General features: G+C 37.6%; 2 protein-coding genes and 3 long non-coding RNA genes across 6 annotated transcripts; 1 reads left to right on the top strand and 4 right to left on the bottom strand.

Annotated features, from left to right (window-relative positions):
- Positions 1–49,682: 49,682 nt before the first annotated feature.
- Positions 49,683–66,375, bottom strand: LOC100377420 (neuraminidase 1-like). The gene is given in 3 exon segments (NM_001290086.1): positions 49,683–50,101; positions 63,609–63,703; positions 65,694–66,375. Coding segments are annotated over 3 exon segments (1,125 nt in total). The 5' UTR covers positions 66,322–66,375; the 3' UTR covers positions 49,683–49,699.
- A 231-nt stretch (positions 66,376–66,606) lies between these two features.
- On the top strand, positions 66,607–121,881 carry LOC102807777 (AP-1 complex subunit sigma-2). 2 transcript variants are annotated; one of them, XM_085502702.1, is made up of 6 exons: positions 66,607–66,733; positions 94,830–95,008; positions 113,356–113,464; positions 116,356–116,493; positions 121,102–121,192; positions 121,711–121,881. In XM_085502702.1, exons 1-5 carry the CDS (start codon positions 66,731–66,733, stop codon positions 121,147–121,149), a joined length of 477 nt encoding a protein of 158 aa, XP_085358828.1. In that variant the 5' UTR covers positions 66,607–66,730; the 3' UTR covers positions 121,150–121,192; positions 121,711–121,881. The 2 variants fall into 2 exon arrangements, with proteins under 2 accessions (XP_085358828.1, XP_085358825.1); XM_085502699.1 differs by lacking the exon at positions 121,102–121,192.
- LOC146750932 (uncharacterized) lies at positions 75,161–75,813 on the bottom strand. The gene is made up of 2 exons (XR_014928853.1): positions 75,651–75,813; positions 75,161–75,261 (listed from the first exon to the last, which is right to left on the bottom strand). It is a non-coding gene; the product is annotated as an uncharacterized LOC146750932 (long non-coding RNA).
- On the bottom strand, positions 82,225–82,877 carry LOC144355596 (uncharacterized). The gene is made up of 2 exons (XR_013421228.2): positions 82,715–82,877; positions 82,225–82,325 (listed from the first exon to the last, which is right to left on the bottom strand). It is a non-coding gene; the product is annotated as an uncharacterized LOC144355596 (long non-coding RNA).
- LOC146750931 (uncharacterized) lies at positions 89,997–90,648 on the bottom strand. Its single transcript, XR_014928851.1, has 2 exons — positions 90,482–90,648; positions 89,997–90,097 (listed from the first exon to the last, which is right to left on the bottom strand). It is a non-coding gene; the product is annotated as an uncharacterized LOC146750931 (long non-coding RNA).
- Positions 121,882–144,179: the final 22,298 nt, after the last annotated feature.

Raw genomic sequence — 144,179 nt, 5'->3', positions numbered from 1 at the left:
TTTAAATTGTACTCATCACATTTCAATGAACCTAGGACTATGCAGAGACCCAATTAGTTTTTAGTAAATATTTATTCTTATTAATCACCTAATTAACATAATTAATCAACACTGATATCGCAAGTACTGATCATCACATTTGAATAAAATTTGGAAAATAAATGCTCTAGGACAATAGGCAGGCCTGATTAATTTTGGGTTAAAATCTGTTAATATTAATTCTCTAATTAACATTTTTGGTTCTAATCACCTTTTAATGAAACTTGGTACATAGATATAACATTACGTACACCTTATTAGTATTACATTGCGCAGACCTTATTTAGTGTTACACTCAAATCTGTTCATATTAGTTACCTGATTTGCATAATTAGTTTTCAGCTTTTCCATCAATATCTCAAGTACAAGTTATTTTGATAATGTGTCTCCAATACTCGCCACACAGGAGTTCTTTCTAAGCTTTCTTTGATTTTAGTCTTTTCCCACTCGTGTTTCTTATTAAGATCTTAATACAATAGACTTAATTTTGGCTGCCTGAGTTATCCTTTTCAATTGCCAATCTGTATGCTTCATTTATGAGGCTGTTTTCAGACATGTTGCGCAATCCCAACCAATATTTAAACATCTATCTGATGCATGTAGTACCAAATTCTAATAAGCAAGCAAGTGCATTAAAATAGTTTTTATTTTGTCACATGTTCATATTTCTGCACAATATGTGAGTATTGGTTCGATCATAATGTCAAACATTTTCAGATAAATGTTGATGGTAACTTGAGTTGCAGAGTAGAGCATCTGCTTCAGTTTGAAAAATCCCTTCAGATCCCAGTTTTTCAAGTTTACTTGTGCTATATCTAGGTTCGCAGTGGTATTCAGTTCTATACTAAGATACATGTATGAAGATTTTCTTTCTAATATATGTGTAAAATCTGTGGTTCTTAGTGTGTGTGTGTGTGTGTGTATGAATATTAAAGAAGTCTAGTGCAGGTGGGAATCTCTGAGTACTATCTACTTCTAAAAGTTGGTATTATAAACTTCAATACTCTGGAATAGACAGCTTTCAAATTGTGCTTTAAAGACATATTAACCCACATGCTTTTTTTGTGCCTGACCAGTTGTACTGGACCAATCACACTGCAGTAGACAAACCACTTGTATTACATCCTTCACATGCTGTGGTAGTAGGTTTAAACATTAATTTAATTACATCTTTCATATGCAAATTATGACATAGTGAACAAACTTCACTTTGGCAAATTGAATTCTAAAAATTAATTTCCATTCTTACTGTAATGTATTCTTTTGTTTTTATGTAAATGAGAGTACACCTGGGTTTCCTGCACATGCTCATTACACAGGGAACATTAAGCTCATGCTCAGTACAGAACAATAGAACACTGGTCTTGAATGTCTACTGAGTACTGTATTATTACATGGTCTGACAATCCGTTGCAATCCAACACTCACTTTCACTCATGTAGACATATAAGTACTCCAACCTTATTTACAAGTTTTTATTGAGCAGAAGCTTTCTGAAGACAACAGGAAAATATACAGTTGGGGTACACTGGTATAAGCATTTTTCATATATTAATTAATCTTTATCTTGACAAATGACATTTTTCTGTAAAATGCCTTCTCATATTAGTGCTGCAGTTAGGGCCCAAAAAGGTCATTATTTTGGGAGTTGGTGGCACCCAAAGTGCCACATTTGTCCTCATGCATAAATTTGAAGGACAATATGTCTAGAGTATGAAACAGCTTGAGGACATCTTGGGAAATGCTGGCGAGCTGAGAAATTGAGGTTTGAATTTGGTAACATAGAACTGCCAAAACAGACGCTAGCAGTATTATTTTCTTCTAATTACACTATTTTAAAAACCTAGACACCGTTTTAAAGCTATTGTAATGGTCTTTTAGGCCCTGTAAGATATTTGTTCATAGGTCAGAGGCAAAGGTCACTGGAGGTCAAAAGGTCACATGACAAATGTATCAAATACATTTTCAGGAACATACTGTTGGTTTTGCACTGATAATTGGGTTTTATTGTCCCTAGGCATATCATGGTTCAGAAATATGGTTATACTTTATGCTTAGATGATTGCAGTTGTAGTGATAATCACCAGAAATATGTTTATAAATAATTAATATCATTTGAAAAGGTCATAATTTGCTATATATTATAGTATACCTTTGACTATCATTATGAATCGGTCATGTGTATATGCACACACTCTTCAATGATATGTTTTTTATATGATTCCCAGTATATATATATATATATATACATGCATACATACATACATTACATTAATCCAAAAGTTTAGCTTCAGCAGACATTTCCTTGAAGAATGTATAAACGAAAAAGAAATAATATTCAGTACAGAGATCAATGTAATGTGTAAGATATGTGCTACATCAAAGAATTTAATTTGATATCATTTTAAACATGTTTTCTTGTCATGATTACAGCAGTATTGTAACTCTTTGGTTGATGATGCCCTGCAGCAGAAAGTAATCTAATAGACTGAGAAACTACTAATATTTTACAATATAGTATTGACTGTTAGAGTAACTTATGGTCATCTCGTATAATACCAGGTATTAAATCATTTGTGTGAGAAGAGTGTCTTTGGATACAGACATGTATATCATGTAAAGTATCCTGGACCATTCAAAGTAAACGTTAAAGGAATAATGGCAATCATAAAAATCTGCTCTGTGTGTAATTAGTCATCTCCATCAGAATCTGTGTCACTGTCATCGATATATAATGTTGCTATTGTTAGAGGGTTGGCGCATTCACCATTGTTGCCCTCTAAATGAAGTTGGGCTTCGCAGGAACATGCCGCTGTACATGGCTGGTTGTTGCTGATACAGGTATAGTTTGTGTGGCAAGAATTATGTTTGCATGTACACAACAAATCATTCATGAGTCCCGGTGCTGTTGGTTCCTGATCCATCATGCATGGCTGTAAGGAATTGTCAGCTTCCCTAAAGTATTCATACTCTGTTGGTTCTCAAATAACAGGGATGGTGACATCTGCTTGCCTCCATATCATCAATTGATATGCAGTGGAAGCTGTTTTCAGTCAGGAGAAGTTTCTTGCAATCTGCTTTGCTGCTTTTTTACATCGCAGAGTATCAAGCGAGACACATCCAGCCTGGCCATACAAAGCACCTATGAATGCAGTGCAAGCAGCCCTCTGCTGTCTGGATATCTGCAATTCTTCCCCAAGATTGGTAAGTGGCTGGAACAGATTCGCTTTCTGCATCATAATTCTGAAGGCTGTGCGTTTTCCGTGTTCATGGGATGCACTAACCGTGTCGCACCCAGTAAGGCAGTATACAGCAAGGAGAATATTGCGCTGCTCTTGGCTAAGCTGTTCAAATAGGGTATGCACAGGGATATATCTAGTTAGTGTGATGTATTTGCCTTCACAACCAGTGAGGAAGAATATTGATCTGGCATGAATAGCTGGCTGATGATGAACAAGCAAAACAAGAACATCTGTGTCTTGGCAGTGGACAACAATCTGCTCTGCACCTTCATTGGCTGCGAGTACAGCATAAAGCACAATCCATGTGTCAGCTTCTTCCTGTGGTGATACCAGTGATGGACAGGGCAGGGATTGCTGGCTGACTATCTATTCTCAGAGCCCCGTCGATCTGACCTCTACTGATATACAGTACCTGGTTCTCCCCAAGAAAATAATCTGCGTGATCAGTCATGTAGTCAATATAACACCTGGCAAGCTGAGCTTTGTTTTGTCCTCTGCTGAGAAATGCACACCATACTGCAAGTCCAAACTTACATGATATTCATGCCCTTGGGTTGATGCCATTCTTTTGTCTATAGTCTGGTTTTTGATGCTGTTCTCATCATATCTGTCAAATGCAATGTGAATGGAAGTGCTTCCAGGTGTGTTGCTCCTCTGAATAATGTATTGCATGAAGTTAGCTGAAATATCCCTGAAGGTGACATTTGGCGGAGTAGCATCACAGTGCTCTCATCACTGGGCAGGAGGTCTTCAAGTTTGTGCAAGTAATCAGACTTTGCACAGGACAAAGCTGTACCATCATCTGAAAATAAACTCAATGGAACTGAGGCGTTCGCGAAAGCCATCACTCTCTCAAGAGGTATTTGTTTTACAGCATTCACTGCCAGTAGCCGTAGGTATATCACTTTCCCCGAAATTGACACATTCTTTAAACGAACCCTGACAGATTTGTTCATGTCAGACATAGTCTTCATGTTTGATTTATGAGGTTAGGAGGTGGCTCCCTCAGATTGAATGGGTCTGAAAAGGCTCCATCAAACATGCTCTTCATCTTTGTGACATCTGTGTTCCAGCATCGGATCTCTGCATTGGTTGTACGACCTCCTTGTGCAGACTCTCGATTATGACTGATCATATGGGTGAAACGACAGGAATATATTCCAGTTGTGGGTCTGGCAAGAAACCATCGGGCTAGTGCTGGGCCTTTCAGGGTCAGGCCAATGACCCCCCTGTGCCCTTTAGAGCTTTTTTTCTGACAATTCTAGGGTGTATTCCAGCCAAACCCTGTTGAACTTTCCATTGCAGTTATCTCCCACACCGATGACCATTTTGCCACCACTTTCCTTGGGAAACACTTGGGGTTGAACGAATGAGCCATAATGTGCTGTCTGTGTTATGCTGACCTGAAGCACTGCTGATGGAAGGAAGCGATGCAGTTCTGAATAGGATACTGAGTAGCGCAATGAGAACATGTGTTCAACAAGCTTCCTGCTCCCAAATTCATGATGAAGGTGGACGGCCAACCCGATATGCTTTGGTGATATTTGTGAAGTGGCCAAAGTGGTTATATCACATACATTGGACCTGGTCATTATCAGCATTATCCGCTGGGAAAACAGATCTTTGTTTGTCAGGCACCCTATAGCTTTGTAGAGGAGAGGGTCTACAAAGTCTTTCAATGAGGCCATTGTCATGTCATCAGGAAAGAGGTAATTCTGTGGTGGAGCTGTTGATTTTTTCAAGGTTTGGGAAGGATACCGACAGCTTTATGTACAATTACAGCTTCATCAGTTTCCTCCTCAGGTAACTCTGTATCATCTAGCTGCCCAAACTCTCCAGATGTGCCCTTTAGTGTTTTCACCAAGTCACTTAATTTAGACAGAGCATCACCCACTGAGATTTCACTTGAGCATACAAGGTCTAACATGCCATGTTGAGGAACAAATGCAATGTCAGGGCATTCTTGCATTAGTTGGCGTTTCAAACGAAATGACCTTTACTTCTCAGGTTTCTCAACACCAGCTTCAGTTGCAAGCTCTTGAAAGCGAGATCACAGTGTTGAAAGGGTGAAGACTTGTTTTTTGTTTATGATGGCTGGTCGGAATTCACCAATAAAGGCCTTCAGTGCAGTTTGGTACAAATTTTCAGTGTCTATCACTTATGTAGCTCGGGTAGCACCCCTTTTGTCTAAGGTACTGTGCTTCAACAGCTAAGAGATCCCCGTTTGCAACACCATAAAGTCGTGCCAACATGGTCTGATCACTTCTTCGTTTAGCAGCAGCTAACATTTTTGTGTACATATTCTCTGTTTCAGGCACATTGTCCATAGAAGCCTCTATCATACACTAGCTGTATCTGTGTTTTGGATTGCAATTTCCCCCCAGATAAAGTGTGTGTTAGGGAGAAAAAGAAAAATGTGTGCAAAGCTATTGCAGATGTATAGAAAGTACAAACACTTTTCGAGAAGGATACACAATAAAATGTCGCTATCAACATGTCTATTGTCAAACAAAAACTGTAATTATTTAAATAAAACAATATTTTACTAAGCATAATTTAATCAATATCATTCAAGTGAACCATGAACATGCTATACAGTGACAATATGTGTGATACCATTGATCACGTGATCATTTGCCTTTGACCTATGAACATATAACTTGCAGAGTCTGAAAGGCTATCAATATAGCTTTACAATGGTATATAGGTTTTTGAAATAAAGTAATTAGAAAGAATTATATTAGGATTTATGTTTCCCCTACCCCATTTTATATTACCGCTAGCGTCTGTTTTGCTGGTTCTACATTATCAAATTCAAACCTCGATTTCTCAACTCGCTAGCATTCCCAAAGATGTCCTCAGGCTGTTTCATACTCTAGACATATTGTCCTTCAAATTTATGCATGAGGACAAATGTGGCATTTTGGGTGCCACTACCCCCTCTCAGAGGTGGCCTCTGCTGCAGCACTATATAGCAGACCAATGTGATTGTCATCAAGAAAAGGAATATGCACTGTCAGATGGATTCGCCACTAAAGTTCCTTTCCAAGTTTTACAATAATCAGTATTCCAAGTCATGTTCACACACTTTGATGCATTTGCTGCATGTATTCGAAAAAAACAGAATATTGTTGTGAAAAAGTAGACTACCAGCACAGTCAGGCAAAGTTTCGTTGAGCCATATCCCATCGAAAGGGAAATTTTCTTCACCATCATAACTTACTGCAGTTATCCGACACCTATAGTGATAGTGATTCTGAATTCTTGAATTAACTAATATCATGAAACCGTCTGGAAGTTCAATAATCTAAAATAAAATATATAAGTATTTCATCATTTAGTTTCTTCCCTGGGCATAAACCCACCCTTTATTTGTTGTTGTTTACTGTGTTGAGGGCATCCCTAGATATATGCCCTGTGGTGACAATGGGTTTCTCAGTCTGTCGGCTGAGATAGTTCCCATGTTAGCAATTCACATTTCAACTGAAGATATTACAAAATGAACAATATGTATAGTATCAAAGCAATCAGACTTCCGGTTTTCACCAAAAAGCCAAAAATATCACTAATAAAAATGACACAAATATTCATCAAAATTAGAGAATTAAAGATATCATCACTAATCTGAGAGAGGTTCACATGTAGTACCTAGATATGTAATATCAAAGCAATCGGATATGGGTTTTTTAACAAGAAGTCGAAAATATCATTTTTTACCAAAAATAACGGACGACGACGGACAATCAGTATTATGAACACCTCCAACGGAGCTAAAAATGACAAAAATATTCACCAAGATTAGAGAATTGAAGATATCGTGAAATGAACAAATCAAAGAAAAGTACAAGTATCAAAGAATTCAGGCTTGTAGTTTTCAATAATAATTTGAAAAAATTGATACAGACGACGACGGACAATCACTCATATTGTCAGCATCCTTTATTTTATGTTTTTGGCATATTACCTCAAACCCTGCAAATGGAAGTGTGCATGGGAAGAAACGGTATGCATTGTGATAACTGTCATAAAGGTGATTGACAGGTCATACTTGTTTCAACTCTGGAAGAACAGTGGAGTCTACCGGATGTGCTTGTGATTTGCGTAACAGAGGGTGTTTACAACTTTGGAAGGAATCCACCAGGTGTGCTGTTATTTGAATAACAAAGGATGTTTATGATCTACTGAGTTGCCTACGTGACACAGCTGCTAGCAAGATCACATTCTGATTGGCTTATGTGGAAACCCAGGGGGTGTCACTGAGTCATGCCTATAAATTGGACAGACTAAGGACAGTTTGGGTCTATCATTTCAGCTTGGTGTCCATCATTTCAACTTGGTATCTGGTGTATCCTGCTACGATACTGTATGACAAGTGATACAGGCTACAACCATCATTCTGTGAGACTTGTATGAACTGCTCTGCGATCTCCTGCTTTCAGCGGTGCCCTCTAGAATACCAGCATTCCGCTGCAAGCAAGACTCCTGCATTTCTTCTTTGTTGTGTTGCAGAAGCCATTGACTGTCGTCCATTATTACATCCTGAAACTGTGAGTTAATTATCACCAATGCACACTTCCCTAATCAATCCCCTATTTTAGTGACTTTATTCATTGTATTTTTCCGTGCTTTATTTCTTGTAAGTATTTTGAGACGTATTAAATCCAGGGGCTTTAACTCGATAGTTTGGTGAATGTGTATTTTATTTCCAGTACTATTGTCTTGTCTACCCCATACTAGCAGTGAAAAAACCCCTGTCTAGTGTGCGTTCTGTGGGTGTCCTCTCAATAGCGATAAGCAGGCCTTACACTGTGACACATATGATAAGCTTTGCTCAACAAAATTGACAGTGGAGCTAATAAACAAGTCATTGTCAATGACATAGTCACTAAAAACATGGCAGGGACTTTGTTAAACAATGAAATGCATAGTCAGATTAATAATAATAATAATAATAATAACTTTATTGCATCCTTAGAATTACAAATGTTCTATTGGTTTACAGCAATAAATATATAAGTGATTAAAAATATCAAAGTACGATAACGTAAAAAATAGAAAAAGAGTCAAGGTATTATATTCAAAAAAAGCTTATTTCTTAAATAAATGATTTATGTATAAATTCCCCTAAAAGTTTTATTATATTTCTGTCATTACTTTTCATTAAATATGTGAATTTTTGCAGGTTGGTAATGATTTCTTTGGGGAATAAAATATTGGAAATAAAATCATTTCTATCTGTTTGATATCGTGGGCAAACTAAAAGAAAGTGTAATTCGTCTTTGATCTCCTGTAATGGGCATTGTTTACAAATTCTATTTTCTAATGGGGTTTTTGGATTGGTATGTCTGCCTTTTTCAATGGCTAGATTGTGACTACTTGTCCTGAATCTAGCCATTGATAATCTTTGATTATTATCCAAAACATTAATGTAATTTTCCAGATTGTAATTAATTTTAAATTTAATGTATGTTCTCAGTTTTGTTTTTTCTTTTGTCATATTCTCTCTCCAGTATGTTATATATTGTTGTTTAATAGTGCTGCTAATTTCCTTAATATTTTGATGTGATAGCTGTGATGTTTTAGAGAGATATTTTTGACTGATGTTTCCCATTGTGCTTTTGACAAAGTCAGATTATGTTTTTATATTGGAATAGTATTTAAGTATATTAACATAATGCACACTGTGGTGTCATCAAGTTTACATTACTGTGGAGACTGTTAGTCTGACCTAATTAGACACCCACTGTTGTTTCCACACCCACAGTTCTTTCAACCTTTCACATCCCTGTGTTCATGTTAATAGTTTGTTTGTTGTTTAATTATAACTTGCTTGTAATCGAGTGAAGTGAATAAACAGTTGAGTTATTGTTACCGTACGGTAAACTTGTCTTCTCGTGTTCTCAAGTTCTCTATTCCGACTCAACTCAAGTGCCCATGCAAATAATTACTTTCACTCCTTGGTTAATTGGGATTCATGGAACACAATGCTTGATTAACCTTCAACATGCACACTGTGGTGTGCCTAAAAAACAGTTCACAAATTTCATAAAAATGGCGACCATTTCACTAAATTTCAGATATAACACAATTTGCACTTGTAAACAATTATCACCTGTCTCTGTACCAACTTTGAACAAAACTGGATGACACATATAGCTGGTAATGGCTAGAAAAGCTTTTTTTTCATAGATTTTTGAGGACGAAGATGGCCACCAACGAGTCAAAATTTATTCAATCAAAAAATAACTTGATGTGCTCTTGCACACCTACAATTCTTGTCTCTGTACCAACTCTGAACTGAATGAGAATAACTGGTGATGCACTGACACATGACTCGATTTATAAGCTCCCTCTGGATCCCAGATCCGGCAGGGGCTAAAAATAGGGTTCCCAGCCCATCAGAAAAATCAGGGAAAAATATTTTACATTTTTCCAGTCAGGGAAAAGTCGGAGAATTTGATAAAAATGCCTAAAATCAGGGAAAAATCTGGGAATTTTGATTTTTCCCAGAACTCAAAATTAGTCAAGTTATTTTGTTGTATACCGGTATATCAAAACAACATCCATTGAATGACTGGCTATAATGTTGTTGTTTTTTAAATTGTTTTAACTTGATTGTTGAGAGTGGCCATGATCTGTATTGACTAGTTGGTCAGTATGCTTAGGCTAAAATAAAAAAAATACTCTGTCTCAAAGCTTGTGGGATTTTTTAAAACTGATGCGGCATGTTTTTTTATTTTTTCTTCACTTCAATTGGCCTTTGTCTCCACGCACATCCAAAACCAAAAATTACTGAAATGTTTATACTTCAAGTAGATTAGCACATGTGTTTGACCCCCAATTTTTGTGGTAAAAAATTAGAAAAAAATAATAACATGAAACAAATGAAATTCTGACTTTTAACAAATCTCCACAGTAAAACAAATTCCACATCTGAGACACAGATTTTTTTTTATTTGACCATATTATAGACTTTTTAGTCTGGCTTGAATATTTTGTTCAAGTCTGGTCCTACCACCCAAGTGTGTCTCCACATGAGCGACTGGTTGAACTAACATGCTTGTGTACACTAAAAAGCCCAAAAGGAGTAGCACCCCTTGCCCCCAGAGCTGCTTCTCCTTTCAGGTATGCACATGCACACAACTATATTACACTCATACAGCGGTTTATTTATCATCCCAGTATTTCTTAATAGGTCATGTACTGTTGCATCATCTGTTGGAGTGACTAATTAAGACCTTAACTGCATATGTGGATTAGCATCATGTCTTGTAAATTCAGAATGGATTGGTTGGGCAAAAGGAATACAAGGACTGGATTCAGGAAGTTCATGATTCTCCAAGTAAAGCTTATTGTAAAGCGTGTAGAATGTTATTTCTCTAAAACCAGGAGCAACCCAACAGCAGTCCATCAACACACTCTGCAGTACCTGCGACCAGCCTGATACTGTGCCATATACATCTTCTCAAGACGCTGAACACTCTTCGGCAAAAGACTGCACCAGATAGGTAGAGGATATCTGTGTTGTAGAAAGAGCTATTAAAATTTCGCCCACCTGGTGACTATGTCAAGGAAACCCTCAAGAAGCCAAAACAACAGATACCAACAGTTGCATCATTCAAAACTCTTCAGAAATTTGTGGTCAGTGAATAGCTTATCCTGGTAAAGCTGGAAGTCTTCCCTGTGAAAGCTAAACTTGTTCAGCCATTTCTGAAGAAGTATCAGATAGAGAAGCATATGATTCCATTCATCACAGAAGACCTATGTAATATACTACGAAGTCTCATGACCAAATTCATCAAGGGCTCAGTTCGGACAGAAGCAACATCCTACAAACTAGCTAGTATTTGATGTCAACGGCCGGTCTTCCTGGCTATCTCTAGACAAGGTGGTCCCAGGATTTGCAGCAAATCAAGCTAGATGATGCTCTGAAATAAAAGGTCGCTTCCCCACTAGCCAAATACCAGTCTCTAATTGCATGCCTGAGTTTGTATTGTGCAATGACACACAAGATTTTGGAAAGCTTTCCTCTCAAGTACTCCTTGGTACGTGCACTGTAAGCACTTGACTTCATGATAAGACACCAGCAATCTGCTGAAGAGAAGATGAAAACTGTGCTGAACAAACTTGTAGACAGCAAGTGAAATCAAGACCGTGAGTGTGATGAGATAATGAGGCAATTCTGCTTCAGCAGCAGTTCAGAATGGAATGTGAGAACTTCTCTGTTGACTCTGAATGACTGGATAGCTTCTTCCATTCAGTATTTGGCCTGCCGTTGAAACTGAACGAGTTGTTGGAAGTAGTCCAACACCTCCTGACCCTGTCACATGGTCAAGCTGCAGTAGAACGAGGTTTTTCCACCAACAGCGACCTTCTTGCACCCAATCTTAAGACAGAATCAGTGGTGGCACAAAGAATGGTCTATGACACATTCGCCCTTTCATGACTTCCTGTTGCTGACTTTGAGATCACACCAGGGCTCCTGTGGTCATGTAATTATGCCTATTCAAGGTACACTACCCACCTGTCTGAACAAAAAGGAGAGCTACAGAAGCAGAACAAGCTGCAAAAGAGAGCTGCAGAAGAAACTGAACCTAATGAAGAAAGGAAAAAGATCAAGAAGCTGGAGCACACTCTTGTATCACTAACCAACGATGCTGACAAACATGCTATGGTGGCTGTAGTAAAATACATGTCAATGAGCTTTAATAGATACATAATTACAATTGCCCTGTATCTGGTTAGTTATGTAACTCTCCCTTTATATAAAGGCTGTACGTTTACAATAAAGTTAGTCTGTATTGGTGATTGCTGCGTGCTTGTCTCTGTCTCTGGTCTGCAACCATGAAGTATTACATTGGCAACAAGGATTTGTGAACCTGTTGTGCACAGAATTACTGTAAAAGTCATGCTATGAACCAGAAAAGACCACACGGTGAGACATTTTGCAATAGAAAGGACGTGCATAAAAACTCATACTTGTCTCCTTAATTTGACACTGAATATATTATCTGAACTTCATTATGGCAATGCAAGGCAGTTCCATGCTTGCTCAAATATCTCCCTTTGATGTCCACGGTGACCCTCGCACCCTTGCATCACGATGGAAAAGATGGATAGCTGAAAATAGCTGTGTCGCAGGGAAAATTGAAGACCCTGTAAAAAGGGCTATGCTATTAGACAGGGGAGGAGAAGACTTGTTTGAAATCTCGGAAACACTGACTATGTCAACAGAACCAGAATATAATGATGTTTATAAAAAGATTGTGAAAGCTTTAGAGGACTATTTCCACCCTAAGAAAAATACTGCAATTTTTTTCAATTTCGGCAAACATTTAAAAATATGCTCACGAAACAATTGATAATTTTTTCACACGTCTACACAAACTTGTCAATAACTGTTGGATTGAAGACGTGACAGCGAATGAAATCAAACATCAAATCATTCAAGGAGGGAAGAGTAACAGAATTCGCCGACACGCCCTTCAAGAAGATATAGCTCTTGATAAAATAATAATGTTAGCCAGAACCCTTGAAATCTCCGAACGTAAAGCACATGGCATTGAAAATGTACGACATGTCTCTGTGAATACCGTGTCTCAAGACCAAGCCACTGTTTGCCATGTACAGCATAACTGGCCCAACCAAAAGAATCGCCGTTCTGACGCGAGGTCTACAAGCTCAGAGCGTCGATGTTTCCACTGTGGGCGTAATTATCCACATGATGGCCATTGTTCAGCGAAGGGTAAGCAGTGCAATTATTGTCATGAACTCCGACACTTTGCTGTCCCAAATCACGAGTTCGCAAAAACAGAACTGATCGTAATTCATTTAAGGTAAACAAACATAATTCAGAAATTAAGCACCTCTATACAGATCAAAGTGTATCAGATAATTCTAGTGATGATTATTATTTGTTTAAGGTTCATGTTAAATATGGTGGGAAGCTACCATTTATTAAGTTGAATGTGAATGATAATTCCCTTGAAATTACAAAAATGTATTTACATATGGAAACTAACAGAAAGTAGATGTGCTAGGTACTGTTAACGCTAATGTTGACATGGGTGGGCGATTTGATAATCTGAAATTCATGGTCGTTGATACTGGGGACTCATCTATTTTAGGATATCCTTCCGCAAGTCAACTTGGGTTTATACAGATCAATCCTACCTACTCTAATACTGTATCATTAGTCGAAAAAATTATCCCCTCGAATTCTGAACAAGGTTGTTCTCGCACATATGTATCTCATAATATTGAAACTACATTGAATACTAATGATTGGGATATTCCAGGTGTTCCGGCCTCGATGAAAGCAATTGTACAGAAATGTACAAAGGTTTTCTCTGGGATGGGAAAATATTCTGCTAAGAGAATTAAATTACATGTGGACACAAATGTCAAGTCTGTAAGTCAAAATCATAGAAGCATTCCATATCATTTACGAAAGAACTGCGTTCTTTGGAAGAAGGAGATATTTTGAAAACAGTAGATGGTCCAAAGCCATGGGTAAGGTCTATTGTTGTCGTTCCAAAACCCGATACTGATAATGTACGGATATGTGGAGACTACAGGGCTCCTAATTTGGCAATACAAAGCGAAAGTCATGTGATACCCACTGTCCAAGAACTCCGAACAAAACTTAATGGATTTACTGTATTCAGTAAAGCTTGTTGCTAATAAACATTGTTTACAATTTGAATTGGACGAAGAGTCCAGGAATATCACTACAATCAGTACACGTGTGGGTTTAAGACGTTATAAACGCCTCCCTTTCGATATAAACGCAGCAGCAGAAATTTGTCGAAATGAAATGTCTATGGTTTTACAAGGCTTGGCAGGGGTTCAAGTATTTCCGATGATATTATTATTTATGGTGAAAACCAGGAATTGCATGATATGGCTCTTAATAATTGTTTCGCTAGATTGTCCAATAATGAACTAACGTTGGGTTTATCTAAATGCAAGTTTTCAGTCCCAGATGTAGTATTCTTTGGCTTTGTGTTCGACAGAAACGGCATGTGTTGTGACGATAATCGTATAAAATGTATTCGTGAGCTAAAACGAACAGAAAATGTTTCGGAGGTCAGATCATTTCTGGCAATGTTTGGTCTCTGATCCATGATGGTGCCGCAATTTAGTACGTTGTCCGAACCAATTAGATCTCTCGTGAAAATTGGGCTTCCATTTGTTTGGGGTAAAAGGCAAGAAGACTTGTTCATTGCCATTAAAAAGGCAATTTGTTCAGACATAACGCTTGGGTATTTTGATGTAAATAAACAAACTACACTGACTGTTGATGCAAGTCCGGTCGGCCTCAGTGCGATTTTGCGACATGGAGATGCATTAAACAGCTGTGCAAGTGGAGCATTTCCGAAACGGAAAGCCGATACAGTCAGATTGAACGAGAAGCCTTGGCAATCGTTTGGGGAATGGGACATCACCGATTATATCACCCGAATTCACTATTGAAACTAATCACAAACCATTAATTAGGATATGTGCTCGAAAGGAATTGCATAAAATGTCAAGTTGAATACAAAGATGGGTGACCAAGGCTCAAAGATTTAGATTTAAACTAATTCATTGTTCTGGAATAAATAATCCAAGCGATTATATGTCACGACACTCCCATTCTTTTAACTATTATAGTGGAAAAAGAACGGATGAACACGTTTCTTTTATTCATAAACATGCGTTGCCTTGTGTTGTATCGATGTAAGAAATTCAATTTGCTACTCAAAATGACAAAACTGTGATGTTTGTTATTCAATATTTCAATTGTGCTTTATGAACGGTGTGCTACTGAGGGGGCCACGGATCGTCATACCCGAATCATTTTAAAGTCAAATCATTTCTATTGCTCACGAGGGCCATTTGGGTGCTTCTAAAACCAAGGCATTGATGAGAGAAAAGGTATGGTTTCCTGCAATGAATTCTTCGGTTGACAAAACCATATCAGATTGTTATTCCTGTCAGGTTAACATTGATATGAAAACAAAAGAACCATTGAAACCATCACAATTACATACAGTTTGGTCTCACGTCGCAATTGGCATGTATGGCCAATATTTAGTTGTTGTAATCGACGAATATTCAAGGTTCCCGGAAATAGAAATAACAAATTCAACTAGCTCTAGTGCTGTGAAATCCAAACTTGATCGTATATTCACTTCATTTGGATATACATCAAATTTGAAAAGTGACAACGGTCCCCCATATAATTCAAATGAATTTCAATTTTATTCGAAAGATTCAGATTTCCATCACCAGAAAATAACACCAGAATTTGCCCGTGCGAACGGACTAGCAGAGAACTTTCTGTGAAAAATTTGGGAAAGGTAATCATATGCTCCTTAACTGAAAGAAACAACTGGAAGATAGAAATTCGTAAATGTTTAATGAATTATCGTGCAACTCCACATCCACCAACCGACAAGTGTCCCACCGAACTGTTATTCGGCCATAAAATGAGAACAAAGATGCCATCTCTTGACTATTACGCTGTTGATTGTACTGTCAAAGATATACATAACCAGAGTATGACTAGAAATAAACTCTATGATAGCCATGGCAGAATTAAAAGTAAACAGTTTGTGGATGGGGAAGAGAGTGTTGGTAAAAAATACAAAGCGTACCAAATTTGAACCAAGATATAAAAATGACTTGTTTAATGTTGTTAAATCGAAAGGAAGTTTGATAACAACAGAGAATAAACAAGAAAATCATTCTTTGAAGCTTTCAATGGTGCAGGTAGTAGAGAAAATGTATACGAATCTGAAAATTAAATGGTGCAATTGCCAGATACTGACCAAACCCCAATTCGGAGATCTACTAGAATTAGAAAAGCAAATCCAGATTTCCATTATAACTAACAATATTAACTACACTCTATTTTTGTGAAAACAGATCATATATTTGTACATAGAGATAATTAAAATGAATAAAAAAAATACAAAATGTGTATATAGAATTGTAATTAATTAACTTTTGATGTTGACCGATTTTCTTGTTTACTTGTCAGATGTTGTCTTTATTAAGAAGGGGAGAGATGTCAATGAGCTTTAATATATATGTATACATAATTGCAATTGCTCTGTATTTGACCATCTGGTTAGTTATGTAACTCTTATTATATAAAGGCTGTACATTTACAATAAAATTAGTCTGTATTGGTGATTGCTGCGTGCTTGTCTCTTTTTCTGGTCTGCAATCATGAAGTATTACAGTGGCTGAAAAGAAACACAACTTCACACTTCTGGCAAAATCAAATGCCCAGAGGCAGAAAGCCAAACAAATGGAAGGTGATATCAAGAAGCAGAAAGATGTTGTCAGTAAACTGCTTCACTGCAAAAGGTGTGATGGAACAGTATTATCTCACAAAGTGCTGCATATTTCCAGACATTTCTGGGTTTCTAATTAGTAGCTTACATTGTAGATGTACAGGTTCTAAGCACTATAAGCTATCATGAGAGTAGCATAAGTAGATAGATGATTTTGTTTTATGTACTAACATTTGGTAAAATGGCATTTGTGTGATTATCAGTGACATGAGACTGATGTATATATCCCCTTGTCCTAAAGAGGGAGTCCCGGAGAGGGAGTCTTATGTGAACACTTCCTTCTGGCATATAAAGTGGTCACACATGATGGAGCATTATATTACCTTCACCCTTGTCAGTGTCACCAGCCAATTTTGCTGAGACAGGACAGTACCTGAACAATTATATATACTTGTTCAAGTTTGAGGGTTACAAGTTATTGTTTACATAGGCTATTCCAACACAGGTTGATTCAATTTAATCCCAGGAAGCAATACAGTCATCCTTTTGTAAATTTGAGATGGACTTGTGATATCATGATGTACACTAAAACAATATGTCTGTGTACAGAGTTTCACTAATATCCTCATTTTTCTCTATTCAAACTTTACTAAAAATAGTAAATAACCACAGACTTCAGTACCTTTTCGTATCATTGTATTAAGTACAGTTTTGCTGATTAAACCCTCTATGGCATATAGATCTTCATGCAAATGCACATTCCAATGTTATAACCAGTGCTGAAATAGGTGTAATGTAGGTATTCATGCTTGTACCGCTGCTCATTTGTTAATCAATGTTACGTCATTGATAAGTCATGAATGAAGATCATCAGTCTTCAACAAGGCGTCATAGTAGTCACGACCCGTAAATTTTACAGGACCGCTCCAACTAGAAGGCAACATTCACGTGAACCACAAGAACTGGCTCAAAGCATATGACATCTACGCTATAGCTAGTGATGTCACGACAAAAGACGAGAAGGTACAGTGCAACGTATTTCTTCATGCCACAGGATATGCCGCACAGAAAGTACACGCTACTTGGCCATTCGCAGATGAAGATATCGACAAAATGGTACCTCTCTGTGACAAATTTCTGAATTATTGCAAGGGTAAACGCAACATTACTGCCATGGATTCAACTCTACCATACAGAACCCAGGTGAAACATTCAACACATTTTTCACAGAATTGCGTCAGGAAGACAAATACTTTGAATACAACACGTTGGAAAATGCATTACCATGTGACCATGTCATTTGTGGTATTCATGATAGGAGTGTGCATGAGAAACTGCTCCAGACTGAAGATTTAATTCTCAAGAAAGCTGTGAATATTTGACGTTTGAGTGAAATCAGCGTGTCACAGTTAAAAACGCTCGAAGCCAGTGTACTGTCATGAATTAGTTTTCACGTATCTGTTGTCCGATTTATTTAGCTAGTTACTAGTGAATGGCTGTGTTATATCTGTCATCATTTAGGCTCATGAGAGGTCCTGGACGGAACTTGACTCAGTGATTTGGAACTAATTACGATATAACCATCTCCATCCGGACTGCTATTTCTGACAGTTGGGTATTTGCAGTTAGTAATATAGTGAACGATTAGTCAAAAGATATGACGTGTCCGGTACTGAGTTTGATTGGCTATGTGTAAATTGAATGTGTGAAGGGTTACGCCTTTAAACTGCTCTGTAATTGGTTAAGCTTTTGAGACGTAATAAACAGTCTTAGTTCTTGGTCACAGAGAGAGAGAGCTCCACGAAGCAAGAGAGTCTTGAAGAGTCTGGGCAGAGGCTCCAACGAGACAGTTTGCCTCGAGGCATTCTCGATGTGGCTATTGAAACGTATTTCGTTTTGTGCATCTATTTGACTGTAAGGCTTAAGTGACTTTCCCGGTCTGGTACCTCGAGCAGACGAGACATAGAGATCAGAAGAATTTCCCCCTGATAGTACACGCAGTAAATCAAAATGGCCGATTCTACCGACATCACGCCCAGCGTCCCGCCAAAACCAGATTCCATGATAATGATGGATAATCCATCGCTTGTGACAGCAACAAGTGTGGAAATTGTGGTGGTCCTTTCCATGCAAATAGAGCCAATTGTCCAGCATATGGGAAGTGTCAATATCGACAAAATTGACCAATGCAAGCCATGGACTCAGATATTCAAAGTTTGTAACCAAGACATAAAGTTCAAGTTAGACACTGGCAGTGATGCTGACATTTTGCCACTACATTATTACGAGTGGATTCAAACTCCACTCAGACCAAGGCAATGCAAACTTGTTTTGCACTCGGTTCATCATATTTTCCTGATAGATGAAACTACAGTTGACATCAATGGCGAGAATGTAACATTCCAAGTTGTTGACAGCCGAGAACTGATTTTATACCGCGATACGTGCCAGAGGCTTAATCTTATTCGCTGAGTAAATGCTGTCACATGTAATATGACAAAAGAGCATAGTCAGTTAGAGTATAAAGATGTATTCACCGGTCTTGTATCCATCAAAAACAACTATCACCTTCATGTAGACGAGTCTATACAACCCAGTACAGATTCACCTCGCCGTATCCCTTACGCTATTCACAATCAAGTCAAAGCAGAGCTAGATTGCATGCAAGAGATGGGTGTGATAGTGCCAGAAACTGAACCAACCATAGCCAGGAAAGCCAACAACCAAATTTCCATCTGCATGGACCCTACAAAGCTGAACAAAGCAATTCGCCAAGCACATCATCCAACCAAAATCATCGAAAAAATAGCCGCAAGAATGCCATATGCAAAGTTGTTCTCGAAACTTGATGCTCGATCAGGGTATTGGCAAATCGATATATTTGGTGACCTAGAAGGTATAGAGATTGTAGTTGACGATATGTGTGTCCACGGCAGTGATAAGCGCAATCATGACCAAAATTTTGAAAATGTTTTGAAGCGTGCACGTGAAGTTGGCCTCAGACTAAATCCACAGAAAACAAAGATCGACCAAGTTGAATATGTAGGCCACTATCAGCAGAAGGTCTAAAGCCTAACCCAGAGAGAATCAAAGCAATTGTTACTATGCCAACTCCTAGTTGCAAGGAAGATATACACAGATGATTCATAGCCATGACAAACTTAAATCGCCCGTTACACAAGCACCAATCCTCAAGTTCTTTGACGTAAACAAACCTGTTACTGTTCAGACAGATGCTAGCAAATATGGTCTCAGTGCAGCCTTACTACAAAATGGACACCCCATAGCGTTTGGATCTAAGGTACTTGATGAGAATCAATGTATGCCTTCATTGAGAAAGAGTTGCTTTGTTTTGGCTCTGCTAAATTTCACATCTATGGCAAACAATTCAAATGCAGATTTGTTTGATGACACAATCGAGGTAAACTTTGTACAGTTCAGTTCATATAAACTGAGGGAACTCCAAGATGCAACCGCAGCAGACCCAGCATTACAACAGGTGAAGGATGCTATACTACAAGGATGCCAGATACAAAGAACATGGCATATCAAGCATAGCAGTTAAAACCATATAGGACGTATCAAGATGAGTTAACATATAGAGATGGTCTGCTACTCAAGGGCCGATGCATTGTCATCCCAAAAAGTCATAAAGCAGAAATGCTCAAACGTGTACATGAGCCACACATGGGTATTGTCAAATCAAAGCAATTAGCCCGTGATATCATATTTGGCCAGCTATGAGTAGCAAAATAGAAAATATGGTGTCGCATTGGGCCACATGTCAGAGCTCTCCCAAATCTCCACCAGCTGAACCAATGATACCGCATGACATTCCAGGGATTCCATGGGCCAAAGTTGCATCTGATTTATTCGTATACAAAGGAAGAAATTATTTAAGAGGCAGGTTACAAATTCCAGTAGACTGGTTATAAGATGAACGTTACAAATTTCAGCAGACTGGTTATAAGAGGAAGAGTACAAATTCCAACAGACTGGTTATAAGAGGCAGGGTACAAATTACACCAGACTGGTTATAAGAGGCAGGGTACAAATTCCAGCAGACTAGTTACAAGAAGCAGGGTACAAATTCCAACAGACTGGTCATAAGAGGCAGGGTACAAATAACAACAGAATGGTTATAAGAGGCAGGGTACAAATTCCAGTAGACTGGTTGTAAGAGACAGGGTAAAAATTCCAACAGACTGGTTATAAGAGGCAGGGTACAAATCCCAGTAGACTGGTTATAAGAGGCAGGGTACAAATTCCAACAGAATGGTTATAAGAGGCAGGGTACAAATTCCAACAGACTGGTTATAAGAGGCAGGGTACAAATCCCAGTAGACGATTATAAGAGGCAGGGTACAAATTCCAAGAGACTGGTTATAAGAGACAAGACTGCTTATAAGAGACAGGGTACAAATTCCAACAGACTGGTTATAAGAGGCAGCGTACAAATCCCAGTAGACGATTAAAAGAGGCAGGTTACACATTCCAACAGACTGGTTATAAGAGGAAGGTTACACATTCCAACAGACTGGTTATAAGAGGCAGGGTACACATTCCAACATACTGGTTATAAGAGGCAGGTTACAAATCCCAGTAGACGATTATAAGAGGTAGGGTACAAATTCCAACAGACTGGTTATAAGAGGCAGGGTACAAATTCCAGTAGACTGGTTATAAGAGGCAGGGTACAAATCCCAGTAGACTGGTTATAAGAGGCAGGGTACAAATTCCAACAGACTGATTATAAGAGGCAGGGTACAAATCCCAGTAGACGATTATAAGAGGCAGGGTACAAATTCCAAGAGACTGGTTATAAGAGACAAGGCTGCTTATAAGAGACAGGGTACAAATTCCAACAGACTGGTTATAAGAGGCAGCGTACAAATCCCAGTAGACGATTAAAAGAGGCAGGTTACACATTCCAACAGACTGGTTATAAGAGGAAGGTTACACATTCAAACAGACTGGTTATAAGAGGCAGGGTACACATTCCAACATACTGGTTATAAGAGGCAGGTTACAAATCCCAGTAGACGATTATAAGAGGCAGGGTACAAATTCCAACAGACTGGTTAGAAGAGGCAGGGTACAAATTCCAGTAGACTGGTTATAAGAGGCAGGGTACAAATTCCAACAGACTGGTTATAAGAGGCATGTTACTCATTCCAACAGACTGGTTATAAGAGGCAGGGTACAAATTCCAACAGACTGGTTATAAGAGGCATGTTACTCATTCCAACAGACTGGTTATAAGAGGCAGGTTACACATTCAAACAGACTGGTTATAAGAGGCAGGGTACAAATTCCAACAGACTGGTTATAAGAGGCAAGTTACACATTCCAACAGACTGGTTATAAGAGGCAGGGTAAAAATTCCAACAGACTGGTTATAAGAGGCATGTTACTCATTCCAACAGACTGGTTATAAGAGGCAGGTTACACATTCAAACAGACTGGCTATAAGAGGCAGGGTACACATTCCAACATACTGGTTATAAGGGGCAGGTTACAAATCCCAGTAGACGATTATAAGAGGCAGGGTACAAATTCCAGTAGACTGGTTATAAGAGACAGGGTACAAATTCCAACAGACTGGTTATAAGAGGCAGGGTACAAATTCCAGTAGACTTGTTATAAGAGGCAGGTTACGAATTCCATTAGACTGGTTATAAGAGGCAGGTTACAACTTCCAACAGAATGGGTATAAGAGGCAGCGTACAAATCCCAGTAGACGATTATAAGAGGCAGGGTACACATTCCAATAGACTGGTTATATAAGACAGGGTACAACTTCCAGCAGACTGGTTATAAGAGGTAGGTTACACATTCCAGTAGACTGGTTATAAGAGGCGTACATCTTCCAACAGACAGGTTATAAGAGGCAGGGTACAAATTCCAACAGACTGGTTATAAGAGGCAGGTTACACATTCAAACAGACTGGTTATAAGAGGCAGGGTACACATTCCAACATACTGGTTATAAGACGCAGGTTACAAATCCCAGTAGACGATTATAAGAGGCAGGGTACAACTTCCAACAGAATGGTTATAAGAGGCAGGGTACAAATCCAACAGACTTGTCATAAGAGGCAGGTTACACATTCCAATAGACTGGTTTTAAGAGGCAGGTTACACATTCCAGTAGACTGGTTATAAGAGGCGTATAACTTCCAACAGACTGGTTATAAGAGACAGGGTACAAATAACAACAGACTGGATATAAGAGACAGGGTACAAATTCCAACAGACTGGTTATAAGAAGCAGGTTACAATTATGTGACACTGCACTAAATACAAAGTGGAATACGTGGCATCCCACTAAATACAAAGGGGATATGTGGCATCCAAATGAATACCAAGGGGGATATGTGACATTGCACTAAATACAAAAGGGTATACATGGCATCCCACTAAATACTATTGGGATATATGCCATCCCACTAAATATAAAAGGGATATGTGGCATCCAAATAAATATAAAAAGGGATATGTGACATTGCACGAAATACAAAGGCGGATATGTGGCATCCCACTAAATACAAAGGGGATATGTGGCATCACACTAAATACAAAGGGGTCTACATGTATGTATCACCCTACTAAATACAAAAGAGGATATGTGGCATCCCAGTAAATACAAAAGGGGATATGTGGCTTTCCACTAAATACAAAGGGGATATGTGGCATCGTACTAAATACAAAGTGGGATACGTGGCATCCCACTAAATACAAAGGGGATATGTGGTATCCCACTAAATACAAAGGGGATATGTGGCATTGCACTAAATACAAAGGGGGATACGTGGCATCTAACTAAATACAAAGGGGGATATGTGGCATCCCACTAAATACAAAGACGGATATGTGGCATCCCACTAAATACAAAGGGGATATGTGGCATCCCACTGAATACAAAGTGGGATATGTGACATCGCACTAAATACAAAGGGGGATACGTGGCATCCCACTAAATACAAAGGAGGATATGTGGCATCCCACTAAATACAAATACGGATATGTGGCATCCCACTAAATACAAAGGGGATATGTGGAATCCCACTGAATACAAAGTGGGATTTGTGACATCGCACTAAATACAAAGGGGCTATGTGGCATCCCACTAAATACAAGAGGGTTTGTGGCATCCCACTAAATATGAAGGGGGGCTATGTGGCATCCCACTAAAAACAAAGGGGGATATGTGGCATCCAAATAAATACAAAGGGGGCTCTATGGCATACCACTTAATACAAAAGGGGATATGTGGCATCCCACTTGTCATGATATTTTTTAGAGCTGAATAGTGTTAAGTGCACACAGTTTAATGAGAGAAACTTGACCCTCCCAGAGGATACAGGCCAGGAAACATATGGGGTTTAGTTTTAGTATTTAGTTTAAATACTTGGACTTTCTACAGGAACTCATAAATCTCTCAAGTTGATTAACCAGGGTTTACTTGAAGTCAAATTGCCATGTATGGCAATGGACTGTTAAAATATACCATTCAGAAATATTTCATTGGCTCTCCCAAATGAAAGCCAACCTCCTTATGATTTACTAGCCATGGCCTATTTGAGGGCTAACTGACATGTTTGACGGTGTGCATAATAGGTATGGTACCCGACACAGTTAATGATGGGTATATTGGGGATGGTAGCTGACACATTTGATGGTGTGTGTATTGGGGATGGTAGCTGACACATTCGATGGTGTGTATATTGGGGATGGTAGCTGACACATTCGATGGTGTGTATATTGGGGATGGTGGCTGACACAATTGATGGTGTGTATACGGGATTTTAGCTGATACATTTGATGGTGTGTATATTGGGAATGTTACCAGACACATTTGATGGCACAGCCTTAAGACACGTGCAAACAGATTAATTCAACCTTATTTTATTTTATAGGTATCTAAAAATGTCTGGTAATAGTACAGTCAAATTATGAAAAATTGATCTAAAGTGATGGCTTGATTAGAATTAAATCCCGTCACCCTAGTCTAAGGATATTGTGTACTGCACACAACTTTCAATTTAAAATAAACGATGTCAATGTATTTAGTAAATAATCCTGATGCATTGTAAAAAATATTTATAACCATGAAACATCATCATATTGTGGAATAAAGCGAGTTGTACCACAGTAACTCACCACGACTGAAATTAGCCACTGCATTTTCATGCAATCATTGCTAGATGTGAACAAATATCACACTAAATAGAGGGTGGATATGTGACAGCCCTCAAAACATAATTCAGGGATGCTATGTGGGACTTCGATAAATGCAGTCGGGGTGTGGGAATAGCATCCAACTAAAAACAGGGGGTGTGTATAGTATCTTACAAAATTTTGGGGGATTCCACATAGCCCTTTTTATTTAGAAGGATGCCACATAGCCTCTTTTGTATTTAGTAAGATGCCATATAGTCCCTTTTGTATTTAGTGGGATGCCACATACCCCCTTCTGTAATTATTGAGATGCCACATATCCCCTTTGTATTTAGTGCAAGGCCCCATATTCTCCTTTGTATTTAGTGCAATGCCACATAGCCCGTTTTGTATTTAGTAAGATGCCATATAGCCCCTTTTGTATTTAGTGGGATGCCACATACCCCCTTCTGTAATTAGTGGGATGCCACGTATCCCCTTTTGTATTTAGTGCAATGCCCCATATTCCCCTTTGTATTTAGTGGGATACTTCATATCCCGTTTTGCATTTAGTGCGATGCCAAATATCCCCTTTGTATTTAGTGCGATGCAACATGGACACCTTTGTATTTTGTAGGATACTATACACACTCCCTGTTTTTAGTTGGATGCTATTCCCACACCCCGACTGCATTTATCGAAGTCCCACATAGCATCCCTGAATTATGTTTTGAGGGCTGTCACATATCCACCCTCTATTTAGTGTGATGCAAAATATCCCCTTTGTATTTAGTGGCATGCCGCGTATCCCCTTTTGTATTTAGTGGGACACCACATATCCCCTATTGTATTTAGTGCGATGTCACATATCCCCCTTTGTATTCATTTGGATGCCACATATCCCGCTTTGTATTTAGTGCAATGTCACATATCCCTTTTATATTTAGTGGGATGTCACATAGCCCTTTTTGTATATAGAGCGATGCCACATATCCATCCTTATATTCAGCCACCATCCCCAATATACACACCATCGAATGTGTCAGCTACCATCCCCAATATACACACCATCGAATGTGTCAGCTACCATCCCCAATATACACACCATCAAATGTGTCAGCTACCATCCCAAATATACCCATCATTACCTGTGTCGGGTACCATACCTATTATGCACACCGTCAAACATGTCAGTTAGCCCTCAAATAGGCCATGGCTAGTAAATCATAAGGAGGTTGGCTTTCATTTGGGAGAGCCAATGAAATATTTCTGAATGGTATATTCTAACTGTCCATTGCCATACATGGCTATGTGACTTCAAGTAAACCCTGGTTAATCAACTTGAGAGATTTATGAGTTCCTGTAGAAAGTCCAAGTATTTAAACTAAATACTAAAACTAAACCCCATATGTCTCCTGGCCTGTATCCTCTGGGAGGGTCAAGTTTCTCTCATTAAACTGTGTGCACTTAACACTATTCAGCTCTAAAAAATATCATGACAAGTGGGATGCCACATATCCCCTTTTGTATTAAGTGGTATGCCATAGAGCCCCCTTCGTATTTATTGGGGTGCCACATATTCCCCTTTGTTTTTAGTGGGATGCCACATAGCCCCCTTCATATTTAGTGGGATGCCACAAACCCTCTTGTATTTAGTGGGATGCCACATAGCCCCTTTGTATTTAGTGCGATGTCACATATCCGTATTTGTATTTAGTGGGATGCCACATATCCCCTTTGTATTTAGTGGGATGCCACATATCCGTATTTGTATTTAGTGGGATGCCACATATCCTCCTTTGTATTTAGTGGGATGCCACGTATCCCCCTTTGTAATAATAATAATAATAATCTTTATTGAAACCGTATCCCGGAGTGGGATCTTAGTTGAAAATACAATAAAGTAATACAAAAAGATAAAAAATAACACAAGACATTCAAAGACAATAAAAAATAAAAAATAAAATTAAATTATTTGGCGGTTGGTTGAGGCAACTGGCATTTTAAGATTTTTTCTTGTCGTAATTTGAAACAAGTGTGGATGAATTTTCCTAGTTCAATGATTGTTTTGTCATTTTTAATTTTTAGTATATTTGTAAGTTTTTCGTCATCCGTCCCCAAGTTGCTTATATTGTATTTAATATTCTTGATCATGATTTCTCGTTCCTTCTTGTATAAATCACAATTGAGAAGAAAATGTTTTTCGCTTTCAATTTCCTGTTTGTCACAAACTGGGCAAATTCGGTCCTCCGCTAAAATGTTATTATATCTGCCCCTTTCGATTTGAAGGGTATGAGCACTTATTCTGAGTTTTGTCATAGCTGCTCTATGATTTGGATTTTTGATTGTGGTGAGATATTTTTCATATGCAAATTCTGTTTTAATTTTCCTATAGGTTCGTAACTTGTTTTTATGGTTTTTACCTTTATTGTCATCGTGTAATGTTTCTGTACTATGTATTTCAAAGGATTGTTCTAGTTTGCGCGTTACTGTTTCAGTGATTTGTTTTTCATCAAGAGATTTATGGTTTTCCCAAATATTTCCCATATTTAAATTTTCTAAAATTTGTTTTATGTCTGTTACCCAGTTGTCTTTTCCTTTTTTATCAAGATGTATCCCAAGATTGTAAGCTTCATGTACTAGCGAATTTGGGTTAGAATTATTAATTTTGATCCAATATTTGATCATATATTTTAAGCTTGATGCTAGGAGAGGATATCTTCCCAACTCTAGTAGGCTTGCCAAATTACTTGCTTTGCTATTTACTTTTAGAAGGTATTTGCAGAAATGTATTTGTACTTTTTCCATTGGTGTTGACAGATTTGCCATTAGATGCAATTTATTGGTGTTCTCGCTCGTCCAAATTTCACTGCAGTAAAGCATAATTGGTTTTACAATTGCATCGAACATTTTTAAGTATGTTTTGATTGGAGTTAGTTTTTCTGAGAATAGCATTTGTTTCATTTTGAAACATGCCTTCATTGCTCTAGCTCTGAGGTCTTCTTGTGCTCCGATGAATTTACCTGATTTGTGTAGTTTAATGCCGAGGTATGTGTAGGTTTTTGTATTTTCAAGTTCCTTTCCATCAACATAGAATTTTAGTTTGTCCTGTGATTTTTTTGACCTACTAAACATGATGATTTTTGACTTAGAGATATTAATATTGAGTTTCCATTTCTGACAGTAAGTTTCAAGAGAATTTATGGCATTTTGTAAGCCAGTATGTGATTGGGATAATACTACAAGGTCGTCTGCATATAGCAGACATGGGAGACTTGTGTTTAGGAGACTTGGTGGGTCATTATGAGCCAAGTCTAATGATGTTTTAATGTCATTTACATAGATATTGAAAAGGAGTGGGCTGAGTCCATCCCCTTGTCTAATTCCTCTATTAATTGTGAAGCTGTCTGTTACACACTGTTTAAGTTTAACACATCCTGTTGAGTTCAGATAAATGGATTTTATGATGTTGTAGAATTTACCTGTAATACCACTTTGGATAAGTTTCCAGAAGAGACCTAGATGCCAGATGGAATCAAAGGCTTTCTGGAAGTCAATGAAACAAGCAAACAAAGTCTTTTTGTTGCTCAGGTATTTTGTGGTTAGTTGTTTGAGGACAAATAAATGGTCTTTGGTGCTACAGTTTGGCATGAATCCTATTTGTTCTCTGATAATTGTGTTGTTTTCCTTTAGATGTTTCAAAAGCCGTTGCTTAAGAATGGAGGTGAAAAGTTTACTGACACTATTAAGAAGTGTGATGCCTCTGTAATTGTTTGGATTTGTTTTGTCTCCTTTTTTGAAAATAGGAGTGATCATACCTAAATTCCAGCGATTAGGGATGTATCCACTCTGCAGGATTAAATTGAATAGTTTTTGTAGTGGTTTTATTAGTGGGTTCCTGCTGGCCTTGATCATTTCATTGGTAATTTTATCTGCGCCTGGAGCTTTTTTATTTTTGAGTTTAGTTATAGCATTTTGGATTTCTAATTGTGAGATGTACTAATAGTGCGATGTCACATATCCCACTTTGTATTCAGTGGGATGCCACATATCCCCTTTGTATTTAGTGGGATGTCACATATCCGTCTTTGTATTTAGTGGGATGCCACATATCCCCCTTTGTATTTAGTGGGATGCCACGTATCCCCCTTTGTATTTAGTGCAATGCCACATATCGCCTTTGTATTTAGTGGGATACCACATATCCCCTTTGTAGTTAGTGGGATGCCACGTATCCCACTTTGTATTTAGTACGATGCCACATATCCCCTTTGTATTTAGTGGGAAGCCACATATCCCCTTTTGTATTTACTGGGATGCCACATATCCTCTTTTGTATTTAATAGGGTGATACATACATGTAGACCCCTTTGTATTTAGTGCGATGCCACATATCCCCTTTGTATTTAGTGGGATGCCACATATCCGCCTTTGTATTTCGTGCAATGTCACATATCCCTTTTTGTATTTATTTGGATGCCACATATCCCTTTTATATTTAGTGGGATGGCATATATCCCAATAGTATTTAGTGGGATGCCATGTATACCCTTTTGTATTTAGTGCAATGTCACATATCCCCCTTTGTATTCATTTGGATGCCACATATCCCGCTTTGTATTTAGTGCAATGTCACATATCCCTTTTTGTATTTATTTGGATGCCACATATCCCCTTTTGTATTTAGAGCGGTGCCACATATCCATCCGTATATTCAGTGGGATGCAACATATCCCCTTTGTATTTAGTGCAATGTCTAATATCCCTCTTTGTAATTAGTGGGATGCCACATAGCCCCTTTGTATTCAGTGGGATGCCACATATCCCCTTTGTATTTAGTGGGATGCCACATATCCCCTATGTATTTAGTGGGATGTCTCATATCCCCTTTGTATTTAGTGGTATGCCACATATCCCCTATGTAATAGTGGTATGACACATATCCCCTATGTATTTAGTGGGATGCAACATATCCCCTTTGTATTTAGTGGGATGCCACATGTCCCCTTTGTATTAATGTGGGATGCCACATATCCAGCTTTGTATTTAGTGCAATGTCACATATCCCTTTTTGTATTCATTTGGATGCCACATATCCCCTTTGTATTTATTGAGATGTCACATATCCCCTTTGTATTTAGTGGGATGCCACATATACCTTTTGTATTCATTTGGATGCCACATATCCCCTTTAGTAGGATGCCACATACCCCCTTTGTATTTAGTGGGATGCCACTTATCCCCTATGTATTTAGTGGGATGTCTCATATCCCCTTTGTATTTAGTGGTATGCCATATATTCCCTATGTATTTAGTGGTATGCCACATTTCCTCTTTTGTATTTAGTGGGATGCCACACACATGTAGACCCATTTGTATTTAGTGCGATGCCACAAAGTTACTTTTGTATTTAGTGTGATGCCACCTATCATCCTTTGTATTTAGTGGGATGCCACATACCCCTTCTGCATTTAGTGGGATGTCACACAGCTTCCTTTGTATTTAGTGCGATGACACATATCCCTCTTTGTATTTAGTGCGATGTATAATATCCTCTTTGTATTGAGTGGGATACCACATAGTCACCTTTGTATTTAGTGAGATGTCACATATCCCCTTTTTATTTAATGGGATGTCACATATCCCCCTTTGTATTTAGTGCGATGCCACATATCCCCTTTGTATTTAGTGCGATGCCACATATCCCTCTTTGTATTTAGTGCAATGTCACATATCCCTTTTTGTATTTATTTGGATGCCACATATCCCTTTTGTATTTAGTGAGATATCACATATCCCCTTTGTATTTAGTGGAACGCGAGATAGCCCTTCTTGTAATTAGTGGGATGCCACATAGCCCATTTGTATTTAGTGCGATGTCACATATCCCCCTTTGTATTTAGTGGGATGCCACATAGCCCCTTTGTATTTAGTGCGATACAAAATACAAAAAGGGCTATGTGGCATCCTTCTAAATACAAAGGGGGATATGTGGTATCCCACTAAATACAAAAGGGGCTGTGTGGCATCCCACTAAATACAAAGGGGGATATGTGGCATCCCACTAAATACAAAGGGGATATGTGGCATCCCACTAAATACAAAAGGGGATATGCGGCATCCAAATAAATACAAAGGGGATACGTGGCATCCCATTAAATACAAAGAGGGATATGTGGCATCGCACTAAATACAAGAGAGGCAATGTGGCATCCCACTAAATACAAAAGGGGATATGTGGCATCCCACAAAATACAAAAGGGGATATGAAGTATCCCACTAAATACAAAGGGGATATGTGACATCCAAATATATACAAAAGGGGTTATGTGGCATCCCACTAAATACAAAAGGGGATATGTGGCATCCCACTAAATACAAAAGGGGATATGTGGCATCCCACTAAATAAAAAAGGGGATATGAAGTATCCCACAAAATACAATGGGGATATGTGGCATCCCACTAAATACAAAAGGGGCTATGTGGCATGCAAATAAATACAAAAGGAGATATGTGACATCCCACTAAATATAAAAGGGGATATGTGGCATCCCACTAAAACATGGGGGATATGTGGCATCCCACTAAATACAAAAGGGGCTATGTGGCATCCCACTAAATGCAAAAGGGGATATGTGGCATCCATCTAAATACAAAAGGGGATATGTGGCATCCAATTAAATACAAAGAGGGATATGAGGCATCCCACTAAATACAAAAGGGGATATGTGGCATCCCACTAAATACAAAAGGGGATATGTGGCATCCCACTAAATAAAAAGAGGGATATGTGGCATCGCACTAAATACAAAGATGATATGTGGTATCCCACTAAATACAAAAGGGGATATGTGGCATCCCACTAAATACAAAAAGGGCTATGTGGCATCCCACTAAATACAAAAGGGGATATGTGGCATCCCACTAAATACAAAGGGGATATGTGGCATCCCACTAAATACAAGAGGGGCTGTGTGGCATCCCACTAAATACAAAGGGGGATATGTGGCATCCCACTAAATACAAAGGGGATGTGTGGCATCCCAATAAATACAAAAGGGGATATGCGGCATCCAATTAAATACAAAGGGGATACGTGGCATCCCATTAAATACAAAGAGGAATATGTGGCATCACACTAAATACAAGAGAGGCTACAAAAAAATGTATGTGGCATCCCACTAAATACAAAGGGGGATATGAAGTATCCCACTAAATACAAAGGGGATATGTGGCATCCCACTAAATACAAAAAGGGCTAGGTGGCATCCAAATAAATACAAAAGGAGATATGTGGCATCCCACTAAATACAAAAGGGGATATGTGGCATCCCACTAAATAAAAAAGGGGATATGAAGTATTGCACTAAATACAAAGGGGATATGTGGCATCCCACTAAATACAAAAAGGGCTAGGTGGCATCCAAATAAATACAAAAGGAGATATGTGGCATCCCACTAAATACAAAAGGGGATATGTGGCATCCCACTAAAACATGGGGGATATGTGGCATCCCACTAAATACAAAAGGGGCTATGTGGCATCCCAATAAATGCACAAGGGGATATGTGCCATCCATCTAAATACAAAAGGGGATATGTGGCATCCAATTAAATACAAAGGGAATATGTGACATCCCACTAAATACAAAAGGGGATATGTGGCATCGCACTAAATACAAGAGGGGCTATGTGGCATCCAAATAAAAACAAAAGGAGATATGTGGCATCCCACTAAATACAAGAGGGGCTATGTTGCATCCCACTAAATACAAAAGGGGATATAAGGCATCCCACAAAATACAAAAGGGGATATGTGGCATCCCGTTAAATACAAAGAGGGATATGTGGCATCGCACTAAATACAAAGAGGGGCTATGTGGCATCCCACTAAATACAAGAGGGGCTGTGTGGCATCCCACTAAATACAAAGGGGGATATGTGGCATCCCACTAAATACAAACGTCGATATGTGGCATCCCATTAAATACAAAGAGGGATATGTGGCATCACACTAAATACAAGAGGGGCTATGTGGCGTCACACTAAATACAATAGGGGCTGTGTGGCATCCCACTAAATACAAAAGGGGATATGTGGCGTCCCACTAAATACAAAGGGGATATGTGGCATCCCATTAAATACAGAGGGATATGTGGCATCGCACTAAATACAAGAGATGCTATGTGGCATCCAAATAAATAAAAAAGGGGATATGTGGCATCCCACTAAATACAAAAGGGGATATGTGGCATCCCACTAAATACAAAAGGGGATATGAAGTATCCCACTAAATACAAAGGGGACATGTGGCATCCCACTAAATACAAAAGGGGCTATGTGGCATCCAAATAAATACAAAAGGAGATATGTGGCATCCCACTAAATACAAAAGGGGATATGTGGCATCCCATTAAATACAAAGGGGATATGTGGCATCCCACTAAATACAAAAGGGGATATGAAGTATCCCACTAAATACAAAGGGGACATGTGGCATCCCACTAAATACAAAAGGGGCTATGTGTCATCCAAATAAATACAAAAGGAGATATGTGGCATCCCACTAAATACAAAAGAGGATATGTGGCATCCCATTAAATACAATTGTACAAAGGGCATATGTGGCATCCCATTAAATACAAAGGGGATATGTGGCATCCCATTAAATACAAAGGGGATATGTGGCATCCCATTAAATACAAAGGGGATATGTGGCATCGCACTAAATACAAAGGTGACTATGTGGTATCCAAATAAATACAAAAGGGGATATGTGTAATGCCTTTATTGAAATCATATCCTGTTCAGGATCTGGATTTTTAAAATACAATAAAGGTTCAAATACATACAGAATGGCAAGACGAAAAATACAAATGAAGGCATAGTGAAAAAATAATAAAATCAAATAAAAACGGAGAACAAGAAATGGTTAGAAAAAACAAAACTGAAAAGGTATCTTAATAAGTTACATTAATTATAAAGCAGCTGGGATTTTTTGTTTATGAGTGTCATTTCTTAAATTGAAGCACTCAAAGATATATTTTGCCAAATGAATTAGTGATTGTTTATCTTTTGTGTTTAGAATGTCTACAGTGTTTTCAATATCAGATTTGTCAATTGCTGTAATGACCTTTGTGGTATGGAGGAACTTGTTTATTAAATCAGCATAGAGAGAACATTTTAATAGAAAATGGCTTTCATCTTCTATTTGTTTTTAGTGGCATCCCACTAAATACAAGAGGGGCTATGTTGTATCCCACTAAATCCAAAAGGGGATATGTGGTATCCCACTAAATACAAAAGGGGATGTGTGGCATCGCACTAAATACAAGGGGGATATGTGGCATCCAAATAAATACAAAAGGGGATATGTGGTATCCCACTAAATACAAGACGGGCAATGTGGCATCCAAATAAATACAAAAGGGGATTTGTGGCATCACACTAAATACAAGAGGGGCTATGTGGCAACCAAATAAATACAAAAGAGGATATGTGGCGTCGCACTTAATACAAGAGGGGATATGTGGCACCCCACTAAATACAAAAGGGGATATGTGGCATCCCACTAAATACAAAAGGGGATATAAGGCATCCCACAAAATACAAAAGGGGATATGTGGCATCCCATTAAATACAAAGAGGTATATGTGGCATCGCACTAAATACAAGAGGGGCTATGTGGCATCCAAATAAATACAAAGGTGACTATGTGGTATTCCACTAAATACAAAAGGGGATATGTGGCACCCCACTAAATACAAAAGGGGATATGTGGCATCCCACTAAATACAAAGAGGGATATGTGGCATCCCACTAAATACCAAAGGGGATATGTGGCATCCCACTAAATACAAAGGGGATATGTGGCACCCCACTAAATACAAAAGGGGATATGTGGCATCCCACTAAATACAAAGAGGGATATGTGGCATCCCACTAAATACAAAAGGGTATATGTGGCATCCCACTAAATACAAAAGGGATATGTGGCATCCCACTAAATACAAAAAGGGCTATGTGGCATCCCACTAAATACAAAAGGGGATATGTGGCATCCCACTAAATACAAGAGGGGCTGTGTGGCATCCCACTAAATACAAAGGATGATATGTGGCATCCCACTAAATACAAAGGGGATATGTGGCATCCCACTAAATACAAAAGGGGATATGTGGCATCCCACACAATACAAAAGGGGATATGAAGTATCCCACTAAATACAAAGGGGATATGTGGCATCCAAATAGATACAAAAGGGGATATGTGGCATCCCACTAAATACAAAAGGGGATATGTGGCATCCCACTAAATACAAAAGAGGATATGTGGTATCCCACTAAATAAAAAAGGGGATATGAAGTATCCCACTAAATACAAAGGGGATATGTGGCATCCCAGTAAATACAAAAGGGGATATGTGGCATCCAAATAAATACAAAAGGAGATATGTGGCATCCCACTAAATACAAAAGGGGATATGTGGCATCCCACTAAAACATAGGGGATATGTGGCATCCCACTAAATACAAAAGGAGCTATGTGGCATCCCACTAAATGCAAAAGGGGATATGTGGCATCGCACTAAATACAAGAGGGGCTATGTGGCATCCAAATAAAAACAAAAGGAGATATGTGGCATCCCACTAAATACAAAAGGGGATATAAGGCATCCCACAAAATACAAAAGGGGATATGTGGCATCCCATTAAATACAAAGAGGTATATGTGGCATCGCACTAAATACAAAGAGGGGCTATGTGGCATCCCACTAAATACAAGAGGGGCTGTGTGGCATCCCACTAAATACAAACGGGATATGTGGCATCCCATAAAATACAAAGAGGGATATGTGGCATCCCACTAAATACAAAAGGGGATATGAGGCATCCCACTAAATACAAAAGGGGATATGTGGCATCCCACTAAATACAAAAGGGGATATGAAGTATCCCACTAAATACAAAGGGGACATGTGGCATCCCACTAAATACAAAAGGGGCTATGTGGCATCCAAATAAATACAAAAGGAGATATGTGGCATCCCACTAAATACAAAAGGGGCTATGTGTCATCCAAATAAATACAAAAGGAGATATGTGGCATCCCACTAAATACAAAAGGGGATATGTGGCATCCCATTAAATACAAAGGGGATATGTGGCATCCCATTAAATACAAAGGGGATATGTGGCATCCCATTAAATACAAAGGGGATATGTGGCATCCCATTAAATACAAAGGGGATATGTGGCATCGCACTAACTACAAGAGGGGCTATGTGGCATCCCACTAAATACAAAAGGGGCTATGTGTCATCCAAATAAATACAAAGAGGGATATGTGGCATCCCACTAAATACAAAAGGGGATATGTGGTATCCCACTAAATACAAAAGGGGATGTTTGCATCGCACTAAATACAAGGGGGATATGTGGCATCCAAATAAGTACAAAGGTGACTATGTGGTATTCCACTAAATACAAAAGGGGATATGTGGTATCCCACTAAATACAAAAGGGGATGTGTGGCATCGCACTAAATACAAAGGGGATATGTGGCATCCAAATAAATACAAAAGGGGATATGTGGTATTCCACTAAATACAAAAGGGAATATGTGGCATTCCATTAAATACAAAGGGGATATGTGGCATCCAAATAAATACAAAGGGGGATATGTGGCGTCACACTAAATACAAAAGGAATATGTGGCATCCAAATAAATACAAAGGGGGATATGTGGCATCACACTAAATACAAAGAGGATATGTGGCATCACACTAAAAACAAAGGGGGGATATGTTTCATCGCACTAAATACTAAAGGGGATGTGTGGCATTGCACTAAATACAAAGGGGATATGTGGCATCGCACTAAATACAAAGAAGGATATGTGACATACTAAATACAAAGGAGATATGTGGCATCACATTAATACAAAGGGGAATATATGGCATCCCACTAAATACAAAGGGGGATATGTGGCATCGCACTAAATACAAAGGGGAATATGTGGCATCGCACTAAATACAAAGGTGATATGTGGCATCGCACTAAATACAAAAGGGGATATGTGGCATCGTACTAAATACAAAGGGGGACATGTGCATGGCATCGCACTAAATACAAAAGGGAATATGTGGCATCCCACTAAATACTAAAGGGGGATATGTGGCATCGCACTAAATACAAAGGGGATATGTGGCATCCAAATAAATAAAAAGGTGGATATGTCGCATCCCACTAAATACAAAAGGGGATATGTGGCATTCCACTAAATACAAAAGGGGATATGTAGCAGCCCTCTAAATACAAAGGGGATATGTGGCATCACACTAAATACGAAGGGGGATATGTAGCAGACCTCTAAATACAAAGGGGGATATGTGGCATCGTACTAAATACGAAGGGGGACATGTAGCAGCCCTCTAAATACAAAGGGGATATGTGCCATCGCACTAAATACAAAGGGGGATATGTGGCATCATACTAAATACAAAGGGGATGTGTGGCATCGCACTAAATACAAAAGGGAATATGTGGCATCGCACTAAATACAAAGGGGATATGTGGCATCGTACTAAATACAAAAGGGGATATGTGGCATCCCACAAAATACAAAAGGGGTTATGAAGTATCCCACTAAATACAAAGGGGATATGTGGCATCCAAATAAATACAAAAGGGGATATGTGGCATCCCACTAAATACAAAAGGGGATTCGGGGCATCCCACTAAATACAAAAAGGGATATGTGGCATCCCACTAAATAAAAAAGGGGATATGAAGTATCCCACTAAATACAAAGGGGATATGTGACATCCCACTAAATACAAAAGGGGCTATGTGGCATCCAAATAAATACAAAAGGAGATATGTGGCATCCCACTAAATACAAAAGGGGATATGTGGCATCCCACTAAAACATGGGGGATATGTGGCATCCCACTAAATACAAAAGGGGCTATGTGGCGTCACACTAAATACAAGAGGGGCTGTGTGGCATCCCACTAAATACAAAAGGGGATATGTGGCATCTCACTAAATACAAAGGGGATATGTGGCATCCCATTAAATACAGAGGGATATGTGGCATAGCACTAAATACAAAAGGGGCTATGTGGCATCCAAATAAATACAAAAGGAGATATGTGACATCCCACTAAATACAAAAGGGGATATGTGGCATCCCACTAAATACAAAAGGGGATATGAAGTATCCCACTAAATACAAAGGGGACATGTGGCATCCCACTAAATACAAAAAGGGCTATGTGTCATCCAATTAAATACAAAAGGAGATATGTGGCATCCCACTAAATACAAAAGGGGATATGTGGCATCCCATTAAATACAAAGGGAATATGTGGCATCCCATTAAATACAAAGGGGATATGTGACATCGCACTAAATACAAAGGTGACTATGTGGTATCCAAATAAATACAAAAGGAGATATGTGTAATGCCTTTATTGAAATCATATCCTGTTCAGGATCTGGATTTTTAAAATATAATAAAGGTTCAAATACATACAGAATGGCAAGACGAAAAATACAAATGAAGGCATAGTGAAAAAATAATAAAATCAAATAAAAACGGAGAACAAGAAATGGTTAGAAAAAACAAAACTGAAAAGGTATCTTAATAAGTTACATTAATTATAAAGCAGCTGGGATTTTTTGTTTATGAGTGTCATTTCTTAAATTGAAGCACTCAAAGATATATTTTGCCAAATGAATTAGTGATTGTTTATCTTTTGTTTTTAGAATGTCTACAGTGTTTTCAATATCAGATTTGTCAATTGCTGTAATGACCTTTGTGGTATGGAGGAACTTGTTTATTAAATCAACATAGAGAGAACATTTTAATAGAAAATGGCTTTCATCTTCTATTTGTTTTTAGTGGCATCCCACTAAATACAAGAGGGGCTATGTTGTATCCCACTAAATCCAAAAGGGGATATGTGGTATCCCACTAAATACAAAAGGGGATGTGTGGCATCGTACTAAATACAAGGTGGATACATTTGTGTATGTGGCATCGAAATAAATACAAAAGGGGATATGTGGTATCCCACTAAATACAAGACGGGCAATGTGGCATCCAAATAAATACAAAAGGGGATATGTGGCGTCGCACTAAATACAAGAGGGGCTATGTGGCAACCAAATAAATACAAAGGTGAGTATGTGGTATTCCACTAAATACAAAAGGGGATATGTGGCACCCCACTAAATACAAAAGGGGATATGTGGCATCCCACTAAATACAAAGAGGGATATGTGGCATCCCACTAAATACCAAAGGGGATATGTGGCATCCCACTAAATACAAAGGGGATATGTGGCACCCCACTAAATACAAAAGGGGATATGTGGCATCCCACTAAATACAAAGAGGGATATGTGGCATCCCACTAAATACAAAAGGGGATATGTGGCATCCCACTAAAAACAAAGGGGGGATATGTTTCATCGCACTAAATACAAAGGGGATGTGTGGCATTGCACTAAATACAAAGGGGATATGTGGCATCGCACTAAATACAAAGGGGGATATGTGACATACTAAATACAAAGGGGATATGTGGCATCGCATTAATACAAAAGGGAATATATGGCATCCCACTAAATACAAAGGGGGCTATGTGGCATCGCACTAAATACAAAGGGGAATATGTGGCATCGCACTAAATACAAAGGGGAATATGTGGCATCGCACTGAATACAAAGGTGATATGTGGCATCGCACTAAATACAAAAGGGGATATGTGGCATCGTACTAAATACAAATGGGGATATGTGCATGGCATCGCACTAAATACAAAAGGGAATATGTGGCATCCCACTAAATACTAAAGGGGGATATGTGGCATCGCACTAAATACAAAGGGGATATGTGGCATCCAAATAAATAAAAAGGTGGATATGTCGCATCCCACTAAATACAAAGGGGGATATGTGGCATTCCACTAAATACAAAACGGGATATGTAGCAGCCCTCTAAATACAAAGGGGATATGTGGCATCACACTAAATACGAAGGGGGATATGTAGCAGCCCTCTAAATACAAAGGGGGATATGTGGCATCGTACTAAATATGAAGGGGGACATGTAGCAGCCCTCTAAATACAAAGAGGTTATGTGCCATCGCACTAAATACAAAGGGGGATATGTGGCATCATACTAAATACAAAGGGGATGTGTGGCATCGCACTAAATACAAAAGGGAATATGTGGCATCGCACTAAATACAAAGGGGGATATGTGGCATCGTACTAAATACAAAAGGGGATATGTGGCATCCCACAAAATACAAAAGGGGTTATGAAGTATCCCACTAAATACAAAGGGGATATGTGGCATCCAAATAAATACAAAAGGAGATATGTGGCATCCCACTAAATACAAAAGGGGATTCGGGGCATCCCACTAAATACAAAAGGGGATATGTGGCATCCCACTAAATAAAAAAGGGGATATAAGTATCCCACTAAATACAAAGGGGATATGTGGCATCCCACTAAATACAAAAGGGGCTATGTGGCATCCAAATAAATACAAAAGGAGATATGTGGCATCCCACTAAATACAAAAGGGCATATGTGGTATCCCACTAAAACATGGGGGATATGTGGCATCCCACTAAATACGAAAGGGGCTATGTGGCATCCCACTAAATGCAAAAGGGGATATGTGGCATCCATCTAAATACAAAGAGGGATATGTGGCATCGCACTAAATACAAGAGGGGCTATGTGGCATCCAAATAAAAACAAAAGGAGATATGTGGCATCCCACTAAATACAAAAGGGGATATAAGGCATCCCACAAAATACAAAAGGGGATATGTGGCATCCCATTAAATACAAAGAGGGATATGTGGCATCGCACTAAATACAAAGAGGGGCTATGTGGCATCCCACTAAATACAAACGGGATATGTGGCATCCCATTAAATACAAAGAGAGATATGTGGCATCACACTAAATACAAGAGGGGCTATGTGGCGTCACACTAAATACAAGAGGGGCTGTGTGGCATCCCACTAAATACAAAAGGGGATATGTGGCATCCCACTAAATACAAAGGGGATATGTGGCATCCCATTAAATACAGAGGGATATGTGGCATCCAAATAAATACAAAAGGGGATATGTGGCATCACCACTAAATACAAAAGGGGATATGTGGCATCCCACAAAATACAAAAGGGGTTATGAAGTATCCCACTAAATACAAAGGGGATATGTGGCATCCAAATAAATACAAAAGGAGATATGTGGCATCCCACTAAATACAAAAGGGGATTCGGGGCATCCCACTAAATACAAAAGGGGATATGTGGCATCCCACTAAATAAAAAAGGGGATATAAGTATCCCACTAAATACAAAGGGGATATGTGGCATCCCACTAAATACAAAAGGGGCTATGTGGCATCCAAATAAATACAAAAGGAGATATGTGGCATCCCACTAAATACAAAAGGGCATATGTGGCATCCCACTAAAACATGGGGGATATGTGGCATCCCACTAAATACAAACGGGATATGTGGCATCCCATTAAATACAAAGAGAGATATGTGGCATCACACTAAATACAAGAGGGGCTATGTGGCGTCACACTAAATACAAGAGGGGCTGTGTGGCATCCCACTAAATACAAAAGGGGATATGTGGCATCCCACTAAATACAAAGGGGATATGTGGCATCCCATTAAATACAGAGGGATATGTGGCATCCAAATAAATACAAAAGGGGATATGTGGCATCACCACTAAATACAAAAGGGGATATGTGGCATCCCACTAAATACAAAAGGGGATATGAAGTATCCCACTAAATACAAAGGGGACATGTGGCATCCCACTAAATACAAAAGGGGCTATGTGGCATCCAAATGAATACAAAAGGAGATATGTGGCATCCCACTAAATACAAAAGGGGCTATGTTGTATCCCACTAAATACAAAAGGGGATATGTGGTATCCCACTAAATACAAAAGGGGATGTGTGGCATCGCACTAAATACAAGGGGGATATGTGGCATCCAAATAAATACAAAAGGGGATATGTGGTATCCCACTAAATACAAGACGGGCAATGTGGCATCCAAATAAATACAAAGGTGACTATGTGGTATTCCACTAAATACAAAGAGGGATATGTGGCATCACACTAAATACCAAAGGGGATATGTGGCATCCCACTAAATACAAAGGGGATATGTGGCACCCCACTAAATACAAAAGGGGATATGTGGCATCCCACTAAATACAAAGAGGGATATGTGGCATCCCACTAAATACAAAAGGGGATATGAAGTATCCCACTAAATACAAAGGGGACATGTGGCATCCCACTAAATACAAAAGGGGCCATGTGGCATCCAAATAAATACAAAAGGAGATATGTGGCATCCCACTAAATACAAAAGGGGCTATGTTGTATCCCACTAAATCCAAAAGGGGATATGTGGCATCACCACTAAATACAAAAGGGGATATGAAGTATCCCACTAAATACAAAGGGGACATGTGGCATCCCACTAAATACAAAAGGGGCTATGTGGCATCCAAATAAATACAAAAGGAGATATGTGGCATCCCACTAAATACAAAAGGGGCTATGTTGTATCCCACTAAATCCAAAAGGGGATATGTGGTATCCCACTAAATACAAAAACAAAATACAAAAACCTACACATACCTCGGCATTAAACTACACAAATCAGGTAAATTCATCGGAGCACAAGAAGACCTCAGAGCTAGAGCAATGAAGGCATGTTTCAAAATGAAACAAATGCTATTCTCAGAAAAACTAACTCCAATCAAAACATACTTAAAAATGTTCGATGCAATTGTAAAACCAATTATGCTTTACTGCAGTGAAATTTGGACGAGCGAGAACATCAATAAATCGCATCTAATGGCAAATCTGTCAACACCAATGGAAAAAGTACAAATACATTTCTGCAAATACCTTCTAAAAGTAAATAGCAAAGCAAGTAATTTGGCAAGCCTACTAGAGTTGGGAAGATATCCACTCCTAGCATCAAGCTTAAAATATATGATCAAATATTGGATCAAAATTAATAATTCTAACCCAAATTCGCTAGTACATGAAGCTTACAATCTTGGAATACATCTTGATAAAAAAGGAAAAGACAACTGGGTAACAGACATAAAACAAATTTTAGAAAATTTAAATATGGGAAATATTTGGGAAAACCATAAATCTCTTGATGAAAAACAAATCACTGAAACAGTAACGCGCAAACTAGAACAATCCTTTGAAATACATAGTACAGAAACATTACACGATGACAATAAAGGTAAAAACCATAAAAACAAGTTACGAACCTATAGGAAAATTAAAACAGAATTTGCATATGAAAAATATCTCACCACAATCAAAAATCCAAATCATAGAGCAGCTATGACAAAACTCAGAATAAGTGCTCATACCCTTCAAATCGAAAGGGGCAGATATAATAACATTTTAGCGGAGGACCGAATTTGCCCAGTTTGTGACAAACAGGAAATTGAAAACGAAAAACATTTTCTTCTCAATTGTGATTTATACAAGAAGGAACGAGAAATCATGATCAAGAATATTAAATACAATATAAGCAACTTGGGGACGGATGACGAAAAACTTACAAATATACTAAAAATTAAAAATGACAAAACAATCATTGAACTAGGAAAATTCATCCACACTTGTTTCAAATTACGACAAGAAAAAATCTTAAAATGCCAGTTGCCTCAACCAACCGCCAAATAATTTAATTTTATTTTTTATTTTCTATTGTCTTTGAATGTCTTGTGTTATTTTTTATCTTTTTTGTATTACTTTATTGTATTTTCAACTAAGATCCCACTCCGGGATACGGTTTCAATAAAGATTATTATTATTATTATTATTACAAAAGGGGATGTGTGGCATCGCACTAAATACAAGGGGGATATGTGGCATCCAAATAAATACAAAAGGGGATATGTGGTATCCCACTAAATACAAGACGGGCAATGTGGCATCCAAATAAATACAAAAGAGGATAGGTGGCGTCACACTTAATACAAGAGGGGCTATGTGGCATCCAAATAAATACAAAGGTGACTATGTGGTATTCCACTAAATACAAAATGGGATATGTGGCACCCCACTAAATACAAAAGGGGATATGTGGCATCCCACTAAATACAAAGAGGGATATGTGGCATCACACTAAATACCAAAGGGGATATGTGGCATCCCACTAAATACAAAGGGGATATGTGGCACCCCACTAAATACAAAAGGGGATATGTGGCATCCCACTAAATACAAAGAGGGATATGTGGCATCCCACTAAATACAAAAGGGGACGTGTGGCATCGCACTAAATACAAGGGGGATATGTGGCATCCAAATAAATACAAAGGTGACTATGTGGTATTCCACTAAATACAAAAGGGGATATGTGGTATCCCACTAAATACAAAAGGGGATGTGTGGCATCGCACTAAATACAAGGGGGATATGTGGCATCCAAATAAATACAAAAGGGGATATGTGGCATCGCACTAAATACAAGAGGGGCTATGTGGCAACCAAATAAATACAAAAGAGGATATGTGGTATTCCACTAAATACAAAAGGGGATATGTGGCATCCCACTAAATACAAAGAGGGATATGTGGCATCCCACTAAATACAAAAGGGGATATGTGGCATCCCACTAAATCCAAAAGGGGATATGTGGTATCCCACTAAATACAAAAGGGGATGTGTGGCATCGCACTAAATACAAGGGGGATATGTGGCATCCAAATAAATACAAAGGTGACTATGTGGTATTCCACTAAATACAAAAGGGGATATGTGGTATCCCACTAAATACAAAAGGGGATGTGTGGCATCGCACTAAATACAAAGGGGATATGTGGCATCCAAATAAATACAAAAGGGGATATGTGGTATCCCACTAAATACAAAAGGGAATATGTGGCATTCCATTAAATACAAAGGGGATATGTGGCATCCAAATAAATACAAAGGGGGATATGTGGCGTCACACTAAATACAAAGGGAATATGTGGCATCCAAATAAATACAAAGGGGGATATGTGGCATCACACTAAATACAAAGAGGATATGTGGCATCGTACTAAAAACAAAGGGGGGATATGTTTCATCGCACTAAATACAAAGGGGATGTGTGGCATTGCACTAAATACAAAGGGGATATGTGGCATTGCACTAAATACAAAGGGATATGTGGCATCGCACTAAATACAAAGGAGGATATGTGACATACTAAATACAAAGGGGATATGTGGCATCGCATTAATACAAAGGGGAATATGTGGCATCCCACTAAATACAAAGGGGGATATGTGGCATCGCACTAAATACAAAGGGGAATATGTGGCATCGCACTAAATACAAAGGTGATATGTGGCATCGCACTAAATACAAAAGGGGATATGTGGCATCGTACTAAATACAAAGGGGGATATGTGCATGGCATCGCACTAAATACAAAAGGGAATATGTGGCATCCCACTAAATACTAAAGCGGGATATGTGGCATCGCACTAAATACAAAGGGGATATGTGGCATCCAAATAAATAAAAAGGTGGATATGTCGCATCCCACTAAATACAAAGGGGGATATGTGGCATTCCACTAAATACAAAAGGGGATATGTAGCAGCCCTCTAAATACAAAGGGGATATGTGGCATCACACTAAATACGAAGGGGGATATGTAGCAGCCCTCTAAATACAAAGGGGGATATGTGGCATCGTACTAAATACGAAGGGGGACATGTAGCAGCCCTCTAAATACAAAGGGGATATGTGCCATCGCACTAAATACAAAGGGGGATATGTGGCATCATACTAAATACAAAGGGGATGTGTGGCATCGCACTAAATACAAAAGGGAATATGTGGCATCGCACTAAATACAAAGGGGGATATGTGGCATCGTACTAAATACAAAAGGGGATATGTGGCATCCCACAAAATACAAAAGGGGTTATGAAGTATCCCACTAAATACAAAGGGGATATGTGGCATCCAAATAAATACAAAAGGGGATATGTGGCATCCCACTAAATACAAAAGGGGATTCGGGGCATCCCACTAAATACAAAAGGGGATATGTGGCATCCCACTAAATAAAAAAGGGGATATGAAGTATCCCACTAAATACAAAGGGGATATGTGGCATCCCACTAAATACAAAATGGGCTATGTGGCATCCAAATAAATACAAAAGGAGATATGTGGCATCCCACTAAATACAAAAGGGGATATGTGGCATCCCACTAAAACATGGGGGATATGTGGCATCCCACTAAATACAAAAGGGGCTATGTGGCATCCCACTAAATGCAAAAGGGGATATGTGGCATCCATCTAAATACAAAAGGGGATATGTGGCATCCAAATAAATACAAAGGGGGATATGTGGCGTCACACTAAATACAAAGGGAATATGTGGCATCCAAATAAATACAAAGGGGGATATGTGGCATCACACTAAATACAAAGAGGATATGTGGCATCGTACTAAAAACAAAGGGGGGATATGTTTCATCGCACTAAATACAAAGGGGATGTGTGGCATTGCACTAAATACAAAGGGATATGTGGCATCGCACTAAATACAAAGGAGGATATGTGACATACTAAATACAAAGGGGATATGTGGCATCGCATTAATACAAAGGGGAATATGTGGCATCCCACTAAATACAAAGGGGGATATGTGGCATCACACTAAATACAAAGGGGAATATGTGGCATCGCACTAAATACAAAGGTGATATGTGGCATCGCACTAAATACAAAAGGGGATATGTGGCATCGTACTAAATACAAAGGGGGATATGTGCATGGCATCGCACTAAATACAAAAGGGAATATGTGGCATCCCACTAAATACTAAAGCGGGATATGTGGCATCGCACTAAATACAAAGGGGATATGTGGCATCCAAATAAATAAAAAGGTGGATATGTCGCATCCCACTAAATACAAAGGGGGATATGTGGCATTCCACTAAATACAAAAGGGGATATGTAGCAGCCCTCTAAATACAAAGGGGATATGTGGCATCACACTAAATACGAAGGGGGATATGTAGCAGCCCTCTAAATACAAAGGGGGATATGTGGCATCGTACTAAATACGAAGGGGGACATGTAGCAGCCCTCTAAATACAAAGGGGATATGTGCCATCGCACTAAATACAAAGGGGGATATGTGGCATCATACTAAATACAAAGGGGATGTGTGGCATCGCACTAAATACAAAAGGGAATATGTGGCATCGCACTAAATACAAAGGGGGATATGTGGCATCGTACTAAATACAAAAGGGAATATGTGGCATCCCACAAAATACAAAAGGGGTTATGAAGTATCCCACTAAATACAAAGGGGATATGTGGCATCCAAATAAATACAAAAGGGGATATGTGGCATCCCACTAAATACAAAAGGGGATTCGGGGCATCCCACTAAATACAAAAGGGGATATGTGGCATCCCACTAAATAAAAAAGGGGATATGAAGTATCCCACTAAATACAAAGGGGATATGTGGCATCCCACTAAATACAAAATGGGCTATGTGGCATCCAATTAAATACAAAGAGGGATATGTGGCATTGCACTAAATACAAAAGGGGCTATGTGGCATCCAAATAAAAACAAAAGGAGATATGTGGCATCCCACTAAATACAAAAGGGGATATAAGGCATCCCACAAAATACAAAAGGGGATATGTGGCATCCCATTAAATACAAAGAGGGATATGTGGCATCGCACTAAATACAAAGAGGGGCTATGTGGCATCCCACTAAATACAAGAGGGGCTGTGTGGCATCCCACTAAATACAAACGGGATATGTGGCATCCCATTAAATACAAAGAGAGATATGTGGCATCACACTAAATACAAGAGGGGCTATGTGGCGTCACACTAAATACAAGAGGGGCTGTGTGGCATCCCACTAAATACAAAAGGAGATATGTGGCATCCCACTAAATACAAAGGGGATATGTGGCATCCCATTAAATACAGAGGGATATGTGGCATCACACTAAATACAAGAGGGGATATGTGGCATCCCACTAAATACAAAACGGGATATGAAGTATCCCACTAAATACAAAGGGGACATGTGGCATCCCACTAAATACAAAAGGGGATATGTGGCATCTAAATAAATACAAAAGGAGATATGTGGCATCCCACTAAATACAAAAGGGGATATGTGGCATCCCACTAAATACAAAAGGAGATATGAAGTATCCCACTAAATACAAAGGGGACATGTGGCATCCCACTAAACACAAAAGGGGCTATGTGTCATCCAAATAAATACAAAAGGAGATATGTGGCATCCCACTAAATACAAAAGGGGATATGTGGCATTCCATTAAATACAAAGGGGATATGTGGCATCCCATTAAATACAAAGGGGATATGTGGCATCCCATTAAATACAAAGGGGATATGTGGCATCCCATTAAATACAAAGGGGATATGTGGCATCGCACTAAATACAAAGGTGACTATGTGGTATCCAAATAAATACAAAAGGAGATATGTGTAATGCCTTTATTGAAATCATATCCTGTTCAGGATCTGGATTTTTAAAATATAATAAAGGTTCAAATACATACAGAATGGCAAGACGAAAAATACAAATGAAGGCATAGTGAAAAAATAATAAAATCAAATAAAAACGGAGAACAAGAAATGGTTAGAAAAAACAAAACTGAAAAGGTATCTTAATAAGTTACATTAATTATAAAGCAGCTGGTATTTTTTGTTTATGAGTGTCATTTCTTAAATTGAAGCACTCAAAGATATATTTTGCCAAATGAATTAGTGATTGTTTATCTTTTATTTTTAGAATGTCTACAGTGTTTTCAATATCAGATTTGTCAATTGCTGTAATGACCTTTGTGGTATGGAGGAACTTGTTTATTAAATCAGCATAGAGAGAACATTTTAATAGAAAATGGCTTTCATCTTCTATTTGTTTTTAGTGGCATCCCACTAAATACAAGAGGGGCTATGTTGTATCCCACTAAATCCAAAAGGGGATATGTGGTATCCCACTAAATACAAAAGGGGATGTGTGGCATCGCACTAAATACAAGGGGGATATGTGGCATCCAAATAAATACAAAAGAGGATAGGTGGCGTCGCACTTAATACAAGAGGGGCTATGTGGCATCCAAATAAATACAAAGGTGACTATGTGGTATTCCACTAAATCCAAAAGGGGATATGTGGTATCCCACTAAATACAAAAGGGGATGTGTGGCATCGCACTAAATACAAGGGGGATATGTGGCATCCCACTAATTACAAAGGGGGATATGTGGCATCCCACTTATTACAAAAGGGGACATGTGGCATCGCACTAAATACAAAAGGGGACATGTGGCATCGCACTAAATACAAAAGGGGACATGTGGCATCGCACTAAATACAAAAGGGGACATGTGGCATCCCACTAATTACAAAGGGGGATATGTGGCATCCCACTAATTACAAAGGGGGATATGTGGCATCCCACTAATTACAAAAGGGGATATGTGGCATCGCACTAAATACAAAGGGGGATATGTGGCATCGCACTAAATACAAAGGGGATATGTGGCATCACACTAAATACAAAGGGGATATGTGGCATCGCACTAAATACAAAGGGGATATGTGTCATCCCACTAATTACAAAGGGGGATATGTGGCATCCCACTAATTACAAAAGGGGATATGTGGCATCGCACTAAATACAAAGGGGATATGTGGCATCGCACTAAATACAAAGGGTATATGTGGCATCCCACTACTAAGCTATAAATCAAGTTTCATTCTGAGTTGTACTGGTACATGAACACATAAAACAATGGATCATGTGAATAATGCAGTTGCATGTACATTTAGTTTATTCTGATTTTAGCAAATGACATTTCTTTATAACCGCCCTTTTCATAGAGAAGTCCAACATGATTGTCATCAATAGAAGACAAACAGGAATATTCACTACTTCCCGCATTGATCACTAGAGCACCATCCCAGCTTTTTCCAAAGTCCAAACTCCATCTCAAAGTCATGTTGACTCGAGCTGAAGGGTTTGCTGGATTCGAGAAGAATAACACATTATTGTGAGAGATAAGACTTCCATCACATGCTGGGTCTACAAGTGTTTCATCCAAGCGTATATTTTGAAATGGAAAAGTATCAGCACCATCTTCACTTGTTGCAATAATCCGACATCTGCAGTGGTAGTGATGCTCATTTCTGGAATTCAACATCAATGATCCATCAGGAAGTTCAATAATCTAAGAAATTAAATAAAGTTTATACATATACTTTTTAGCTACTTGTCAAACATTAAGACTATAACAATGACATAAGACGGCGATCACGTTAGAGGCCAAGTTGGAACATTAAGAAACTTAAGTCGGCAGTTGCTGAAAAAAACTTGATAGATGCTCAGGACCGAAACTTAGCACATAGCTGAACGCTCGGCAAGAACCAAAATCACGCCCTTGTGATGAATTTAAAAGAACAAGTACTTATTCATACTAGTATGACACTACTATGGAGGGAAGTGCAGCTAGATACGGTTGGATGAATGAAACAAAAGCAAACCATCGGCAGCGACGTATATATTTATGTGCTGCTGCAAAAGTTTTTTTCTTGAAATGCTACATCGACATGGAAACATGTCAAATCATGTGCCGAGTACTTGTAATAAATACCATAATAGCAAATGGACATAATTTTGATATAGTAATTATCATATGTATATCGTTTTCTATGTTTGGTCCAAATAATAGATCAAAGAATGAGGGCATGATTTCAGCACGAGCCAAGTGGGTCCTGACAAACGTGAACACAATTGCTGTAATCCTCCTGTAAACACAAAAGATTAATAATTTTGGCACACGGTGAGATCCCATAACGTGAACATAGGAATAGTCCTTGTATTATATGAGATATATGTATAAACTATCCAGGCATGTATGAAATATGGCTATGTGAAACTTTAAACAAGATGACCACCATTTTGGATTTGATGGTGACAAAAATGCATGTGTATATGATATGATGTCTGATGTTTTTGTGAAGTTTGAACTTGATTGGCCCAGGCATGTGTGAAATATGGTTGGATATGTACGAATAGATGGATGAATGTATGCATGCACAAATGTCAAATGTCAAATTCGGAAGGAAAACTAAAAAAAGCATATTATGGATAAGATATTTTGTTTGGAACATACAGACATAAACAACTAAACAGTACAGCTAAAATAACAGGAAAATGTGATGAAATATAACTGTAATTACTAGAAAATCCAAGTAAATAACTTCACAGAGAGTTTGTCTATCTCTGGAACGTAAATAAATAAAGCCGCAAGAAATTTCAACCTATTTTGTACCTGATCTCCCACTGAATTAATTAGGATCAAATAACTCAAATTTGCAAGCATCTTTAAAACTTGCTTCCAGTGATTTAATAAATGTTTTGGAGAAAATTCCTCAATTAAGTTTCAGTGTCATCTAAGTCAATGTCAGTTATTTTATAGTTAGTTATCTGTAATAAGTTCTTAATAAATGCAAGCCATAAATCATAGAAATTATTTTTACATTTGTAAAAGGCTGCAGCTTGTAGCATATTGGATAATCCATAATCAAGTCTTTTATAATATTTGATAAGAGCTGTACAGATACATGTATCCAAAATATGTGGACAACGAACCAATTCACTTCTGCATGCTATATGTGAAACTTAATATGTAGATTCTCTGCCTCAAAATTATCAGACCATAACTTGTGCTTAATTAAAGCAAACAAAGTTAATCAATAACTTATTATCCCCAGAACCCTTATAGGAATTAATTAGGCAACCACACCAAGGATCTGCACCATATAATGACACAGGTTTAACAATTGAGTCACAAAGCTTACAAGCCAATCCTACTGCATAACACTGATTACTTGATCAAAGCATTTGGTACATTTTAAAGATAGCTTCCTGAGCTTTATAATGTAGCCTTTAAGTGGCTACATGGAATTTACCACTGGAGTGAAACAAAATGCCAATATAATTGTAAGAAACAATTTGACTTTGATTGATATAGAACTTAAATTTATCGCCCAAATTTTTGCCAATACTATAACCTTGGTTTCATTGATGTTGACCTTGAATTTTCATTTTTGCCAATGCTATAACCTTGGTTTCATTGACGTTGACTTTGAATTTCCATTTCTGTTGACACTATGACCTTGGTTTCATTGATGTTGACCTTGAATTTCCATTTTCACCAACACTGTAACCTTGGTTTCATTGATGTTGACCTTGAATTACCATTTTTGCCAATGCTATGACCTTGGTGTCATTGATGTTGACGTTGAATTTCCATTTTTTGCCAATATTATAGCCTTGGTTTCATTGATGTTGACCTTGAATTACCATTTTTGCCAATGCTATGACCTTGGTGTCATTGATGTTGACGTTGAATTTCCATTTTTTGCCAATATTATAGCCTTGGTTTCATTGATGTTAACCTTGAATTTTCATTTTTGGGAATACTGTGACCTTGGTTTCATTGATGTTGGCCTTGAATTTCCATTTTTGGTAACACTATGGCATTGGTTTCATTGATGTTGACCTTGCATTTCCATTTTTGGAAACACTATAACCTTGGCTTCATTGATGTTGACCCTGAATTCCCATTTTGTCAGTACTATGACTTTGGTTTCATTGATGTTGACCTTGCATCTCCATTTTTTCGGCGGCTGTGCCCTCGGTTTCATTGATGTTGACCTTGAATTTCTATTTTTGCCAGTGCTGTAACCTTGGTTTCATTGATGGTGGCCTTGAATTTCCTTTTTTGTCAATACTGTGACCTTGGTTTCAACACCATTCTGCAGCCGTTCATGACTACTGGTAGATGATAAAAGTAACAGATCATCTACATATAAAATACAGTAAGACTTCAAGCTGTTTAATTCAACTGGATCAAAAATGTTCACAGTATCATAAATCCCAATCACAAAGATATTGAAAAATTGAGGGTTGAAGTTACATCCCTGTTTGACATCCCCATGAGAGATAAACAAGCAGCCTCTCGGCTGAGACACATGGAGCGCCGCTGTTAGCAATGCACATTTCAATTAAAGAATTGAGGATACATGTATCATCACAAAATAAACAAATCTGAAAGAGGTTCATCCACCTATTGTACCTTTGTGTATGTACTTGGGTTTATTAACAAAAAAATCAAAAATATTACTTTTTACCAAAACATTCATCACAAGCCTGGTAGCCATGCATGGCACAGTCCCAGTTAGTTACCGAATTTAAGATATATAGTTTTGTTTATATAGTAATATAGCTGGAACATAAACTTGTCAGGAATATGATTATGATGATTGTTTAACATTAAAATGATTGACATTTGTATCTGATCGTCAAATGAGTATAGAGACATATTGCTCTAGAACAGCATTAATTAAAACAAAATCAGCCATTTTGAATACATGCATAATAAATATATAAAATTTGAACATAATCAGTCAAAGCATGTCGGAGATATGGCACTAGAACTGCATTCATTAATACATAATGGCCATTTTAAATCTGATCTCAAAAATTAAATTATGTGCATCAGGAACCCGTAATGTCTAATGTATGTACCAAGTTTGAACAAAACCCATCCATAAATGCTTGACATTTGATCGTCAAATCAATATATATCTGTATATCTATGACATGATTTATAATGAAAATTTAAAATTTGAACATAATCAGTCAAAGTAAGTCAGAGATATGGCACTAGAACCACATTCCTTAAAACAAAATGGCTGTCAGTCAACCATTATGAATCTTACATGTATCTGAAAATTAACAAAATGATGTGCATCAAGGTCCTATAATGTATATACCAAGTTTGAACAAAATCCATCTGTAAACAGCCGAGAAATGCTTGATTTTGATGATTTTTTAGCACCAAAAATGGCCTCCATTCGGACATCTTGAATCAGAACGTGAAACAAATTGCATGCATATGTATAATATCATGTATGATGTATGTGTAAAGTTTGATTGTGATTGGTCCAGGCATTTCTTAGATACAGGTCCGAACGTACGCACGGATGCACTGAGGTCAAAACATGAGTCCCTGTTTTCGGACTGCGTAGAAGTTGTGCCTATATATATAATATCAAAGCAATCACACTTTTTCAACAATATACATGCATCTCACAAAAATGCATCTCAAGCTTTTGTGAAAAAATAATTTGCACAGTAGTTCTACTTTTATGGTTTAAATAGCTCCACTGTCTTTGTAGATTTTCTTCCTCAAAACAAAAAATATGAGTGCCATGGTTATTGTTACCACAACTGGGAGTACATAAAAAAAAAATGAAAATATCATCACAGAGATATAACCGAATCTTGCAGCTCCCACTCATGATACCTACATACATTGTACTATTAAAAGTATCAAAGGAAAAAATGAAATTGAAGAATTGAAGATGTCATCATGAAATGAACAAATCTGAGAGAGGTCCACATACATTTGTATAGTACCTATATATAAAATATCAAAGCAATTGGACTTGCTGTTTTTAACAAGAAGTTGAAAATATCACTTTTTACCAAAAACAAAAATATTCATCAAAATTATAGAATTTGAGATTTTGACATGAAATGAACAAATCTGAGCAAGAACCATCCAAGGTAGTTGCATATCAAATTTGAAAAAATAGGCCAATGGCCTGTTGCTCAACGGCTATTGTACAAAATTAGTGTTGTAGATGCCACACCATTTTTCGTTTAAATTTGTACTTTTAAATGAAATAACGCCAAACAACCACACAAAGTTGTCAATGGAATAATAAACACATGTATGCCTAACACCAAGGCATTGGAAATAGTGGTTAGTTGAAATTCCATTTTTAACCAAAAATGAAAAAATATTCGTCAAAATTAGAGAATTAAAGATATGGCCATGGGATGAACAAATCTAGTAGATGTCAACACAAAGTACATACACGCCAAGTATGAAAGCATTCAGGCTACCGGTTTTGAAGAACAAGTCGAAAATAGAATTTTTGACCAAAAATGACCATTTTAAAATAGTCTGAACTGAAATCAGGTCGGGTCGTGACAGCCGTTTTTTTTCATTATTTTCGCCTTAAGTTCTACCTTTCTACTCTCAATGGGTCCCGCAACTATTTCATCAATTATTTTGAGGGCGATGGTCCGAAAGTGGTCGATTTCATGACGAAAACCGCATGAAATGGGAAAACTATGACGCCTTGTGGTGTCACGATAACTTATTCAAGATGACGGCAAACACTGGGATTTTCGCTGTAGTTTTCCGCGGTTTCCGTCTTGAAATCGACCAATTTCGGACCATCGCCCTCAAAATAATTGATGAAATAGTTTCGGAACCCATCGACAGTAGAAAGGTAAAAACTTAAGGCGAAAATAATGAAAACAAGCCATGCATGACACAGTCCCCATTAGTTATCAAATATAAGATGTATAGTTTTGTTTATAGTAATATAGCTGGAATATAACCATGTCAGGAACATGATTTTTTTAACATTAAAATGATTGACATTTGTATCTGATCCTCAAACAAGTACTTGTCCATATTGAGAGATATTGCTCTGGAACAGCATTCAAAATCAGCCATTTTGAATACATGTATATATATAACATGATGTATAACGAATATATAAAATTTAATTAAAATAAGTCAAAGCATTTAAGAGATATGGCTCTATAAGCCCAATCATTGAAACAAAATGGCCGCCAGTCAGCCATTTTGAATCCAATCTGATAAATAAAACGACGAGCATCAGGAACCTGTAATGTCTAATGTATGTACCAGGTTTGAACGAAATCCACCCATAAATTCTTGATATTTGATGATTTTTTAGCACAAAAATTACCACCATTCCACCATTTTGAATAGAAATAATGAATATTTAAAATTTGAAAATATTATCAGCCAAAACAAGTCGAAGATATGGGTCTAGAAGCCCATTCATTAAAACAAAATGGCCGCTAGACAGCCATTTTGAATCCGATCTGAAAAATAAATGATGTGCATCAGGAACCTGTAATGTCTAATATACATGTATGTACCAAGTTTGAACGAAATTCATCCATAAATGCCAGAAATGCTTGATATTTGATGATTGTTTAGCCCAAAAAATCCCACCATTTGGCCATTTTGAATAGGATTGTCAAACCAATATATCTGTCTATCTATAACATGATGTATAATGAATATTTAAAATTTGAACATAATCAGTGAAAGCAAGTCAGAGATATGGCACGAGAACCACATTCATTAATACAAAATGGCCGCCAGTCGGCCATTATGAATCCTATCTGAAAAACAAAATTATTTGCATCAAGGTCCCATAATGTCTAATGTATATACTAAGTTTGAATAAAACCCATCCATAAATGCTTGACATTTGATCGTCAAATCAAAATGGTTGATTTTTAGGATTTTTTAGCACAAAAATGGCCGCTATTCGGCCATCTTGAATCAGATCGTAAAACAAAATGATGTGCATCAAGGTCCTATAATGTCTAATGTATATACCAAGTTTGAACAAAGGAGGTCAAAACATAAGTCCCCGTTTTCGGACTGCATCCGAACGGGGACTAAAAAACGACTGTTAAGACCCGACCTGATTTCAGTTCGGTAAAATAGGGTAACTCGCAAAGGATGGATGGAACTGTAGCTCCATGGTTTCGTGTTGACACCACGACGAACAAAATAACCGACAGCGAAACCAAGTTGACACCATGACATCGAAACTTCCCGAAAATAACACGATTTTCCAAATTATATTTCGATCCGCTTCACACAACTCAAGCATGATATCGGTAGAAACTATCGATCGACTTACATTACTTATTCAAACTAAAACAGGTTAAATCCTGTGAAAATCAAAACACCAGAGCAATATGAATAAACCCATCAATGCGGATATTTTGAAGCAGAGGCCCGAGCATGCGCATTTCCAAACATGCGCAGTTCCAAAGATATACGCACGATATCATGCTTGAGTTGTGTGAAGCGAATCAAAATATAATTTGGAAAATCGTATTATTTTCGGGAAGTTTCGATGTCATGGTGTCAACGCTTTCCTACCTTGTGTTATTATACGAGTAGTAAGGGGAATGTACCGGCGACTGACTAACTATGCCGATCCCATTTTAGGTCATTTTTTATTAGCCAAGAAACGTTCCGGGCGCCTGTGACCGACACAGGGACGCACAGACTTATTCATAAACAAAATTATTCCAACACCATACTATAGATGGCGCTCTCACTATAGACCGCCACAGTAGAGTTTTGGTGGGCTAATTTGCATCATTTTTGGTAGAGAAACTTCTCATGAACAAATTACCATCTACACTCATCAAGGCATCCACACACCAAAAATCGAGTCAAACGGTTTGGCGGTTTTTGAGAAGAAGTCGTGCACAGACCGATAGACGGACGACAGACGCAGGACAAAAACCGATCCCATAGGCTCAGCGGACCTATGGTCCGTTGAGCCAAAAATTCTGACTTGTGGTTTCAAAGAAGAAGTTGAAATTGTAAAGTTGACGACGACAGACGATCAGTAATATGAACAGCTCCGCTGTGTCGACTTTGTCGACAGCGGAGCTAAAAATTGAAAATTGAAGATATCACAAAATAAACCAGCATGACACAGGTCCACTTAAGTTGCCTACATACAAAATATTGAAGCAATTGAGTTGGTAGTTTTCAAAAAGATGAAAATTTAATTGTTGACGGGTGGATAGGCAACAGACAGAAGGAAATTCATCTCATAGCAATTTTTTTTTATTTTATTTCTAAAAACAATTCTTGCAGCAGAATAATTGTAACTTCAAAAAATAATTAATATAAATAGTATTTATTGCACCTTGGGTATAATACCATTTTTTGAACATTTTAATAAGACAATCTCAAGCTCCCTAATAGAATAATATAACATGAACATTTTAATAAGACAATCTCAAGCTCCCTAATAGAATAATATAACATTTTAATAAGACAATCTCAAGCTCCCTAATAGAATAATATAACATGACAATCTCAAGCTCCCTAATAGAATAATATAACATTTTAATAAGACAATCTCAAGCTCCCTAATAGAATAATATAACATGACAATCTCAAGCTCCCTAATAGAATAATATAACATTTTAATAAGACAATCTCAAGCTCCCTAATAGAATAATATAACATTTTAATAAGACAATCTCAAGCTCCCTAATAGAATAATATAACATTTTAATAAGACAATCTCAAGCTCCCTAATAGAATAATATAACATTTTAATAAGACAATCTCAAGCTCCCTAATAGAATAATATAACATTTTAATAAGACAATCTCAAGCTCCCTAATAGAATAATATAACATGAATAACCCAAATTCAATGAAATACTTTCGAAGAAAGTACTTCAGTTGTGGCACTGTAAAATCGTTGACATTCTACACGTCTTCGAAATGTCAAAATACATGATAAAAACAGATAAGTTTTAGCGCATTTTTCACAGCATTTGTAGTAATGATGCTATTTTGATTCAAAGCTTGACCTATAACTAACCATCAGTAGCTAAGGCAAAAGTCATGTCTTGCTAGATTTTGTACACTTCGGAACATCAGTTATTGGATGAAAATTAGGCAATATATTTAAGCCAAACTTTGGGAAAAATACAGGCTAGAATTTTTGGCAGGAAATAATCCTTGAAAATGATTTGTACTACATAATGGAAACAACATATGCAGTTACTGCATTATTTAATTAACAATCATGAAGAATGTACTACTGACATCTGTTCCCATCACCAGCAGTAAAAATACCGTAATTTCTGCATTTAATGCTCTGTTGAAACAAATGTTTTATTGTAGAAGAACTTTCATCAAGATCTTGAAAATTAGATATGCTGTTTTCAACAAGAAGTCGAAAATATCACAATTAACAAATCTGAGAGAAGTATATCTGAGCTACCTGCATGTATAACATCAAAGCAATCATACTTGCCGTTTTGAACAAGAATCACTTTTTACCAAAAATGACAAAAACATTCTGATAATTAGAGAATTAAAGATATCATCACGAAATGAACAGACCTAAGAGGTAATACTAGTATACACCAAGTATCATCAAAGCAATAAGGCTTGTAGTTTACAAGAAGAAGTAGAAGAAGTAGAAAAAGTAAAAAGTTGACACGAACGACGACAATGACAGACAATCCCTCATGATAAGCTCCGCTCGACAAAGTTGACAGCAGAGCTAAAAACATCAGGAGTAATTCAGTTGGCTTGCTACCCATCAGTAGATGAAAAAACAACAACAGTGGTATATAGCTACCTAGCTATACATCACAAATAGCACAATGGACATAATTGTTTAATAAAGCTTTCACACAAAATGAACCATTAGAACAAGTTGTGTATCAAACCCTGGCTACAAGTCTCCTCACTTGTTACATGTATGAGCATCCCCACTGAGTCTGTCTGTGGTCAGAGTTAGAAGTCATACTTTTTAGGTGGAATTGATTTGTGCTGCAAATGAATTTATATTTGTTTTTGTAATAATTTTATTTTCAGTGATTTTTGAATAGTAAGTATAAATTAAAAGAAATTGTCACTGAATCATCCCTTCAGATGATAAATCTTGGTCTGGGAGAGGTCTGCGCATGCGTCACAATCACTAGCTTCGAATCGGACGGCTCCAGGAAAGAAGAAAGGAAACTTGCCTAAAAACAACGTATTCATATTGAGTACATGGGAGCCGTCCCATGCTGCAGTACTCTACTGTTTCTTCCAGTTACCGTGTGTCCGTTGGCTTTTGCCAATGCATATTTGCAAGAAACACATAGCACCTCGGCAGATGAGATTTTCTGGTCTTCTCAATTTAAGGGGAAATGTAGTTATTCACATGGAACTACCACCAGCAGAGGAGTGATGACTATAATTAGAAATACTGATAAAGTTAATAAACTAACACAGGATACGGATGGGAGAATCTTAATGATTCAAACTGAAATTGATAACTCTCAATGTATTCTACTAAACACGTATGCACCCAATAGAAAATCAGAACATGCTGAATTCTTAACTGATTTAAAAATTAGGTTAACTAATATGATCCCAGATCCAAACAAAACGATAATCTGGGGGGGGGGGGAGGATCTGAATTTTACAGTGGATAACTTGATGGACAGATCAGGAGGGAACCCCCAAGCCCGGACTAAATCGGTAGACATTTTTGAGGATATCACTGAACATTTTAGCTTAGTTAACATTTGGCGAATAAGAAATGAGAACAAAAAACAGTTTACTTGGCGTAGAAAACGCCCTACTATTCAACAAAGCAGACTGGACTATCTAATTATCTCAGATGTTTTGCAAAATATTGTTAAAAAAGTTGAAATTATACCAGGTTTAGCTTCGGATCACTCCGCTGTTTGGCTACATTTAAAAAATTCTTGTCAGAAACATGGTCCTGCTCACTGGAGATTCAACTCCACTCTAACCAAAGATAAAGAGTATGGAAACTTAATAAAGGAAAAGATTGAAAACTGGCAGGAAGAATTTAAAGATATAGATAGAAGTCAGTTATGGGACTTAATTAAATACCAGATTAAAAAATTTACAATTGATTACACTAAAGAAAAAGCAAGAAACCGTAAACAGGAAATTGAGGACTTGGAAAAACAGCTTAAAGATACTCAACAGATGTGTAGTGACAGCCCAAATGAGGAAAATTATAGCAATATGGAAGAAATGAAAAGGAAATTAGAAGACCATTATAATTACAAGGTAGAAGGTGCTATAATAAGATCACGGGCTAGGTGGTATGAAAAAGGGGAAAAAACAGATATTTTCTGAATTTGGAAAAAAATAACAGAAAGAAATCCTGCATCAAACAATTAAAAGTAGAAGGGGATAAAACTATAGAACAACCAAATGAAATTTTAACAGAAATTAAAATCCTTTTACTCTAGGCTGTACTCAAATAAGGATTCGATAGAGGCCAACAAATTTCTTAATAATACTGCAATTCCAGTGCTGGCAGAAAGTTCACAGGCAACATGTGAGGGACTTCTAACTTCAAGGGAAATTTTTGATACCTTAACTTCAATGAAAGAAAATAAAAGCCCAGGAAACGATGGCTTAACTGTTGAGTTTTATAAGGCATATTGGCCACTGGTAAGAAATCTGGTAGTGAACTCATTAAACTTGGCCTTTGAGCAGGGAGAATTTTCTACCTCTCAGAAACAAAGTATCATTACACTAATAGAAAAACCTGGACGAGATAAACGTTTATTGAAAAACTGGAGGCCAATTTCATTAATGAACGTGGATGCAAAATTGGCATTCAAATGTCTTGCTAAGCGATTGGAATCTGTTCTTCCTGAATTAATTGGCGAAACCCAGGCAGCTTTTATTAAAGGCCGCAATATTAGTGGTTATGCAAGATTAATTAGTGAGGTGTATCACTACATAGAACAAACTGATAAGGAGGCTCTGCTAATAGCAGTAGATTTTGAAAAAGCCTTCGATACGGTCAGTTGGGAGTATCTTGATAGGGCATTAGAGAAATTTCAATTCGGTCCTCAATTTCAAAGGTGGGTGAAATCATTGTATACAAATATTGTATGTTGCGTGATGAATAACGGATATAGTACGGGATACTTTGAGTTGCAAAGGGGAGTCAGACAAGGAGACCCTCTGTCTCCGATGCTCTTCATTTTAGTTTTAGAAACTCTGCTGGTGGCTATTAGATCAAAACAAGAAATCAAAGGTATTATCATATCGGGAAAAGAAATTAAAGAAGCAGCATTTGCGGACGACATGTCATGCTTCATTTCAAACGAAAAATCTGCTGAGGTGCTATTTAACTTATTGGGGGATTTTGAGAAATGCTCAGGGCTGAGAATTAACATGGACAAAACGGAAGCTGTCTGGCTCGGTAAATGGAAATATAGGCAAGATAAACTGTTCGGGGTTAGATGGCCCACATCTCCTATCAAAATTGTAGGAATTTACTTTTCTCACAATCAAAAGGAAAATAGGAAAATAAATGTTAAAAAAGCTATGGACAATATGAAAATTATTTTGAACTCTTGGAAGAGCAGGAAACTTTCTCTTTATGGCAAAGTCCAAATTATTAAAACTTATGGTATATCCCAGTTCACATATATTATGAGTACAACTGCAGTTGGGAATGAATTTATTCAGGAGGCTCAAAAGACTATGTATAATTTTATATGGGAAGGAAAAGACAGAATTGCTCGTAGAACTATGATAGGGGGGTGTGGGCCAGGGCGGTTTGGGTATCCCAGACATGCATATCCTCAAAAAACAACAGAGGCTACTATGGATTAAAAGATATGTAGATCCAAATAATGAACATCCATATAAACTATTTATTGATGAGCAGCTTAAGAGTATAGGAGGTAATATCATCTTCCAATGTAATTATAAAACAAAACTTTTACCAATTCGCTGTACTGACTTCCTGCGAGAATGTCTTGAAATTTGGGAAGCTGAAACTAAAATGAGTTACAGAAACACAAACCAAGTAATTTGGAATAACGAAAATATAAAAATAGCCGAAAAACCTATTTTTTATAGAGAATTGGCTGAAAACAGAATTAAAAGAGTTTCAGACCTGTTTAACGAGAATCGTCTTATACCATGGGAAACAATAACCCAAAATGAATGGACTCTACTACATAAACTAAAATGGATTGGCCTTGTTACTGCCATCCCCGAAAATCTAAAATACAAAAACACTGACATAGACGAGATAAGCTTATCGGTGTCTGGAATTCCAACACCGCTTGATGCAATCTCAAAACCCTATATAAAAAAAGAATTAATAGACAGGCAATTCATCCCTCCAGTGAGTCAAAAGAAACTTGAAGAGATGCTGAAACTTGGCCTAATAGAATGGAGTAAAATGTACAAATTAATGATAAAAATGAGTATCGACAGCAAAACACGTGAATTTCAGTTTAAACTTTTACATAACATTCTATATACAAATGACAAACTTCATAAAATAAACCCAGAAAAGTTTCCTACACAGATGTGCACATTTTGTCAGGAGAATCCAGAAACTCTGGAACATATCTTCTATGAATGTGAATATGTTGTTGCACTTTGGAGAGACCTACTTTTTAGTTGGGGAAAGATATTAAAACAAAATTCACCACCAAGCAGAATGTGCTTAATAATATCAGATCCAGGCGAATCGTTGACAATAAATTTTATTAGCCTGTTAGTTAGGAAACATATTTACCACTGTAAAATGAATGATATAAAACCCAACTTCAAGGTATTCTAACGTACATGAAAAGAGTCTACCAGTGTGAAAATTGGATAGCAAATCATAACAATAAAATGATACAGCACTTAAAAAAGTGGTCCCCTTTAATACCATATATGGAATAAAGAGGCAAATGGTATGAACTAGAACTGAATGAGATAGACAAGTAGCAATCTAGTGAATATAGTGATCTTAGGGAAAAATCCGTCCATGTGAACCAAAAGCAAACATAAAGGTTCTGGGTTTGAGCAATAAACTATTCCTCTTCTGAAGCTTTGAGAAATGTCACTTTGAAAAACTTTGAGTTATACAGGAATGTAACTACTTTATTCACAGATATGTAAATTTTTATGAGTACCCAATAACAAAATATATTAAAATACAAAAAAAAAAGATGATAAATCTTACCATCACATTGTAGCTATGTAGGATGAGATATACTTACTGTGGTTTCATCCATCTGAAAATCACCAGTTTTTAGCCCATAACCATATGGTATTGTAGGAACAGTTCCAGCTAATTTCCATGTATCACCATGATCTGAGATTATAATTAAGCAACAATTTTTTACCATACAAGACACAAATTCTTAAATTATGCATTTTGTCTTAGTCTCCTGCAACCCTGTCAGCTATAACTGGGCTATATCGTATCCTCGGAATATGATGTCTTCTGCAACCCTGTCAGCTATAACTGGGCTATATCCCATCCCTAGAATATAATGTCTCCTGCAACCCTGTCAGCTATAACTGGGCTATATCCCATCCCTAGAATATGTCTCCTGCAACCCTGTCAGCTATAACTGGGCTATATCCCATTCCTGTAATATAATGTCTCCTGCAACCCTGTCTGCTATAGCTGGGCTATATCCCATTCCTGTAATATAATGTCTCCTGCAACCCTGTCTGCTATAGCTGTGTGGTACATATCCCTAGAATAGGCCAATAGCTATATGTATAACCCATTCTCGGAATACAATGTGTACAAGAATTTAAATTCATATTTATTCATATATATTTATAACATTTTTATATTGGTAAAACCTCCATTTGTGTTCATAAAAACCTCTATTTTTATTCGTAATATCACTATTTGTATTCATGTATTCTATTTGAAATCTCCATTAGTAATATCTCCAATTGTTATCAATTTGTATTAAGAATCTTCATCTTTTGTACTTGTAAAATTACCATTTGTATTTCATAAAACCACTTGTGAACATTGAGGGCACTACTCCAGCTACATGTACATGTCACCTACACCCAATAGGTACAAGTGAAACTTTTGTCAAAAGTTTTCCCACACCAAAAGATGCTCTAATTTTCAGAAAACAAAATCCCACTAGGATGAGCAACCTGACATACCGCCCTCATGCAATAGAGTCAGAATTAAAGTTATTTTTGGCTGGTTTTCACAATAGGCTTTTTTTTAGCTCTTGTTTTCTAGGTAATTATCACCAAAACTCTTAACACGTTTTACAGCTTGGACATTTCAGGGTATACTGTTCTATATTCGAAAAATATCACTTTGACAGGATAAGGTATATATAGTCAAATACCCAGGGTGATTAATGTACACATAATGTAAACTTGTGATTTAGCAGTTTACCTGACAGGTATTTTAATTAGTTAATTAGGAAACCAAGATTACCTCCCTTGTCCACAAAACTATATATTTTCGGAAAGCTTATTGTATGAATTTTAAAGTTTTGTTAGTATTTTATTTTTATGGACACTGTAGTTTGAAATATGCACAAAAATGTGCTTTTTTGGTCAAAAGTGATTTAAAAAAAATTAGCTTCTAAACCATGCTTCTGTTTCCTGTCAAAATTGGTTTGTGGGTACATCTGTTTACTATAAAGAAAGTGCAGTCTTGAAAACTGTCTACCAGTTGTCAATTTTGTAGGATAGCAGCTCAAATTTCACTACTTCAAATTTATGCATAAATTAACATCCAGGCTAGTTGTCTGTACGATTGCTGTAACACTATTCAACTAAAAACAATGCCCTGACGGCGTTTTGAAGATATACACATTGACAATCATTTGTGAAAATTTCAAAACAAAAGGTCAAAGCGTCTAGGAGCTATTTTTTTTTTTAAAGTTCTGGAATGTGCACTAAAAAGAAGCTGAGATAATTGCTAATTTGCATCACAATTCACTCAGTAGAAAGTTTGCTAATGCTCATAATTAAAATAGCTGTTACAGTTTCAAATTTAAATGTATTATCGTTTTGTAAAAAGTTAAATACAGTGCATAATATGGAGATTCCATTATTTCTTTTTTTCACCATGTTTTTTTTTATTATTTATGTACAGCCTTGCTAAATCTTGCTAAGCATTCAAAAGAGATAATGTTTGCACCTGTTATCTATATTTTAAAATCGTTTTTTGAGTATGTTCCACTATTCACAATTCTACAGTCTATAGCCAAGACTTTTTGGATAATAAAAAGCAAAAAAAAAAAAAAATTTCACTCCCAAGTGCCCACGAACCTGCATCTCTACCTTAATGGGTTTACCAAGTAACTCACCGTCACTAATAATGCAGTGCATTGCCTTAAATGTCTTGATCGTATGACCACATGAAATCAGCCTTCCTTTGTATGGTCCGATTTTTTTCTGTATACCATAGCCAGGTCCGGGGCAGTAGGCGAAGTTATAAAATATCGGATTTGATATTGACAAGTTCACTGGTTTACTCCAAGTATAACCCCAATCATAGCTTCGCATCATAAACACGGTTGGCAAGCTGTCTTTACAAACATTGTGTGGACAATGGCAATACAGAAACACCAAACTATTAACTGCATCGTCAACCGTGATAGTACCAAAGTTAAAATAATCAGTTTCTGGCCCAAGATCCTGTATGACAAAAACTGTCGGGTCCCATGACGCCCCTTTGTCGCGTGATCGTCGCATGGTGGCTATTTTTTGCGCAGTGTCACCTTCAGAATATTTTCTTGCTCCTGCAAATGCTAGTAAGTCCCCATTAGGTGTATTGATCAGCATAGGGGTTCTGTAGAAAGAAATATCGCCTTCATCTCCAGAGGTCCATAAAACTTGATCATCTACAATAAGAGGAGACAGACTCGCGTATGCTACAAAAATCAAGCAAAGCCAGAAGAAAACAGAAGAACTACTGACTACATGTACTGACATTCTGAAGACGACAAGTACGAGTACGAGAAAAGATTCAAATCAATCGCAAGTCACCTGACTTTCTGATTGTAGACCCCTTAAGTAACTACAAAGTCACACGTTTGTGTTAATTTTCACCACGTCCAGACAATATTATTATATTTTCAGTTTAGATTTTGTGGTGCCTACTTTTAGCAACTATAATTTATAAGCTAACTATATGTAGTTATAAACTGATTTCAATAAATACAGATTATGTTAAATACATTCTGATCATTAATAAGCCGCTGATTTTTTAAAACTCTGGAACGAGGACGACAGTAATTCTTGTTTCCGGGGGTGATTTTTTCTGAGCCTGAGCAAAGAACCTGTTTTTTGTTTTCTGTTTTTGTTTATAAAGTGACGATTTTATCCTGCGTTATTCACCAAGATGGTAAGTATTGAGCTGCAATTTGTATAATTATGCGTTATCATTATAGTAATAATAATATACATCTCCAATCAAATAGACGACGTGTCTGCAAGTAAACGAATCGTAATTTAATTTAATTTAACGGCTTAGTCTTTTCCACGAAACGAAACGAAACGAAACGAAACGAAACCCAAACCCTAACCCTAACTCGCATTTTTTCTTTCATTGGCCCAATAATATCTGAGAAAATTTCACACTGTGAAATACGGACGTGACGATGTTTGAGGTCGTTCAAAATCTAAGGTTAGGGTTAGGGTTTCGTTTCGTTTAGTTTCGTTTTATTTTGTTTCATTTCGTTTCGTGGAAAAGACTAAGCCTAATTTAACGTACAACAAATGAATTCACATTTTTTTTTATACATTGTGTCTTATCACGAAATCCTTAATTGCTGTTAGGGTTGTCAGCATTGAAAAGTGTAACATGTAACATGTGTAATATTCTATTACTTTGAAAAAATGGTATTTAAAAGCAGTCCTAATGAACGCTTTTTAATTAACCACAGGGAGCCCAGAAACTACTTATAATCAACTGTAGTACGCAGTCTCTATGAGCAGGGGGGGGGGGGGTATCGGCTGGCATCTAGTGTAAGAAATAGACAAAGGAGGCTCCACTCCAGCCAGCTCACATTTTTAAACTCGAAAAAACAGACGAAAAGAATGAAAAATAAAATCTAAAAAAAATACCAGGTTGAAGAATATTAGTTGCTCCTTCAAATTTCGCCAAAGCCTTACCTACATTTTACCGATATCTGCAGAATAAATCAAGAAAACTACACAAATTTAGGACTCCATTTAGGAATTCCTAACGGTTTGCCCAAATGCACGGCTCAGTTGGAGGCGTGGCCTGTTCGTCATTTTGTCAACAACCAGTTGAGCAAGGCTAGCCGAGTCGTGACCTCGATGTGGTTCGTAACCAGTCTTGTGCAGAATACTTAAAAAAGTGGGAACACCATTTATAATCTGAGTTTCAGAAATACTCAAGTTATGACTCACATAAAAAATAGCGCGAAAAGCGTTGTTACATGTATAAGCAACTCGCACAGCATTCAGATTAGCTTTGGAAAATACAGCCCTTAAATGCGAACAATACATCGTTGTACAGAAAGTTTTAAATAGAGTCAACCGGAACAAAACGCTTATTAAAATTACGTACCAAATAGTTGCCTCTTGCATAAAAAGACTTCATTGACACGTCATGTCACAACTATCATTGGTTAATGTGTTCACAATAACTCCTAGGTATAAATGATTACTAACGAAATCCAGCTTAGTACCATTTAGATAAACATGAGGAATACATGTGATACTACTACGAGGAGGCAGTATATACATACATTTCGTCTTATCAGTATTGAATTTGATGTTATGATTGTTGGCAAAATAAGTACAGGTAGTCAGCAAACTGTTCAAGCACTTCACAGATGGGCATAATAAAACTATGTCGTCTGCATACATTAAATGATTAAGACATTTTCCAGATAAATGACAACCAAAACTCGTATTGCCGAGTTCGTTGCTGAGTCCATCTATGTAAACAGTAAACAGGTGTGGTGATATAATACTGCCTTGCCTAACGCAATTTAATGTATGAAAACTTTTGGAGAAAGTAGATCCCTATCGTACTTTAAACTGTTGATTACAATACCAATACATAATAATTCTCACAATAAAAATTGGAACTCCTCTATGCAATAACTTGCGAAATAAACACCAGTGGCTAACACGGTCGAAAGCTTTTGAAGTGTCTAAAAAACATAAGAATACAGGACTATCATTACGTTTATAAAAATCAATCGTTTCTTTGAGTAAAAAAACACACATACATGTATCAGTGGAATGACCTTTTTTTGAAGCCAAATTGATAGTCCCTCATACGAAGATACCACAGCGCTCTAATATCAGATTCTCATACATGTACATCTTTGAGATAGCAGTAGCAGTGGGACGATAATTTCCAGTGCTAGTAATATCACCATTTTTATTTTTCACAATCGGCACCAACGTAGTTTCTAACATATTTGGCGGTAAATAGGCGTGAAAATGCGCCATCGTGAATAATAATGAAAACAAAATGAGAACACGATCATGTGCATTCTTAATATGCTCAGCAGAAATGCCATCAGGACCAGTCGATTTTCCAACAGCAAGTTCTTGTATGCTACATAGGATCTCTGTTGGATGTACGATCATGTCCTGTGATGAGTTTCCTTTCTGAGGTTTGCTTCTTACATATTGTTCGTCCTTGTCCGATGCACAGGATAGTAGATTTGCATAATGTTATTATGACTATTAACAAGAGCATCAGCTCTCATATTGCTTTCGTTATCTCTACAGAGTCTCAAAACATATTTAAATTTAGCTCGGGTTTTACACATTAAATCAGACAATGGACCTTGCCTAGGTCCTCCATTGTTACGCCATAACAGAAAAGCATCGCAAGCAATTGTGTGATGATCTTTTACATAATCATTCCATCCTGGTACACACTTGGATTTAATAGGTGCCTTTGATTGTATACAATTAATAGCCGCCTGTTTCAAAGCATTAGCAATTTCATCATAGAGTTTATCAATCGCCAATCGATGTCTTGCATCAAGGCAAGCAGAATCACGACAGGATAACACATCATGAGGTATAGAAATGCAGGACAGCATAGCTTCCGTCTGTTGTACATATTTGTGAATAGCAGACTTACTTACACTAGACCAGTCTATACGAGGCCTCAACGGTGTATCAATTAAATATTCATAATTTGGTAGATAATCAAAGTTGCATGTAATACTCAGTGGGAAATGATCCGATCCAATGTATTCGTGCAGTATTTTTACGTTACTAATAGATTTATGAGCTAAGACGTAGATATACAGTGATTCAACCACAACGTGGTATGATGAGCCTCACTGTAATACGTGAAGTTATTTTCAGTGCCCAAAAAGATAACGTCAGAACATGTGAGGCTGTTTTCTGTGCAGAAAGAATCCGATTCTTTACCGAATTAACTTTAGCATTCCAATCCCCAATGATGAGTACACTATTAGAAACTGTGTCATCAATACACCACCTACTTTATGTAGATATTCAATGTATTCATGGTAATTGTCCCCACTGTCAGTAGGCATATACACATTGATAATGGTCAACATATTATCCATATTCCCTATTTCTAATCCTAGTAACCGAGAATCATTGTAACGTTTAATTAATTTTCGTGGCTCCAAGTGTTTTCCTCCACAGTACTGCCACACCACTGTACGAGTGCCTGATGCATATTCCCGATATCTCATCTATGGCAGATTCTTGAACAGCGTAGAAGTCATCACTAATTTTAGTTAAAAATTTAAAGGGGAACCGCTCAATCCCATGGATTGCACCAAAGAATCATGGGACACTATTGTTTATGTTGTTTACAGTGTTAATCTATCTTTTGTTATCCATTGTTATTTTAATCCAGAAAGTAAATTTGTTGTGAAATTAATCTTAACTGGAAGGTGCCCCTTTAAGCTCAGATTGTGTGAGCCAGTGTTCCTGTAGTAGACATATATCACAGTTAGAACATAGATCTTTGACGTTTTCAACAGATGATTTGACGCGACAGTTATATGAAGTGATAGTTAACTTGTTATTCATCATCTTGATTGATAATATTTACGTACAAGTATGCCAGCAGGCCATGAAGAGGACGTAAGCACTTTGAAAATAGAGTCACGTGGTACGGTAATTACAAAGAATGTGTAAGAATCAAATTTAGATTTGAGTTTCTCACACTTTGCATCAATATGAATCGAACTCTTAGTATAATGTATTACTGAATCAGGTGCAGTCTCTGGGGCAAGTGTTGTTACAAAAAGTTTTACTCCAGGTTTCGAAAGAACAGATTTTAATTGGGAGCAGTCTCCTGCATTTCCGATTGTTGCCTGGGGGCGTTTCCCAGCTTTGTTTTTCACAGTGGTAAAACCGTTCATACTGTCGACAGAGTTCATTCGCGGGGTGACTCATATACCTTGTCGACGTACTTCAAAACTTGGTTTTGATACTTGATACAACTTGTCCCATCTACCGTGCAAGCTTTATTATTTGTAATCAATGCATTAGCATAAGATATTGATTTCTTCTTTGTATGAATAATGGTACAAGCAGGTGTACTTGCCTGTTGATCACAAGGATTAGTCCTGGTTTTTGCATCCATAGAGTCACTTAAACTGTTACGTAATAGAGAGGCGTATCCATTAGCGATGGAATTTACATTAAACTTGTCAAAAATCAGTGAAAATAAATTCTATACGAAACGCCCAAAAAGTCTTTTCAGCGAAAATTAATTCCAGCTAAAATAAAGTATTTTAGTATATACATTTCTTTATTTCATTGTTGAGAATGAGTTATACATTTGTTTCGTACTATAATTTATTTATATTGGAAAATATTCAACTATCCTTTGCAACACCAATAAAATCATTAATTACAGTATGTCACTTAGCAGTATAAAAACATGATGCAAAGCCTATTATACTGGTAAAGGGTGCAAGGTCAGGAGAGTAAAGGGGATGGGGGAGGATTTCATAGCCACACGCCCGTTATTCTGATCTGGCAACATGTGAGTTGTGGAACGAAGCATTGTCCTGCAGGAGGGGGATACCTTTGCTGATCTTGCCCCGCCTCTTCATTTTGAAATGTAATAGGCTCCTGTAATCGTGGTACCCTTTGCCAGGAAATCTGTCATCACTACTCTATCCTGGTCCCAGAAGACTGCGAGCATGACCTTGCCAGTGGAGGGCTGCACCCTTGCCAAGTTTCATTCTGTGTAATCAGTCTTTTGAAAAACTTTGACTCACCTTCTTGGCACATCTCCAAATTCATCCTCGAGCATTCATGTCACGTTCTTGCTTCTGGAAGGTGTGAGCAACCTGGGAATCCATCTGGCAGACACCTTATGCATATGCAAAAATAAACAAAAACCGGATCACTGCGCAACACTCAACTGGCTTCATTTCACACCTGACTCAGTTCAAACACCTGTAAATCAGAAACCACAATTACATGTAGTTCAGAGCGGCCATTGACAGCATCAGAGACAGCTCAGCTCTTCTTTTCAAGAGAGACAGTGCTCAAAACTTAGTTTGCGATCTTCTCAACATAATCAGGGTTTGCGCTAGTGTCTCAGCAAGATGAGTCCCACTTAAAAAATGTTAAGAAAAAGAGATTGAACCCCAGCTTGCCTGAAAAACTAAATATGGGGTTAACGCAATCTCTGATAATGAAATGCAACGATAACAATACTACAAAACAAGTGCGTTTATGTCAAGGCGGTTTACAGCTATGCCGAAAATGTGAAGCGAAACACTTCCCTGGAACAAGTGAAAGGCTTGGGAACAAAGTAAAAATGGCGGACGGAACATCACCCCAAAGTATTGAAACCAGACTCTATGTATTGTGTTTTAAGGTGGACCAGTTATCAGCCATGGTGACTACTCTTTCTGATTTACAAAAGTCCATAGACTACATGTACAGTTTTTGTATATGAATACATATTTTGAGAGCTATAGGAAACAAATGCAAGATTTAAAACATGAAAATAAAAAATTGCGTGAGAAATTGATGAGTACAGAAGATAAGCTGAACAAAGCAGAAAAAGACATCGAAATAATACAGCAGTACACAAGGCGTAATAACCTAGAAATACAGGGAATACCTGAAATACAAGGTGAAAATAATTAAAATAGCCGATCTACAGTGTGACAGGAATTCAAGTATCAGAAAGTGACATTGATATCAGTCACCGGCTGCCATTCAAACCAGGGCAGCACTCACCTGAGATTATCGCACGCTTTACAAGAAGTATTAGAAATAAATTATATAAAGCAAAGAAGAACTTGTATACTAAATCTACATCAGACATAAAAATTGAAGAATTACAACGAACAAACCAACAGATTTATATAAACGAGCAGCTTACCAAAAATAACAAGAAACTTTTTCATGAAACAAACAACAAACGCAAAGCCGTGAAATGGAAATTTATTGGGACTCAAAATGGGAAGATCTTTGCCAGAGAAGATGAAGGATCTCCAGTTGTAAAAGTCCATTCAGCAAATGATATTCAACCAAATCAACCAACTTGCAAATGTTCAATCGGTAAGACAAACACTAACTATTAACTCCGCTGATACAGAACAAACAACTGTAAAATATAACTGCCAGTCTTATAGTGTGGAGCAATTTGTTACAGGTATAGATACTGCTATTATATCAAATCCTAAATATCATCCATTTTCCAGTTTTCACCTAAACATTAGATCAATTAGTAAACATTTTGATGACCTTGTTAGTTTTCTAAGCATAATACAAAACAAACTATCCATTGTTGCATTAACAGAAACTTGGTTACGTAATGAGACTGATTGCTCGCTATTCAATATTCCATCCTACAATTTTATCACCTCCAGCCGTATACATATCCAAGGTGGAGGTGTTGCACTATATATTCATAACTCATTGTTCTTTTCTCATGTTAATGATATTGAAATCAGTCATTCCGAGTCACTCTTTGTCGACACGATCATAGAAAACAAAAAGCCTTTGACACAATCGACCATGACATTCTTTTACAAAAACTGACATACATTGTACTATGGTATTAGGGGTCTTCCTTTTCCTTGGTTTTGTAGTTATCTTGAAAACAGGCCGTAAATGTCAATGGTACCTTGTCATTCTCCGGTCAAGTATGGAATTCCTCAAGGGTCCATCTTGGGTCTAATACTTTTTCTTATTTATATTAACAACATCAATAAAGCGACTGACGCCTTTAACTTTCAACTGTTCGCTGAAAAGCCGAACTGTTGACCTTGACATTATAAATGAAAACTTCAACAAAGTTGTGAAATGGTGCAAGGCCAACAAACTTACAATTATATGGCATCCTTGACATTAACAAACTCTGCAAACTTCACACTTGTTTGTTCATATTTGTCCCTAAGAATAATCTCTTTGCCCATGATATCAGCCATTACATTGATCAGCATTCCCATCGTTGCCCAACAACAGCCATTTCCAGTGGAAACTTGTCAGTCCCGAAAATGAATTTATCACTTTCCCAACATAACTTCACATATTCAGCGGTCAAATATTCCCTTACTGTCCAAGTAAAAGGCTTAGGCAATAGAAACCAATTTAAAACAGCACTGAAAAACTGTTATCACAATTCACATCCTGTCATCCAAATGATACAGTGTGTGGCAACATGATGTTTCACCTGCACCATTGCTGCGGTTCCCGTGGTGACGCCCAGGTGGTCGACTACAAATATGGGGGGACGTTGCTAACTGACTTCTTATGGGGAAGGGGGTGAAAAGAAAAATCGTCCATGTTGTACTCGAACATCTCCACACGTCAGGCATTGCCGGTGTGCCACGGTGTTGGTCCTGGTGATACATCGAGCCATACAGTGCTAATTTTATCATATTATATTGTATGACAATTACTTTCTAAAAAAAAAAAGAAAAAATAGGAAATCAAAGTAATAGGAATTTATTTATTAATACTTGGTTAGCTAGTTGCCTTTTATTACATACCACTTACTGCTATTTTGTTTTGACTTAGATATTTAATTTACTCATGTACTTACTCATTTATGTTACCATACCACTTTCGTTTCATTCTAGTTATTTATTTTAAATGATAGGGCCATGAACTAGACTACTGGTAGTTCTGCTGAACTATTTTCATGGTTCACACCAGAATTATTCAAATTGTGTACATATTACCTTGTATATTAATTTCCCCCTTTATATATCTCAATTATTGTATACATAATTTTCTGGTGAAATAAATCAATCAATCAATCAATCAGCTGTTTTTTTGCAACATAACCCATAGAGATGTAAATCATTACACATGCAAAATTTCATCTAGATCAGACAACTGGGAGTGAGTCGGGGGCATTACTTTAATTGAACGTCCCTCATATATTTCGCACCGAATACCCGATTACTTTCACCTACTCTCAGTCAATTGAGAGAATCAATAAATAGTGTATTTCTGGTAACATGGAAAACATAAATAAGGTAGGTACATGTAGGTTGGAATAAGGTATAATAAGTAACTTTTTGACTCCCGTGTGCGAAGCACAAAAAGGGAGTCTTTGCAGTTAGTGTGTCTGTCTGTGTGTCTGTGTGTGTGTGTGTGTCTGTTCCATCGATATCTCAAGAACCAATGTTCGGATTTCAATGAAACTTGGTATATAGCTTGTCTGGGGCAATGCGCAGATTTGATTAGTTTTTGGTTGACATCTGAAGTGGCTGGATGCTACATGTATATCTATTAAGTAAGGTGTCTTATAACATCAACCATCCTGGTATCCCTGGGTAGTGCTCATCGTCAATAAGGCTACAACCAATTGAACTTAAACAATGTGGATCTTTTATTCAATCCTAATCTAAATAACTCATCACATCAATAATTCAACATACAATTGGCAACGGCCCATTAGCCCATTAACTGTAAGAAACAAATACAGGATTTTTAATATAATGTCCTGTTCGTTGACGTTCATTAAACTAACTAAAGCAGACAACTTCACAATGTTGTCTCTAAATATATAGCAAACAACAAAATTCAATAAACATAACATGTTTCACGTTTAATAAATCACAAACCATATTATCTACTTCGTATCTACCTCAGGGCCAGCATTAATGCTGTTTAATACGTTAACTCCCTGAATATCCTTTGTCAATCATAGAAATGATAAAACTATCGTAAATTCTTGTACAAAAATAAGTGTCTTATTGATAAGTGTTGCGTAGTATCTAAAAATAGACTGCAAAAACACATGGTTTTCTCACTGAAAAAGTGTCAATACAAACATAAAATATTTCTAATCTTACCAAACTGATCGGCTAACCCGGGGAATTACACTGATTCTTGGAACTCAATCGCTTCTATTTGTGTCACTTTAACGCTGAGATTCCATCTATTTGAGTCAAAAATACATCAACCTTCGACAGCGTTGTCTTTCCAATGATAACTCTTCAAATCTAAGATGGCCGACAAAAACGAAAGTATTGCCACTAGACGGCGCAAGTCACAGAACTGGTTATACAATACAATACAATACATTTACGTGAGATTTGGATAAAGCATATGACCATCTCGCATTTGGCCACTACATACCGGCCCTCTAATTGTTGAAAATCAAATTTGAAACAATTACCAACACCTTATATAACAAGGACAAATGCTTACAACATATCTAACATACCATAGTTACTGCATGCAAAAAACTTTAACAATATTTAGCTGTCATCAGCTTCAAGAATCATACAAAGTTTATCTACTGGTCTTACAAAAGTATTAAATCTTGTTTTAACCTTAACCACTCTAACTAGCCCTTTATAATCTCTCATAATCTCAATGACCTTGGCTAAAGGCCAGGAATTTCTTGGCTGTTTGCCATCTACGATCAAAACAATATCTCCAATTTTTAAGTTTCGCTGAGGCTTCATCCATTTTTGCCTCTCTTGGAGCATGGGTAAATACTCTCTTGTCCAACGTCGCCAAAATATATTAGCCAAATATTGGACTTGTTTCCAACGTCGCTGACCATAATTGTCTGTCTCATTGAAGACACCTGGAGACATCCTCTGGTCTGTCTGTAGCTTCAACAGATGATTTGGGGTTAAGGCTAACAGATCATTAGGATCCACTGAAACTTTGGTAATAGGTCTACTATTTACTATATCCTCTATTTCACAGAATAGCATATGTAATGCTTCATCGTCTAAATGAATGGTCTGTTCCTTCAACAATGAGAATAGAATCTTGCGTATAGTACGGATCTGGCGTTCCCAGACACCACCGAAATGAGAAGCAGAAGGTGGATTGAACTGCCAGATTATGTTCTTCTGCCTCACTGCTTGTTCTATTTTGGTATGGTTCCAATCATTAATTGCTTGACGAAGTTCTCGTTCTGCACCAATAAAATTTGTACCATTATCTGAGCGTAAAACCTTGGCGCCACCTCTTCTTGCTATGAACTTTCTCACTGCATTTATGCACGAGTCAGTGTCTAAAGACTGCGCTACTTCTATATGTATAGCCCTTATGTTCAAGCATGTAAATAATACACCATAACGTTTAATTATAGGTCTACATCGTTTCACGAAGATAGGTCCAAAGTAGTCTACTCCTGTGTTCGTAAATGGTGGTTCATCAGCTGTGAGTCGCTCTCTTGGCAGATCTGCCATCATTTGTTCACCTGTTTTTGCTCTGTAATGTCGACAAATAACACATTTAGATATGATCTGTCTTGCAGCAGCATTAGCTTGACGAATCCAATACCTTTGTCTTAAAGTAGCTAACATGAGATTTCTCCCCATATGTCCTACATCTTTATGTATTTGTTGTAGAATCAGATTTGATACAGGCGACTCTTTAGGAAGGACTACTGGATGTTTGACATCATATAAAAGTTCAGCTTTACCTAAACGACCTCCGATTCTCAAAAGTCCACCACTCATCACTGGATTCAATTTGCAAAGTTTACTAGACTTGCTAACCACTTGATCCTTTTGCAAAGCGATGATCTCTCTAGAGAAATGCTGTTGCTGAACGTATCTGATCACGGCTCTCTCTGCCAATTCCATAGTATCTACAGGCAATACTTCATGTTTCAATTTTTCTTTAGATTGAGACCTAGCCTTTAACTTCAATTCTTTCATTCTTTCCTCACCTGAAATCTTTCCTTTGTTTGTACCTCCCTGTCTCAAACTCTCTTCTAGGCTTTTGCGCTCAGAGACCCATGACTGCAGGTTCTTAATACCAATCAAAATCCATCCTACTATTTCCTTCAATTTCTCCCAACTAGATGCATATGACAAAAGCCTATCCATAATATCTGCTGAGCCTTGGCATGTCACTGCTGCAACTGGATTTCTTTTGACTTCAGGGTCATCTTCCGCAATATTCCAAGAGTATTCATTACTTGGCCATTCCTGTTCAGGCTTCCACAGAAACTCAGTGGTAAAACCGTTCATACTGTCGACAGAGTTCATTCGCGGGGTGACTCATATACCTTGTCGACGTACTTCAAAACTTGGTTTTGATACTTGATACAACTTGTCCCATCTACCGTGCAAGCTTTATTATTTGTAATCAATGCATTAGCATAAGATATTGATTTCTTCTTTGTATGAATAATGGTACAAGCAGGTGTACTTGCCTGTTGATCACAAGGATTAGTCCTGGTTTTTGCATCCATAGAGTCACTTAAACTGTTACGTAATAGAGAGGCGTATCCATTAGCGATGGAATTTACATTAAACTTGTCAAAAATCAGTGAAAATAAATTCTATACGAAACGCCCAAAAAGTCTTTTCAGCGAAAATTAATTCCAGCAAAAATAAAGTATTTTAGTATATACATTTCTTTATTTCATTGTTGAGAATGAGTTATACATTTGTTTCGTACTATAATTTATTTATATTGGAAAATATTCAACTATCCTTTGCAACACCAATAAAATCATTAATTACAGTATGTCACTTAGCAGTATAAAAACATGATGCAAAGCCTATTATACTGGTAAAGGGTGCAAGGTCAGGAGAGTAAAGGGGATGGGGGAGGATTTCATAGCCACACGCCCGTTATTCTGATCTGGCAACATGTGAGTTGTGGAACGAAGCATTGTCCTGCAGGAGGGGGATACCTTTGCTGATCTTGCCCCGCCTCTTCATTTTGAAATGTAATAGGCTCCTGTAATCGTGGTACCCTTTGCCAGGAAATCTGTCATCACTACTCTATCCTGGTCCCAGAAGACTGCGAGCATGACCTTGCCAGTGGAGGGCTGCACCCTTGCCAAGTTTCATTCTGTGTAATCAGTCTTTTGAAAAACTTTGACTCACCTTCTTGGCACATCTCCAAATTCATCCTCGAGCATTCATGTCACGTTCTTGCTTCTGGAAGGTGTGAGCAACCTGGGAATCCATCTGGCAGACACCTTATGCATATGCAAAAATAAACAAAAAACGGATCACTGCGCAACACTCAACTGGCTTCATTTCACACCTGACTCAGTTCAAACACCTGTAAATCAGAAACCACAATTACATGTAGTTCAGAGCGGCCATTGACAGCATCAGAGACAGCTCAGCTCTGCTTTTCAAGAGAGACAGTGCTCAAAACTTAGTTTGCGATCTTCTCAACATAATCAGGGTTTGCGCTAGTGTCTCAGCAAGATGAGTCCCACTTAAAAAATGTTAAGAAAAAGAGATTGAACCCCAGCTTGCCTGAAAAACTAAATATGGGGTTAACGCAATCTCTGATAATGAAATGCAACGATAACGATACTACAAAACAAGTGCGTTTATGTCAAGGCGGTTTACAGCTATGCCGAAAATGTGAAGCGAAACACTTCCCTGGAACAAGTGAAAGGCTTGGGAACAAAGTAAAAATGGCGGACGGAACATCACCCCAAAGTATTGAAACCAGACTCTATGTATTGTGTTTTAAGGTGGACCAGTTATCAGCCATGGTGACTACTCTTTCTGATTTACAAAAGTCCATAGACTACATGTACAGTTTTTGTATATGAATACATATTTTGAGAGCTATAGGAAACAAATGCAAGATTTAAAACATGAAAATAAGAAATTGCGTGAGAAATTGATGAGTACAGAAGATAAGCTGAACAAAGCAGAAAAAGACATCGAAATAATACAGCAGTACACAAGGCGTAATAACCTAGAAATACAGGGAATACCTGAAATACAAGGTGAAAATAATTAAAATAGCCGATCTACAGTGTGACAGGAATTCAAGTATCAGAAAGTGACATTGATATCAGTCACCGGCTGCCATTCAAACCAGGGCAGCACTCACCTGAGATTATCGCACGCTTTACAAGAAGTATTAGAAATAAATTATATAAAGCAAAGAAGAACTTGTATACTAAATCTACATCAGACATAAAAATTGAAGAATTACAACGAACAAACCAACAGATTTATATAAACGAGCAGCTTACCAAAAATAACAAGAAACTTTTTCATGAAACAAACAACAAACGCAAAGCCGTGAAATGGAAATTTATTTGGACTCAAAATGGGAAGATCTTTGCCAGAGAAGATGAAGGATCTCCAGTTGTAAAAGTCCATTCAGCAAATGATATTCAACCAAATCAACCAACTTGCAAATGTTCAATCGGTAAGACAAATACTAACTATTAACTCCGCTGATACAGAACAAACAACTGTAAAATATAACTGCCAGTCTTATAGTGTGGAGCAATTTGTTACAGGTATAGATACTGCTATTATATCAAATCCTAAATATCATCCATTTTCCAGTTTTCACCTAAACATTAGATCAATTAGTAAACATTTTGATGACCTTGTTAGTTTTCTAAGCATAATACAAAACAAACTATCCATTGTTGCATTAACAGAAACTTGGTTACGTAATGAGACTGATTGCTCGCTATTCAATATTCCATCCTACAATTTTATCACCTCCAGCCGTATACATATCCAAGGTGGAGGTGTTGCACTATATATTCATAACTCATTGTTCTTTTCTCATGTTAATGATATTGAAATCAGTCATTCCGGGTCACTCTTTGTCGACACGATCATAGAAAACAAAAAGCCTTTGACACAATCGACCATGACATTCTTTTACAAAAACTGACATACATTGTACTATGGTATTAGGGGTCTTCCTTTTCCTTGGTTTTGTAGTTATCTTGAAAACAGGCCGTAAATGTCAATGGTACCTTGTCATTCTCCGGTCAAGTATGGAATTCCTCAAGGGTCCATCTTGGGTCTAATACTTTTTCTTATTTATATTAACAACATCAATAAAGCGACTGACGCCTTTAACTTTCAACTGTTCGCTGAAAAGCCGAACTGTTGACCTTGACATTATAAATGAAAACTTCAACAAAGTTGTGAAATGGTGCAAGGCCAACAAACTTACAATTATATGGCATCCTTGACATTAACAAACTCTGCAAACTTCACACTTGTTTGTTCATATTTGTCCCTAAGAATAATCTCTTTGCCCATGATATCAGCCATTACATTGATCAGCATTCCCATCGTTGCCCAACAACAGCCATTTCCAGTGGAAACTTGTCAGTCCCGAAAATGAATTTATCACTTTCCCAACATAACTTCACATATTCAGCGGTCAAATATTCCCTTACTGTCCAAGTAAAAGGCTTAGGCAATAGAAACCAATTTAAAACAGCACTGAAAAACTGTTATCACAATTCACATCCTGTCATCCAAATGATACAGTGTGTGGCAACATGATGTTTCACCTGCACCATTGCTGCGGTTCCCGTGGTGACGCCCAGGTGGTCGACTACAAATATGGGGGGACGTTGCTAACTGACTTCTTATGGGGAAGGGGGTGAAAAGAAAAATCGTCCATGTTGTACTCGAACATCTCCACACGTCAGGCATTGCCGGTGTGCCACGGTGTTGGTCCTGGTGATACATCGAGCCATACAGTGCTAATTTTATCATATTATATTGTATGACAATTACTTTCTAAAAAAAAAAGAAAAAATAGGAAATCAAAGTAATAGGAATTTATTTATTAATACTTGGTTAGCTAGTTGCCTTTTATTACATACCACTTACTGCTATTTTGTTTTGACTTAGATATTTAATTTACTCATGTACTTACTCATTTATGTTACCATACCACTTTCGTTTCATTCTAGTTATTTATTTTAAATGATAGGGCCATGAACTAGACTACTGGTAGTTCTGCTGAACTATTTTCATGGTTCACACCAGAATTATTCAAATTGTGTACATATTACCTTGTATATTAATTTCCCCCTTTATATATCTCAATTATTGTATACATAATTTTCTGGTGAAATAAATCAATCAATCAATCAATCAGCTGTTTTTTTGCAACATAACCCATAGAGATGTAAATCATTACACATGCAAAATTTCATCTAGATCAGACAACTGGGAGTGAGTCAGGGGCATTACTTTAATTGAACGTCCCTCATATATTTCGCACCGAATACCCGATTACTTTCACCTACTCTCAGTCAATTGAGAGAATCAATAAATAATGTATTTCTGGTAACATGGAAAACATAAATAAGGTACATGTAGGTACATGTAGGTTGGAATAAGGTATAATAAGTAACTTTTTGACTCCCGTGTGCGAAGCACAAAAAGGGAGTCTTTGCAGTTAGTGTGTCTGTCTGTGTGTCTGTGTGTGTGTGTGTGTCTGTTCCATCGATATCTCAAGAACCAATGTTCGGATTTCAATGAAACTTGGTATATAGCTTGTCTGGGGCAATGCGCAGATTTGATTAGTTTTTGGTTGACATCTGAAGTGGCTGGATGCTATATCTATTAAGTAAGGTGTCTTATAACATCAACCATCCTGGTATCCCTGGGTAGTGCTCATCGTCAATAAGGCTACAACCAATTGAACTTAAACAATGTGGATCTTTTATTCAATCCTAATCTAAATAACTCATCACATCAATAATTCAACATACAATTGGCAACGGCCCATTAGCCCATTAACTGTAAGAAACAAATACAGGATTTTTAATATAATGTCCTGTTCGTTGACGTTCATTAAACTAACTAAAGCAGACAACTTCACAATGTTGTCTCTAAATATATAGCAAACAACAAAATTCAATAAACATAACATGTTTCACATATAATAAATCACAAACCATATTATCTATTTCGTATCTACCTCAGGGCCAGCATTAATGCTGTTTAATACGTTAACTCCCTGAATATCCTTTGTCAATCATAGAAATGATAAAACTATCGTAAATTCTTGTACAAAAATAAGTGTCTTATTGATAAGTGTTGCGTAGTATCTAAAAATAGACTGCAAAAACACATGGTTTTCTCACTGAAAAAGTGTCAATACAAACATAAAATATTTCTAATCTTACCAAACTGATCGGCTAACCCGGGGAATTACACTGATTCTTGGAACTCAATCGCTTCTATTTGTGTCACTTTAACGCTGAGATTCCATCTATTTGAGTCAAAAATACATCAACCTTCGACAGCGTTGTCTTTCCAATGATAACTCTTCAAATCTAAGATGGCCGACAAAAACGAAAGTATTGCCACTAGACGGCGCAAGTCACAGAACTGGTTATACAATACAATACAATACATTTACGTGAGATTTGGATAAAGCATATGACCATCTCGCATTTGGCCACTACATACCGGCCCTCTAATTGTTGAAAATCAAATTTGAAACAATTACCAACACCTTATATAACAAGGACAAATGCTTACAACATATCTAACATACCATAGTTACTGCATGCAAAAAACTTTAACAATATTTAGCTGTCATCAGCTTCAAGAATCATACAAAGTTTATCTACTGGTCTTACAAAAGTATTAAATCTTGTTTTAACCTTAACCACTCTAACTAGCCCTTTATAATCTCTCATAATCTCAATGACCTTGGCTAAAGGCCAGGAATTTCTTGGCTGTTTGCCATCTACGATCAAAACAATATCTCCAATTTTTAAGTTTCGCTGAGGCTTCATCCATTTTTGCCTCTCTTGGAGCATGGGTAAATACTCTCTTGTCCAACGTCGCCAAAATATATTAGCCAAATATTGGACTTGTTTCCAACGTCGCTGACCATAATTGTCTGTCTCATTGAAGACACCTGGAGACATCCTCTGGTCTGTCTGTAGCTTCAACAGATGATTTGGGGTTAAGGCTAACAGATCATTAGGATCCACTGAAACTTTGGTAATAGGTCTACTATTTACTATATCCTCTATTTCACAGAATAGCATATGTAATGCTTCATCGTCTAAATGAATGGTCTGTTCCTTCAACAATGAGAATAGAATCTTGCGTATAGTACGGATCTGGCGTTCCCAGACACCACCGAAATGAGAAGCAGAAGGTGGATTGAACTGCCAGATTATGTTCTTCTGCCTCACTGCTTGTTCTATTTTGGTATGGTTCCAATCATTAATTGCTTGACGAAGTTCTCGTTCTGCACCAATAAAATTTGTACCATTATCTGAGCGTAAAACCTTGGCGCCACCTCTTCTTGCTATGAACCTTCTCACTGCATTTATGCACGAGTCAGTGTCTAAAGACTGCGCTACTTCTATATGTATAGCCCTTATGTTCAAGCATGTAAATAATACACCATAACGTTTAATTATAGGTCTACATCGTTTCACGAAGATAGGTCCAAAGTAGTCTACTCCTGTGTTCGTAAATGGTGGTTCATCAGCTGTGAGTCGCTCTCTTGGCAGATCTGCCATCATTTGTTCACCTGTTTTTGCTCTGTAATGTCGACAAATAACACATTTAGATATGATCTGTCTTGCAGCAGCATTAGCTTGAAGAATCCAATACCTTTGTCTTAAAGTAGCTAACATGAGATTTCTCCCCATATGTCCTACATCTTTATGTATTTGTTGTAGAATCAGATTTGATACAGGCGACTCTTTAGGAAGGACTACTGGATGTTTGACATCATATAAAAGTTCAGCTTTACCTAAACGATCTCCGATTCTCAAAAGTCCACCACTCATCACTGGATTCAATTTGCAAAGTTTACTAGACTTGCTAACCACTTGATCCTTTTGCAAAGGGATGATCTCTCTAGAGAAATGCTGTTGCTGAACGTATCTGATCACGGCTCTCTCTGCCAATTCCATAGTATCTACAGGCAATACTTCATGTTTCAATTTTTCTTTAGATTGAGACCTAGCCTTTAACTTCAATTCTTTCATTCTTTCCTCACCTGAAATCTTTCCTTTGTTTGTACCTCCCTGTCTCAAACTCTCTTCTAGGCTTTTGCGCTCAGAGACCCATGACTGCAGGTTCTTAATACCAATCAAAATCCATCCTACTATTTCCTTCAATTCCTCCCAACTAGATGCATATGACAAAAGCCTATCCATAATATCTGCTGAGCCTTGGCATGTCACTGCTGCAACTGGATTTCTTTTGACTTCAGGGTCATCTTCCGCAATGGGCCATCCCAGTTTATATCTGCACCCCCCCTGTTGATGAGTTTGTGTGTTTACTTCATACAGGGTATAATTTCCATGGGTGTATAAGTCATACAAAGTTTTATTTCCAAATCACCATTCACCATACAGTAATGGAAATCCAAAACTATAGGTCCTACTTATGGTGTTGATGAGTTCCTTTGTGACACCATACAGAGTAGGATTTCCAAATATAACTCTCATCATATGCTAATTTACCAAGTTCAAAATTTTATATCTGATAATGGAAATCCAAACTAGTCCTGATTCACGGTGTTGATGAGCTCATTCGTCCCACCATCATTATCTAATTTCAGAAATAACTATTTCATACTGGCCCAATACAGTCAGAAATCCAAGTTTTTTCAGTCATACAGTGTTGGAAATCCAACCTCATCAACCGGTATGTGGTGAGATAAACTAGGTCATATTTAATTTAGTAGCCATAACTGCCTGGATTTCCAGAATTTTTTTTTCCATACTCGTCTGGATTTCCAGATTCTGTTTCTCCATATACAGTTGGAAATCCGGGGTAATTTCCCCATCATACAGTGCTGGAAATCCGACCTCATCAACAGGGGGGGTGCAGATATAAACTGGAATGGCCCAATATTCCAAGAGTATTCATTACTTGGCCATTCCTGTTCAGGCTTCCACAGAAACTCAGGTCCATAAATCCATTTCTTATTCTCTAAGAATTCGTTAACAGTCATGCCACGTGACGCATCGTCAGCCGGATTTGACTTAGTATCAATATATCTCCATTGGGCTTTCTCTGAACCTTCATGGATTACAGTCATCCTGTTGGCGACAAAAGTGTGAAAAAGTGTTGTTTCATTACTAAGGTACCTCAGTACCGACGTACTGTCTGTCCAAAAATATGTGTTTTCTATTGGATAATCTAACTCCTCTTGTAGTCGTTTGTTCAACCTTACTGCCACTGTTGCCGCAGTAAGCTCCATTCTAGGAATCGTTACCTTCTTTAGAGGTGTAACTCGTGATTTTGCCATAATTAAAGAACAGTGGTTTTGATTCTTATCATTAGTTATATGTAAATATGATGTCACACCATATCCTTTCTCACTTGAATCACAGAAGTTGTGGATCTGATATAACTTCACTTCACCAAATTCAGGCGGTTTGAGACACCTTGGTACTGTGAAATGCCTCAGCTGGGTTAAGTCAGACAACCATCTCTTCCATATCTTTGCATCTGTTTGGGATATCTCTTCATCCCATCCTATGTTACGGTAACATAAATCTTGCAGCAATATCTTTGCTGGCAATACAAAAGGTCCCACTAATCTAAGTGGGTCATAGACTGAGCTTACGACTGACAAAATTCCTCTTCTATTAAAAGGACGTTCTTGTATTACTGTTTTATATGACAACGTGTCTTGTTCTGCTGACCAATGAACTCCTAGAGCCCTTTCCACAGTCAGGTCATCATAATCTAAGTTAAGCTGTTTCACATCTTCAACTCTTTCCTTTTGTGGTATAGACTTCAACACTTCACGGCTGTTACTTGTCCATTTTGTGAGATGAAATCCTCCTCTTTGACAGGCTTCGATTAAATCATGAACCAAAGTCACTGCTTTACTTTCAGAGCTTGTGGACAGTAGACAATCATCAACATAGAAATGTCTCATCACAGCTTCAACTACTTCTGGTGTTAGTTGATCCTTGTTGTCGAGCACTGTTTTGCGTAAAGCCATATTTGCGCAGCTCGGAGAGGATACCGCACCAAACAAGTGGACAACCATTTTGTACACCTCAGATTCACCATCTATGTTCTCATTGGGCCACCAATAAAATTGAAAGCATTCATTATCCTTGGGGGGAACTTTAACCTGATGAAACATCGCAGCAATGTCCGACATCAATGCCACTCTTTCCTGCCTAAATCTCAAGAGAACACCTTTCAAATTATTAGTGAGATCAGGACCTTGTAACAATAAATCATTTAGGGATACCCCCCATGTATTTCGCCGAACAATCAAATACTACCCTAATTTTGTTGGGCTTTTTGGGATGATACACCCCGTGGTGTGGAATGTACCAGACCTTTCCTTTGTGCAAATCTGGTGCTTCATTGGACAATTTAATAGCATATCCTTTGTCTATTATATCGTTCATGTATGACTTGTAATGTTCGTAGAATACAGGATCTTTCCTCATTCTGTTTTCTGTACACTTTAAGCGCTGTAAAGCTTGTCTTTTATTATCTGGCAAACTCACACTATCTTCACGGAACGGTAAACCTATCTCGTAATGTCCGTTAGCATACCTGAGTGAACTTTCTGCCTTATGCATGAATTTTTTGTCCTCTTGGGACATTTCTTGCTTGTCATCTATGACTCTTTCAGGGAAATCAAGATTAATAGATTGTTTCACCAATACTTCTAGATTCTTGAGTTCTTCTATTTCTTGCACTGCTGTCACCTCTGTTCTATATACATCAAATTCCTTCTGTTCATCGTGTGTTCTTCTCACCATATTCCAAACTGCCCATCCTAAACGGGTGCGGGTTGCATACGGTGAACCACTAGGACCAGTCAATGTTTCTTGTGGAGTGTATGCGTCGGCCACTGCATTTCCAATCATCAACCCAATCTCAGCGTCAATCTGTGGTATATTCACAGCATTCAAATGAGGCCACTGATTAACATCACTCTGAGTAGGAATATGTCGTTTGGTTACAGGGATGCTACCTTTGGTATATGCTACTGGAATACTAACAATGTTCTGACCTTTCAAATCACTAACTTCCAACTGCTTTACAATACAAGTATTCATTGTGTATGGCAAACCCATGGTGTTCAAAGTGATCTGAGCTCTTTTCCCATTAACACCAAGTTGATTCATTACACTTTCAGTACAGAAACTAATTGTACTTCCCGGATCAAGAAAAGCATATGTCTGTATAGCATGTGAGCCATTCTTTGACCTTACAATAGTTGGAATAATGGCAGCTGTACAACAATCATGGCTTCCGGCCCCCATATGGCTATGTATCTGAGTACTGACCTGAAAACCTAGTTCTCCCTTACTATTATTTACATTTGATGTGTCACTCACTTTACCTTCTGTTTTCACAGAACCATATTCATTACTATGTAATACATTTGGATGTTTCTTTGAACATTTGTTACAAAACAAAGGAAATTTACATTCAAATGTCTCAGGCAACTAAAACATAAGCCTTTAGACTTCAAAAACTGATATCTTTCTTTAAGTGGTTTCTTAACAATAAAATCACAAGTTTCAAGAGAATGATTAGATCCCTCACAATACAAACAAGGTTTCTCCCCTGGTTTTTTACTAACATTTGTGTCCACATTAGACGTTTCTGTATTTCTATTCTGACCCATTACTGGTATGTCATGTCCTTGAGGAGACTGATTGTTCTGAACACTTGAGATCTCTGTTGCATAACTTCCTCTATTTATTGTCTTTGGATGTTTTTGGTAAGTTTTGAGTTTCCTGTTTTCATCGCAGATTGTCCATATAGTGGATGATTCACACTCTCTGCTTCTTCCTTTACAAACTTCACCAGTTCTGTAAACTTTACTCGCTGTTTGGTATCCATCATTCTCTTTACCTTTCTTCTCCACTTACATGCATGTGGTATGGTAGTTTAGAAACCAGCAATTTCATATTTTCTGAATAGTCTAGAATTTGCATGGACTCCATACTATTGATCGCGTATTCACATTCCGTAAGAAAAATGGAGAATTTATCTAAACCCTTAGGATCATCTGCTCTAATATTAGGCCAGTTTTGAGCTTTCTTTATATATTCTGATGCTATGAGCTCTTCATTACCATAACGTTGATCAAGCTCTTTCATTGCAGCTGCATACCCCTTTTCTGCATCCAAATAACTATAGCCCTTAACAATCTCATGAGCTTCTCCACTAGTGTATTGTTCTAAATAATTAATGCGTTCATCATCATTGTCTGTGTGCATGACGATTCTTTTCTTGAATTGTCTCTTGAACTTCTTGTACTCAAGGAGATCACCAGAAAAACATTTTAGGTCTGCTTGGGGCTTCTTAATTTCATGTACTACAGACTTGATTACTTCTGCTGATGATCTTTCCTGACAGGAATTATCAAACATGTCTTTACCCTCTTGGTTGAACTTCTGGTGTTGTCACTGATTTAATGTCTATCTGTGAATGAGGAAGAGTGTCATTATTCATATTGTCTTGCATTACATCACTCTTCTGTTGGTTTCTCTTTTCTGAGATTTGATTATTATCCATTTGTGGACATAGGGCATTTATAAATGACTGACCTATGGTCTACATCATATCTAGCAAGGACGGCAATTCGAGCATCGGCCACAGCTATCTGTTCCTGTAATTCCATCTGCTCTTGTGCATGCTTCGATTCTTGCTGTTTCTTTGCTAGAGCTTGTCTTTTCTTCACTGATTCACCTTTGACTAGCAGCTCTGCTTTCCTTTGTTCTTCCTTTATTCTAGCCATTGATACAGTACTACTAAAAGATGTAGAACTCGAACGAGATCGACCAGACCCTCTTGATGTAATTGAACCTATCTGGGACACACTATCTTCTGGCTTTACATCAAAAACAGATGCCTTTCTGCTAAAGGTGGTCTTAATTTACACATGTGTTGTTCTACTTGTTGCTGGAATACCTTACAAATGGAATTGTATTTCCCAAACCAATCAGCATAATCACTTTCCTTTTCATGTTCAGAAAGCAGGTCATAATATGAATTATTACAAGCAATAAATTCATCATATAATTTCAACCAGTCGTCATATTGTAACTTAATTGTCTGCACATCTTCACCTATTTCTATCATATGAGAAATCTGTTCTAATTTCTTATCTAGCTGCACTGATAACAGTCTTCTGTTCTTTGACTTAATGTCGCTATTATATTCCATTCCTTTACTTGTATACCTTTGTTCTCTTTTACCTTTATCCTCGAGCATGCCACTACTCACTCCTTCGTCTTGAGGGGTAGTCATCTTTGTAAATCTCAGTTATTGTCTTCTATCAAATGTTGATACACATCAATCCAACTTAGGCACCAAAGCCAGTTTGTTAATGCAAATGAAGTGGCTGGATGCTATATCTATTAAGTAAGGTGTCTTATAACATCAACCATCCTGGTATCCCTGGGTAGTGCTCATCGTCAATAAGGCTACAACCAATTGAACTTAAACAATGTGGATCTTTTATTCAATCCTAATCTAAATAACTCATCACATCAATAATTCAACATACAATTGGCAACGGCCCATTAGCCCATTAACTGTAAGAAACAAATACAGGATTTTTAATATAATGTCCTGTTTGTTGACGTTCATTAAACTAACTAAAGCAATTTCACAATGTTGTCTCTAAATATATGGAAACAACAAAATTCAATAAACATAACATGTTTCACGTACAATAAATCACAAACCATATTATCTACTTCGTATCTACCTCAGGGCCAGCATTAATGCTGTTTAATACGATAACTCCCATAATATCCTTTGTCAATCATGGAAATGATAAAACTATCATAAATTCATGTACAAAAATAAGTGTCTCATTGATAAGTGTTGCGTAGTATCTAAAAATAGACTGCAAAAACACATGGTTTTCTCACTGAAAAAGTGTCAATACAAACATAAAATATTTCTAATCTTACCAAACTGATCGGCTAACCCGGGGAATTACACTGATTCTTGGAACTCAATCGCTTCTATTTGTGTCACTTTAACGCTGAGATTCCATCTATTTGAGTCAAAAATACATCAACCTTCGACAGCGTTGTCTTTCCAATGATAACTCTTCAAATCTAAGATGGCCGACAAAAACGAAAGTATTGCCACTAGACAGCGCAAGTCACAGAACTGGTTATACAATACAATACATTTACGTGAGATTTGGATAAAGCATATGACCATCTCGCATTTGGCCACTACAACATCCATGCATATTAATGAGCTCATCTGCATAATAATGTGTGAATTTTAAGCTAGTTCAGTTATATCTCAAAAAGCATTAAAACAATTTTTATGTAACTTGGTAAGAATGTTGCTAATGATTGGCTGCTGCAATTCATTGTTGCATTTTACATTTTAATTAAAATTTAGCATTTTTTATGTATTTTTAAGTTTTTCATGCCCAATTGCATGAATACAACTAATAGGAATCGGTGAGTGGACTAATTTGCATAATGATGCGCATGAGTATTCTATTTTTTATGACCAGCAATTTATGATGGTGTCGGCCATTTTGTTATTTCCAGTGTGTTGTACAAAAACGAAGCAAGCGCTCGGGAGATGAAATGTATCAGTTTACATTATGAAAAGGTCTAAGAAATTACATGTATGATTTTTTATTATCGTATAAGTAAATAAATAAATAAGTAATTGAACAAATGTATAACCTCAATGACTGTGAAACGAATTACTGTGCAAGCTAGTTTACATTCACGTGTGGTGTACAATTACATTCAAGCCACGGAACATTGAACCCTGTGTGAGCCCAGTCAAGAAAATAATGAATGTGAGATTCATCATCGCCAAAACCATGGCAGTGTTGAAGATATGAAAATGGTTGGTAGGTTCGATTTCATGGTAAAATGTTGTGTAAATTCGTTGTACTTGTGAATCCTGATTTATCACTGTATTATTGAACGCGAGAACAAATATGGTACTCTCCAGCATCAATGTAGTTGTATCAAGTCGCTGCCGTAAGGAGTATTTCCTTTGTATCGCTTACCAACATTGTATTGTACTTCTTTCCTTTATTTTCCTTTACACATTTGGAAACTTGCATGGTGCACTTTCACCCCCACCTTCCCCAAATTACGAAGCTATCATGTCGATTAGTACAGTAGGTATAGAATGTCTGTGTGTTGATGACTACGTCGTTGTGTAAGGGCTTCTCGTACGTAAAATGGGGCACATTCCCAGTAAAAATATCTATTTACACAGGGCGGACAAAATTCGCCTACATGTGTAAATTCATGTTGGGATTTGGAGAAAAAAAAGCTCGTGAAACATACCGAATTTACCAGAATTTACCGTGACAGGTGTGATCAATTTTGGTGCCGATTGTTGGTGGGCTGATCAGCATGTCGGATTATTTCTGAGAACGTTCTTTGTGTGGGAAATCACAAAATCATTATCACTAAGTAAGCTGGTTTACCTTATTTTTGTGTCAGGGTACCCTGTTCAAATGACATGAATCGACATGCGATGATTGCCAAAACAATTTGACAATCGCTGTCTCATTTGTTCACCGCCCCCTCAACACGGTGATTTGTTATGACGGTGGTTTGTTATGAGCGGTATTTTTTCCCGGCCCTTTTCGTCGGAAATTACGAATTCATTAGCTCTAATATATCCTAGTTTACTTTAGTTGTTTCATCCGATTATTCTGTACATTGATTTTACCTAGCAAAGGAAACAATCGGTGTTTGGCTTTGTTATATTTACACTATTGCAACACCTTATGTTGGCAATGAAGAAATAAAAACTACAGGATTATACACATATCTTGGAGTAACATTTAAGGCCAATGGATCAATAACCTCTACTGCAGACAGACTGGCAGACAAGACCTACAAAGCTGCAAGGATCCAGTCACACATATATCCAACAAACATGAACAGTATAAGGATAAAGGAAAAACTCCTGAATGTGACACAACTACCCATATTAACATATGCAGGTGAGATATGGGGCATTTTCCAAAATCAGACTAATTGGGACAAAACAGCAACAGAAAAATATCATCTACGCTTTTGTCGTCAAATTCTTAACATTGGCAACAGAGCGAGCAAAATTGGATGCAGAATGGAACTGGGAAGAGAGCCACTGATAAGCAGAATATACTGCTCAGCAATTAACTATTACAAACACCTCAAAGCGATAGACAATGACAATTTAGCTTTTTATGCTATAAAAGACATGGAAAACAATACTTACACAGGAGCATGGTTGACTACCTTAGAACGAAACTTGAAACTTTACAACAAAAACAATGTCACAGATTTCACAAAACAAAAACTAAATAATTCAATTAGACAATATTACATTAACAAATGGAATATAGACAACAAAAGGGAAAGTGCCAAATTACGCACATACAGGACATTCAAAGACTCCTTGGAACAAGAAGAATACATAAAAGTGATGAACAACCCACAACATGTCAAAACAATAGCTCAATTTAGATTAAGTTGCCATAAACTTGCCATCGAAAAAGGTCGTTATACAAAACCAAAAACACCAGTGGAAGACAGGTTATGCTCCCATTGTAACGAAGTTGAAAATGAGGAACATCATTTAATACATTGTAAATTGTACACAAAACAAAGAGACGCAATGTTTCACACTATCAACAGTGTAAATGCAAATTTCCTGAATTTGGATAAAGAAAAACAATTTAAACATATCTTACAATCAAAAGATAAAGATACTATTATAGCCCTCTATGTGTACTTGAGTAACAGTAAATGAACAAACAAAAGAATACACTCAGTCACACTTATTTAACTTTTTATTTACTCAACTTTCGCCTACTTACATTTTTAGTTATTCATTATTAACTTTATTACATTTTAAACACCAAATTAGAAATGTAAAATTTTCTACACGGTTGTAATAAAGCTGTTATCTATCTATCTATCTACCTTATGTGGGCCCCCAGCGTGAGCCTCATGTTTCTCTATTTTTTGCATTGAATATTACACCGCACGATATCCCTCAAATCGGAAGGCACATTTATTGCTCGAGTTACTGTTCCTATTAAGTTAAGCCATGGAGCAAAAAAGAAAATATGGTTAAGCTGAATACCATGCTTCATGTGGAATGTATAGACCGTGATGTCGGCATTAACTACTGGATGCACAGTGGAAACCACTGGGGAAAGGCCACGCTGACCGGCGTCTCCTGCCTGGTAAAAAAACAAAACATGCGAGACGGGGTACAGGGTTTTAAGCCATCGTAGATGTTTTCGAAACGAAAATTAGCGAATAGGTTTTGTTTCGAGCCACTTTAAATGTCCTGTGTGTATTTTTGGTTGGTACTCATCGCGTGCGACGTGCCCCAGATAGTGTCAATTTATACGCAGTAACAAATGAGACGCGATGGGGATTACTTTGAATTTTATGTACCGAGAAGTACGTCTGCCGTAAATTGTTAATATTTGTTATGGTACTGAGCTGTACGATGGTTGTAATTTTACCTTGTCGATTTTCGGGATTTACAAACCAATCGAAAAGATTGTGATGCCTTCCTTATTAATATACGTAACTGAAAATAAATAAATATAGTATTTATTGACACACATATTGATATTAAGATAGTGGTTTGAATTTTAGATATTTAGACTGTGATTGTTTGTCAGAAATTTATATAGTTGTTCTTGCTACTTCACGTTTTCCGTGTTAACTAAATTTCTAAAATATTTTTAAATGCCCTATAAGTTTATTTTGGGCATTTATTTGTTTACTATTTTTATTGCATTTCATTTTCCCCAATGTTTTATGAATTATTTCAATTTTCTTTTTAATGTTTCAATTTTGTGTAGACTTTTTATGCATATTTTTAAATAGGCTTATTGTAGGTAGATGATGTCTATGTGTGTAGATGACTACTGGTGGCTCCTTATTTAATAGATTATTCATAATTTGTTTATCATTTTCAAATATTCCTGAATATTACATCATGATCCTTATTCCCTCAGCACACGGGAGTTCTTTCTAAGCTTTCTTTGATTCTTTCTTTTTTTTAAATTAATCTTGCAATTGTTGTCAATAAGGTGCTGCAATGCATGCATATACCATACATGTACGTAACATGTGCGTAGGCTCTTTATTCTGAACAATTTATCCCGTTAGAAACAAGAGTAACAAGGTACAGGATCAGCATGCAAAATTTTGACTAGTCAGGTTACCAGAATCACATTATTTTATTATTTGCCCTATTATTCTTATCTAAATGTCAATCAAATGGTAACGTGCATTTTTATGTATCTTGCAGATGCAGTTTATGCTCCTCTTCAGTCGACAGGGTAAGCTAAGACTACAAAAATGGTGGCTGGCCAGGTTAGATAAGGATAAAAAGAAAATCACCAGGGAATTAATGACTACAATTCTAAGCAGAAAGCCCAAAATGTGCAGTTTTCTTGAATGGAGGGATATGAAAATAGTATACAAAAGGTCAGTGGCTTGTTTTACCTCAACTTTATGCTGCTGCTCTAGTAGTAAAAGTATGTGTATGCCACATGGCATTTATGATGTTTTGCTTGGCCCACAAGCTGTATATTGTTATTAAGTTCAAAAGAAAACATCAGGCCAGAAGCTGAATTGAACTGATGTCATGAAAAGAAAGAATAATGTCTCTGTTTTATGAATGTGCTAGGTACCGGTAATAAACTGCATAATTCATACTTTAAATTTACAGTGATCAACATTGATACATGTACATGATGGCCAGTCCCCATGCAGTAGCCCATATTCAGCATTGGTTTGCTCAAAATTGTAGTGTTTTGGTAAATTTATCGGTAGACAGCTATTTCTTCGTTTGAGGATTGTTTCCCCAAAATTCTAGATTATATCATTAACAAGAGTCGCTGTGGGAACAACTAATTCTTCAAGGTGATCTTCGTAGATTTTTGTTTTTGGCAAATTGTACGCCTATGTAGGTCATGTTACCCCACAATTTTGGCAACTCGTATGCCTATGTAGGTCATGTTGCCCCACAATGTTGGCAACTTGTACGCCTATATAGGTCATGTTGCCCCACAATTTTGGCAACTCGTACACCTATATAGGTCATGTTGCCCCACAATTTTGGCAACTCGTACGCCTATGTAGGTCATGTTGCCCCACAATTTTGGCAACTTGTACGCCTATGTAGGTCATGTTGCCCCACAATTTTGGCAACTTGTACACCTATATAGGTCATGTTGCCCCACAATTTTGGCAACTCGTACACCTATATAGGTCATGTTGCCCCACAATTTTGGCAACTTGTACACCTATGTAGGTCATGTTGCCCCACAATTTTGGCAACTTGTACACTTACATAGGTCAGGTTGCCCCACAATTTTGGCAACTTGTACGCCTATGTAGGTCAGGTTGCCCCACAATTTTGGCAACTTGTACACCTACATAGGTCAGGTTGCCCCACAATTTTGGCAACTTGTACACCTATATAGGTCATGTTGCCCCACAATGTTGGCAACTTGTACGCCTATGTAGGTCATGTTGCCCCACAATTTTGGCAACTTGTACGCCTATGTAGGTCATGTTGCCCCACAATTTTGGCAACTTGTACACCTATGTATGTCAGGTTGCCCCACAATTTTGGCAACTTGTACACCTATGTAGGTCATGTTGCCCCTCAATTTTGGCAACTTGTACACCTATGTAGGTCATGTTGCCCCACAATTTTGGCAACTTGTACACCTATGTAGGTCAGGTTGCCCCGCAATTTTGGCAACTCTTATGCCTATATAGGTCATGTTGTCCCACAATTTTGGCAACTTGTATACCTATGTAGGTCATGTTGCCCCACAATTTTGGCAACTTGTACACCTATGTATGTCATGTTGCCCCACAATTTTGGCAACTTGTATACCTATGTAGGTCATGTTGTCCCACAATTTTGGCAACTTGTACATCTATGTATGTCATGTTGCCCCACAATTTTGGCAACTTGTACACCTACATAGGTCAGGTTGCCCCACAATTTTGGCAACTTGTACGCCTATGTAGGTCAGGTTGCCCCACAATTTTGGCAACTTGTACACCTATATAGGTCATGTTGCCCCACAATGTTGGCAACTTGTACGCCTATGTAGGTCATGTTGCCCCACAATTTTGGCAACTTGTACGCCTGTGTAGGTCATGTTGCCCCACAATTTTGGCAACTTGTACACCTATATAGGTCATGTTGCCCCACAATGTTGGCAACTTGTACGCCTATGTAGGTCATGTTGCCCCACAATGTTGGCAACTTGTACGCCTATGTAGGTCATGTTGCCCCACAATTTTGGCAACTTGTACACCTATGTATGTCAGGTTGCCCCACAATTTTGGCAACTTGTATACCTATGTAGGTCATGTTGCCCCACAATTTTGGCAACTTGTACGCCTATGTAGGTCATGTTGCCCCACAATTTTGGCAACTTGTACACCTATGTATGTCAGGTTGCCCCACAATTTTGGCAACTTGTACACCTATGTAGGTCATGTTGCCCCTCAATTTTGGCAACTTGTACACCTATGTAGGTCATGTTGCCCCACAATTTTGGCAACTTGTACACCTATGTAGGTCAGGTTGCCCCGCAATTTTGGCAACTCTTATGCCTATATAGGTCATGTTGCCCCACAATTTTGGCAACTTGTACACCTATGTAGGTCATGTTGCCCCACAATTTTGGCAACTTGTATACCTATGTAGGTCATGTTGCCCCACAATTTTGGCAACTTGTACACCTATGTAGGTCAGGTTGCCCCGCAATTTTGGCAACTTGTACACCTATGTAGGTCAGGTTGCCCCGCAATTTTGGCAACTCTTATGCCTATATAGGTCATGTTGCCCCACAATTTTGGCAACTTGTACGCCTATGTAGGTCATGTTGCCCCACAATTTTGGCAACTTGTACACCTATGTAGGTCAGGTTGCCCCGCAATTTTGGCAACTCTTATGCCTATATAGGTCATGTTGCCCCACAATTTTGGCAACTTGTACGCCTATGTAGGTCATGTTGCCCCACAATTTTGGCAACTTGTACACCTATGTAGGTCATGTTGCCCCACAATTTTGGCAACTTGTATGCCTATATAGGTCATGTTGCCCCACAATTTTGGCAACTTGTACACCTATGTAGGTCAGGTTGCCCCGCAATTTTGGCAACTCTTATGCCTATATAGGTCATATTGCCCCACAATTTTGGCAACTTGTATACCTATGTAGGTCATGTTGCCCCACAATTTTGGCAACTTGTACGCCTATGTAGGTCATGTTGCCCCACAATTTTGGCAACTTGTACACCTATGTATGTCAGGTTGCCCCACAATTTTGGCAACTTGTACACCTATGTAGGTCATGTTGCCCCTCAATTTTGGCAACTTGTACACCTATGTAGGTCATGTTGCCCCACAATTTTGGCAACTTGTACACCTATGTAGGTCATGTTGCCCCTCAATTTTGGCAACTTGTACACCTATGTAGGTCATGTTGCCCCACAATTTTGGCAACTTGTACACCTATGTAGGTCAGGTTGCCCCGCAATTTTGGCAACTCTTATGCCTATATAGGTCATGTTGCCCCTCAATTTTGGCAACTTGTACACCTATGTAGGTCATGTTGCCCCACAATTTTGGCAACTTGTACACCTATGTATGTCAGGTTGCCCCACAATTTTGGCAACTTGTACACCTATGTAGGTCATGTTGCCCCACAATTTTGGCAACTTGTACACCTATGTAGGTCAGGTTGCGCCACAATTTTGGCAACTTGTATACCTATGTAGGTCATGTTGCCCCACAATTTTGGCAACTCTTATGCCTATATAGGTCATGTTGCCCCACAATTTTGGCAACTTGTACACCTATGTAGGTCATGTTGCCCCACAATTTTGGCAACTTGTACACCTATATAGGTCATGTTGTCCCACAATTTTGGCAACTTGTACACCTATATAGGTCATGTTGTCCCACAATTTTGGCAACTTGTACACCTATATAGGTCAGGTTGCCCCACAATTTTGGCAACTTGTACACCTATGTAGGTCATGTTGCCCCACAATTTTGGCAACTTGTACACCTATGTAGGTCATGTTGCCCCACTATTTTGGCAACTTGTACACCTATGTAGGTCAGGTTGCCCCGCAATTTTGGCAACTCTTATGCCTATATAGGTCATGTTGCCCCTCAATTTTGGCAACTTGTACACCTATGTAGGTCATGTTGCCCCACAATTTTGGCAACTTGTACACCTATGTAGGTCATGTTGCCCCACAATTTTGGCAACTTGTACACCTATGTAGGTCAGGTTGCCCCACAATTTTGGCAACTTGTACACCTATGTATGTCAGGTTGCCCCACAATTTTGGTAACTTGTACACCTATGTAGGTCATGTTGCCCCACAATTTTGGCAACTTGTACACCTATGTAGGTCAGGTTGCCCCACAATTTTGGCAACTTGTACACCTATGTAGGTCATGTTGCCCCACAATTTTGGCAACTTGTACACCTATATAGGTCATGTTGCCCCACAATTTTGGCAACTTGTACACCTATGTAGGTCAGGTTGCCCCACAATTTTCGCAACTTGTACACCTATGTAGGTCATGTTGCCCCACAATTTTGGCAACTTGTACACCTATGTAGGTCAGGTTGCCCCACAATTTTGGCAACTTGTACACCTATGTAGGTCATGTTGCCCCACAATTTTGGCAACTTGTACACCTATGTATGTCAGGTTGCCCCACAATTTTGGCAACTTGTACACCTATGTAGGTCATGTTGCCCCACAATTTTGGCAACTTGTACACCTATGTAGGTCATGTTGCCCCACAATTTTGGCAACTCGTATGCCTATGTAGGTCATGTTGCCCCACAATTTTGGCAACTTGTACACCTACATAGGTCATGTTGCCCCACAATTTTGGCAACTTGTACACTATGTATGTCAGGTTGCCCCACAATTTTGGCAACTTGTATACCTATGTAGGTCATGTTGCCCCACAATTTTGGCAACTTGTACACCTATATAGGTCATGTTGTCCCACAATGTTGGCAACTTGTACACCTATGTAGGTCATGTTGCCCCACAATTTTGGCAACTTGTACACCTATGTAGGTCATGTTGCCCCACAATTTTGGCAACTTGTACACCTATGTAGGTCATGTTGCCCCACAATTTTGGCAACTTGTACACCTATGTAGGTCAGGCTGCCCCACAATTTTGGCAACTCATACGCCTATATAGGTCAGGTTGCCCCACAATTTTGGCAACTTGTACACCTATATAGGTCATGTTGCCCCACAATTTTGGCAACTCGTACACCTATGTAGGTCAGGTTGCCCCACAATTTTGGCAACTCGTACACCTATGTAGGTCAGGTTGCCCCACAATTTTGGCAACTTGTACACCTATATAGGTCATGTTGCCCCACAATTTTGGCAACTTGTATGCCTGTGTAGGTCATTTTGCCCCACAATTTTGGCAACTCTTACACCTATGTAGGTCAGGCTGCCCCACAATTTTGGCAACTTGTACACCTATGTAGGTCGGGTTGCGCCACAATTTTGGCAACTCGTATGCCTATGTAGGTCATGTTGCCCCACAATTTTGGCAACTCGTATGCCTATGTAGGTCAGGTTGCCCCACAATTTTGGCAACTCGTATGCCTATGTAGGTCAGGTTGCCCCACAATTTTGGCAACTTGTACGCCTATGTAGGTCATGTTGCCCCACAATTTTGGCAACTCGTACACCTATGTAGGTCATGTTGCCCCACAATTTTGGCAACTTGTACACCTATATAGGTCATGTTGCCCCACAATTTTGGCAACTTATATGCCTATGTAGGTCATGTTGCGCCACAATTTTGGCAACTCGTACACCTATGTAGGTCAGGTTGCCCCACAATTTTGGCAACTCGTACACCTATATAGGTCATGTTGCCCCATAATTTTGGCAACTCTTACACCTATGTAGGTCAGGCTGCCCCACAATTTTGGCAACTTGTGCACCGATGTAGGTCGGGTTGCGCCACAATTTTGGCAACTCGTATTCCTATGTAGGTCATGTTGCCCCACAATTTTGGCAACTCGTATGCCTATGGAGGTCAGGTTGCCCCACAATTTTGGCAACTCATATGCCTATGTAGGTCAGGTTGCCCCACAATTTTGGCAACTTGTACGCCTATGTAGGTCATGTTGCCCCACAATTTTGGCAACTCGTACACCTATGTAGGTCATGTTGCCCCACAATTTTGGCAACTTGTACACCTATGTAGGTCATGTTGCCCCACAATTTTGGCAACTCGTATGCCTATGTAGGTCAGGTTGTCCCACAATTTTGGCAACTCGTATGCCTATATAGGTCAGGTTGGCCCACAATCTTGGCAACTCGTACAACTATGTAGGTCATGTTGCCCCACAATTTTGGCAACTCGTACGCCTATGTAGGTCAGGTTGCCCCACAATTTTGGCAACTCTTACACCTATGTAGGTCAGGCTGCCCCACAATTTTGGCAACTTGTGCACCGATGTAGGTCGGGTTGCGCCACAATTTTGGCAACTCGTATTCCTATGTAGGTCATGTTGCCCCACAATTTTGGCAACTCGTATGCCTATGTAGGTCAGGTTGCCCCACAATTTTGGCAACTCGTATGCCTATGTAGGTCAGGTTGCCCCACAATTTTGGCAACTTGTACGCCTATGTACGTCATGTTGCCCCACAATTTTGGCAACTCGTACACCTATGTAGGTCATGTTGCCCCACAATTTTGGCAAGTTGTACACCTATGTAGGTCATGTTGCCCCACAATTTTGGCAACTCGTATGCCTATGTAGGTCAGGTTGTCCCACAATTTTGGCAACTCGTATGCCTATATAGGTCAGGTTGGCCCACAATTTTGGCAACTCGTACAACTATGTAGGTCATGTTGCCCCACAATTTTGGCAACTCGTACGCCTATGTAGGTCAGGTTGCCCCACAATTTTGGCAACTCTTACACCTATGTAGGTCATGTTGCCCCACAATTTTGGCAACTTGTACGCCTATGTAGGTCATGTTGCCCCACAATTTTGGCAACTTGTACACCTATATAGGTCAGGTTGCCCCCACAATTTTGGCAACTCGTATGCCTATGTAGGTCATGTTGCCCCACAATTTTGGAAACTTGTACACCTATGTAGGTCAGGTTGCCCCACAATTTTGGCAACTCGTACGCCTATGTAGGTCATGTTGCCCCACAATTTTGGCAAGTCGTACGCCTATGTAGGTCATGTTGTCCCACAATTTTGGCAACTCGTATGCCTATATAGGTCAGGTTGCCCCACAATTTTGGCAACTCGTACGCCTATGTAGGTCATGTCCCCCTCAATTTTGGCAACTTGTACGCCTATGTAGGTCAGGCTGCCCCACAATTTTGGCAACTCTTACACCTATATAGGTCATGTTGCCCCACAATTTTGGCAACGCTTACACCTATGTAGGTCAGGCTGCCCCACAATTTTGGCAACTCTTACACCTATATAGGTCATGTTGCCCCACAATTTTGGCAACGCTTACACCTATGTAGGTCGGGTTGCGCCACAATTTTGGCAACTCGTATGCCTATGTAGGTCATGTTGCCCCACAATTTTGGCAACTCTTACGCCTATGTAGGTCAGGTTGCCCCACAATTTTGGCAACTCGTACGCCTATGTAGGTCATGTTGCCCCACAATTTTGGCAACTCTTACACCTATGTAGGTCAGGCTGCCCCACAATTTTGGCAACTTGTACACCTATGTAGGTCATGTTGCCCCACAATTTTGGCAACTCTTACACCTATATAGGTCATGTTGCCCCACAATTTTGGCAACTTGTACACCTATATGCAGGTCAGGCTGCCCCACAATTTTGGCAACTCGTACACCTATGTAGGTCATGTTGCCCCACAATTTTGGCAACTCTTACACCTATGTAGGTCAGGCTGCCCCACAATTTTGGCAACTCATACGCCTATATAGGTCAGGTTGCCCCACAATTTTGGCAACTTGTACACCTATATAGGTCATGTTGCCCCACAATTTTGGCAACTCGTACACCTATATAGGTCATGTTGCCCCACAATTTTGGCAACTTGTATGCCTATGTAGGTCATTTTGCCCCACAATTTTGGCAACTCTTACACCTATGTAGGTCAGGCTGCCCCACAATTTTGGCAACTTGTACACCTATGTAGGTCGGGTTGCGCCACAATTTTGGCAACTCGTATGCCTATGTAGGTCATGTTGCCCCACAATTTTGGCAACTCGTATGCCTATGTAGGTCAGGTTGCCCCACAATTTTGGCAACTCGTATGCCTATGTAGGTCAGGTTGCCCCACAATTTTGGCAACTTGTACGCCTATGTAGGTCATGTTGCCCCACAATTTTGGCAACTCGTACACCTATGTAGGTCATGTTGCCCCACAATTTTGGCAACTTGTACACCTATGTAGGTCATGTTGCCCCACAATTTTGGCAACTCGTATGCCTATGTAGGTCAGGTTGCCCCACAATTTTGGCAACTCGTATGCCTATATAGGTCAGGTTGGCCCACAATTTTGGCAACTCGTACACCTATGTAGGTCAGGTTGCCCCACAATTTTGGCAACTCTTACACCTATGTAGGTCAGGCTGCCCCACAATTTTGGCAACTCCTACGCCTATATACGTCAGGTTGCCCCATAATTTTGGCAACTTGTACACCTATATAGGTCATGTTGCCCCATAATTTTGGCAACTTGTACACCTATATAGGTCATGTTGCCCCACAATTTTGGCAACTCTTACACCTATGTAGGTCAGGCTGCCCCACAATTTTGGCAACTCGTACACCTATGTAGGTCAGGTTGCCCCACAATTTTGGCAACTTGTACACCTATATAGGTCATGTTGCCCCACAATTTTGGCAACTTGTATGCCTATGTAGGTCATTTTGCCCCACAATTTTGGCAACTCTTACACCTATGTAGGTCAGGCTGCCCCACAATTTTGGCAACTTGTACACCTATGTAGGTCGGGTTGTGCCACAATTTTGGCAACTCGTATGCCTATGTAGGTCATGTTGCCCCACAATTTTGGCAACTCGTATGCCTATGTAGGTCAGGTTGCCCCACAATTTTGGCAACTCGTATGCCTATGTAGGTCAGGTTGCCCCACAATTTTGGCAACTTGTACGCCTATGTAGGTCATGTTGCCCCACAATTTTGGCAACTCGTACACCTATGTAGGTCATGTTGCCCCACAATTTTGGCAACTTGTACACCTATGTAGGTCATGTTGCCCCACAATTTTGGCAACTCGTATGCCTATGTAGGTCAGGTTGCCCCACAAATTTGGCAACTCGTATGCCTATATAGGTCAGGTTGGCCCACAATTTTGGCAACTCGTACACCTATGTAGGTCAGGTTGCCCCACAATTTTGGCAACTCTTACACCTATGTAGGTCAGGCTGCCCCACAATTTTGGCAACTCATACGCCTATATAGGTCAGGTTGCCCCATAATTTTGGCAACTTGTACACCTATATAGGTCATGTTGCCCCACAATTTTGGCAACTTGTACACCTATATAGGTCATGTTGCCCCACAATTTTGGCAACTCTTACACCTATGTAGGTCAGGCTGCCCCACAATTTTGGCAACTCGTACACCTATGTAGGTCAGGTTGCCCCACAATTTTGGCAACTTGTACACCTATATAGGTCATGTTGCCCCACAATTTTGGCAACTTGTATGCCTATGTAGGTCATGTTGCGCCACAATTTTGGCAACTCGTACACCTATGTAGGTCAGGTTGCCCCACAATTTTGGCAACTTGTACACCTATATAGGTCATGTTGCCCCACAATTTTGGCAACTCTTACACCTATGTAGGTCAGGCTGCCCCACAATTTTGGCAACTTGTGCACCGATGTAGGTCGGGTTGCGCCACAATTTTGGCAACTCGTATGCCTATGTAGGTCATGTTGCCCCACAATTTTGGCAACTCGTATGCCTATGTAGGTCAGGTTGCCCCACAATTTTGGCAACTCGTATGCCTATGTAGGTCAGGTTGCCCCACAATTTTGGCAACTTGTACGCCTATGTAGGTCATGTTGCCCCACAATTTTGGCAACTCGTACACCTATGTAGGTCATGTTGCCCCACAATTTTGGCAACTTGTACACCTATGTAGGTCATGTTGCCCAACAATTTTGGCAACTCGTATGCCTATGTAGGTCAGGTTGCCCCACAATTTTGGCAACTCGTATGCCTATATAGGTCAGGTTGGCCCACAATTTTGGCAACTCGTACAACTATGTAGGTCATGTTGCCCCACAATTTTGGCAACTCGTACGCCTATGTAGGTCAGGTTGCCCCACAATTTTGGCAACTCTTACACCTATGTAGGTCATGTTGCCCCACAATTTTGGCAACTTGTACGCCTATGTAGGTCATGTTGCCCCACAATTTTGGCAACTTGTACACCTATATAGGTCAGGTTGCCCCACAATTTTGGCAACTCGTATGCCTATGTAGGTCATGTTGCCCCACAATTTTGGAAACTTGTACACCTATGTAGGTCAGGTTGCCCAACAATTTTGGCAACTCGTACGCCTATGTAGGTCATGTTGCCCCACAATTTTGGCAACTCGTACGCCTATGTAGGTCATGTTGTCCCACAATTTTGGCAACTCGTACGCCTATATAGGTCAGGTTGCCCCACAATTTTGGCAACTCGTACGCCTATGTAGGTCATGTCCCCCTCAATTTTGGCAACTTGTACGCCTATGTAGGTCAGGCTGCCCCACAATTTTGGCAACTCTTACACCTATATAGGTCATGTTGCCCCACAATTTTGGCAACGCTTACACCTATATAGGTCAGGTTGCCCCACAATTTTGGCAACTCGTACGCCTATGTAGGTCATGTCCCCCTCAATTTTGGCAACTTGTACGCCTATGTAGGTCAGGCTGCCCCACAATTTTGGCAACTCTTACACCTATATAGGTCATGTTGCCCCACAATTTTGGCAACGCTTACACCTATGTAGGTCATGTTGCCCCACAATTTTGGCAACTCGTATGCCTATGTAGGTCAGGTTGCCCCACAATTTTGGCAACTCTTACGCCTATGTAGGTCAGGTTGCCCCACAATTTTGGCAACTCGTACGCCTATGTAGGTCATGTTGCCCCACAATTTTGGCAACTCTTACACCTATGTAGGTCAGGCTGCCCCACAATTTTGGCAACTTGTACACCTATGTAGGTCATGTTGCCCCACAATTTTGGCAACTCTTACACCTATATAGGTCATGTTGCCCCACAATTTTGGCAACTCTTACACCTATATAGGTCATGTTGCCCCACAATTTTGGCAACTTGTACACCTATATAGGTCAGGCTGCCCCACAATTTTGGCAACTCTTACACCTATGTAGGTCAGGCTGCCCCACAATTTTGGCAACTCATACGCCTATATAGGTCATGTTGCCCCACAATTTTGGCAACTTGTACGCCTATGTAGGTCATGTTGCCCCACAATTTTGGCAACTCGTACACCTATGTAGGTCATGTTGCCCCACAATTTTGGCAACTTGTACACCTATGTAGGTCATGTTGCCCCACAATTTTGGCAACTCGTACACCTATGTAGGTCATGTTGCCCCACAATTTTGGCAACTCTTACACCTATGTAGGTCAGGCTGCCCCACAATTTTGGCAACTCATACGCCTATATAGGTCATGTTGCCCCACAATTTTGGCAACTCTTACACCTATGTAGGTCAGGCTGCCCCACAATTTTGGCAACTTGTACACCTATATAGGTCATGTTGCCCCACAATTTTGGCAACTTGTATGCCTATGTAGGTCATGTTGCGCCACAATTTTGGCAACTCGTACACCTATGTAGGTCAGGTTGCCCCACAATTTTGGCAACTTGTACACCTATATAGGTCATGTTGCCCCACAATTTTGGCAACTCTTACACCTATGTAGGTCAGGCTGCCCCACAATTTTGGCAACTTGTGCACCGATGTAGGTCGGGTTGCGCCACAATTTTGGCAACTTGTGCACCGATGTAGGTCGGGTTGCGCCACAATTTTGGCAACTCGTATGCCTATGTAGGTCATGTTGCCCCACAATTTTGGCAACTCGTATGCCTATGTAGGTCATGTTGCCCCACAATTTTGGCAACTCGTATGCCTATGTAGGTCAGGTTGCCCCACAATTTTGGCAACTCGTATGCCTATATAGGTCAGGTTGGCCCACAATTTTGGCAACTCGTACAACTATGTAGGTCAGGTTGCCCCACAATTTTGGCAACTCGTACGTCTACATTGTATGTAGATCAGGTTGTCACATATAAAATACTGCTGGCTGTTGTAAATTAAAAATCTGAATCAATCATGCGTTCTTGAACATATCGTTATAAACAGCCATCGGAATTTATGATTTACGAAGTTCATTATTTTTGGCACGTTATCTGCAAGGGGTATAGTTGTTACCAGTGTATATTCGTCTGTTTGTAAATACAGATTCAAATCAGATTCAAATTATACGTAATATTATACAGTAAAACCTGTCAAAATCAACCCCTGGATAAACTGACCTCCTGTCAGATCGGAACGATTTATAATTTAAAACAACCTGTGAAATCCGACCACTGTCTACTCCGAACAATGACCGCATTGATCGGTCCCATGTCCAATATTCACATTGAATACATCGACCATCCGACCAGTTGCACCACATCTGCTGTCTAGTAATCCGGTCTGCCCAACCTGAAAAGTGTGTATTGTGTTCAATTTACCGTAAATGTCACAGAAACAATACCAAATCTCACACTGCAAGTAACGTCTCAAGTAAATCAATGGCAACTGGTTACGTTTTTCACACCACACGCCCACGCATCGTGTGCTGTCTGGACAGTGTAATGGCCATATGTGAATGTGTGAAAATTCAATGTGCAGTTGCTGACCATACATATGTAAATGTGTGAAAACGCAATGTGTAGTCGCTGATCATACATATGTAGATGTGTGAAAACGCAATGTGCAGTCGCTGACCATACCTATGTTAGCGTGTGAAAATGCAATGTGTAGTTGCTGACCATACATATGTAAATCTTTGTAAACACAATGTGTAGTCGCTGACCATACATATGTAAATATGTGTAAACGCAATGTGTAGTTGCTGACCATACATATGTTAGCGTGTGAAAACGCAATGTGTAGTCGCTGACCATACCTATGTTAGCGTGTGAAAATGCAATGTGTAGTCGCTGACCATACATATGTAAATCTTTGTAAACGCAATGTGTAGTCGCTGACCATACATATGTAAATGTGTGAAAACGCAATGTGTAGTCTTAGACAGTACATATGTAAATGTGTGAAAACGCAATGTGTAGTCACTGACCATACCTATGTAAATGTGTGAAAACGCAATGTGTAGTCTTAGACCGTACATATGTAAATGTGTGAAAACGCAATGTGTAGTCACTGACCATACCTATGTAAATGTGTGAAAACACAATGTGTAGTCACTGACCATAGCTATGTTAGAGTGTGAAAACGCAATGTGTAGTCTTAGACCGTACATATGTAAATGTGTGAAAACGCAATGTGTAGTCTTAGACCATACCTATGTTAGCGTGTGAAAACGCAATGTGTAGTCGCTGACCATACATATGTAAATGTGTGAAAAATCAATGTGTAGTCGCTGACCGTACATATGTGAATGTGTGAAAAATCAATGTGTAGTCGCTGACCGTACATATGTGAATATGTGAAAACGCAATGTGTAGTCGCTGACCGTACATATGTGAATGTGTGAAAATGCAATGTGTAGTCGCTGACCATACATGTACATATGTAAATGTGTGAAAAATCAATGTGCAGTCGATCGTACATATGTGAATGTGTGAAAACGCAATGTGTAGTCGCTGACCGTACATATGTGAATGTGTAAAAACGCAATGTGTAGTCGCTGACCATACATGTACATATGTAAATGTGTGAAAACACAATGTGTAGTCGCTGACCATACATATGTGAATGTGTGAAAATGCAATGTGTAGTCGCTGACCATACATGTACATGTGTAAATGTGTGAAAACGCAATGTGTAGTCGCTGACCGTGAATGTGTGAAAACGCAATGTGTAGTCGCTGACCATACATATGTAAATGTGTGAAAACACAATGTGTAGTCGCTGACCATACATATGTGAATGTGCGAAAATGCAATGTGTAGTCGCTGGCCATACATGTACATATGTAAATGTGTGAAAACGCAATGTGTAGTCGCTGACCGTGAATGTGTGAAAACGCAATGTGTAGTCGCTGACCATATATATGTAAATGTGTGAAAACGCAATGTGTAGTCGCTGACCATACCTACCGTTAAAATCCTATTATAAACCGCATACCTAATAGTAACCGCACCCCGATTTCGGCCTCAGTGTTAAAGAGTTCTCAACAAAAATTGATAACATGAAAAGTACCTATTAGTAACCGCACCCCCAATTCAACAAGACCGTGACCAACTTTGTTTCAACGAGCTGGTACATTGTTCCTAATCCTATTCATTTGTTTCGACAACATGCCTAAAAATATTCACACCTCTTAATTGTTCAGTAGTGTTAGGATGTCAAACACGTGAAACTGCTTTTGTCTTGTGACAACTTTTGTCAATACTCCTTATGAATACGTCCGTATGTCGCAAGTTTTCGACAATAAGCTGTTCTCACCGAAAAACTGTTAAATTCTTTTTCAATGCTCAGTTTATCTTTCGAAAACAACTAATTTCTTGATTTAAAAAAAAGTCATGTCGTTTTCTTATGGAAATCAAAGCCAAAAGATCGCACTACATTATCGGTAAATCTTTTCCGGGTTTCGTTCACCATGAAGTCGGTGACCTGTCATTAACATATTTAAATGAACTAAGGTAATTTGAACATGTGGGCACCATCCAGCATTTTGATTGATTAATTAGCGACTTGACCTACCCGGTCAAGTAATGTCTCGTGTGCATTCAAACTACATGGTGGATGTCGCATCGATCGTTTACATGTGACCGAAATAATTCGCTTACGGTGAAACTAAGTTGAATTTTACTTGCATTTGATAACAATTCAACGAATTTATTTTTCGTGCGTTGTTATAATCACTACTGAGTAATAATCAACAATTTCAACAGTTCGAAAACAAGTAAGTTATTCACTTGTGAGCCGAAACATGGCCAGATTGCGTTACCGTACCCACAGTACCGTACTTTTTTAGTGCCGTACATATGTGAATGTGTGAAAAATCAATGTGTAGTCGCTGACCGTGAATATGTGAAAACGCAATCTGTAGTCGCTGACCATACATATGTAAATGTGTGAAAATGCAATGTGTAGTCACTGACCGTACATATGTGAATGTGTGAAAAATCAATGTGTAGTCGCTGACCGTACATATGTGAATGTATGAAAACGCAATGTGTAGTCGCTGACCGTACATATGTGAATGTGTGAAAACGCAATGTGTAGTCGCTGACCATACATATGTGAATGTGTGAAAACGCAATGTGTAGTCGCTGACCATACATATGTAAATGTGTGAAAACGCAATGTGTAGTCGCTGACCATACATATGTGAATGTGTGAAAACACAATGTGTAGTCGCTGACCATACATATGTGAATGTGCGAAAATGCAATGTGTAGTCGCTGGCCATACATGTACATATGTAAATGTGTGAAAACGCAATGTGTAGTCGCTGACCGTGAATGTGTGAAAACGCAATGTGTAGTCGCTGACCATACATATGTAAATGTGTGAAAACACAATGTGTAGTCGCTGACCATACATATGTGAATGTGCGAAAATGCAATGTGTAGTCGCTGGCCATACATGTACATATGTAAATGTGTGAAAACGCAATGTGTAGTCGCTGACCGTGAATGTGTGAAAATGCAATGTGTAGTCGCTGACCATACATATGTAAATGTGTGAAAATGCAATGTGTAGTCGCTGACCGTGAATGTGTGAAAATGCAATGTGTAGTCGCTGACCATACATATGTGAATGTGTGAAAATGCAATGTGTAGTCGCTGACCATACATGTACATATGTAAATGTGTGAAAATGCAATGCGTAGTCACTGACCATACATGTACATATGTAAATGTGTGAAAATGCAATGTGTAGTCGCTGACCGTACATATGTGAATGTGTGAAAAATCAATGTGTAGTCGCTGACCGTACATATGTAAATGTGTGAAAACGCAATGTGTAGTCGCTGACTGTACATATGTGAATGTGTGAAAATGCAATGTGTAGTCGCTGACCATACATATGTGAATGTGTGAAAACGCAATGTGTAGTCGCTGACCATACATGTAAATATGTAAATGTGTGAAAACGCAATGTGTAGTCGCTGACCGTGAATGTGTGAAAACGCAATGTGTAGTCGCTGATCATACATATGTAGATGTGTGAAAACGCAATGTGCAGTCGCTGACCATACCTATGTTAGCGTGTGAAAATGCAATGTGTAGTCGCTGACCATACATATGAAAATCTTTGTAAACACAATGTGTAGTCGCTGACCATACATATGTAAATATGTGTAAACGCAATGTGTAGTTGCTGACCATACATATGTTAGCGTGTGAAAACGCAATGTGTAGTCGCTGACCATACCTATGTTAGCGTGTGAAAATGCAATGTGTAGTCGCTGACCATACATATGTAAATCTTTGTAAACGCAATGTGTAGTCGCTGACCATACATATGTAAATGTGTGAAAACGCAATGTGTAGTCTTAGACAGTACATATGTAAATGTGTGAAAACGCAATGTGTAGTCACTGACCATACCTATGTAAATGTGTGAAAACACAATGTGTAGTCACTGACCATACCTATGTTAGAGTGTGAAAACGCAATGTGTAGTCTTAGACCGTACATATGTAAATGTGTGAAAACGCAATGTGTAGTCTTAGACCGTACATATGTAAATGTGTGAAAACGCAATGTGTAGTCACTGACCATACCTATGTAAATGTGTGAAAACACAATGTGTAGTCACTGACCATACCTATGTAAATATGTGAAAACGCAATGCGTAGTCTTAGACCGTACATATGTAAATGTGTGAAAACGCAATGTGTAGTCTTAGACCGTACATATGTAAATGTATTGTATCATTCGTTTACATGTGTTAGTACTGATGTACTGTTCTAATGTCACAAATAACAAAAAAATATTACGGTTTTATTTTGCCAAATCATCCACTTGATGGAAAAATCACCTTGTTTATTTTCTACATTACCGGTATAACTCAACTATGTTTTGTACTTGCCCTTCATAAATCAAACAAATCATATTTCATGAACACAGAATATTTTTTATTTTTTTAGCTCCGCTGTCGCTGTCGGAGCTTATCATATGAGTGATTGTCCGTCATCCATGTCAATGTTTTACATTTTCGACTTCTACTTGACAACTACAAGCTTGAATGGTTTGATACTTGGTGTATATGTTCTTTAATTTTTGGTAAAAAGTGATATTTGTGCATATTCACAAAACCAAAAATAATGTTCCATGCTTTCAATATCTGAACTGCACCAGTTACATAGTGATGTATCCACTGACCCCCTTACACACAAAATATTTTGAGAACATATAAATCACCCACCGACTTTGAACCTGGCATTGATAAAATATTGATGTTGCTCAATTTATTTGTATTTTAAAAGATTGTAATTTGTAAACATTTTTCAATTAAATGAAAAAAAAAAAATATTGAATAACTGAGTGTGTGTAGAATGTTGTATGTAAATGAAATACAAATTAAATTTATTATATAATTAGGCCTTCCACCAGCTAGAACACTGTCATGCCCACACAGTCTGACAGTCTTGCATAGGTTTTGGCTTATTTTCGCTATATATAATCCCTTCAGCTTCTCACAATGCAGCATGGCCTTCACTTCCGCATAGCTTTGCGTCAGCTTAACAACAGCTACAAATAAGCTTCGCCTCATTTCTTCAAGTACATGTACAAGTAAATTATTTAATAATCTGCTTCAAAACTTAGCTTAATTATACATGTATAACACATTCATTTAGACAAACCTATCAGCATTTTCATTGACCTACTAGCTGATTGAAATTGACTGGGGAATTTCCAGTTTATTTCCGACCATGCACGATAAAGTGAGTGCCAATCTAAAATTTGTACATTTTTGTAGCTGTATAATTATATGCATGCAATATGACTTTTTGATCTTGATATTTGATTTTCAGCAAAATTCTGACTTGACATAGTGTGGGACAAAATATTTGATTTTCAGCATTATGTATAAAATATAATTATATGATTGTCTTGCGTGCAAAGTAATTCAACATGCCTGTGTTGATGTATAGACTTTAGCAGAGAACATAGGCTGATCTAACATAATAACCCTGTTTTGTGTGCGAGTTACATGTATGGCAGTATATATGTATATGTAGTTATCAAGAGAAATATTCATGTCGCCAACTGCAACTTAGCTTCAAGTTGATCGATAATAATTTCAGCGGTCTTGGTGTTTTGAAAGTTTTGCATGTCCTGGTAGTCAACCCATTGGTTTTGAGTTTATGACAATTACAATGGGAATTTATGGGAAGAGTTTACAGTCATAATTAATGACTGAAAATCCAAATAATTAGTACTGGGAGTCACAGCACAGGGAGAAATTATAGCTTTCGTAATTTTTATGAAAAATCTGCCATCAATGACTGCTGATAAATGTTTACTGAATAATTTATTTCTCCCACAGGTATGCCAGTTTATATTTTTGTTGTGGGATAGAAGACACTGACAATGAGTTGCTGACTCTTGAGATCATCCACAGATATGTAGAATTGCTTGATAAATATTTTGGAAGTGTAAGTACATGTACATATACATGAAGATCTTGATATTTTCTACTGAAGAATTTTAAATTGCATCCTGAATGCTATTTTTTAGCTCTGCTGTCGACTTTGTCAAGCGGAGCTTATCATATGAGTGATTGTCCGTCGCCGTCCGTGTCAATGTTTTACTTTTTCGACTTCTTCTTGAAAACTACAAGCCTGACTGCTTTGATACTTCGTGTATATGTACCTAGGGTAGACCTCTCTCAGATTTGTTCATTTCATGATGATATCTTCAATTCTCTAATTTTGGTGAATATTTTTGTCATTTTTGGTAAAAAGTGATATTTTCGACTTCTTGTTAAAAACCGCAAGTCCAATTGCTTTGATATTATATATATTGGTACTACATGTGGACCTCTCTCAGGTTTATTCATTTCGTGATGATATCTTTAATTCTCTAATTTTGGTGAATATTTTTGTCATTTTTGGTAATAAGTGATATTTTCAACTTCTTGTTAAAAACCAATAGTTCAATTGCTTTGATATTGCGTATATAGATATTACATGTAGACTTTTCTCAGATTTGTTCATTTTGTGATGATATCTTCGATTCTTTAATTTTGGTGAATATTTTTGTAATTTTTTGGTAAAAAGTGATATTTTCAACTTCTTGTTAAAAACTGTAAGTCCGATTGCTTTGATATTACATATATAGGTACTACATGTGGACCTCTCTCAGATTTGTTCATTTTGTGGTGATATTTTCAATTCTCTAATTTTGGTGAATATTTTTGTAATTTTTGGTAAAAAGTGATATTTTCGACTTCTTGTTAAAAACTGTAAGTCTGATTGCTTTGATACTATACATATTGTTCATTTTCTAATGATGTCTTCAGTTCTTTAATTGAAATGTGCATTGCTAACAGCGGAGCTATCTCAGCCGATAGGCTGCTTGTTTTATGTTTAAGAAGAATGTCAATTACTATAATAATTATACATGTGTATGTCCAGGAAGGGTTTGACATTGACAGTTTATGCCTTAGAGGTTTTCTCAGTGTTTATTCCTTAGGGGTATTCTCAATGTTTATGCCTTTGATAGGGGTTCTCAATATAATTTTCCATTTTAATAGATCCAAATACAAATGCAAAATTAATGCAATTCTTGTATGATCAGCAGACAACCTCTCACTGGCCCTATAAGCACTCCTACTTTTGTATAATCTGTAGAAAACTATTTACTGGCCACTGTGAGCATTCTGACCTTGTATGATCTGCAGAGAACCTCTCACTGACCGATGTAAGCATTCCTACCTTGTATGATCTGCAGAGAACCTCTCATTTACCCCTGTAAGCATTCCTACCTTGTATGATCTGCAGAGAACTTCTCACTGACCCCTGTAAGCATTCCTACCTTGTATGATCTGCAGAGAACCTCTCACTGACCCCTGTTAGCCTTCCTATTTTTGTATGATCTGCAGAAAACCTCTCATTGACCCCTGTAAGCATTCTGGCCTTGTATGATCTGCAGAGGACCTCTCATTGACCACTGTAAGCATTCTGACCTTGTATGATCTGCGGAAAAACTTCTGATTGACCTCTGTAAGCCTTCCTATTTTTGATTGATCTGCAGAAAACCTCTCACTGACCCCTGTAAGAATTCCTACCTTGTATGATCTGCAGAAAACCTCTTATTGACCCATGTAAGCATTCCTACCTTGTATGATCTGCGGAAAAACTTCTGATTGACCTCTGTAAGCCTTCCTATTTTTGATTGATCTGCAGAAAACCTCTCATTTACCCCTGTAAGCATTCCTACCTTGTATGATCTGCCGAGAACTTCTCACTGGCTCTTGTAAGCATTCCTACCTTGTATGATCTGCAGAGAATCTCTCATTGACCCATGTAAGCATTCTGACCTTGTATGATCTGCAGAGAACCTCTCATTGACCCCTGTAAGCATTCCTTTTTTGTATGATCTGCAGAAAACCTCTCATTGACCCCTGTAATCATTCCTTTCTTTGTATGATCTGCAGAAAACCTCTCATTGACCCCTGTGAGCATTCCTACCTTGTATGATCTGCAGAGAACCTCTCACTGACCCCTGTAAGCATTCCTACCTTGTATGATCTGCAGAGAATCTCTCACTGACCCCTGTAAGCATTCCTACTATGAATAATCTGCAGAGAATCTCGCACTGACCCTTGTAAGCATTCCTTCTTTTGTATGATCTGCAGAGAACCTCTCATTGACCCCTGTAAGCATTCCTTTTTTGTACGATCTGCAGAAAACCTCTCATTGACCCATGTAAGCATTCTGACCTTGTATGATCTGCAGAGAACCTCTCACTGGCCCCTGTAAGCATTCCTACCTTGTATGATCTGCAGAGAACCTCTCACTGGCCCCTGTAAGCATTCCTACCTTGTATGATCTGCAGAGAACCTCTCACTGACCCCTGTTAGCCTTCCTATTTTTGTATGATCGGCAAAAAACCTCTCATTGACCCCTGTATGCATTCTGGCCTTGTATGATCTGCAGAGAACCTCTCATTGACCACTGTAAGCATTCTGACCTTGTATGATCTGCAGAGAACCTCTCACTGACCCCTGTAAGCATTCCTATCTTGTATGATCTGCAGAAAAACTTCTCATTGACCTCTGTAAGCCTTCCTATTTTTGATTGATCTGCAGAAAACCTCTCATTTACCCCTGTAAGCATTCCTACCTTGTATGATCTGCAGAGAACTTCTCACTGACCCCTGTAAGCATTCCTACCTTGTATGAACTGCAGAGAATCTCGCACTAACCCCTGTAAGCATCCTATTTTTGTATAATCTGCAGAAAACCTCTCACAGGCTCTTGTAAGCATTCCTTCTTTTGTATGAAGTCTGCTTGTAACCTGTTTGTAATTACTTTTTTTTTCAGGTGTGTGAATTAGACATTATTTTTAATTTTGAGAAAGCCTATTTTATGTTAGATGAGTTAATGTTAGGTGGTGAAGTACAGGAAACTAGTAAAAAGAATGTTCTCAAGGCAATTGCTGCACAAGACTTGCTCCAAGAGGTGAGTTATACAGTTTTGCAGCTCATTAATGTATCAGACATTCCAAGAAAAGAGCATTGTATAGTTGTCAGTACACTAATCTTTGTATATCTCTGTATATTTTTTTCTAATTTTATCAGTTGATAGTCATTAATCTTTATAGCATTGCTCAAAATTATTTTAAACTGGAAATGGTAATAGTATACAAATATAGTAAGACTTGGTGCATGCTGCAATTTAGCCCCAGATTGGAATACTTCTGTCCATCATTTCTCATGCATTGTTCGATATTTAATTTTGAATTGTCTTATTTGGCATATTTTGTGTGTAAAACAGAAAACTCTTTGTCTGAAGTGATAAAAAATACCAGCAAATTGTGTTGATAGAATGCTTTTTATGCCATTATATCATGAAACTTACCTACTACACATGAAAATTATCAGCTGATGTGTTGTAGTATCTTCACATATATTATTAAGCTATATTTGTGGGGTTTTGATGCAATGGTTGCCCGGTTTCTTCATTACCCTTAACAGTACCTCCTTGGAATGGTATAAAACAAAAACTGGCATCTTGTGAAAATGGTGGTTGGTAAATCAATATGTCGCTCTGAGCATAGATTGAATAGTTGGTTTGTTGAGGTAGTATATGACAGCCATAAGTTTTTGCAACTGCTAACGGTGATCTCTGAATCACAATCACGTTTCATTATTTTCTAATGGCTTGCTTTGATCTACCTTTTCCTGGAGGATATATGCTACAGCCATCAGGTTCGCATATTCACCTCGAGTTCAGTTCTGGGGTTATTAGTCCCCGTTCGGACACAGTCCGAAAACGGGGACTTATGTTTTGCCCTGTGTGCGTGCGTCCGTGCGACCGTGATCACCTGTATCTCGAACATGCATGGACCGATTAAGTTCAAACTTCACTCATACATCACACATTATATGGGACATATGCACATGCATTTTTTTCATGATACGATTAACGATAGCCGAATAGCGGCCATTTTAAGGCCGAAAATGCATCAAAATCGCACATTTTCACCATTCCGGACCCGGATCTCAGTTATGCATGGACGGATTTTGTTCAAATTTGGTACATACATTAAACATAATAGGACCTTGATGCACGTCATTTTTTTTTTTTGGATCGGGTTCGAAATGGCCGACTGGCGGCCATTTTGTTTTAAAGAATTCAGTTCTGAATCCGTATCTGAGACATGCTTGGATTGATCGAGTTCAAACTTCACACACACAAGGTACATCATGTCACAAATATGTATGTGCATTTGTTTCATGATCTCATTAACGATAGCCAAATGGCGGCCGCTTTAAGGCCGAAAATGCATTGAAATCGCACATTTTCACCATTCCGGACCCGGATCTCAGTTATGCATGGACGGATTTCATTCAAATTTGGTACATACATTAAACATAATAGGACCTTGATGCACGTCATTTTTTTTTCGGATCAAGTTCGAAATAGCCGACTGGCGGCCATTTTGTTTTAAAGAATTCAGTTCTGGATCCGTATCCGAGACATGTCTGGATTGATCAAGTTCAAACTTCACACACACAACACACAAGGTACATCATGTCACAAATATGTATGTGCATTTGTTTCATGATCTCATTAACGATAGCCAAATGGCGGCCGCTTTAAGGCCGAAAATGCATTGAAATCGCACATTTTCACCATTCCGGACCCGTATCTCAGTTATGCATGGATGGATTTTGTTCAAATTTGGTACATACATTAAACATAATAGGACCTTGATGCACGTCTTTTTTTTTTTTCGGATCAAGTTCGAAATGGCCGACTGGCGGCCATTTTGTTAAAGAATTCAGTTCTGGATCCGTATCCCAGACATGTCTGGATTGATCAAGTTCAAACTTCACACACACATGGTACATCATGTCACAAATAGATATGTGCATTTGTTTCATGATCTGCTTAACAATAGCGGAATGATGGCCATTTTAAGGCCGAAAATGCATCAAAATCACGTATTTTCACAATTCCAGAACCGGATCTCAGTCATGCATGGATGGATTTTGTTCAGATTTAGCACAATGTGTTGTACATATGCAGGTGCATTTCGGTCATGATCTGCTTTGAATGTATATGTCACTCAAATATGAATGGAACGGGGACGTGTCATTGACAATGACTTGTTTAATTTTGTTCTGCATGTAGAATGCCATTTTTAGAGGGAAATATATATAAAACTTGTCAAAAAAAGATTAAATAAAAAATAAATATATAAACTAAAGCATACATTTCAGATAAATGACATCAAGAAAAGTACATGAATCAGATAAATATTATGCTCAGGTCAACAATAGCAAGATTTGGATGAGGTCATAAGAACATTGGTAACACAGTTAGTATATGCATGGAATATTAAAATCCATCTTGGAATCCATTTTCTAACCACTGACAAAGTCTGAAAAGGTCAAAATAACTGACTGGTCATGGCAGTTCATAGTACAATTTGCATTGAGATATATCACAACACAAAACGTTTCAGAAAGTATACATTTAATCAACCCTCCAACCACTGCCAAGGACAATATTGTACTCTACAGTTGACACAGTTTGTATGTCTAATTTATGATGTTAAAATATTCAGATCGAATCAGCATATGGAAATGAAACTGATCTGCATGTAGGATGCTATGTTGAAAGAGAAAAACATTATTTTCACCAGAGGGCGACATGTTTGACTATATATTCAAAATACAGTTTTCAATATATCACATTGAGTAAAAAAAATCATACAATTCAGTAAAACAAATATAACAGGGCATACAATTTATGGCACGCAACAATTATTTTAATAAGCACATTTGTATGGTTTACATGAATTGGAGTGACAGAGATACAGGATTGAATGGCTTTTATTTAGTCAGAGTTGATGACCTCCTAGCACCAGTTGGCATCTTGCTTGGTGGTGTGAATAATCTGTCTTAAAGGTTTTTGATTGACCATCAACTTGCCACCAAGGACAATGTTCTGCATCACACTTGCAGCCCTAGACATTGATACAGTGAATGGCAAAATCTTGGTTAGCTTGAAATACTATCTAATGCAATCTATTACTGATGTCACAATCACAGTGGAATGGTTGAAAAGTCTGCAAAATTGCATTGACTGAAAAACTAATGTGAACATATTGGAATATTGGAAACCATTTGCAAAGGGTGTTATAAGTGCATTCATTTTGGCATTCTATACTGAATTTCAGGGCCACAGTCAACTGTATTTAAGTAGGCTAAGTTTAGGTTTAGGTTGTAAATTGACTGTATACAATGTTAAACTGAAAATATGTTAGTTAGTTCCAACATAGAGCTAAAGAGAGATCAGTGTTGGATAACATGAGCTGCCAAGTTATATATAATTGGCCCTTGTAATTGAATGTTGTTTTTGTGTAATTTAAATAATGAGATTTCCAAAGTTACATTCATGAACATCTTGAAATCTACCAGCTCAAAATGATAACAATTGTTTGTGATATAGCAACAACATTGTGGGAACACTAATAAACATCTCATCGTGTTGAACATTGTCAACTTTGTTTTGAGGAAGACTTTCTACAAAAACAGCAGAGCTATTTCGATTGTAAGGCTGCTTCTATTATGAAACACTTAAAGTTTGTTTTGTTTGGTGCTTTTGCCAGTTGTCGTTTTCATCGCTTACACAATGGCAAACACTTCAATGAAGGTGTATCTTCCTCATTTGCATATATACATAGAATGCCGGATTAACCAATCATTGAACAGAATTTTGAATAGGTCACTGCCCTTGCGCACACTTGTACTTGTACAAACATCTTGGATGAATTGATTATGACTTTCTTGGTAATTTTTACCAAGTCAGAGAACATAATACATTGTAATAGTAACAGAATGTAGAGTATGGAAGTTAATTTTACTCGTGATACGGTTTATTCATGCTGTATACAGCCTCAGGATAGACTGCATGACTTGTGAAAATAACTTTCATACTCCACAAATATCAGGGCAAGACAGTGTTCTGTCATATTATCCAGTGCCAGCAATATTTATGTCTCTAGTAAGAATTGCTGGTGTCAATGCAAGAATTAATTACTGGGCACAACTTGCATCGATGTAACATTTTATAGTGAGATCATGGTAAAAAACTATGCATATTAAGTACCTAATTTACATATATTATATACATGTACGTCATACTTGTAATACCCTCAACACACAGGAATTTATTCTAAGCTTTCTTTGATTTCACATACTCTGTTCTAAATGTAGTTGTGACTAAACACGAATTGTATCTCTGATAGATCTCAATAAAGATTTTTTATCTTTGCCATCCTAGCATCACTATTTGCATGTTAAAATTAATGCACATCAACTACTTCAATACCAAATAACAGCCATGACATGTATCTGTATTACATCTTGGCTTTGACATAGTCACAATGATCGTATCATTCACACTAGGCTCTATTTATCAACCTTGCCTGCTTGCCATTAACTGGAGACTGCTTGTTACTTCCTTGATACAGTTATGTTAACTTTAATTTCTCTGGTGAACTTTATTTTCTTTGCTCAGGCAGTATCGATTTACTTTCTTTTTTCATTTGCCTAGGAGGCTGATGCCATGCGAAATGCTCTAGAAGAAATGGGATTCCTTTAACTACCTTCTATATGCTAGTGGTGGCCACTTCTTACACAACTCTGTAGGCACACATACCTTACTAACAACAATTCATGTTCCTAGTTGTATTTAACGGGAAATGGCAGAATATTGATGTTAATCATTGGAAGTTGTACATTTCATCCATGTAGATAAAACTAAATGTTTTCAAGGCATAACTTTTTATCTTTGTTGTTACATATACATCACAAACATGTACCTTGCTTAAATTTAACTAACATTTTAGTATTTTTGTAACCTAAAGTTCTGCAGCTGATGAGTTGTACTTGTAGGTAGTATTAAATCAATTGGTAAAACATTACTATTCATTGATGGGTTCAGCCATTTCCCTAGATGTAAATTTTGCATGTAGTTGCATGTGATAGTATCATTCTATACATACATCTCATTTGCAGTACCAGTATAATGTCATACATCCAGCACATTTATAATCACCCTTGTTACTAACTAAAGGCACTTATTCTCATCACTGCATGTAAAAATTGCCACCATACAGTTTTTTGGAACTTAATCATTGCTCTGTTGTTGTATTGGTTACAGGAAACTGATGGTAATAGAAGTGTTCTTGAAGAAATAGGGTTGACATAAAGTGGATTGATTATTGACAAGCTGATATAATTGTATTGGTAAAGATGGAACATTGTTATCATCATTAGTATAATATTTTGTTGTACAAGTTAATATTTAATAAACATAGTGTAACTATTAAAAGATTGTATGTGTTGGTACATCCTATTACCGGATTCTGCCATAAATTCGCCCTGGGCAGTTTGGGTTTTTAAAAAAATAAAATGGGACCAAGAAATCAATGATTTTTTAGGCAGTTTTTAGCTCCGCTGTCAACATTGTCGAGCGGAGCTTATCATATGAGTGATTGACCGCTAACGTCCGTCGTCGTCCGTGTCAATGTTTTAATTTTTCGACTTTTTGAAAACTACAAGTCTGAATGCTTTGATACTTGGTGTACATTTTGTATGTGTACCTTGGGTAGACCTCTTGGATTTGTTCATTTCGTGATGTTACTTTAATACTCTAATTTTAATAAATATTTTTGTCTTTTTTGGTAAAAAGTGATAATTTCAACTTCTTGTTAAAAACCAAATGTCTAATTGCTTATATATTATTGCATATATATGTACTGCATGTGGACCTATATCAGATTTGTTCATTTCGTGATGATATCTTTAATTCTCCAATTTTTGACTTCTGATTGCTTTTGTAGCGGGGTATGCTACTGAATCAGGAATCTTGTAACTATCAACCAATACTGTATTCGGTAGATGATAAACACTACGCAAATGTAACCATATCAGTATTCAAAACAGAGAATACCCTTTTATTCCAGCAGTAAAAATGGCTGCACAGCACAACTCAAAACGTGGACAGAGAGAGAAAGTACCGAACTAGAGAATTCAAAAACGTCAGCCTAAACTTCTGATTGGCTGTTACATTAAGCCTCGCTCTGGCTAACACTCCATATTTGGAATTGGCTTAAAATAGCTGGACGATGGTAGTTTCTATCGTATCGTAACGTAATTGCTATGATGGTAGAAATACACTATGCTAGCAACTTTGACAGTAAAATAGAATAGAAACTTATAACGAATATTATCAACGATGATTCATACAAATAAAACATAACTCGTAATGATAATTGCATGTAGCAAACAATGGAATAATTCCAATTGAAATATGCATAATTACGAATCTGGTCATTAAATAACAACTATCTCATATATGCACAAGGTGCAGCGATAGCTTTGCATTATATATATATATATATATATATATATATATATATATATATAGGTACTACAGGTAGACCTCTCAGATTTGTTCATTTCAGGATGATGTCTTCAATTATCTAATTTTAATGAATATTTTTGTCATTTTTGGTAAAAAGTGATATTTTCGACTTCTTGTTAAAAACCGCAAGTGCAATTGCTTTGATATTACATATATAGGTACTACATGTGGACCTCTCTCAGATTTGTTCATTTTGTGGTGATATTTTCAATTCTCTAATTTTGGTGAATATTTTTGTCATTTTTGGTAAAAAGTGATATTTTCGACTTCTTGTTAAAAACCAATAGTTCAATTGCTTTGATATTACATATATAGGTACTACATGTGGACCTCTCTCAGATTTGTTCATTTTGTGATGATATCTTCAGTTCTCTAATTTTGGTGAATATTTTTGTCATTTTTGGTAAAAAGTGATATTTTCGACTTCTTGTTGAAAACTGTAAGTCCGATTGCTTTGATATTACATATATAGGTACTACATGTGGACCTCTCTCAGATTTGTTTGTTTTGTGATGATATCTTCAATTCTCTATTTATTTTGGTGAATATTTTTGTAATTTTTGGTAAAAAGTGATATTTTCGACTTCTTGTTAAAAACTGTAAGTCCGATTGCTTTGATACTATTCATATTGTTCATTTTCTAATGATGTCTTCAGTTCTTTAATTGAAATGTGCATTGCTAACAGCGAAGCTATCTCAGCCGACAGGCTGCTTGTTTAAGGTGTTATTTTAAATTTTCCTGATGTCTAAAGTTTCATCGTAGTCATTGACGCTATTCAAGAGTACATGCATGATGTTTATTGCGACTAGCATGAATGGGTAAGCTTCGTTTCGACAATGAGCTTTTATCAATGTAAACAATGTTAAATTATATTTTCCCTTTATTTTACTTCATGAACATCAAACAATATTTTATATGTTAATATGCAACTTTGCTTTCACAATCATGATTTAGTGAAGCAGCGGGGACAGACCGGATAAAAGTACATCCTTGGGTTTGTAGCAATGACTTAATATGGCAAATAAGTGAAAAGCAAAGACACTAGATATGTAAAAGTAAGTGAGCTCAATAAGGAAGATGGTTTGGATATTGGCTTAGTAAGTTGGATCCTTTATTTATGAACAGACAGATCTTGCGTACGATGACTTTTCAAAATTGTTGACCTACGGAAGAAGGAAATTTATCGTTGAGTACAAACGACTGTATACCCAATGTCAAAAGTACCAAATGACACCCCCCTCCCCCATGATGCTGTTCTTCCTTTCAAGCTGTTGGATAATGAATCGACATACGTCAATGAAAGATTTGACAATCCCTACGGTGGCAAAAAAAAAAAAAAAAGTAAATAAAATTTGGATAACTCAGAAACCCCTAGAGGTACAAATCCATTGGATAGATATGGGAAGAGAACCAGATGCATGGTCTGTTAGTCAGTAAACCACTGGGCTACGGATTGTTGAGATAAAGATGAACAAAAAGGCCTGAATGGTTCAAAAGAATGATCCAGTTAACTAGACATGTAATATAACTTTACTTACTAAAGAACAGCCTGATAATGAGATTGATAATGACTGAATCATATGGATGTTCTATAATTGATACTGCATGTACACGCACTGTGTGTGGAAGAAAGTGGCTAGAGAATTATTTTGGATGATCTTAACACCATACAGAAAAAGGCTTCACGTTTTGTGATGGTAAAAAGGTAATTTCAAAGGAAAATGTCATACCGGTACTACCTGCAAAGATAGGAAAAAATATTTGCAAGATAAATACAGAAGTGGTAGATGTAGATATACCTCTGTTTGCAATGACAAAGCAGAAATGTTCAAAGTGCTTGTCAAACTATTGATGTCTCGGTGACATTATTGTGTTGTGAGAACAAAATTACTGATCAACAAGCTATGACCTTGATGGCTGATGATACAGAGCCTGAGGTGAATGAAAGTAAAATGATGATTGGTAAGAATATAAATAGTGGATCAAAAGAAAATCTTGATTAAACTGCACAGCTGATTTGGGCATTCCTCGGCAGAACACTTAAGAAAATTAATGGAGAAATCTATTGAAGAGAAGTTTATATCCGGCCACCCAAAGAGGCAAATTATATGGCATTTTAAAAAAATTTGTGTTTGGGTTGGGCGATGAATCTTTGCACAGGCACCAGAAAGTAAGGTCGGTGATGAGCAGATTAGGTGCAACCGTGTCAAAGGTAGACCCCGCAGTTTTCTACTGGATGGATAAGGATGGTTGTCTCAAGCCATGTTGATGATTTTATATGGGGTGGTACAAAACGATTTGAATCCTCAATTATTGATCATGTGAGAGTAAATTTCAAAGAGGATATTTATGCATTCCATTGGAATCAGGCTAATTAGTGAAGATTTTGGAATAGCATACATCAGAATGACTACACAGATAACCTAAGACAGATTCTTATTGAAAAATCCAGAGCTAAACAACAAACCACCACCCTACAAACAAAGTCAAACAAATGGACAGATATTATGGATAGCACATCAGAGTTGAATGATGCATGTAGTTTAGCATGGCGAGTCAAGACTGGGACAGTGAGAGAAGTTCTCGATATTATTACAGTTACAGTGGCCCCTCGCTAAGTCGCGCCTCGGTAAGTCGCGATTCGGCTAAGTCGCAGGTACTTGGATGGCTCCCAAAATTTCTATTGTGTTTTGACAGCAATTTTGAAGTACAAAGACTAATGTTTCGTGGCATAGTGTTTTTAACTAACCGTTAAAGAGACAACTTAACACCTACTGTCCGTCAATTGCTGAGATGCAATGGGTGACGGCGGCCTTACTCAAGGTGTCAACAGGGGTGTCGAGTAGTGACCGTACGTACTTCTTGGCCGGTCCCATTTTGGTATACCTCTACAAAAACTCGCTACAATGAGTTGAATTCATAGAATTCTGATCTCTATTTCTCAATTGAGCAGCATGTCAAAGCGAAAGCTATACAGCCTGTTCGTACGCCATAAATTCACGGCGATCGACCGTGTCAAACCAAGTTAAGGGTTGCACGTGGTTGAGCCCACTATTTGTGGGTGGGTAAAAAAATGAAAAGTAAATTTGTTTTCAAAGTTGACCAAGAGGCGGGACTGAACAGAAAACAAGCGAAAGTGTCCGACAATGATGACACCGATAAAGCTGTTTACGTTTCTTTAAGAACGGTCTCCCGGAACTCCACTATCTGGTCCCATCACCCAATGCAAAGCATACAACTCAGATATGACGACTTTGAATTTGAGGCCAGTTCAGGGTGGTTCTTGCGATGGCAAAGAAGACACGCTATCGACACACGCAGTCTCAATCCAAGGCGAAGCTCGATCTGGGAACATTGACGCTGTCGGAACTTTTCCCGAAAAACTGAGAGAAATTATCTATGAAGGTGGTTATTTTGACGAACATGTTTATAATTGCGATTAAACTGGTTTATTTTGGAAGCTGTTACCGTCGAAGTCGCAAGCAATAGCAAGCGGCCCACATAATATCAGACACAAACAAAATAATCAACGCAATGTTTACAGCAAACATAATCATGATTTTATTCGAATACTGCCTGACACATGTGATGATACATCAATTAACTAAACCGAGGGTTTATATGTGCTTTTTATATGTTTTTCAATGCACGACCTCCCTCTTTCACGACGTCCCTCGGTAAGTCGCGGCCCTCGATAAGTCGCGGTTTTTGCTTGGATCCCAACACCCGCGACTTAGCGAGGGGCCACTGTATCAGAAAGGTAAACTATCCCTCATTGTATTCAGTGTTCTGTCCTTTGGGAAACCTTCCAAATGAGGGCAGTCGAGGGGGTATTTTATTTTCTTGTGGGACAATCAGGAAAGTTCTCACCAATAGTTGAACTCTCAAGCACATTAGCAGAAGACATGTTGGCAATGGCTGATGCCATTGATGCAGGCGTGTTCATTGCTACCCAGATTGCTGAAATGGCCAAATCCAGGAACATTACCACTTACTTGCATAAGTGGTTGCTGTCAGCATCCTTTATGCTATGTTTTTCTTTTTATATTTAAATAGAAGTGTGCATGGAATCATGGGAAGAAACGATGTGCATTGCCGTGTGATAACTGTCATAAAAGTGATTGACAGGTCATACTTGTCTACAACTCTGGAAGCGACCAGGTGTGCTTTTGATTTACATAACAAATGATGTTTACGATCTACTGACTTGCTTACGCGAGTGTCTGCATGTCATGGTGAGACAGCTACTAGCAAGACCACATTCTGATTTGCTCCTGTTGAAACCCAGTAGCCCCCCCCCCCAGAATAACAGCGCTCTTCTGCAAGCAAGCCATTGACTGTCATCAATTTCCACATCCTGGAACTGTGAGTTATCACCAATGCACACTTACCCTAGACAATCCCTTATTTTAGTGAATTTATTCTTTGTATTATTCTGTGCTTTGCTCCTGTAATTATTTCGAGAGGTATTAAAGCCAGGATCTTTAACTTGATATTTTGGTGTGTGCGTATTTCATTTCCAGTACAATTGCCTTGTCTACCCATTCTAGCAATGAAAGAACCCCCCCCCCCCGTCCAGTGCGAGTTCTGTGGGTGACCCTCTCAATATCAACAAGCCACGCATGGTACAGTCCCAGTTAGTTATCAAATTTAAAATATATATATTTGCTTATAGTGATATAGTTGGAACATAAACATGTCAGAAGTGTGCATCCAGAAGATGATGCTTGAATATGATGAATTTTTAACATTAAAATGATTGACATCTTATATCTGATCGTACTTATACATATTGAGAAATATTACTCTGGAACAGCATTAATTAAAACAAAAAGCCCACCAGTCGGCCATTTTGAATACATCTATATATCTATAACATGACGTAAAACGAATATATAAAATGTTAACATAATCAGTCAAAGCATATCGGAGACATTGCTCTAGAAGTGCATTCATTTAAACAAAATGGCCACCAGTCAGCCATCTTGAATCCGATCTGAAAAATAAAATGAAGTGCATCAGGAACCCATAATCTCTTATGTATGTAGCAAGCTTGAACAAAATCCATCCATAAACGCCAAGATCCAGTTCTGGAATGCCAGAAATGCAACACAACAATGGTTATCATTTGGCCATTTTGAATCAGATAGTCAAACCAATATATCTATGTCATGATTTATAATTAATATATGCAATTGGATCATAATCAGTCAAAGCATGGCAGAGATATGGCACTAGAACTGCATTCATTAAAACAAAATGGCCGCCAGTCAGCCATTTTAAATACGATCTGAAAAATAAAATGATGTGCACGAAGGTCCCATAATGTCCACAATATGTACCAAGTTTAAACAAAATCCATCCATAAATGCTTGATTTTGATGATTTTTTAGCAAAAAAATGGCTACCATTCGGCCATCTTGAATCAGATCGTGAAACAATTGATGTGCATATGTATGATGTATGTGTGAAGTTTGACTGTGATTGGTCCAGGCATGTCTAAGATACAGGCCCGGGCGCACGCACGGACGGACGCACAAAGATCAAAAATGTAAGTCCCCGTTTTTGGCCATGCACTGTGACTATTGTAAATCCTCTGTATGAGGCAATTGGGTCTACCAAGTTCGTCAATGAGAAAAGACTATGAATTGAGATAAAATAATTGGTAGAAGGTGAACGAGGTGATTTGGTCAGACACAACTAAACAGTTGGCAGACTGTTTATTTAAGAAAGGAGCATCTCCTCTACAATTGATGAAGACGCTGGAAGAAAGAGTTTTGGACCCTTAAGAAACTTAAATTTCAACTGTGTTCCTTTGTTGTGTTGCGTTTGATAACTATGTTTTACCTATTCCCCCTGCGAACTTTATTTATGGGACGTCCCTGATTTCCGAAGCTTTCCGAAGACGCTCGGTTCTGTATGTTGTTAAGGTGGCACCATATTTGTCTCGTGAGTTGCGTAGTCGAATTCTCTGTATTTCCGGGCTGTTCGTTGTATTACGGACTTACTACATACATTTCTGCTTATAATATGTGCTCCACACAACCTCAGACAACTGACACAACTAACCTATAAAATCTCTAATTGCAGATTGTTTCGTATTACCGATAACTCTCAGAATTGCAGACTACAATCTTTACTATTCCCACAACACATAAGAATGAATGTCACATGATTAAAGCTCATTCTATTCTGTATTCATCATTGGTTGCAAATTGTCTTTATTTTTTATCCATATTTTTTTTTATATTTGTTTTTTATATTTTAAGAATAGGATTTTTTTATAGTTTTAAATTTCTTTATGTAAAACACTTTTTATCATTTCCTACGGATTTTATGCGTCTATATTATTATTATCATGTGTTCATTTAAACAGTACACTCTTCCCCTTCCATTCTGCGCTTTTTAAAATGTGGTGGTTTTTTTTAAGGCTTGCATCTACGTCCTTTGACACGTGACACGCTCAAATATAAAATATTACTATTTCCGGAAATAAATAAATTACGAAATTATGCTTGTGCTAAGAATGTGTTTGTTCGTTTATTATAGTAGTTCAGTAGTTAAATTGTTTGCGTCTCAACAGTCTATCCATGCGCCGCGTTTTACTAGTAAAAAGTGACGTGCCAAGATTCTATTGCAGTCCCTCTATCCCGGTCTGGAAACGCTTTGAAGTCTATTGTCCCATGGCAGTTTGCGGGTAGTAACATAATAATAATAATTATTGTCTTTATTGCGTTCGTATCCCTATTAGGATTTTGACTAAAATGCAATACAGATGTGAATAAAGACAAACAAACAATTAAAGTGAGAATAAAAATACACACAGGAAAATAAATAAAAAACAACTAGCAAATAAAAGTAGAAAAAAAATAACGGTAAAGTAAATTGGATTGTTTTCCACATTTGTGTTGGTGAATGTTTAGATAACTATTGCATGTACATGACCTTATCTTGAGATAGCTGACTATAATGTTTTCAATCTTTCCTCTTGTTTTGAAACCGTTCTCTATGTATTTTGCTATTTGTATTATTGTTTTCTCATCTTTATTATTTAAAATATATTTTAATTTTTCTTTATTGTTTGCTAAGTGTTGGGGTGATAACAGCTGATAAAGTTTTTCTTTCTCCCGCGTAGAGATCACGTGTTAATAGAAAATGTTCTTCGTCCTCTATGGCGTTATTTTCACGTCATAGACATTTTCTGTCAGATATATCTGTGTTGTTATATCTCCCAGTCTCTATTTGTAGTCTGTGAGCACTAATCCTCAATTTTGTCATTGATGACCTGTGATGAGTATTTTTGACTACGTGTAAGTAGTTTTCAAAGCCAAAGTCTGTTTTCAGTTCTCTGTTCTCTGTAAGTGCGCAATTTATTTTTGTGATTTTCTCTTTGTTATCATTGTCTAAAATCTGTTTAGTTTTTCTGATATTATTTTATCTATATTTAAATTGTTCGCATATTGCTTTTTTTTCTTCCTGCCACAAATGGTCTATATCTAGATCTTTAAGTATGAGTTTTAACCCGGAAACCCAGTTGTAGGTGCCAGAGTTGTCTAGTTCTAAGCCGAGACTGTATGCTTCATATACCAGCGAATTTTCAGACATTTTTTTTATTCGAAACCAGTATTTGATCATCTGTTTTATCTCTGTTGTAATTAATGGATACCTTCCTAATTCCTAAAAGACATGCCACATTGGTCGCTTTGCTGTTAACTTTGAGTAGGTTTTTGCAGTATTTCATGTGCAATTGTTCCATTGGTGACATAATATTCATATACATCTGTTGGTGTTTAATTATACTATCTGACCAGACTTCTGCACAGTATAAAAGTGTTGGTTTTATCATGGTATCATGTGAATTGACACCGGTGATTGGATGGTGCGACAAACTTTCAATTTGCGTCAAATACGCTTTGTTACAACATAATCGATTGGCTGAAAGTCACCTGATAAAATCACGATCTGCGTCGAGAAACCATACATGTCCGTATATGTCTACAGGATTTTGCGAGAGAGCCACACCCACATTTCTTAGCACCGAATGTTCGAAAACGGGTTCGAATAAAATAAAGCTAGTGATTGGTAAAAATGGTTATTAATATATTACCCGATGCTCTCGAATTTTTATTTTTATTTATTTTCAAGGTAAGAAATGGATATTTGGACTCGTCTATTCACAAACTGCAAAACAGAATTGAACATATTACGGCCTTATTATATCCAGTGTGTGACAACTGTATTATTTAAAAAGTAAAAAAAAACTCCCTCATGCTGCAAGCTCTGTTTTGTATACAACAGTACTGTGACCTCCTGAGAATCTACATCTTCAAACACTGCAACCTTTATTTTTGGTGTGCGTTTTTAAATTAGATTTTCTCGTATGATATTTTTACACAGGACATATGTCGTTCATACTATGAAAAGATATTATACTGATGAATTAGGTGACCAAGTTTGAAAAAAAAATTGAATAGAATTAGATATTGTGCACAAAATAACAATTATTAACGACGACGATGACAACAACAACAACAATGACTGATATTTTTGCCTTAATATACCTCTCCCCCGTCTATCGTTGATGATACGGGCAAGGTAAAAATGGCCACCATTCGGCCATTTTGAATCGGATTGCCAAACCAATATATCTGTGAATCTATGAGATGATGTATAATGAATATTTAAAATTTGAACTTAATCAGTCAAAGCCTGTCAGAGATACACCACTAGAAATCGCGTTCATTAAAACAAAATGGCCGCCAGTCAGCCATATTGAATTTGATCTGAAAAACAAAATGACGTACATCAGGACGCATAATGTATGTACCTAGTTTTAAAAAATCCACCCATAAACGACCGAGCTTCTGACATATTGCTCTGGAACAGCATCAATTAAAACAAAATCAGCCATTTTGAATACATGTTCATATCTATAACATGATGTATAATAAATATATAGCATGTCAGAGATATGGTTCTAGAAGCCCAATCATTAAAACAAAATGGCCGCAGTCAGCCATTTTGAATCCGATCTGAAATATGAATGGACGTGATCAGGAACCCATATTGTCTAATGTATGTGCCAAGTTTGAACGAAATCCATCCATAAATGCCAGAAATACTTAATATTTGATGATTTTTTTAGCACACAAAAAATGGCCACCATTCGGAAGTTTGAATTGGATCATCAAACCAATATAAGATAAGATAAGATAAAATAATTCTTTACTACAACCTTATAGAATGAATTACATATCTATTTTGGTTTATAAAATGTAATAAAGATGTTAAAATAAACATAACAAGTTAGATATCTAAAATCTACTACAATACAGTTACATGGAATAATGTAAAAACAAATATTAATGACCCATTAGGTGGTTTTCTCTAATGGTATTTGCTGTTTTTATAAATTAGATAAGCTCTGTTAGTAAATATTTGTTGTTTGTATTCAATATATGAATGAATTTTTCTTTGTTTGTACAGTGTTGAAAATTGTTAATTTTCTTTGAAAAATGTGAATATAACAACTCTCTTTCATCTGTGTACAGTTTACATTTAAGTTTACATTTTGTGATGTAATGAATTTCATCCTCAAGTTGGTTGCATTTAGTACATTTTCTGTCTTCTGTTTTTATTGTTGGTCTTTTGTACCTTCCCATCTCGATGTTTAGTTTATGGGCACTTAGTCTCAATTTTGCTAATAGACCAATGTTTTCTTTATTATGAAGGATTTTAATGTATGGTTCAGTATTTATATTTCTCTTCAGTAATGTATAAGTTCTTAGTTGTGAATCTGGTCTTTGATTATCTTGGTTCCATTTATAATTGTAATATTCATTCACCTTTTGTTTAAACTGTTTGTTTTTTAATTGTTTCTAAATTCTTAATATCATATAGTTGTTTTATTTTATGCAGATTCATTAACCATGTTTCATTATATTTGTTTTGTTGTTGATCTTTTATTGCATCATATACTAGACTGATTGGGCCATTCTTAATAATATTTTGGTAGTATATGATTGCATTCAGTTGTATTTTTGCTAGTAATGGTAGTCGTCCAATTTCCATTCTACTACCAATGTTACTTGTTCTGTTATTAACATTTAATAAGCGTCTACAGAACATTAAATGGTGTTTTTCTGTACACGTTTTGTCCCAGTACTCTGGTCTGCCATTGATTCCCCAAATTTCTGCAGCATATGTTAAAATTGGTGTCTGGATTCCCTCAAATAATTTCAATTGTAAATGCATGTTTAACTTGTTTGATGTTAATACTGGTTTGATTGCTGCATCAGCTTTCTTTTGCTTTATCTACCAATCTTTCCATGGTCATGTTCATTGCCCCATTTGTATTAAATGTTACCCCTAGATATGTGAATTGGTTGGTTTTTTCAATCGTGTTTAGCCCATATGAGAATTCTGTATTTTTTTTTATTTATGACCATTTTTAGGGAAAATCATAATTTTTGTTTTTCTCATATTCAACTGTAAATCCCATTGTTTTGTATATTCATAAAGTGTGTCTAATGACCTTTGTAAGTCTTCTTTGTTAATAGCTGTTAGAACAATATCATCAGCGAATAGAAGTGAAGAGATGTTTTGACTATTTAGGTTTTGACTATTCATTGTACAGTTATCAATGTTGGCTATCAAGTCGTTTATAAAAATGTTAAATAATGTTGGGCTTAATGGACACCCTTGTTTGACACCTTCTTGCATTTTAAATCTCTGGGTCACTTTGTCATCTAATTTAATTTTGAATTGTATATTCATATACATATGTTTTAGGACTCGATATGTATCACCACATATGTTGTTTTGTAATAATTTTATGAATAGTTCCTCTCTCCAAACTGTATCAAAACATTTCTTTAGGTCTATAAAGCAAGTGTAAAGCTTCTTGTTTTTTGATTGGTATTATTTGATCAGTGTATGTAATGTCAGTATATGATCAGTTGTTCTGTGATTGCGTCTAAAGCCGGCTTGGTTTTTATGGATAATGTTGCTGGTTTCAAGATGTTGTGTTATACGTTTATTTAAAATTATTGCAAATAATTTTCCAATTGTGTTACTTGTTGATATGCCTCTGTAATTGGCCGGATCATATTTGTCTTTTTTATGTACTGGTGTGATTATATTTGTGTTCCAACAATCTGGATATTCTCCCCTTTGTAAAGTGACATTACAAATCTTTTGTAATGCTTCGGCTATTAATGGATGGCTATGCTTTAGCATTTCAGACGGGATTTTCTTGTTTTTATCTTTTTAAAAGCTTCATTGATTTCTTTAATTGATATTTCAGCATTTAACATATTATTAAGGAAATTCATATTTTCTAATTCCCTTAATTGTTTCTGTATTTCTGATTGTCTCTTTTCTGAAGTACTAGTATTTTGACTGATATTCTGGAAATGGTTTATCCAATCATTGTATGGTATTTCAGACACAATGCTGTCTTGTTTTGTCTTTGTGTATTGTCTTATTAACTCCCAAAATGTCACTGCATTTTCTTCATTATCCAGGTTGTCTAACCTATCCTTTTGAAGTGTTTTGACACATTTTCTGAATTGTTTTCTTTCTCCATGATATACTTTTCTCAAGTTTTCGTCTCTGTTGTATGTGCTTGGCAAGAGTTTCTAGTTTTTTCTTCATTTTCATACAGTTTGAGTCAGTGCATTTTACTTTACTTTTCTTAATGTTTTTTTCAGTGTTTTGTCTTTTTTTTGTTACATTTTTTGGCAATGTTTTCTAATAAATTTTGAAATTTTTGGGTTATCTCATTTACATGTTTTTTTTTGTAAAATCTGTTTCTGTAAATGACTTTATTAACTGTTCACCTTTTGTTTTTAAAAATATCTTGTAAATATCTGTTGCGGACTTCGTCCATTTATAGCTTCCTAGGTAATTTTGCAGGTTTTTGTTTATGTTAAACTCTGTTTCTGTAAATGTTGGCATTTGTATTGTTGTTGATATTGGACAGTGGTCACTTCCTGATACTAATGTTTTGACTTTAAAGTTCAAAATATATTTACTTAATCTATTGTCAGCTAGAAAGTAATCAACAGTGCTGGCACCTCCATTGTCCGCATGACAAGTAAAGTGACCAAGTATGTCACCATTATATCTACCATTCAATATATGTAGTTGATTACTTTTACATAGTTGTATAAGGTGATCTCCAAATGTATTTTTCTTTGTGTCCATATTGTTCCTCTTTTTCATATCATTATCATAAATATAATATATCTGTTTAACATTGCTGGGCTGTGGAGGATGAGGAGTGGTAAATAAAGTAATGACACAAGAGACTTGATTGCTGGTGAAAGGATTGGGGGTTTCACCCCGCACGTACAGGTGTCATACCGGTTCCTCCCCTGATGTACCTCGGTCGTTTGAGTTACATCATGACATGGACAACGTGGTACCTGAGTGTGAGTGGTCACTACGGCAACCCTGGCAGTGAGCGTCGTAAGTGCTGTGCATGCTGTAGTGACTGCCCCTTGTATTTTATTAGACAATGCTGATAATTTCAGAGTAACACTGGAAAATTGCAGGGTTGGTGGGTTTTAAAAAGGCTAGGTATAGACAGCAAGGAGGAAGGCGCGACATTGCACTTTTTAACGTTATCCGATATTATCGTCTAAAAATGTCTAAAAAAGTCTAAAAATGTCTCAGTTAGACAGGTCTGGCTGGGAAACTATGGGGACAGTTCGTTTTTCTCCGATATTATCGATAATATCGTCTAAAAATGTCTAAAAATGTCTAAGTTAGACAGGTCTGTCTGGACAACTGTGGGGACAGTTCGTTTTTCTCCGATATTATCGATAATATCGTCTAACAATGTCTAAAAAAGTCTAAAAATGTCTAAGTTAGACAGGTCTGTCTGGGCAACTATTGGGACAGATCGTTTTTCTCCGATATTATCGATAATATCGTCTAAAATGTCTAAAAAAGTCTAAAAATGTCTAGGTTAGACAGGTCTGTCTGGACAACTATGGGGACAGTTCGTCTTTCTCCGATATTATCGATAATATCGTCTAAAAATGTCTAAAAAATGTCTAAGTTAGACAGGTCTGTCTGGACAACTATTGGGACAGTTCGTTTTTCTCCGATATTATCGATAATATCGTCTAACGATGTCTAAAAAAGTCTAAAAATGTCTAAGTTAGACAGGTATGTCTGGGCAACTATGGGGACAGTTCGTTTTTCTTCGATATTATCGATAATATCGTCTAAAAATGTCTAAAAAAGTCTAAAAATGTCTAAGTTAGACAGGTCTGTCTGGGCAACTATTGCGACAGTTCATTTTTCTCCGATATTATCGATAATATCGTCTAAAATGTCTAAAAAAGTCTAAAAATGTCTAGGTTAGACAGGTCTGTCTGGACAACTATGGGGACAGTTCGTCTTTCTCCGATATTATCGATAATATCGTCTAAAAATGTCTAAAAAATGTCTAAGTTAGACAGGTCTGTCTGGACAACTATTGGGACAGTTCGTTTTTCTCCGATATTATCGATAATATCGTCTAACGATGTCTAAAAAAGTCTAAAAATGTCGAAATTAGACAGGTCTGTCTGAACAACTATTGGGACAGTTCGTTTTTCTCCGATATTCTCGATAATATCGTCTAAAAATGGCTAAAAAAGTCTAAAAATGTCTAAGTTAGACAGGTCTATCTGGACAACTATTGGGACAGTTCGTTTTTCTCCGATATTATCGATAATATCGTCTAACGATGTCTAAAAAAGTCTAAAAATGTCTAAGCTAGACAGGTCTGTCTGGGTAACTATTGAGACAGTTCGTTTTTCTACGATATTATCGATAATATCGTCTAACGATGTCTAAAAAAGTCTAAGTTAGACAGGTCTGTCTGGACAACTTTTGGGACAGTTCGTTTTTCTCCGATATTATCGATAATATCGTCTACAAATGTCTAAAAAAGTCTAAAAATGTCTAAGTTAGACAGGTCTGTCTGGTCAACTATGGGGACAGTTCGTTTTTCTCCGATATTATCGATAATATCGTCTAACAATGTCTAAAAATGTCTAAGTTAGACAGGTCTGTCTGGGCAACTATGGGGACAGTTCGTTTTTCTCCGATATTATCGATAATATCGTCTAACAATGTCTAAAAAGGTCTAAATATGTCGAAATTAGACAGGTCTGTCTGGGCAACTATGGGGACAGTTCGGTTTTCTCCGATATTATCGATAATATCGTCTAAAAATGTCTAAAAAAGTCTAAAAATGTCTAAGTTAGACAGGTCTGTCTGGACAACAATTGGGACAGTTCGTTTTTCTCCGATATTATCGATAATATCGTCTCAAAATGTCTAAAAAAGTCTAAAAATGTCTAAGTTAGACAGGTCTGTCTGGGCAACTATGGGGACAGTTCGTTTTTCTCAGATATTATCGATAATATCGTCTAACAATGTCTAAAAAAGTCTAAAAAATGTCTAAGCTAGACAGGTCTGTCTGGGTAACTATTGAGACGGTTCGTTTTTCTACGATATTATCGATAATATCGTCTAAAAATGTCTAAAAAATGTCTAAGTTAGACAGGTCTGTCTGGACAACTTTTGGGACAGTTCGTTTTTCTCCGATATTATCGATAATATCGTCTAAAAATGTCTAAAAAACTCTAAAAATGTCTAAGTTAGACAGGTCTGTCTGGTCAACTATGGGGACAGTTCGTTTTTCTCCGATATTATCGATAATATCGTCTAACAATGTCTTAAAAAGTCTAAAAAATGTCTAAGCTAGACAGGTCTGTCTGGGTAACTATTGAGACAGTTTGTTTTTCTACGATATTATCGATAATATCGTCTAACGATGTCTAAAAAAGTTTAAGTTAGACAGGTCTGTCTGGACAACTTTTGGGACAGTTCGTTTTTCTCCGATATTATCGATAATATCGTCTAAAAATGTCTAAAAAAGTCTAAAAATGTCTAAGTTAGACAGGTCTGTCTGGTCAACTATGGGGACAGTTCGTTTTTCTCCGATATTATCGATAATATCGTCTAACAATGTCTAAAAAAGTCTAAAAATGTCTAAGTTAGACAGGTCTGTCTGGGCAACTATGGGGACAGTTCGTTTTTCTCCGATATTATCGATAATATCGTCTCAAAATGTCTAAAAAAGTCTAAAAATGTCTAAGTTAGACAGGTCTGTCTGGGCAACTATGGGGACAGTTCGTTGTTCTCCGATATTATCGATAATATCGTCTAACAATGTCTAAAAAAGTCTAAAAATGTCGAAATTAGACAGGTCTGTCTGGGCAACTATGGGGACAGTTCGTTTTTCTCAGATATTATCGATAATATCGTCTAAAAATGTCTAAAAAAGTCTAAAAATGTCTAAGTTAGACAGGTTTGTCTGGGCAACAATTGGGACAGTTCGTTTTTCTCCGATATTATCGATAATATCGTCTCAAAATGTCTAAAAAAGTCTAAAAATGTCTAAGTTAGACAGGTCTGTCTGGGCGACTATGGGGACAGTTCGTTTTTCTCAGATATTATCGATAATATCGTCTAACAATGTCTAAAAAAGTCTAAAAAATGTCTAAGCTAGACAGGTCTGTCTGGGTAACTATTGAGACTGTTCGTTTTTCTACGATATTATCGATAATATCGTCTAACGATGTCTAAAAAAGTCTAAGTTAGACAGGTCTGTCTGGACAACTTTTGAGACAGTTCGTTTTTCTCCGATATTATCGATAATATCGTCTAAAAATGTCTAAAAAAGTCTAAAAATGTCTAAGTTAGACAGGTCTGTCTGGTCAACTATGGGGACAGTTCGTTTTTCTCCGATATTATCGATAATATCGTCTAACAATGTCTAAAAAAGTCTAAAAATGTCGAAATTAGACAGGTCTGTCTGGACAACTATTGGGACATTTCGTTTTTCTTCGATATTATCGATAATATCGTCTAACAATGTCTAAAAAGTCTAAAAATGTCTAAGTTAGACAGGTTTGTCTGGTCAACTATGGGGACAGTTCGTTTTTCTCCGATATTATCGATAATATCGTCTAACAATGTCTAAAAAAGTCTAAAAATGTCTAAGTTAGACAGGTCTGTCTGGGCAAGTATGGGGACAGTTCGTTTTTCTCCGATATTATCGATAATATCGTCTAACGATGTCTAAAAAAGTCTAAGCTAGACAGGTCTGTCTGGGTAACTATTGAGACAGTTCGTTTTTCTACGATATTATCGATAATATCGTCTAACGATGTCTAAAAAAGTCTAAGTTAGACAGGTCTGTCTGGACAACTTTTGGGACAGTTCGTTTTTCTCCGATATTATCGATAATATCGTCTACAAATGTCTAAAAAAGTCTAAAAATGTCTAAGTTAGACAGGTCTGTCTGGTCAACTATGGGGACAGTTCGTTTTTCTCCGATATTATCGATAATATCGTCTAACAATGTCTAAAAATGTCTAAGTTAGACAGGTCTGTCTGGGCAACTATGGGGACAGTTCGTTTTTCTCCGATATTATCGATAATATCGTCTAACAATGTCTAAAAAGGTCTAAATATGTCGAAATTAGACAGGTCTGTCTGGGCAACTATGGGGACAGTTCGGTTTTCTCCGATATTATCGATAATATCGTCTAAAAATGTCTAAAAAAGTCTAAAAATGTCTAAGTTAGACAGGTCTGTCTGGACAACAATTGGGACAGTTCGTTTTTCTCCGATATTATCGATAATATCGTCTCAAAATGTCTAAAAAAGTCTAAAAATGTCTAAGTTAGACAGGTCTGTCTGGGCAACTATGGGGACAGTTCGTTTTTCTCAGATATTATCGATAATATCGTCTAACAATGTCTAAAAAAGTCTAAAAAATGTCTAAGCTAGACAGGTCTGTCTGGGTAACTATTGAGACGGTTCGTTTTTCTACGATATTATCGATAATATCGTCTAAAAATGTCTAAAAAATGTCTAAGTTAGACAGGTCTGTCTGGACAACTTTTGGGACAGTTCGTTTTTCTCCGATATTATCGATAATATCGTCTAAAAATGTCTAAAAAACTCTAAAAATGTCTAAGTTAGACAGGTCTGTCTGGTCAACTATGGGGACAGTTCGTTTTTCTCCGATATTATCGATAATATCGTCTAACAATGTCTTAAAAAGTCTAAAAAATGTCTAAGCTAGACAGGTCTGTCTGGGTAACTATTGAGACAGTTTGTTTTTCTACGATATTATCGATAATATCGTCTAACGATGTCTAAAAAAGTTTAAGTTAGACAGGTCTGTCTGGACAACTTTTGGGACAGTTCGTTTTTCTCCGATATTATCGATAATATCGTCTAAAAATGTCTAAAAAAGTCTAAAAATGTCTAAGTTAGACAGGTCTGTCTGGTCAACTATGGGGACAGTTCGTTTTTCTCCGATATTATCGATAATATCGTCTAACAATGTCTAAAAAAGTCTAAAAATGTCTAAGTTAGACAGGTCTGTCTGGGCAACTATGGGGACAGTTCGTTTTTCTCCGATATTATCGATAATATCGTCTCAAAATGTCTAAAAAAGTCTAAAAATGTCTAAGTTAGACAGGTCTGTCTGGGCAACTATGGGGACAGTTCGTTGTTCTCCGATATTATCGATAATATCGTCTAACAATGTCTAAAAAAGTCTAAAAATGTCGAAATTAGACAGGTCTGTCTGGGCAACTATGGGGACAGTTCGTTTTTCTCAGATATTATCGATAATATCGTCTAAAAATGTCTAAAAAAGTCTAAAAATGTCTAAGTTAGACAGGTTTGTCTGGGCAACAATTGGGACAGTTCGTTTTTCTCCGATATTATCGATAATATCGTCTCAAAATGTCTAAAAAAGTCTAAAAATGTCTAAGTTAGACAGGTCTGTCTGGGCGACTATGGGGACAGTTCGTTTTTCTCAGATATTATCGATAATATCGTCTAACAATGTCTAAAAAAGTCTAAAAAATGTCTAAGCTAGACAGGTCTGTCTGGGTAACTATTGAGACTGTTCGTTTTTCTACGATATTATCGATAATATCGTCTAACGATGTCTAAAAAAGTCTAAGTTAGACAGGTCTGTCTGGACAACTTTTGAGACAGTTCGTTTTTCTCCGATATTATCGATAATATCGTCTAAAAATGTCTAAAAAAGTCTAAAAATGTCTAAGTTAGACAGGTCTGTCAGGTCAACTATGGGGACAGTTCGTTTTTCTCCGATATTATCGATAATATCGTCTAACAATGTCTAAAAAAGTCTAAAAATGTCGAAATTAGACAGGTCTGTCTGGACAACTATTGGGACATTTCGTTTTTCTTCGATATTATCGATAATATCGTCTAACAATGTCTAAAAAGTCTAAAAATGTCTAAGTTAGACAGGTTTGTCTGGTCAACTATGGGGACAGTTCGTTTTTCTCCGATATTAACGATAATATCGTCTAACAATGTCTAAAAAAGTCTAAAAATGTCTAAGTTAGACAGGTCTGTCTGGGCAAGTATGGGGACAGTTCGTTTTTCTCCGATATTATCGATAATATCGTCTAACAATGTCTAAAAAGTCTAAAAATGTCGAAATTAGACAGGTCTGTCTGGACAACTATGGGGACAGTTCGTTTTTCTCCGATATTATCGATAATATCGTCTAACAATGTCTAAAAAAGTCTAAAAATGTCTAAGTTAAACAGGTTTGTCTGGGCAACTATCGCGACAGTTCGTTTTTCTACGATATTATCGATAATATCGTCTAAAATGTTTAAAAAAGTCTAAAAATGTCCAAGTTAGACAGGTCTGTCTGGGCAACTATGGGGACAGTTCGTTTTTCTCAGATATTATCGATAATATCGTCTAACAACGTCTAAAAAAGTCTAAAAAATGTCTAAGCTAGACAGGTCTGTCTGGGTAACTATTGAGACAGTTCGTTTTTCTACGATATTAATCGATAATATCGTCTAACGATGTCTAAAAAAGTCTAAGTTAGACAGGTCTGTCTGGACAACTTTTGGGACAGTTCGTTTTTCTCCGATATTATCGATAATATCGTCTAAAATGTCTAAAAAAGTCTAACAATGTCCAAGTTAGACAGGTCTGTCTGGGCAACTATGGGGACAGTTCGTTTTTCTCAGATATTATCGATAATATCGTCTAAAAATGTCTAAAAAAGTCTAAAAATGTCTAAGTTAGGACAGGTTTGTCTGGGCAACTATCGCGACAGTTCGTTTTTCTCCGATATTATCGATAATATCGTCTAAAAATGTCTAAAAATGTCTAAGTTAGACAGGTCTGTCTGGACAACAATTGGGTCAGTTCGTTTTTCTCCGATATTATCGATAATATCGTCTCAAAATGTCTAAAAAAGTCTAAAAATGTCTAAGTTAGACAGGTCTGTCTGGGCGACTATGGGGACAGTTCGTTTTTCTCAGATATTATCGATAATATCGTCTAACAATGTCTAAAAAAGTCTAAAAAATGTCTAAGCTAGACAGGTCTGTCTGGGTAACTATTGAGACAGTTCGTTTTTCTACGATATTATCGATAATATCGTCTAACGATGTCTAAAAAAGTCTAAGTTAGACAGGTCTGTCTGGACAACTTTTGAGACAGTTCGTTTTTCTCCGATATTATCGATAATATCGAATAAAAATGTCTAAAAAAGTCTAAAAATGTCTAAGTTAGACAGGTCTGTCTGGTCAACTATGGGGACAGTTCGTTTTTATCCAGATATTATCGATAATATCGTCTAACAACGTCTAAAAAAGTCTAAAAATGTCCAAGTTAGACAGGTCTGTCTGGGCAACTATGGGACAGTTCGTTTTTCTCCGATATTATCGATAATATCGTCTAACAATGTCTAAAAAAGTCTAAAAATGTCGAAATTAGACAGGTCTGTCTGGACAACTATTGGGACATTTCGTTTTTCTTCGATATTATCGATAATATCGTCTAACAATGTCTAAAAAAGTCTAAAAATGTCTAAGTTAGACAGGTTTGTCTGGTCAACTATTGGGACAGTTCGTTTTTCTCCGATATTATCGATAATATCGTCTCAAAATGTCTAAAAAAGTCTAAAAATGTCTAAGTTAGACAGGTCTGTCTGGGCGACTATGGGGACAGTTCGTTTTTCTCAGATATTATCGATAATATCGTCTAACAATGTCTAAAAAAGTCTAAAAAATGTCTAAGCTAGACAGGTCTGTCTGGGTAACTATTGAGACTGTTCGTTTTTCTACGATATTATCGATAATATCGTCTAACGATGTCTAAAAAAGTCTAAGTTAGACAGGTCTGTCTGGACAACTTTTGAGACAGTTCGTTTTTCTCCGATATTATCGATAATATCGTCTAAAAATGTCTAAAAAAGTCTAAAAATGTCTAAGTTAGACAGGTCTGTCTGGTCAACTATGGGGACAGTTCGTTTTTCTCCGATATTATCGATAATATCGTCTAACAATGTCTAAAAAAGTCTAAAAATGTCGAAATTAGACAGGTCTGTCTGGACAACTATTGGGACATTTCGTTTTTCTTCGATATTATCGATAATATCGTCTAACAATGTCTAAAAAGTCTAAAAATGTCTAAGTTAGACAGGTTTGTCTGGTCAACTATGGGGACAGTTCGTTTTTCTCCGATATTATCGATAATATCGTCTAACAATGTCTAAAAAAGTCTAAAAATGTCTAAGTTAGACAGGTCTGTCTGGTCAACTATGGGGACAGTTCGTTTTTCTCCGATATTATCGATAATATCGTCTAACAATGTCTAAAAAAGTCTAAAAATGTCTAAGTTAGACAGGTCTGTCTGGGCAACTATGGGGACAGTTCGTTTTTCTCCGATATTATCGATAATATCGTCTCAAAATGTCTAAAAAAGTCTAAAAATGTCTAAGTTAGACAGGTCTGTCTGGGCAACTATGGGGACAGTTCGTTGTTCTCCGATATTATCGATAATATCGTCTAACAATGTCTAAAAAAGTCTAAAAATGTCGAAATTAGACAGGTCTGTCTGGGCAACTATGGGGACAGTTCGTTTTTCTCAGATATTATCGATAATATCGTCTAAAAATGTCTAAAAAAGTCTAAAAATGTCTAAGTTAGACAGGTTTGTCTGGGCAACAATTGGGACAGTTCGTTTTTCTCCGATATTATCGATAATATCGTCTCAAAATGTCTAAAAAAGTCTAAAAATGTCTAAGTTAGACAGGTCTGTCTGGGCGACTATG

This window comes from Saccoglossus kowalevskii, chromosome 1 (genome assembly GCF_978046115.1).
Source record: "Saccoglossus kowalevskii chromosome 1, keSacKowa6.1, whole genome shotgun sequence".
Taxonomy (NCBI): Eukaryota; Metazoa; Hemichordata; class Enteropneusta; family Harrimaniidae; genus Saccoglossus; species Saccoglossus kowalevskii.
Note: the sequence above shows the minus strand (reverse complement) of the source record. Positions and strands in the feature narration are given on the sequence as shown.

Coding starts and splice junctions, on each gene's coding strand:
- LOC102807777 (XM_085502699.1), top strand. Junction 113,465..116,355: donor TTGATAAATATTTTGGAAGT/GTAAGTACATGT, acceptor TTTTTTTTTCAG/GTGTGTGAATTAGACATTAT. Junction 116,494..121,710: donor CACAAGACTTGCTCCAAGAG/GTGAGTTATACA, acceptor TATTGGTTACAG/GAAACTGATGGTAATAGAAG.